Genomic DNA, 144179 nt, shown 5'->3' with positions numbered 1-144179 from the left:
TCTCCCCCATCTCTTTTGCGTGTGCACTGCAATTGCAGTGGCATCAAGAGTAGAAATCACGATTGTGATGTTGACCCTTTCAGCACTGTGTTATCGAACCAAAAAGATTTGTTTAGCACTGTGTTGCCAAACATTCGGGATTTATTTAGCACTGTGTACCGAACCCACACCGCCATCATGACCTCCCCATCCATTGTACGAGAGAAAGAGAGAGAGAGAGAAATGAAAACTTAGGATTTTCAGATGAATATAAAGAAGAAGAGGAATAAGAGAAAAAAGAATGAGAAAGAAGAGGGTAGCGACGGGAGATGTGGGCAACGAAAAAGGGTTGGGGGTGGCAAGGTGAGGCAGAGAAAGGCTCTATAGTAGCGGATGAGGGTGACAAAGAAAGGCTAGGTAGGTATAGCTAGCGGCAAGGAGTTGGGTGGCTATGGCTGGCAGCAAAGGATTGGCCAACGACTAGTGGAGGTAGTAGTCGAAGTTGAGAGGGGCTAGGGTTAGGGTTAGGGTTTAGGAAATTAGGGTTAGAAGATTAGGAATGAGAGTAAAAATGAAATTTTATATTGGGACAAAATTGGAACTAAAAAAACAAAAAATGAAGGAGGTGGAGATTCTAAGAAGAAAGATAGGGGTAAATGGCAACCCTCTAAAATTATGTGGTCATATTAGTTGGATCCTTGATCATATAATGAATTATACAATACTAATCAAACTTCATAATCCCTATAGACTTCACAACCCCAACAACATTATTGCTTATGAACGACATTTTCAATCAATATTCTCCATATCACCATTTTCATACTACAATTAATCACAAAATTCCCACGTCTCTGAACGAGTGCTAGTAAATATCTCATGTTTGATCTCCCAATTGCCATTGAAGATGAAAAAAAAAAAAAACTAATTATCATCAATTTTGCCCATTGATAGAAAGATGTGGAAGAGAAAAGATGTCGAAAGCTCAGCTAGCCTACAATAGCATTGAGTAAAAGCACCGCTCAAAGAGTAACATATAACGTTAGTTTCAATGCGAATTCTCCATCTAGTAGCCAACATTGTTGTCATTCAAAATGATTAAGAACATAAAAAGGAGAATGGATTGAGTTGTAACTTGAAAGATAGCATTTTAAAGATAAAAACTTGGCATGGCCTAGCCTTTTGTGACTGAAATACAATTTAAAAATAGCTACACATAAAATTTCAAATCCCTAAAGGTAGTACATGATCCAAAAAAAGAAACAAGAAAGAGCCATGACAAGAAACTCTTATTTAAGTCGTGTTTTAAGAAAACTAAACAACTTAACAAAGCTTTAGGATTCAATACAACAACATATGTAAAGCTTTTGAAGTGATCCTGTATCGCTACTATTTGGATGCACACACTCAAATGCAGTAGCTAGGTAAGACAAGCCTTCAACTGGATTCCATTGCTTTATTGTGCCACTTAAAGGAAAATGTCTAGTTTTGAAATAAAAACATTAGTAACTAAAATAGAGCATATAGATTGAAACCATAAAGGATAATCCAACAAAGTAATGCTGCAAAGATAAATTCCAATTACCTGATAACGCCTTTTGTTTGTGCTAATTTCTTTCTTTACTGCATCAATGGGTACTATTCTTGAACCTTTTTCACCTTCTTATATTGTTTTCCTCAAACAATTTTCATCAGCCATTCTGGTCTTTGAGTTACAAACATAAGATATCCCATAACCATTCCAAATACAAATTTGCATCCATAACCCATTGTAGACGTCCCCGAACGCCTCGGGAGGAACGAGCTCCCGTTCTGTTCATTTGGGGTCACTACAGCTCAGGACTCTCAAATTGTCACGGTTCTACGTCTGAACCAAAGAGTCCAAATCCGGCAAATCGTTTTGAGAAAACAGATTTTTAGAAAAGAAGTGCCAAACATGGACTGCTTTGCCAGATACAGAGTCGCCACCTAAATATTTTATTTTGGGGAAATTTAGGAAACCCTGACTCGTTTTCCAAAGGCCACGCACGCGTCCGTCATCACCAAAGTTGCCTCGGCTCGGGAACTTGGGTACGATTGGGGAAGGTCACTTCATGAGCACCCCCGCTCGCCCGATCAAAGATCGGCCTCTACTAACCATGATATCTATTTTTGAAAACTTGGTGTGTCCTTATTCCGGTTATTAGCCTAGGTTACTATGTGATGCACACAGCATATAAGTATGGACTGGATCGCCTGAATTGGAACAAAACATTTGATGAATTATTCCAATTCAGATAACCCAACCTTCACCCACAGGCATTCAGGCAGATATATCACATAAGCAATTAGCCTCATGGTAAGCATGCTATTCATGGCAGTCACTCACATATATGCAAGGATGCTAAAGCATAAAACTTACCGAGTACTCCTAGCCAAAACAGAAACTACATTAGAAATCATGCATGAATCCTAAGTATACAGAAATGACTAATGCAACACATGCAAAAATGGAAACTATAGCAGGCTCGACTATTCTAAACATGGCATATGGAATGCTACAGCTAACATGTATTCAACTTTGAAATTGAAATACAAATGCAGTTAGTATGATGCGCCGAGCCCGGTGCATGCAAAACAGATGAATGATGCAAACATGTTGTCATACTGTATGCTAATTGAAACATGCCCTAATCTAACCATCATAAGCGGATAAATAAAAGGGAGAAAGACGTGGGGTTGGAAGACATACAACACACACACGCACACTTATTACAGTTGTGCCCTCGCGCAGAGGGTCCGAATAAATATACAGTCCCGAATAAAAGAATATTACAGTCCAAATATTACAGTCCGAATAATATACAAATTCCTAATTAATTAATCAAATTAACTAAGAAAGCTGTAAAACTGGCGTGCAAGCTAGGGACTGCCTTGCTTCTGATGAATGGTGCATGTCTGGGCTGCCTTGCGCGGAAATCCACTGGGATGCCCCAATTAGCCTCTGTTTTGTGATTTTTCTTGGAAAGCGCGCCAAACTCCGGAAGTTTGCTGATTCTTCATTTTGCTGCAACAGAGAGCAGGAAAGGGGCATAGCAATGTATTTTCACAGATATATGCATGCCTCAATCCTCGTGCCACCAATCACGCATATCGATGCATGATGGCAGAGGAGTCGAAATGTGCAACTTAATATAGAATGAATGCACGTGTAAACACAACAAACCCTAACTCCATCATGGGTAGTCCGGAGTGTCGGTGACTGGGGAATTGAGACACGTTCCGTCACTCGGAGTACGAAACGCACCTCGTTTCCCATGCCCGGGCTAACTCCTATCCCGAACACGATGCAATATGCATGACATGCATGAAATGCAACTAAGATACAATCCTAACATACACAATGCTATGAAAATGAGATGCCTCGAAATGCGTGCACACGGGCACGCAAACTGAGGAAATGCATGAATGCGATCTAAGATACAACATGGTATGCACTACGCTGTGAAAATGAGATGCCTCGAAATGCGTGCACACGGGCACACAAACCGAGGAAATGACATACGCAATGCAAATGACATGGAAATATGATATGGGCTTACACTAACATGAGGAAGCCTCAGCCACACTCACATAAGAGGCCGATGGATGAAAAATGAAGTGCCTCGAAATGCGTGCACACGGGCACGCAAACTGAGGCAATGGCATATGCAATGCAATGGCATGGAAATGGCATATAGAATGCAATATGGACTTATGCTAACATGAGAGAGCCTCAGCCACACTCACATAAGTGGCCGACAGATGAAAATGAAGTGCCTCGAAATGCGTGCACACGGGCACGCAAACCGAGGCAATGGCATACGCAATGCAATAGCATGGAAATGGCATATAGAATGCAACATGGACTTATACTAACATGAGAGAGCCTCAGCCACACTCACATAAGAGGCTGACAGATGAAAATGAAGTGCCTCGAAATGCGTGCACACGGGCACGCAAACCGAGGCAATGACATACGCAATGCAATAGCATGGAAATGGCATATGCAAACATGCTAATGGGATTTCAGCACTGAAAAGTGGGGGAAAACAGCCCCGAAATGAGGCGAAAACACACTCGATGCATGGAATCTCTCCCGAAATGCAAAATTAGGCACATAGAATGAACTACAGCTATACAAAGCATGCATAATTGGTACATGGAATGAAAAGAAAGAAGCAAGGCAGCCCCAAAATTAGCATTTTACCAGTACAAATCATGGCCAAAAAGCAAACAAAGATAGGGCAACAATGGCATGCAAAAATGGCCCTAAACATGAGATTATGAAGCAACTCACAGCTTCTGTCCTCAAATAGGTTAGGGCCCTTCAACAACATTGAAGAGGGCCCAAAAATATGAACATTTACAGAACTGTAAAAATGCCAAAAACAAACATAGATAAGGCTAAGTTCTTATGCAAGAAAATGGGCCAAAAGGTGGCCAAAGAGGCAAGTGGTATATACACAGCCCAAACTGAAAAATTCCCTTCTACAACATTGAAGAGGGACCAAAAATAAGCATATTTACAGAACTGTAAAAAACCCAAAACAGTATACAAACATGCTAGAAATGCAATGCAAAATGAGGCTCAAAAAAGGCTATAACATGAGGTATGTAAAGCATTCACCAAACGAGCAAAGACCCTTAATAAAACATGTTAAGAATGTCAAAATAATACTATTTATAGGCCTGTAAAAAGACCAAAAACAGAAGTATAATAGGCTTCCAAAGCATGCAAAAATGGGGACCAAAAGAGAGATATAACATAAAGTGTATAAAATATACCTCAAATCATGAAAGGCCCTTGATGAAACATGAAGAATGGGCCAAAATAAGACTATTTTTAGTACTGTAAAATGACCAAAAACCAAAGCACAATAGGCTGCCAAGACATGCAAAAATGGGACCCAAAAGAGAATATAAAGGAAAGTATAGCATGGAGGTCCCAAACAGTGTTGACCCCTTCTTCAATGTTGAAGAGGGGCTCAAAATAAGCCTATTTACAGTTTACATCATGCTCCAAAACAGATCACACACAAGCTAAAAATACTACGCAAGATAACGGTATTTAAGAAGGATATTGAAGCAAGTGCAATATGGGGGGCTCAAACAGTGTTGAGCCCTTAAGAAAAAGTGATAAAGAGCTCAAAAGAAGGCCACTTTCAGTTAGGGCCGGAGCTCAAAACAATAAGCATATATGGTTAAGAATTGTTGCAAAAATAAGCTCAAAAAGGGGGAAATAGCAACTCACCCTTGTAGACCAATCTTTGGTTGCTTCTTGGACCAAGTTGCTGCACCTTTAGCCTCTTAGAAGCCCTATTTTCTGCTGGAAATGGAGTGGTGGTGGTGGTGCTTGGTGGTGATGAAGAAATGAGGTGTAGAACTTGGATATTTTGAGAAAATGAGAGAGATAGAGGGAGATTTGGATGCAAGACTTGAAGATAATTTTTCTAACCCCTCATACCAGTGTTGGAGGCTGGTTATATGGAACAAAAAGAGGGAGTAAAGGTAGGGAAAAGGTGGGGGAAAAGGAGGCAAGTTTTCCCCCACAAAATATCCCCCGGATTGAGATATTTTCTGGGGGAAACAGCTATACAGCTGTAAAGTGCCTTTTGTGAGGATCATGGCCGGCTGGTTTTTGGAGCTCCAGGTGGCCGGCCGGCCACCACCCCTAGCCGGCCGGCTAGGGGTCAAAAAGGTCAAGTTGAAATAGTGGCCGGCCACCACTTTTTAGGGTCCTCCCATGTGTGTACAACACAACCCTATGGTTCCAAAAATGGTAACTATGAAGCAGGAGGGACAACAAGCCACTTCTAGGGGGGTCAAAAGGGTCAGGTGGAATTACTGGCCGGCCACCAACTTTTAGGATCCTCCCAAGTGTGTACATCACAAATATGTGGTTGAAAGTTCAAGAAAGTGGCCCCAAGGTGTTCAACATTGGCCCGGAAGTGAGAAAAACGGGCGTCGGAGGGCGAAAATGGAATATAACTGGTTTCTAAGATAATTGCTGGCCTCCCACCCTCCAGTGACCTTCCCGGTGATGAAACAGAGGTACCTGCCAAAAATGAACAAGAACCGATGCAAAACGAATGCTCGGGGGCCAAAACACGCAGTTCGGGGTCCCGAAAATGGGCTGCCGAGCACCGAAAGTGGCGTTCGGCCACGAAGTGGGTTTCTTGGGTTTCTTGGGCCTCAGTGTCCCTCAAAAGGGACAAAATAAGATGTATGCTAAAATTTAGAGCAAACGGAGATGGTCAGGCGGTCCCGAACCGAGGCACACGGCCAATGGTCCCGAAAAACCGGAAACTGGACTCCGAAATGGGCAAAATGGCCTGCGGCCACTGAGAGATGGTCTACGGGACCTCTCCCTCCCCTCAGGAAAAGAAACAGAGAATACCGAGTCTGGTTCGCAAACCGAGGCAAGGCACAAAAGAAGGTTCGGAAGTCCGGAGGCAGGGCTCACGGCCGTGACTCTGAAACTTCTGAACGAGCACGATATGCAACGTCACCGAGCGCTCAATCGGTGATGTCTGAGTCTCGAGGTCGGTCAAAAATGGGGTGTCTACAGTTGCCCCTCTTTGATAGAACTCGGAAGTCACAAGTGACGGGAGTGAATGTCAAAGCCTAGAGACGACCCATTTTTGACAAGGCCGAAGACTTAGACAAACGTACAAGATAAACAGATATGTGCCCGCAGGCATGCTCGCAGGCAAGGGGGCAAAATGCAAAGCGATGTGCACAGAGTCGGAGGTAACTTAATGATCATGCAAATGCAGCAAGCTGTAATGAAGCAAGTATTCGCAAATAGATGCAACAGTTTTAAGCAAGAATGCAAAGCAACAACTACATTTCATGCAGTTAAGAATGCAGAGAATTGTTCAATTCTCGTCACGTCTCACACGGAGAAGATACGATACCTGCGCGATTCGTCTGGTCGCACCAGCTTCAAATAAACCGTACATACAATATCGTGCCTGCAAAAGTGAGAAATTGAACAAGCATAATATGCTAGAAACATATATTTAATGTGATTCCGAAAGTTTGACACGCGCAGTGCCGGCAGGTAAATGCATCGCGATGCAGGAATGGAACGTGCGTGACAACGCATGCTCAAGCACAGAGGTATGGTAATATCGAGAAATGTGCATCACAATGCAAGTATGCTCATGAGAATGTAAGTTATGTACATGATAGTGCAAAACGAGCATAAATCCGGGTGCCCGTTTGTTACGAAACAACGAGCAAGGAAACGCGTGTTTCGGCGAAGGTGACTCGATCACGGCCTCCGATTCACTTCCTGGAAAGGCTATAACACTTTCAAAAAGGATACATCTTGATTTCGATGAATAATGATGAGACACATGTCAGAATTTGAAGCCAGGGTTCCGGCGGAGCAATTTCACGACCGGAAGTGCACTTTTTTTTGAACTTTTTCAGGTCTCGGGAACTCCAATCTTCCTCAAAATTTGCAGGGAGCTAGATGAGCCTGTGGGGGACATGGCCGGCTAGTTTTATGGAGGGTGGGAGGTGGCCGGCTGTTTTTACAAAAAGAGAATGGCTGGCCGGCTGGTTTTCCAAAAAGAGAATGGCTGGCCGGCCAGAAAAGGGGGCCGGCCGGCCATATGCCCAAATCCGAGGGCAATCCGGTCTTTTCACCTCCTTTTCTTTATGCTCTCTCACCCGAACACTTTGAGCCTATAAATGCAGCCACGAGATCTTCTTCTCTTGCTCCCTACACCATTTTCTCCCCCAGATCTGAGTTCCACACGCGTTTTCCAACGTCCCGCGCAAGTTGTTTTTGCGAAAACCTTCAGTTTCAAGCACTTTGGAGCGATTAAATTTTGGCTTCGGGGCTTCTTTTCTCATTTTCGCCACTTGAGGTGAGTTTGTCTCAATATTTGGAAGTTTTTCTCGGGGGTTGACTTTTGTTGACTTTTTCATTTCCTGAGGGTTGACTTTTGTTGACTTTTTCCAATTTTGGCTCATTTTTGCTCCTTTTGCAGATTTTCTGAAAATGGCGGGTAACTCTCCTCATGGTGGAGGTTTTCCAGGTGCTGGGGATGATTTTGATGCCATGACTTTGCCCCCGAGGGTCCGCCCCTTTATTCCCGGGAGGTATGCTCCGCCAGCACGTGTCCTCCCTCGGGCCGTTTTTCGTCATTTCACTGGTTTTGATGAGCGAGCACCTGGAGATCTACTCCTGCGGGAGCCAGAGCATCACCTCTCTTACAAGGCACGAGAGGTATTTACTTCATTTTCTGTATTTTTCGTGTATTTCGTGTTTTTGCCATGCTTGAACACACAGTTTAGCTTATGACATAGTACTTTGTTTGTTTCCTGAACATGTAGTTTAAACACTTGAATTTCTGAACACTCGGCTCATTAATTGATTGTGAACACACGGCACACATTAGTTAAGAAATGAACACGCGGCTCAAACACTGATTTGTCGAACACACAGCCCGAATTGATGGTGAACACACGGCACACACTGATTGAAAGTTGAACACGCAGCCCAAACTCTGATTTCCTGAACACGCAGCCCAGATTGATAGTGAACACGCAGCCCACACTGATTGAAAGTTGAACACGCAGCCCAAACTTTAATTTCCTGAACACGCAGCCCAGATTGATAGTGAACATGCAGCCCATACTGATTGAAAGTTGAACACGCAGCCCAAACTTTAATTTCTTGAACACGCAGCCCAGATTGATAGTGAACACGCAGCCCATACTGATTGAAAGTTGAACACGTAGCCCAAACTTTAATTTCCTGAACACGCAGCCTAGATTGATAGTGAACACGTAGCCCATACTGATTGAAAGTTGAACACGCAGCCCAAACTTTAATTTCCTGAACACGCAGCCCAGATTGATAGTGAACACGCAGCCCACACTGATCTTGAGAGTAGGACACGCAGCCCAAATTTTAATTTCCTGAACACGCAGCCCAGATTGATAGTGAACACGCAGCCCATACTGACTAAGAGTAGAACACGCAGCCCAAACTCTGATTTAATGAACACGCAGCCCAGATTTATGGTGAACACACAGCCCACATTGATCTTGAGAGTAGGACACGCAGCCCAAACTTTAATTTTCTAAACACGCAGGCCAGATACTTGCACACAGCTTATTCATTTCATTAGCACACAGCTCATTCATTTCATTAGCACACAGCTCATTCATTTCATACTGACACATGTATTCATTCTGAATGCAGGTTGGTTCTCGCAGTGTACGGGGGTATGGCTCCACCGCCGCGAGGGATTGGTACGTTGAGCTCCCGGAGGTTGTCCGGGATTTAGTTGATCTGGCCGGGTTCGGGGCCTTCTGCGTGGGATTATCGCGCTGCTCGGCCAGGAGGACACTGATGGCCGCCCTGGTGGAGAGATGGTGGGACACCATCAACTCTTTCCATTTCTCTGCCACCGGGGACATGACTATGACCCCACTAGATTTTGCTGTGTTGACCGGCTTGGACATAGGAGGTTGGTCCATCCCTTACGATGAGGATATGGGCGAGTGGGAGGCCGCTTGGATTCATCTGCTGGGGGCTCGCCCGCCTGTCGACAGAGCCTCTGGGAGAGTTCGATACACTTGGTTCTCTTCCCACTTCCGGCGGGCGGAGATGGAGCCCGAGACTCCTGAGGAGACAGCACAGTATGCCCGCGGCTTTTTGGATGTTCCTCTTCGAGACCACCTTGTTCGCCGACAGGGGGAACACCATTGGGCTTTATCTATTGAGTGCCTTGGTTGACCTATCACAGGTCAGTCGATACGACTGGGGCGGCGCTAGCCTGGCTACCCTTTACTGCTATATGAGCGCGACCTCCCGCGGGCAGGGAGATTTACTTGGCGGTTACTGGAGAGCCTGGGAGGTACTTTTCTGTCCCCTTGATTTACATTTCTGCTCTTCATTACTTGTACATTGCACACACAGTGCACTTTACAGTCTGTATTTTGCCTTCAGCACTTTGTACTTATATTCTGCACTGCTTTTCTCAATTATGGGTTTACGTATACTTCCCGGCATTAGCCCCAGAGTTGGAGGTGGCAGGCCCCCCCATGACCCCATATTCACTGGTGTTCGAGGGCCCGCACCGGCCGAGACCCCGAGAGACTCTCATTTATCTGCGACAGTATTTTGACACTGTGTGCCCATCGGAGGTACTTCAGAACCCTCAGTTCTTCCCATTTTTATCTCCGATTTGCCCTGCATGTTCCTGATTTCTGATTGGTTTATTCACTTGTTATCCGCAGATTACATGGCAGCCTTGGGCACCCTTGGGCGATGGTCTCTGATTTCAGTATCCCGGAGGATCGGGCACCTCCCAGTACAGGTTCCTGCTCGAAGGACCTGTTGGTAGAGCATGGTTTCTGGGGGAACGCTTTCTGCGTCAGGTATGGGGGTATACTTCTCAGGACCCTCCCGCAGCACCCCCAGTCAGTATACGGATTGCTGATAGGCTCTCTCACCAGGAGGTAGTCGGCGCTATGCTGGGTAGTGATGCTTTGCTGCACCTTGAGGAGGGGGACTACGCCACTTATCGTCTTGCATATTTGATGCCTCCACTGACGGGGGTTCACACCCCGATGACGAGGCCTGCTGGTACGTCATCTTCGAGCCAGGCCTGGGCTCGGGCTGCAGACGCCCCTTCTACTAGTAGGGCTGCTACATCGAGAGGTGGGGGTAGATCGGTTCCTACGATTCCTCCGACTTATCCTCATCCTGGATGGCCGGACATGCCGACTGAGCTGATGGGATGGCGTTTTGGGACTCCTTACCCGATTCCGCTAGAGCCTCCACTTCCTGACCATAGATATGTCAGGGATCCTGATTCACCACCGGTATGATTTATAGCTTTGATTTATCAGTCGGGTACTTGGACATTCATTCCTTTACTGATAGTTTTGCATTTGTATCTGCAGCCTCCGATTGAGTATGTGGACGAGATGCTCGGGGTGATGGCCGCACTTGAGGGCATGGTCCTTCGGAGAGAGACACACCTATCTGTTATGGGTGTGCAGGTACCGTTCATCTTTCCTGTATTTATCACACTTCTGATGACACATTGGTTTTGAACATTCTTCTGCATTGTAGAGCACATCCGACACACACCCCACTCACATACTGTACTCGTATCTGATTTTCATATTTGAACTGATGTATTGAACTTTTCATTTTCAGATGCCTCCTGTATATGCCCCGCCGCGGGCCGGGCCGCCTGGGCCTTCTTGGGGAGCTGGGCCATCTGGGACTTTTTACGGAGCTGGGCCATCTGGGCCTTCTCAGGGAGCTGGGCCATCCAGGCCTTTCCGAGGAGCTAGGCCATCCAGGCCTTTCCGAGGAGCTCGAGGAGGGTCCTCCCGCAGGCGCAGGGCACATGTTGTAGAGGCGGAGCCCGAGGAGGAGGAGGAGGAGGAGGTTACCGACCGCCAGTCAGAGACATCTGCTGAGGAGGGGGGCTTTGGTCTTGGTTCGGGGAACAGAGACGAGGCTGAGGGGGATCCTGAGGACGACAGCTCCGACCCGGATAATGATGATGGTGCAGAGGTTGTCCCGCAGAAGAGGATGAGGAGTGCTTCTCATTCCCGCTCTCGAGGGCATTGATGCTGCTGTTTCCTGCTTTATTTTTCTTTTTGCTAGTAGTTTGTAGCACTTTGCACATTGTTAGGTAGTTTTATTTTTTGTAAAACTTGTACCTTTGTTCGTTGTAAAACATGATGGAATGAAACAGCTTTTGAAAAGGTGTTTGTATTTAGACTTTTAGCATCGTATCGCATCATATTATTTTGCACAACAATGGAATTGAATGGAATGTACATTGTGTAATTACCAAGTCAGGTAGTGAACCGACGCGACAAACTAAACAACTCAACTTACTAAGATATAACAGAACCCTAGCAAGTTTACAACTTAATAAGCAAAATACAACAGTGTTGACAACGTAAGTAAACAAGACTTAAACAAAGATTGCTTAAACAGAGAGCAATGACTCGAAAACATGAAACACGTCCGCTCGACAAACAATTTGATAAGCAAAACGACAACTCGATAATCAAAACAACAACTCGATAAACAAAACTCAACAACACAAAGTGTACTTCGGACGATCTGGGCATCAGAACGCATCCGAAACAGAGGGAAATGAAGGCCTTTGACTCTCCTGTTGCATGGAAATGCTCGAAACTTTCCCCCGAAGGGTAAAACAGGGCCAAGGAGATACACTGGAGCATTGCCGGCCACCTTTTGGAGCCGGCCGGCCAATTTTATGGAGAGGGGGGAGCCGGCCGGCCAGTTTTGAAAAAGAGAATGGCCGACCAGCCAGAAAAGGTGGCCGGCCGGCCACTTACCCCTGCAGCCACCCAAATTTTGACACGTGTCTTCCTGAATAGTGTTTTTCCCTCTATAAAAGCCTCAACTTCGGGAACATTCATTTCATCTTAGTTTTACACAAAGATGGAGGCGTTTCTCGCAGAAAATCTCACATCTTGGATCTCTTCTCTAGATGGCTCGGAAAAGTTGAACTTCCGGGGTTTTGGCTTGAATGCACTATTCACGCTGAGCCGCACTCAGTTGCACCTTCCTTTCCTCCACGCTGCGGCAAGGTTCTGGAACCCAGTGACGCACGTCTTTAGCTTCGGCGGCCAAGAGGTATGTCCCACTTTCGAAGATTTTCAAGTTTTGATGGAGTCTGAATGCTCTGAAGTGATCTTGCCCCAGCTCCGCTTCGGCCACGCCCAGGCTTTAGGGCGGATGTGTGGGCTCACCGCGCATGATGCTCGTTCCCTGATCTGTAGCGGGGAACTGGATATCCTCGGCTTGATCCATCGCTTTTCCGACGCCGGCGACCGCAGCAACCATTATTGGCAAGGTTTCCGGCAACACGCCCTCTGCTTGTGTTTGTTGTCTCACTTTCTGCTTTCCTCGGGCTTCGGCGGAGCTAGCATCCGTCTGATTGAAGTTGCCTAAGGCTTGAAAGAAGGCAAGAGCTGTATCGCCATGACCTTGGCTGAGACGCTGATGGGCTTAGATTCTGTCTATCGCCGGGAGACGACTAGGTTTGCTGGGAGTCCACTGCTACTACAGGTAACGCTTCCCATCCAACCTTACATATATATTTGTTCACATCACTCAGCCCTCAGGCTCAGTTTTTCTCACAAAACCCTTGTCTTACTTTTCTCTCATCGTTCATCTCTCTGTTCTTTATTCTCTCATTTTCCATCCCTCCCCCAGGTATGGTTAATGGACAAGTTGCAGGTTGTGGACTCTTGCCCGGCCTATTCAGCTCGAGACTACTTCTTTCGGCAGCGCCTAGTCAATGCTCTTGACGAAAGGTGGGGGTTTGATTGGATGTGCAATTTGTCCGCAGACCGTATTGCTTGGCGTTGTCCTTGGCTCCACCTCCCGACAATGAGCTATAGTATGTCCCGGCTGATTGGGATCCAGTTGATTGGTCTAACCCACTGTGTATTCTATTTTCCGTTCCGGTTCTTGCGTCAGTTCGGTCATGATCAGACCTGCCTACCGGAGGGGATTGAGTACCCAGCTGCTTTCCCGATCCGGGGTTCACAGCTTGCCCGATATGCCACAGCATGGAGGACTAGAGAGCTCCTGGCTCCTGCTCCCACTTTCAGTTGCACTTTGTCCGACGAGTGCTTGGATTGGCTCAACGAGGAGGCACAGGTTAGGCCTAGCTTGGCATTAGATGCTTCAACTAGCTCTGGGAGGGGGCGCGGAGATACTTGACTCGACTATGCCCCAAATTTATTGCTTTATCAGTACTTTCAAGTTTTCTTTATAAATGTAACAAAAAGCAACCTCGATTGTATGCAAGAGCAGGAGGACTCTGTTTTGAAATCGATGAAATTGAAGGTTGTGGTACTGAAAATTTTCCGCTTTGGTCCAAAAATGGTCTTAGTTGTAAAAAAGATTAATTTGAACAAAGTCAACTTTTATTAAAACTTTTCAAAACCATTTTCGATATGGATTAGAAATGGACATGCCGAAGATCTGTCACTGAGATGCACAACCCCAGATCCCTGCAACTGGAAAGTTGCCCCTAGTCTGAAGAACAATGCGGCACTGCATGGCAACGGAAAGTTGCCCCTAGTCTGAATAGCACTGTACCGGAGATCGCGATAAATGCTGATGGATAAAGGTGACTGAGATGATCAAAATGGACAGAGTTGATCGAAGAAAAGATTATGGCTGAACTTCAATGTGAAGCTGCCTACGTATCCCAAAGATGGGAATCAAGCCTTACGTAGTTCAGGCTAAGGTTCACTCGAGTATTTTCACTCTCCTTTTGCGCTCTAACTTTTGCCAAGGCCGCCCTTTGCGGGTTTTCAACCTTGCGAGCTCAGTTTTTATATTTCCATTTTTTTTGTGCTCTAACTTTTGCCTAGGTCGCCCTTTCGGGTTTTCGGCCTAGCGAGCCTCTCAAGGATAATATTTCTTCAACTTGTCCATGTTGATCGGTTGTGAGAACTCCAAGCCATCTAGATTCATCAGAACCACAGCTCCACCTGACCAGATAGCTTTGATGATGTAAGGACCAGTCCAATTGGGTTTGAACTTGCCCCTTGGGTCGTGGATGGGAGCTCGGTTGTCTTTGAGCACCAAATCTCCTTCTTTCAAATTCCTGGACTTAACCTTCTTGTTGAAAGCCCGGGCAATTCTGCGTTGATAGCCTTGAATGTGGTACAGTGCTTTCAGTCTTCTTTCATCAAAGAGCATGAGTTCCTCAAATCTGCTCTGCTGCCAATCTGCTTCGGCTATTTGGCACTCAGCCAATACTCGTAACGACGGAACCTCAATCTCGATGGGTAGAACAGCCTCCATTCCATAGACTAATGAATACGGAGTCGCTCCAGTAGAAGTTCTGATTGAAGTCCTGTAGCCCCACAGAGCAAATGGCAGCTTGTCTGGCCAATCCCGATAAGTTTCCACCATCTTCTGCAGTATATGTTTGATATTCTTGTTGGCGGCCTCGACCGCTCCGTTGGTTTGCGGCCGGTATGTAGATGACTTATGGAAAGCCACGTTGTATTTTTCCAACAAGTCTATCACTTCTTTCTTGAAGTGGGAACCATTATCTGAAATTATCTCGTTTGGCACCCCGTAGCGACAGATGATGTTGTTTCTGATGAACTTTGCGACATGCGACGCTTTCAACACCGCGTAAGATTGGGCCTCGACCCACTTTGTGAAATAATCTATCGCTACCAGGATAAACTCATGCCCGTTTGACCCCTTTGGGGTAACAGCTCCGATCACATCAATTCCCCAAACTGAAAAAGGCCATGGCGAAGTCATGTTGTACAGCTTTGACGGCGGGATGTTCATGCGGTTTGCATGAATTTGACACTTGTGGCATCGCCGAACAAAACTAATACAATCCTCCTCCATGGTTGACCAGTAGTAGCCCTGTCTGAGGATCTTTCTGGCCAGCATTACTCGATTCATGTGTGCACCGCACTCCCCTCCATGGATGGCCTCCATCAGGCGCTTCGACTCTTCAGCTTCTACACAGAGCTTATGCATTCCCAGATGACCCCTTTTGTACAGCTTACCCCCGCAGATGCTGAACTGAGCAGCCATTCTTCTGATGGCTCTCTTATCCTTGGCATTTGCCCCTAGTGGATACGTCTCCTTTTCCAAGAAGTTCCAGATGTCGTAATACCAGGGGTTGTCGTCTTGAGCCTCATCTATGGCAGAAATCGACTCGTATGCTGGCGCAAACTTCTGATCAATAATGACTGGACGCATCCGGACTCCGGACGGGATGTCTATCATGGAAGATAGAGTTGCTAGTGAATCTGCGAACCTGTTGTTCTCTCTTACGAGGTGGGTGAAATGTAGCTTCTCAAACCGAGGAATTAATAAATCCAAGGTTTGGTGGTAAATTATCATCCTTTCCTCCTTGACTTTCCAGTCTTCTTTTGCTTGAGATACAACAAGGTTTGAGTCCCCAATGACGTCCAACCGTCTTGCCCCTAGTTCTAGGGCTGCTTCCAGGCCAGCAATACATGCCTCATACTCTGCTTCATTGTTCGGGACTTTGAACCGGAGCTTGAATGCTAAAGGGATACGGGAATCGTCAGGCGCTATCAGCAACACCCCTATCCCATACCCATACTAGTTTGACGCTCCGTCAAAGTACATCGTCCAAGTTTCATCTTCGACGTGCAGAATGGCTTCATCTGGGAATAGGTACTCAACCACTTCATCCCCCTCAACCGGGTGGTCGGCAAGGAACTCTGCTACCGCTCTTCCTTTTACTGACTTGCGCGTTACATACTTCAAATCAAATTCGGAGAGCAACAGCAGCCAACGAGCTAGCTTACCCGTAAGTGCTGGTTTCTCAAAAAGATATTTGATGGGATCCAAACGTGAAACCAACATTACAGAGTGAGCTAACAGGTAGTGCCACAGCTTCCTGGTAGCCCATACCAAGGCCAAACAAGCCTTCTCCAGCGGTGTATAGCGGGTCTCGTAATCCAGCATCTTTTTGCTCAGGTAGTAGATAGCTCTTTCCACTTTCTTCTGACTCCTGTGTGAGCATGCAGCCCATGGTAGTCTCAGTTACCGAAAGGTACAATATCAACGGTCTCCCCGGCTCTGGTGGTGACAACACGGGCGGGTTTCTTTAGATATTCTTTGATCTGTTCAAAAGCTACTTGACATTGGCCGGCCCATTGGAATTTCTTTCCTTTCTTCAGGAGACCAAAAAGTGGTTCACAAGTCAAGGTTAATTTTGAGATAAACCGTCTTATGAATTGCACTTTACCCAGAAAGCCTCGCACCTCCTTTTCAGTCCTTGGTGGTGGCATTTCTGAGATGGCCTTGATTTTGGAAGGGTCGACCTCGATGCCCCTTTGAGTAATCAGAAACCCAAGCATTTTTCCCGCTGTAACACCAAACGTGCACTTCTGGGGATTCAACCGCAGCCGAAACTCTCTGATCCTTTGAAAGAATTTTTGTAAGGCGGTGTAGTGGCCCTCTCTTTCTTTGGACTTGACAATCATGTCGTCCACATACACCTCGACCTCTTTATGGATCATATCATGCAATATTGTAGTTGATGCCCGTTGATAAGTAGCTCCAGCATTCTTCAACCCAAATGGCATCACTCTATAACAATATGTACCCCACGGGGTAGTGAATGCAGTCTTCTCCCGGTCTTCGGGGGCCATTACTATCTGATTATAGCCTGAGAAGCCATCCACAAACGAAAGCAAGGCGTGTCCTGCCGTGAAATCCACCAATTCATCAATGTGCGGCAAGGGAAAGTCGTCCTTCGGACTGGCCCTGTTCAAATCTCTGAAGTCTACACAGACCCGAATTCTGCCGTCCTTCTTCGGCACCGGAACAATGTTGGCCAACCAAGTCGGGTATTCTGATACCAGCAGGAAGCCTGCGTCGATTTGCTTGGTGACCTCTTCCTTGATCTTGAGGGCCCAGTCCGAGCGGATCCTTCTGAGTTTTTGTTTGACAGGTCGGGCCTCGGGGTCAAGAGGGATCCGGTGCTGTACAATCTCAGGATCGATTCCAAGCATGTCTTCGTAGGACCACGCGAAAACATCTTTGAAATCTTTTAATAAAGCGACTAAGCGCTCGCGTTCCTCAGAAGACAACGTGGACCCGATCTGGACCAGCCGCGGGTCCTTCTCAGTACCAACATTCACAGTAGTGATTTCATCCATTAAGGGTTTAACAAATTTTTCCTGCTCTTGATCAATTAATCGTTGCAAAACCGAAGGAATTTCTTCCCCGTCGTTTTCATCAAAATTTTGAAAATCCTGATTTAAGCAATAAATCAAAGGCACAAAAAAATACTCAGAAACCACATCCACGTCGTTCTCATTAAATACTTCCAAGCCGTCAGATTCCTCTGTTACAACAAACTCAAAAGAAAATGAAAATGACGACCTAGACAGGACTGTGGCATCTGGGTTATCACCCCCAGGAATACCGGACTCAGACTCAGTCGAGCTGGAACCTAATTCCGACGCACAAGATTCGGTAGAATCAGATTCCGGCTCACTACCTGACCCGGTGCTGCTAGATAAAAAGCCTTCTTCATATTGCCAGATGAGAGAAGGTGCGATGGATGCGTCCAAAATAGCTGATGGTAGGCCCGCAGCCGCTTCATTCCCAATCATGCATACCGAGGAGTTATCCCCCAAGCACTCCTGGTCGATCAAAGGATCTGAAAGTAGACACGCCAGTGCTACCCCCATTTCATTTTCAGCGTCCTCAGACTGTACTTCCTTACTCTGCTTAACCTCAGTCGGTGGGTCTGTCTGCGCTTCGGCAACGTCATCCCCAGGTAATTGCAAGTCGAAGAAGATTTCAAAACCAGGCACGCGCTTCCTCTCCGCGTTCAGCCATGGTTCAGGGAAGCCGCAGAATGGAAAATCTTCCCCCTCCCGGACGAAGCGTCCGTTTAGGGTACCCCAGATGGGCCTATGCATTAACTCAAATGGCTTCCCAGCCTTCTTCGCTCTGGCTCTTCCGGCCTTCTCTTTCCCCTTTCTCACCCAGTCCTCTTTGGTGGGCAGATAACCCAATCCAAAGGTGTGAGGGTTGTGTGGCACTTCGGCCAACACTGAGACGCCCTTCCGGCCGCTCCTTCCCAATCCCATCCCGGGGATATGTTGTAGCTTGTTCATGAGGTAGACAGATTGAGCACTGACGTACATACCCTCATTCACAGCCATGACATTCTGTACCACTCGAGCCTCAGCAAAAGTGAACCCCGATAAAAACATATCCTCCGTGCCGTGCTCGATCTCCAAGACAGGTGTGGACACTTCCGGCGGCGGATGGATTGATGAATTCCCAAAAACGATCGCTACCCCTTTCCCGTGAGGGTACTTTAGTATCTGATGTAGAGTGGAAGAGACTGCCTTGACCTGGTGCAACCACGGTCGCCCCAAAAGTAGGTTAAAGGTTGCGGGAACGTCCAAGATATGAAATTCAATGCTATGTTGTCCTGGACCAACCTTGGTTTGAATTTTGACAGTCCCCATCACTTCTCTGCTGGTATTGTCGTATGCTCTGATTACTTGAGTAGTTGGGACGAAGTCCACGGGCTTCAACCCGATTGCATATGCCGTTCTGGTCGGGCAGACATTAATCGCAGACCCGGTATCAACAAGTACCACCGGTATCCACTTATCTCTACATTCCACAGAAATATAGAGAGGTTTGTTATGATTTGTGCCCTCAGGCGGTAGTTCCTTGTCCGAAAAGGTTAATGCCGGGGAACCTCCTCCTGGAAAGACCAGCCCAACCAGCTGTTCAGGCGTGGTATCTATGGAGAGTTTGGACTTGTCCATAGCAGACAGGACAGCTTCCCTATGTACTCGCGATGCCATTAGCAGTCCCCAGATGGAGATGTCTGCTTGTATCTTCTTTAACTGTTTCAGCACAGCTTCCTCTTCAATCTGCTTCTCCTTCTGCTTCTCCGCTTCTCTATACTTCTCGGATGCCTCGGGTTGGTCTAGGTGTGGGGGTTTAAAGTACCGCCCACTTCTCGTCATATGGTCAACCTCATCGAGGTACCAAGTGTCATCCGGTTGATTATTTCCCCAGTCTTCATCCGTGTGGGCAAGACATAAGTCATCGTCTTCCCACCACATTCCGTCGGCAGCCAACAGACACTTGTCTGGCTCCGGCCCACTCGCACTTGCAGTGCTCTCCGTCCACATGCTCGCAGCATTCTCTATCTTCGTGCACACAGCACTTTCCGTCCCCTAAGGGCCCTTAGCTTTCCTAATTCTCTCGGCATCCTCAAACTTTTCTCGTTCCAGCTGCGTCAGTACAGTTGGTTGTTCAACAATTCCTGTATTCATAATGCCCAAATCTCGAGCGGAATTCTTAGCACCGGCGCTCTCCGGTGATACAACTTGACTTCCGGCCATTCCGGCCACAGCTGATACTCCTGCCCCTGCCGGGCTCTATTCTGGTTGGGATTCCCCCACTTCATCTGGTTGATCCTCGAGCCATCCGGTGTCCTCCGCCGTTTCCTCATAGTCGAACCAGTTGATTGCCGAGTCCCCCGGTTCCTGGTCATCGAAAAATTGCAGGTTGGCAAAGTCCTCCTCTATAGCTGTCAGATCATCTGCCCCTTGCCTGAATCCATCTCCCTGGATTACACACAGTTCTCCCATCTCTGGCAATTCTATGCCCAACCCAATCTGGCTTGTTGATAGGATATACTCGCTCGGATTATAGGCTCCCCCAGCAAAACTCAGTTCAGCCCCAGATTCAACAATCTCATTCTCTCCCGAAATCTGCCCTGCCCCATCTTCGACGGTCACCACCATCGGCTCTGGTTGGGTTTTGGAGATGTCCACCATGCACAAGAAGTCAGTGCAATCGGGGAGGAACACCTCCGGCTTGGGTAGGTGGGATGGGGTGATATAGATACTAGGATCGTAAGATGCGACCCCAGTTTGGATAAAATTGATTCTGTTAGGAGGGGGAGCTTGGTTATGTGGTGGGAGAGGGTTGGTTGTGACATTGGGTTTATCGGGAGGCGCGATCACCTGTTTGTCGATAAGATCTTGGATCTCATGACGCAATCTGAAACAACGGTCGGTGTCGTGACCGTGTTGTTGGTGATACGCGCAGTACTTTGCTGGGTCATGAGAGGGAAGGAGTGGATTCGGTAGTGGCTTCGGCTCCAGGGGTTTCAAATGCTTTTTCCTGATCAATACCCCTAGAGCTTTGGACAGGGGCATGTATAATGGGGTGAAGGTTCTTTGGCCTCGAGGTTGGAATCTGGTGGTTTGTGTGTTGCTTCCGGACGCGCCGGAGAAAGGTGTGGCAGCCATGGGCCTTGGAGGGGGAGGGGGAGTTGTGGTGACCATATTGACTTCCGAGGCTCTTGTATTTGCAGCGCCACTCGGGCCCGCATTGTTGTTATGGTTGAAAGTCCTCCTCGGTTGCTCCCTATCGTGGTCAAACAGACCTTGTTTCATTGCATCTTCGATTTGCACCCCCATCTCGTGTAAATCTGCGAAAGTAGGAAAGGGGACTACAATCATTCTCTGCATCAACTTTGGGTGGAGATTGCGCACAATCATCCGGATTTGATCTTTGTCAGTGGGCCTTAAAGTCATCATTGACGCCTTTGCCCTCCATCGGATTACAAAGTCCGAGAAAGTTTCCTTGGGCTCTTGCCTTGTCGTTTCGAGATCACGGGTTGTGATCTCGATCTGAGTGTTGTACGAATATTGCGCGACAAAGGCCTCAGCCATTTCATCCCAATTCTTTTTCACTTCTTCTTGTAACTTTGCATACCAGTGGGCAGCCACACCCGACAGGGTTCGGCCGAATAGTGAAAGCTTCTGTGGTCGTGTTAGGCCCATTGGCCACAAGATGTCTGCGAACAGTCGGAGATGGACCATGGGGTCGCCGGACCCGTCAAAGCGGTCGATTTGTGGCATTTTGAACCTATCGGGGAGTGTCACGACCTCCTCGGTATATCCGTCTTTGATATCCGGCATAGCCTTGACCCCTTGGGATTTCTTGAAGAGCTTCTCAAGTTTGCTCAATTTCAGAGCTGTATGATCAACCTCGAACTCGAAGGGAGAGTCCGGGTGATTGGGTGCATGGACCTTGGACAGTTGTGGTGGAAGCGGGGGCGGAGCTGGCCCTGTTGGAAGATTCGTGTCCTCTTGTAAGTTTTGGAGATTTGGCACAGCGTTCTGGGTATTTGGCGGAGCGTTCTGAACAGTAGGTGTTTGCTCAGGTAATGGAGCCCCTGGCGGAGGAGGGACTTGTTGTGAAGCAGATGCCGCATTCTGCTGTTGCAGTCTGGTGATTAGTTCGGCCTGTTGGGCCATGATCGCGGCCTGCTGTTTGGAGAACTCCGCTTGACGGGCGGCATCATCATGCATCTGTCTCATGCTTTCCTGCATCTGGCGCATTAGGGCCTTCATCCCTGATGTATTTTGCTGATCCATCTGTCTAACTGGTATGTCTATTTCTGTAGCAGTAATTGAGACCTCAGTCATACAATCCTCTGATGAAGTAACCCACTGCTCTGACAATCGCTGTTCTGACACACTGCGCTTTTTCGGCTTTCTTCTGGTAACGGGGGGTAGAGAATGGAACACTGGCTGTCGGTCGATTAGATCCTCAGATCGATTGAGTCGACGACCTCGTGTCCAAAGTGCTTGGGGAATGCCTGCTGGGTTGGAAGCAATTGTGCTAGAACTGACCTAGCAAAAGATAAATAAAGCGAAAATGAAATAAATAAACAGATAAACGGACAGCATAACAGCTTAAAATAAAATGCATGACATACAGCCTGGCATAACAACACACAGTCGATAAGCTGAATACACACTGTCCTCAAACACTGGTTATTATCCCTGAATCACTGTCCCCAAATTTGAATCTGATACCCGCAGATAACTGATTCTAAAATACTGACTGATGCCCGCAGGCCTGATACTCACAATACTGAACTGATGCCGGCAGGCCTGATGCCCAAACTCGTACACTGATACATGCATTCCTGTAGAGACGCACTCTAAAGCACATAACAGAGAAGTGAGAGCCAAAACACCCCTATGTTGGGGTAGGGTTTCCCTGCCCTATTTTGTCAGGAGCTAGGGTTTCACTACGCACGCAGCGGTTTCAAACAACCTATAAGCGGGTAAGCAACCTGTCCTAGTTTGGAATGGTCACTATGGATCCGAATATGCACTAGGTCGAATGGTCAAAGAGGGTGCCCCGGTAAAACCGGGGTTTGTGTTCCCATACTGGCAGAGCCCACAACCGGTCAGCCTTATGGTCATGCCTTGACAAGACAAGCCTCCGGCAAACCGTTCAGGAATAGCAGATGGCAAACACGGTGTCCTAGGCGCACCAATGCAAATGCAATGCAAAGAAACACACAAGTGTAGTCAAAAACAGATATCATGAGTTCGAGTCAAGTTCTCTAAATCCCCAACAGAGTCGCCAGAAACTGTAGACGTCCCCGAATGCCCCGGGAGGAACGAGCTCCCGTTCTGTTCATTTGGGGTCACTACAGCTCAGGACTCTCAAATTGTCACGGTTCTATGTCTGAACCAAAGAGTCCAAATCCGGCAAATCGTTTTGAGAAAACAGATTTTTAGAAAAGAAGTGCCAAACATGGACTGCTTTGCTAGATACAGAGTCGCCACCTAAATATTTTATTTTTGGGAAATTTAGGAAACCCTGACTCGTTTTCCAAAGGCCACGCGTCCGTCATCACAAAAGTTGCCTCGGCTCGGGAACTTGGGTACGATTGGGGAAGGTCACTTCGTGAGCACCCCCGCTCGCCCGATCAAAGATCGGCCTCTACTAACCATGATATCTATTTTTGAAAACTTGGTGTTTCCTTATTCCGGTTATTAGCCTAGGTTACTATGTGATGCACACAACATATAAGTATAGACTGGATCGCCTGAATTGGAACAAAACATTTGATGAATTATTCTAATTCAGATAACCCAACCTTCACCCACAGGCATTCAGGTAGATATATCACAAAAGCAATTAGCCTCATGGTAAGCATGCTATTCATGGCAGTCACGCACATATATGCAAGGATGCTAAAGCATAAAACTTACCGAGTACTCCTAGCCAAAACAGAAACTACATTAGAAATCATGCATGAATCCTAAGTATACAGAAATGACTAATGCAACACATGCAAAAATGCAAACTATAGCAGGCTCGGCTATTCTAAACATGGCATATGGAATGCTACAGCTAACATGTATTCAACTTTGAAATTGAAATACAAATGCAGTTAGTATGATGCGCCGAGCCCGGTGCATGCAAAACAGATGAATGATGCAAACATGCTGTCATACTGTATGCTAATTGAAACATGTCCTAATCTAACCATCATAAGCAGATAAATAAAAGGGAGAAAGACGTGAGGTTGGAAGACATACAACACACACACGCACACTTATTACAGTTGTGCCCTCGCGCAGAGGGTCCGAATAAATATACAGTCCCGAATAAAAGAATATTACAGTCCAAATATTACAGTCCGAATAATATACAAATTCCTAATTAATTAATCAAATTAACTAAGAAAGCTGTAAAACTGGCGTGCAAGCTAGGGACTGCCTTGCTTCTGATGAATGATGCATGTCTGGGCTGCCTTGCGCGGAAATCCACTGGGATGCCCCAATTAGCCTCTGTTTTGTGATTTTTCTTAGAAAGCGTGCCAAACTCCGGAAGTTTGCTGATTCTTCATTTTGCTGCAACAGAGAGCAGGAAAGGGGCATAGCAATGTATTTTCACAGATATATGCATGTCTCGATCCTCGTGCCACCAATCAAGCATATCGATGCATGATGGCAGAGGAGTCGAAATGTGCAACTTAATATAGAATGAATGCACGTGTAAACACAACAAACCCTAACTCCATCATGGGTAGTCCGGAGTGTCGGTGACTGGGGAATTGAGACACGTTCCGTCACTCGGAGTACAAAACGTACCTCGTTTCCCGTGCCCGGGCTAACTCCTATCCCGAACACGATGCAATATGCATGACATGCATGAAATGCAACTAAGATACAATCCTAACATACACAATGCTATGAAAATGAGATGCCTCGAAATGCGTGCACACGGGCACGCAAACTGAGAAAATGCATGAATGCGATCTAAGATACAACCTGGTATGCACTACGCTGTGAAAATGAGATGCCTCGAAATGCGTGCACACGGGCACGCAAACCGAGGAAATGACATACGCAATGCAAATGAGATGGAAATATGATATGGGCTTACACTAACATGAGGGAGCCTCAGCCACACTCACATAAGACGCCGATGGATGAAAAATGAAGTGCCTTGAAATGCGTGCACACGGACACGCAAATCGAGGCAATGGCATGGAAATGGCATATAGAATGCAACATGGACTTATACTAACATGAGAGAGCCTCAGCCACGCTCACATAAGAGGCCGACAGATGAAAATGAAGTGCCTCGAAATGCGTGCACACGGGCACGCAAACCGAGGCAATGGCATACGCAATGCAATAGCATGGAAATGGCATATAGAATGCAACATGGACTTATACTAACATGAGAGAGCCTCAGCCACACTCACATAAGAGGCCGACAGATGAAAATGAAGTGCCTCGAAATGCGTGCACACGGGCACGCAAACCGAGACAATGGCATACGCAATGCAATAGCATGGAAATGGCATATGCAAACATGCTAATGGGATTTTAGAACTGAAAAGTTGGGGAAAAACAGCCCCGAAATGAGGCGAAAACACACCCGATGCATGGAATCTCTCCCGAAATGCAAAATTAGGCACATAGAATGAACTACAGCTATACAAAGCATGCATAATTGGTACATGGAATGAAAATACAGAAGAAAGGCAGCCCCAAAATTAGCATTTTACCAGTACAAATCATGGCCAAAAAGCAAACAAAGATAGGGCAACAATGGCATGCAAAAATGGCCCTGAACATGAGATTATGAAGCAACTCACAGCTTCTGTCCTCAAATAGGTTAGGGCCCTTCAACAACATTGAAGAGGGCCCAAAAATATGCACATTTACAGAACTATAAAAATGCCAAAAACAAACATAGATAAGGCTAAGTTCTTATGCAAGAAAATGGGCCAAAAGGTGGCCAAAGAGGCAAGTGGTATATGCACAGCCCAAACTGAAAAATTCCCTTCTACAACATTGAAGAGGGACCAAAAATAAGCATATTTACAGAACTGTAAAAAACCCAAAACAGTATACAAACATGCTAGAAATGCAATGCAAAATGAGGCTCAAAAGAGGCTATAACATGAGGTATGTAAAGCATTCACCAAACGAGCAAAGACCCTTAATAAAATATGTTAAGAAGGTCAAAATAAGACTATTTCTAGGCCTGTAAAAAAACCAAAAACAGAAGTATAATAGGCTGCCAAAGCATGCAAAAATGGGGACCAAAAGAGAGATATAACATGAAGTGTATAAAATATACCTCAAATCATGAAAGGCCCTTGATGAAACATGAATAATGGGCCAAAAATAAGAATATTTTTAGTACTGTAAAATGACCAAAAACCAAAGCACAATAGGCTGCCAAGACATGCAAAAATGGGACCCAAAAGAGAATATAAAGGCAAGTATAGCATGGAGGTCCCAAACAGTGTTGAGCCCTTCTTCAATGTTGAATAGGGGCTCAAAATAAGCCTATTTACAGTTTACATCATGCTCCAAAACAGATCACACACAAGCTAAAAATACTACGCAAGATAACGGTATTTAAGAAGGATATTGAAGCAAGTGCAATATGGGGGGCTCAAACAGTGTTGAGCCCTTAAGAAAAAGTGAAAAAGAGCTCAAAATAAGGCCACTTTCAGTTAGGTCCGGAGCTCAAAACAATAAGCATATATGGTTAAGAAATTTTGCAAAAATAAGCTCAAAAAGAGGGAAATAGCAACTCACCCTTGTAGACCAATCTTTGGTTGCTTCTTGGACCAAGTTGCAGAACCTTTAGCCTCTGAGAAGCCCACTTTTCTGCTGGAAATGGAGTGGTGGTGGTGGTGCTTGGTGGTGATGAAGAAATGAGGTGTAGAACTTGGATATTTTGAGAAAATGAGAGAGATAGAGGGAGATTTGGATGCAAGACTTGAAGACAATTTTTCTAACCCCTCATACCAGTGTTGGAGGCTGGTTATATGGAACAAAAAGAGGGAGTAAAGTTAGGGAAAAGGTGGGGGAGAAGGAGGCAAGTTTTCCCCCACAAAATATCCCCCGGATTGAGATATTTTTTGGGGGAAACAGCTATACAGCTGTAAAGTGCCTTTTGTGAGGATCATGGCCGGCTGGTTTTTAGAGCTCCAGGTGGCCGGCCGGCCACCACCCCTAGCCGGCCGGCTAGGGGTCAAAAAGGTCAAGTTGAAATAGTGGCCGGCCACCACTTTTTAGGGTCCTCCCATGTGTGTACAACACAACCCTATGGTTCAAAAATTGGTAACTATGAAGCAGGAGGGACAACAAGCCACTTCTAGGGGGGGTCAAAAGGGTCAGGTGGAATTACTGGCCGGCCACCAACTTTTAGGATCCTCCCAAGTGTGTACATCACAAATATGTGGTTGAAAGTTCAAGAAAGTGGCCCCAAGGTGTTCAACATTGGCTCGGAGTGAGAAAAACGGGCGTCGGAGGGCGAAAATGGAATATAACTGGTTGCTAAGATAATTGCTGGCCTCCCACCCTCCAGTGACCTTCCCGGTGGTGAAACAGAGGTACCTGCCAAAAATGAACAAGAACCGATGCAAAACGAATGCTCGGGGGCCAAAACACGCAGTTCGGGGTCCCGAAAATGGGCTGCCGAGCACCGAAAGTGGCGTTCGGCCACGAAGTGAGTTTCTCGGACCTCAGTGTCCCTCAAAAGGGACAAAATAAGATGTATGCTAAAATTTAGAGTAAACGGAGATGGTTAGGCGGTCCCGAACCGAGGCACACGGCCAACGGTCCCGAAAAATCAGAAACCGGACTCCGAAATGGGCAAAATGGCCTGCGGCCACAAAATGTAGCCCACGGCCACTGAGAGATGGTCTACGGGACCTCTCCCTCCCCTCAGGAAAAGAAACAGAGAATACCGAGTCTGGTTCGCAAACCGAGGCAAGGCACAAAAGAAGATTCGGAAGTCCGGAGGCAGGGCTCACGGCCGTGACTCTAAAACTTCTGAACGAGCACGATATGCAACGTCACCGAGCGCTCAATCGGTGATATCTGAGTCTTGAGATCGGTCAAAAATGGGGTGTCTACACCCATCACTATAACTTTCCAGTTAAATCCGTCCTGCCAATCTGCCCTTCCAGTTAAACATTATTTTATCGTAGGGAAACATTATTAATTGTAAAATTTAGTTACAATTTATAAAAATCGTGACAAAAAAAAAAGTAACTAATTGTCAATGTTTAGTGACATATGCAAAAAATCGTTACAAAAAATTATTTTTATCGATAATTTTACTAAAACTTATTTTCAATTGGATTTGATGGAAATTAAGTCAAACTATTAGCACTTATTGATAGTTTACCCTTTCATAAATATGTGTAAAAAATAGAGAGAAAAGAGAATCTTGATGTTGCCAAACGAGATATCAATCTTTTTGTATAGTTTGTTGGCTTTTAAATTTTTATAATGACTTTTTGATTTTTTAAGCTAAAATTTGATATTGCTAAACGAGGAGTCAATCTTTTCATTAAAAAAATCTTTTTAAACTTCTTTTATTCTAAATTTCTTTTTTCCACCAATCTTGATGAAAAAATCATCTCCAGTGTTTTATCATTTTAAGTTTTCATTGAATTCAAATTTGACAAAGGTTTTTGATGAATTTTTAATTTAATGGATTTTTTTTCCTTAATTTGATAAACATTTGATTAAATAATTAGAGATAATGTTTGAGTATTTTTTTATCGAATTTTAATTTGATGAAAAAAAAAATTTAAGAATTTGACATGCTTAAATGGAAAAATGATATTCTCATCCCTTTTATACTTACTGTATTAATTTTATCCCTTTAGCTATGTTAAAAGAGAAAATGGTCTAATTATGCCTAAATTGTGATATTTGTTTTATTCTCTCTAAATTTTAGAGAAAATCAATATGTAACTTTTACTTTATTTTTTATTACCTTTGGCAGCTGATCAAAAAGCTTAATTTTGAGCTTAGTAAAAAATAAAAACTTATATTGAAACATCAATTAATCAATTTTTTTTGGCTTTAGAATGTGAAAATAAGTACTATCGCTCTCGTCACATGAGTAGATTTTTTTTTTTTTTTTTTTTTTAAGACATTAGATTTTGTACTATCCCTCTCTTCACATAATTTTTTTTCCCATGGTCAATTTTTTATTGCATAAATAATCAAAAACTTACTATTTAAGCCTAAACCAAACAAGGCCTTAATGCTCATAGCAGCCATTCAATCAATAGTTCATTGTATTTGGGAGAATTAGCAGAGAAACATCAACAATATACAAAGACAATTAACTTCTTAGAACACAATAACAATTTTAGTACACCAAACTACCATTTTAAGCTATAAACAACTAGAAAAAAAAAAAAAAAAAAAAAACTGACACATTAAAATTGCATGGTCATATTAGTTGGATTTGTGATGACATAATGAAGTGTATAGTACTAATTAATCAGACTTCACAATCCTAACAACATTCTTGCCTATGAGCGACTTTTTAATTAATACTCTCCATATCACCATTTTCATACTACAATTAATCACAAAATTCCTACATCTTTGAACAAGTGCTGGTAAATATCTCCAATTTGATCCCCCAATCGCTATTGAAGATTTAAAAAGAAAAAAAAAACTAATTATCATCAAGTCTGTTGATTGATAGAAAGGTACAGAAGAGAAAAGTTGTCGGAAGCTCGACTAGACTACAATAGCAACAAGTAAAAGCACTGCTCAAAGAGTAACATATAAACATTTTTTACAATGCGAATTTTCTATCTACTAGCCAACATTTCTATTACTCAAAATGATTGAGAATGTAACAAGGGGAACGGTTGGAGTTGTAATTTGCAAGATTGTATTTTGAAGTTAAAAACTTGGCAAGGCCTTGTTTTCTGCGACTAAAATCCAATTTAAAAGCAACTACACACAAAAGTGAAAATCTCCAAAGGTTGCTACATGATGCAAAACAAGAAACATGAAAGAGTCATGACATGCAACTCTTATTTACCTCAGTGCTTTAAGAAAACTAAACAACTTAACAAAGCTTTAGAATTTAATACAGCAACAAAAGTAAAGCTTTTGAAGTGATCCTATATAGTTGCTATTTGGATGCACATACACTCAAATGCAACAACTAGGTGAGACACCCCTTCAACTGGATTCCATTGCTTTATTGTGCAACTTAAAGGAAAATATCTAGTTTTGAAAAAGAAAAAAAAAAGAATTAGTAACTCAAACATAGCTTATAGATAGAAACCATAAAAGATAATCCAACAAAGTAATGTTGCAAAGATAAATTCCACTTACCTCCTAACACCATTTGTTTTCACTGGTTTCTTCTTTCACTGCATCAATGGGTACCCTTCTTAGACCTTTTTACCTTCTTATATTGTTTCCTTCAACAATTTTCATAAGCCATTCTAGTCTTCGAGTTACAAACATAAGATATCCCATAACCATTCCAAATACAAATCTGCATCCCTACCCTATCACTACAACTTTCCAGTTAAATCCTCGCACCCAATCTGAATTTTCATCATTTTGGAGTATTGATGGAGGTGGTAGTGGCTGTAGTTCCTTACATTTCTTTGATAAGGGGAATTCACATAAGGCCAAGTTTCCATTGTATGAATGTAGACACCCCATTTTTGACCGTCCTCAAGACTTGGATGTTCTCGCAGGTACATCCAGTGATGACTCTGATTGCTCGTCGAGCGCTCGAACTTCGCGGCGGAACGCCCCAGGTTTGATCTTTCCAAACCCTGCATCAATTCTATTTCATTTTTGGACCATGTTTTGGTCCCTATGGTATGTTGCTTTTGGAGCACTACCGGCCATGGTAGGGCACTGCTGGCCATGGGCTTTGCCCTGCCGGCCATCGATGTGCCCTGCCGGCCACCAATGAGGCCCTGCCGGCCACCACTGATGGCCGGCCGGCCACCAATGCATCAGTAGATATTTTTGTAGATATTTTGACAGTTGTTCGCACAGATGAGCTCATCTGCACCCACGTGGATGGGTGGATCTCTTCAAAGGGCCATTGTATCTTCTATATATAGAGCCTATCTTCTTGCATGCAAAGGGTTACAAAAATTGGCTAAGCAAGATTTCTCTCTCTCTCTAGAATCCTCTCTCTCCATATTTTAGGCTTGAAAGTGTGCTTTCTCTACACATTTGCACTAGCACCCTTAGCTAAGCACCTTCCCTTTAGAGTTGAGGTTCATGGAGGCCTTGTTTGAGCTCCTTGGAGTGGTTTTGGCTCAGAAGTCTGGTTGTTTTCTTGCTGATTTGCTGTTTTGCTTCAAGGGTAAGAATTTCACTCTTTTAAGCCTTGTTTTACTTTATAGCTTGGCCATCTTTGTATGCTACTTTGAAGCTGGTTTTAGCCTCTAAAAAGTTCTATTTTTAAGGTCTTAAAATGGTGGTGTGAGCCTTGTGTGGTTAGGGGATGGTTTCCACCCTTTGCTCTTTGGCTTGTAAAGCCTTTTGAGCCTTCTTTCAAAGCTTTTGAAACAACCCTTGCTTGACCTTTTAACCACTGAAACTCAGAGGAATTTCAGTGGTAGAAAGTTGGTTTTGAGGTCCCAAATAGGAGGGGGTGATCCCCTCTCCTTGTATCTTGCTTGCATGTGTTGATGGCCTAATCTTTGAGCATGCTTTTCTACCCTTTTGTAGCTTAGTTCAAACATGATTTTGGCTTTGTTTTGACATGATTTAACTCTATTTTTGGGTGTTTGGGTCACCTCTTGCTTGCTTTAGGTACTTGTAGTGCAATCATGCTTGGTAACCTAACATGCTTTATGCTTTAGCCTATCATCCTAGCTTGTGTTAGCTCTACCTCAACATGTTTTTGCCACTAATTTAGCATGCTTTAACATTGTTTTGAGGGGTCTTGGTCATATGAGACTTGTTATGCATGGTTGTAGTGCAAAAGCCTTTGCTAGCTTTGAGTTTTAAGGCCTCTAACATGCTTTGCTTGTGATGATTACATGTTTTGGCATCATTTAGCATGTGATTTCAGTGCATATAGTGTAGTCACACTCTCACATATTTCACTCTTTCATAGCTTTGGAGAGTTGTACTTTATGCCTTGTTTATGAGCCAATACATGAGCATGCATTTCTTGTCTTTCATGCTATCATCTCAGCATGTTTTAGCCTCTGTTTTGACATGTTTGAAGTCTGTCCAGAGTTGGTTTGGGCATTTGAGTTTGTTTTTGCATGGTTCTAGTGTAAAGCTTTTCACTAGTTTTGATGCTTAAGTCTCCTAACATGTTGTACATGAGTTGTTTGCATGTTAGAGTCTTGTGTTTCATGCCATTTCAGCACTGAAATTCTGCCACCTCCCTCATTTCTTCATTTTTCTATTTGTTTTGAGGATTGGTTGGTCTTGAGGTTGTGTTTAAGCTTGGGATTGAGGCTTATGCTTAAATGGCTTTAACTCTTTTTTGAGGGTTCCTCCTAGTCAAAGGCATGGTCTCTTTCATGTCTTAAACCATTCTTTTGATTGACCTCTCTCTCATTAGAGGACTTTCACATTTGGAGAAAACAATTAAGGAATGGTTTGGTAACTTAAAATGTGTAAACAAGAATGGAATCAAGTAAAACATACCAAGATAAGCATTGTTATTTGCATTGCATTGTGTTCAATCGGACGTTATATTGAACATAAGGTAGATTGGTCCATTTCATACTCAAAGTGATGAAAATGAGCCAATCTTCCTTTCTCTCCATTGCCTTTGATCATCTATGATAAGGTAGTGGTCCTAGTGTCTTGTATTTGTGGCATTTATTGAGTTTGTACAAGTTGGATCTTTGGCCATCATGCATTGAGATGCTTGATTGATGGTTTTGGATCCAATGGGGCCTCTCCTTTGATGTTTTATGATGATAAGAAGTGGCACAGTATAGATATACCCTTGGGAGACCCTCCATTTTCTTCTGGTTTGAGATCTGTTGCAGAGTGGTAGTGCAGCATATCAGTGGCTGGCAGTACTTCATCTTGGCCAACACTGCTTCATCATTGGCTGGCAGTGTACATCTTTGGCCTGCAGATGGTTGGCAGCAGTTCCTCATGGCCGGCAAGCCACTAGTGCATTTCCCAGCATGGAATTGGTAAGGTGGAGTAGAAGTTCTTGGAGACACCCTGCAAACAGAACCTCTTAAGAGCAAACCGGAAGGTGTTTCGGGGCAGCAACCGTGCGCATGTATCTTCTAATTCTCAAGGCAGAGCTGAGGCACCCTAGTTTACATTTCCATGCTTAGTTGTTTTTTTTTTTTTGTAATTTAATTAATTAGATTTGTTAATTAATTGAAGTGTTGTAATAATTAGTCTAATTAGTTTAATTAGATTAGTTCGATGAGCTTAGCTTAGCTTAGTGTAGCTTACCTTATTCAGACCCTCCTTCACGAGGGCACAATGTTGTAATAAGTGTGTGTGTGTGTGTGTGTGTGTGTGTGTGCATGTCTTCCAACCCCACGTCTTTCTCCTTTTTATTTAACCGCTTTCAATGGTTAGCTTAGGGCATGTTTCGATTAGCATACATTATGCTTGCATATTTGCATCATTCATTAGTCTTGCATGCACCGGGCTCGGCACATCATACAAACTGCATTGTATTTCAATACTTATTTGAATACATGTATCAATTGTTATATTCATATGCCATCTTAGATAGCCGAGCCTATTTAGTTGCATTATTGCATGTATTGCATTAGGCATCTCGCATAGTTAGGAGCATGCATATTTCTAACTAGCTTTTGTTTTTGGCTTGGAGTATATTGTAAGTGTTACGCTTTAGCATACTTGCATGCATGTGAGTGTTTCCATGATAGCATGCTTGCTATGAGGCTATTTGCTTACTTGCTTAACTGCATGAATGCTTGTGGATGAAGGCTTGGTTGCTTGAATTGGAACAATTCGATAATTGTGAGTTGTAAGCCCACTTTGTGAAGTGGCAAATCATGTTTTAAGCCCACTTGAGGGTGGCAAATCCGCACTTTAACCCACTTGCAAGTGGCGTTTTCAAACCATTTTAAAAAACAAACATGAGTCGATTTGTTCCAAGTCTTGCGACTTAGTCTATACTTGTATGTGTGCGCCACATAGTAAAGTTAGCTAATAACCAGATAAGAACACATAAGGTTTATAAAACAACATATCATGGTTAGGAAAGGCCGATCTTTGATCGGGCGAGCGGGGGTGTTCATTTCATGAGCTTCCCCTCTCGTACCCAAGTTCCCGAGCCGAGGCAACTTTGGTGGTGATGGACACGTGGCCTTTGGCACGAGTCAGGGTTTCCTAAATTTCCCAAAATAAAATATTTAGGTGGCGACTTTGTAATCTGGCGAAGCAGTCCAATTTTGGCATTATTTGATTTAAAATCTGATATTCCAAAATGATTTGCCAGATTGGATTCTTTGGTGTTTATCAGTCTCACATTGCACTTTGTGAGATTAGATTCAGAACTGAGATAGGAGTCCGAACTGTAGGAGACCAATCCGCGCCTCTCCAAAAGGGGGGCGCGCGAAGAAAGTTGGGTCTATAGTTTCGGGCGACTCTGCTGGGGATTTAGAGAACTTGACTCGAGCTCATGATATGTTGTTTTATTTACACTTATGTGTTTCTTTACATTTGCATTTGCATTGGTGCGCCTAAGTCACAATGTTTGCCATCTGCTATTCTTGAACGGTTTGCTGGAGGCTTGCAGGAAAAAGCATGCCATAAGGCTGACTGGTTGCGGGCTCTGCCACGATGGGAACACAAACCTTGGACCTGGATCACCGCTGTACCATTTGATCCTCTTTTCACTTCTCGGTGTTAGGTGCGGGAGGTATATTAGGTTGTCTTGCTGAGGCACCCATTTTGACCATTTGACCTAGTTGCATATCAGAAGCCTTAGAGACTGTTCCAAACTAGGACATGTTACTCACCCGAATGCAGGATTCTTTGAAACCGCATGCGTGCGTAGTGAACCCCTAGTTCCTGACGAAACTAGGACAGGGACACCCTACCCCACCATAGGGGTCTTTTGGTTCTCACTTGCTTGATATCTGCTTTTAGAGTGTGTCTCTACAGGGGAATGTACGTATCAGTTGCAAAGTCTGGGTATCAGTTTGGGGGTATCAGTTTTGAGGCAGAAATTTAGGGGCAGAAATCAGTGGTTTAGTACAGTTTGTCCAGCTTACGATTTCAACTGTGTGTGTCTCTATCTAAGCCGAGATGCTGTGCGTTGTTCTGATTGTTGTTTCCTCTTTTCTTTATTTTTCTTTTTGCAAGGTAGTAGTTCACCATTGCTTCCGACGAGACAGTTTCCCCCCAAGTACTCTGGACCAGAGTAAGGAGGCTTTATCGATCTGGAGATCTTGTGAGAGGACAACCAGTGTTTGCTTCGCTCCCCCCGATTACCAGACGGAGAAGAGTTCGGCATAGTTCACCGGTTCGTCAGTTACTTGTGCTCAGTGGGGACCAGTTTTCCGCTTCTACCTTTGAAACAGAGCATACACCGGATCAGACAGATCAATACCCCTTAGTTAGTATGGCAGTAAGTATGGAGAAAATGATGCGTCAACTTCAACAGATTATCGAGGGCATGCAGCAGGATGCTACTCGCCAAGCGGAAGTTACCACTCGTCAAACAGAGGTTGTAGCCCAGCAGGCTGAAGTAATTGCCAGGCTTCAACAGCAACAGCATCAACAACCACAAACAATAGTTTCTGCTTCGCACCTAACCCCACCTAGGGTTCCAATACTGGGGATACAGCTACAGCTAATGTCCAGGATAATACGGACATTCAGGCAGGGCCAGTCCCATAGCAGACGCAAACTGCCAAAGCAACAGCCTACCCAATAGATACATCATTCAAGTTTGAGGTCGATCTTACAGCCTTGAAAGTTAGTAAGCTTGAGAAACTGTTCAAGCAAGCTCAATATGGCAACTCAATCCCAGATATAGAGGATGGCTACACAGATTCGGCGGTGACATTGCCGGATAGATTTAAAATGCCTCACATAGACCGCTTCGACGGTTCAGGCGATCCCATGGTTCATTTGTGGCTCTTTTCTGACATCCTGCGGCCGATGGGCCTGACTAGACTGTAAAAGCTATCACTCTTTGGTCGGACCTTGTCGGGTATTGCAGCCATCTGGTATGCCAAACTGGAGGATTCCGTGAAGAGAAGTTGGGAAGAGATGGCTGAGGCCTTCGTAGCCTAATATTCTTATAATACTTAAATCGAGGTCACAACTCGTGATCTCGAGGCAACTAGACAAGAGCCGAAGGAGGGCTTCTCTGACTTTGTTACTCGGTGGAGGGCTAAGGCCTCCATGATGACAACCAGGCCAGTTGAGAAAGACCAAATAAGGATGGTCGTGCGGAATTTGCAGCCGAAGCTGATGCAGAGGGTGATTGTCTTACCCCTCCCTACCTTTGCTGATCTTCACGAGATTGGGGTACAGATCGAGGATGCTATGAAACAAGGTTTGATTGACCATGAAAAGGAGCAGCCCAAGAGGGTATTTACACATAGTTCGAATGCAGCTACAAGTAGCAATGTAGCTGCGAGAACCTCTGATGTTGGCATGGTCACCATTGCACCAAAAACAGCCACACCCTTTACCAGCACATCTGTAGCCACTCCACAAACTACAAAGTACCCACCTAGAGGCCAGAGGACCTTCACCCCACTTTATATGTCTCTATCAGCGGCCTTGAGGGTCCTGATCAGAAAAGGGCATCTGAAGCCCCTGGAACCACGCCCATTGCCAAATCCCCTCCCTTCTACACACAACCTGGCCAAGTATTGTGCCTTCCATCAGCAGCATGGGCATGATACTGATCAGTGCTTCAGATTACGTCATGAGATTCAGGATCTCATCGACAATAAAGTTATAATGCCTCATGACAAGCCAAATGTCACCATAAACCCTCTCCCACCACATAACCAACCCCCTCCTCCACCTAGGCAAGTAAACCTGATCCATATAATGGCCGTCTCATATGACCCCAGCATATACATTACTCCCTTCCACCTGCCTAAGCCAGCGATGTTCATCCCACAAAGCACAAACTTGTGCATGATGAGCACATCAATATCCAAACCTAAACCCGTGGTGGTCGCTATGACAGAAGAGGACATGCCTAAAGGCTCTGCGAGCTTAACTGAGGAAGCATACAACCCTTGTCGCTTTATTACGCCAATTGATCAGGCCAAGCCGAGCGTAGAATTCCCGATGGGGATTGAGGTAAATGTAGTTCGGGAGGACGGGCCGAGCCAAGGGTTGGATGGTTTGGTTGAGCTTAAGGAGGATGTCAGTAATCTGCGGTTCTTTGACGAACAGGATCTGGGAGATGTGCGCATCAATTGGTTTGACCTGAACGGAGCAATAGATAACACAGGGTGGCTTAGTGATGAGTCGGATATTGATGAGGGGTCTCAACAGAATCAGGGATAGTCAGAAACAGGACCATCTGCAACGGCCAGAACGCTCGATGACAAGAGAGAGCTGTCGGAGAGCACCGGTACTGAGAATTTTCCTCGGGAATTGAACAGCATTTGTACAACTGAGGCAGAATAGGAGGCCGCGCTGAAACGGTTCGACCAAGAGAGAATTGAGGTTGATTGAAGGGTTAGAAAAGCCAAGGGTCCTGCGGGGACAGAATGTGTTGTGAACACGGGAACAAGTGCAACGAAACTGGATAGTTATTTGTTGGTTGCCGGAGGAATGTGGTGGAAAGACGATGATTTGTGTCTGGCCCATACTGATGAGGACTGTGGGCAGAATCAGCTGGATAATACGTGGTATACCGAGGAAGTTGACCACATGACTCGGAGTGGGCAGTGCTTTAAGTCCCCATATCTAGACTAGCCAGAGGCATCAAGAAATAACAAGGAAGTAGAGAAACAGAAAGAGAAATAGTTAAAAGAGAAAGTTGTATTGAAGCAACTGAAAAAGATTTAGGCAGATATCTCTATCTGGGGATTGCTCATGGCGTCACAGGTGCATAGACAGGCCGTCCTATCAGCAATGGATAAGGTTAAGCTTTCTATCGATACAACCCTTGAGCAATTAGTGGGACTGGTTTTCCCAGGTTGCGCTTCACCAACTTTGACTTTCACAGACAAAGAACTACAGCCTGAGGGCTCTGAGCACAACAAGTCGTTATACATCTTTGTGGAGTGTAAGAAGAAGTGGATACCAGTTGTCTTGGTTGATATGGGATCTGCAATCAATGTGTGCCCGTCGCGTACGACCTATGCCATCGGGTTAAAGCCCGCAGATTTTGCACCAACAGCCTAGGTGATTCAGGCTTATGACATTACAAGTCGGGAAGTGATGGGGATGGTGCGGATCAGAACTCAAGTTGGCCCGGCATGACAGGATATTGAATTCCACGTCCTGGATGTCCCGGCCACATTTAATTTACTCCTTGGACAGCCATGGCTGCACCAAGTAAGGGCTGTCTTTTCCACTCTACACCAGATGCTGAAGTACCCCCATGGGAAGGGGGTAACTATTGTTTTTTGGACCTCTTCCATATACCCGCCGCCGGAGGTCACTACGCCAGTCTTGGAAGTTGTACATGGCGAGGAGGATGTCTTTCTGTCTGGGTTCACCCTGACCGAGGCTCGGGTAGTGCAAGCTATTCTAGCTGTTGAAGAGGGACTGTATGTCAGTGCGCATCCGTCTACCTCATTAATAAGCTTCAACATGTACTCGGGATGGGATTGGGAAGAAGTGGCCGGAAGGGCGTCGCTGAATTGGCCGAAGTGCCACACAACCTTTATACCTTTGGTCTAGGCTACACGCCTACCAAGGAGGATTGGGCAAGGAGAGAAAGGAGACGGCGGGAAGAGCCGAGGCTAAACAAGCTGGGAAACACTATGAGTTGGTGCATAGACCTATTCAAGGAACCCTGAACGGATGCTTTGTCCGGAAGGGGGAGGAATTCCCATTTTGTGGCTTTCCGAAGCCATAGTTGAATTCTGAGAAGCGGCGCTTGCCCGGCTTTGAGATCTTTTTGACTTACAGTTGCAAAGGGATGAAATTACAGAAGAGCAAACTGACCTACCAGCTGTGGCTGAGCAGTGTAAAAATGATGAGTTTGATGGCACAGAACTTGAAATGGGAGCAGCATTGGCTTGTCTCCTCTCGGATCCTTAGATCACACCAGAGAGCTTGGGGGATGACTTCTCTATTTCCATGATTGGGGATCAAACGGCTGTGGGCCTTTCTTCTAGCATTCTGGACGCATCCATCACACCTTCCCTCGTTTGGCAGTACGAGGAAGGTTTTTTATCTAGCAGTTCTGGGTCAGGTAGCGAACCAGAATCTAATTCCACAGAGTCTATGAAGTCGGAATCAAATTCTAGTTCTTCTGAGTCAGAGTCCGGTATTCCTGGGAGTGATAACCCGGATGCCGTTGTCTTGTCCAGGTCGTCTTTTTCTTTTTCCTTTGAGTCAGTTGTAACCGAGGAATCAGACAAATTGGAAGTTGTTAATGAGAATGGTACAACTGCTGCTTTTGAGTACTTTCTGTGCCGCTTGTTTATTGCATTAATCAGGACTTTCAAAACTTTGATGAAAATGACGAGGAAGAAATTCCTCCAGTTTTGAAACATTTAATTGATCAAGAAAAGGAGAGGTTTGTAAAACCTTTGGTTGATGAAATCACTTCAATTAATGTTGGTACTGAGAAGGATCCGTGTTTGGTCCAGATCGGGTCCACGTTGTCTTCAGAGGAATGCGAGCGCTTAGTCGCTTTATTAAAAGATTTCAAAGATGTTTTCATGTGGTCCTACGAAGACATGCCTGGAATCGATCCTGAGATTGTACAGTACCGGATCCCTCTTGACCCTAAGGCCCGACCCGCCAATAGAAGCTTCGGAGAATACGCCCGGATTGGGCTTTGAAAATCAAAGTAGAGGTCACCAAGCAGATTGATGCGGGGTTCCTGTTAGTATCTGAGTATCCTACTTGGTTGGCCAACATTGTTCCGATGCCGAAGAAAGATGGCAGAATTTGAGTGTGTGTGGATTTCAGGGATCTGAACAAACCCAGTCCGAAGGACGATTTTCTATTACCACACATTGACGAGTTGGTGGACTTCACTATTGGGCATGCGCTACTTTTCTTTATGGATGGGTTTTCCGGGTACAACCAGATCTTGATGGCACCCAAGGATAGGGAGAAGACTGTAATCTACTGTTACAGGGTGATGCCGTTCGGCTTGAAGAATGCTGGGGCTACTTATCAACGGGCTGCAACAACGATCTTGCATGATATGATCCACAAAGAGGTTAAGGTGCATGTGGATGACATGATTGTCAAGTCCAAGGAAAGAGAGGGCCACTACACCGCCTTGAAGAAATTTTTCCAATGGATCAGAGAGTATCGGTTGCGACTGAATCCTCAGAAATGTAGTTTTGGTGTTACAGTAGGGAAAATGCTGGGGTTCTTAATTACACAAAGGGGCATTGAGGTTGATCCTTCTAAGATTAAGGCCATCTTAGAAATGCCACCACCAAGGACTGAAAAGGAGGTGCGAGGCTTTCTTGGTAAAGTGAAATTCATAGGATGGTTTATTGCAAAATTAACCTTGACTTGTGAACCACTATTTGGTCTCCTGAAGAAAGGAAAAAAGTTCCAATGGGATGACCGATGTCAAGTTGCTTTCGAACAGATCAAGCAGTATCTACAGAACCCACCCGTGTTGTCACCGCCAGAGTCAGGGAAACCGTTGATTTTGTATCTGTCAGTAACCGACACGACAATGGGCTGCATGCTTGTGCAGGAATCTGAGGATAAAGTGGAGACGACTATCTACTACCTGAGTAAGAAGATGCTAGAATATGAGACCCGTTACACTCCGCTTGAGAAGGCACGTTTGGCCTTGGTATGGGCTACCAGGAAGTTGAGGCACTACCTGTTAGCTCACTCTGTAATTCTGGTTTCGAGATTAGCTTCCATTAAATATCTCTTCGAAAAACCAGCACTTACGGGTAGGCTAGCCCGTTGGTTACTTCTTCTCTCCGAATTTGATTTGAAGTATATGACTAGCAAGTCTGTGAAAGGGAGAGTGGTAGTGGAGTTCCTAACCGATCAACCAGTGGAAGGAGATGAAGCAGTAGAGTATCTGTTCCCAGATGAGGCCATTCTGTAGGTTGAAAAAGAGATTTGGACTATGTACTTTGACAAAGCGTCTAACCAGTACAAGTATAGGATAGGGGTGTTGCTGATAGCACCCGACAATTCCCACATACCCTTAGCTTTCAAACTTCGGTTCAAGGTATCAAACAACAAAGAAGAGTACAAGACATGTATTGCTGGCTTGGAAGCCGCCCTAGAACTAGGAACAAAACGGTTAGATGTCATTGGGGACTCGAACTTGGTTGTGTCTCAAGCGAAAGGAGACTGGAAGGTTAAGGAAGAAAGGATGAAAATCTATCACCAAACTCTGGACATTCTAATTCCCAGGTTTGAGAAGTTAACCTTCACTCATCTGTTAAGAGAGAGCAACAGGTTTGCTGACACTTTATCAACTCTATCTTCCATGATAGACATCCCTTTGGGAGTCCGGATGCGTCCAATCATTATTAAACAAAGGTATGTGCAGGCAATGAACTGATTACCGCCATAGATGAAGCACAAGATCCGAACCCTTAGTACTTTGATGTCTAGAACTTCTTGGAAAATGAGGCTTATCCGCTAGGGGCAAATGCCAAAGATAAGAGGGCGATACGATGAATGGCTGCTCAGTTTATGATCTGTGAGGGTAAATTATACAAAAAGAGCCATCTAGGAATGCATAAACTGTGTGTCGATGCTGAAGAGCCGAAGCGCCTGATGGAGGCCATCTATGGAGGAGAGTGCGGATCACACATGAGTGGGGTAATGCTAGCTCGGAAGATTCTCAGACAGGGTTACTACTGGTCAACCATGGAGGAGGATTGTATCGGTTTTGTTCGGCGATGCCACAAGTGTCAGATCCATGCAAATCACATGAACATCCTGCCATCGAAGTTGTACAACATGACTTCACCGTGGCCGTTTTCAGTCTGGAGAATTGATGTTATTGGGGCAGTTACTCCGAAGGGGTCGAACAGGCATAAGGACATCCTGGTGGCGATAAACTACTTTACAAAGTGGGTAGAGGCGCAACCCTACGCAATGCTGAAAGCATCACACGTAGCCAAGTTCATCAGGAACAACATTATCTGCTGCTATGGGGTTCCGAATGAGATTATCTCAGACAATGGTTCCCACTTCAAGAAGGAAGTGATCGACTTATTAGAAAAATACAACGTGGCTTTTCATAAGTCATCCACATATAGGCCGCAAACCAACGGAGCAGTTGAGGCCGCCAACACGAACATCAAGCACATTCTACAGAAGATGGTGGAAACCTACAGGGACTGACCAGATAAACTATCGTTTGCTCTTTGGGGTTACAGAACATCGATTCGGACTTCTACTGGGGAAACTCTATGCTCTCTAGTTTATGGGATGGAGGCTGTTCTGCCAATCGAAGTCGAGGTTTCATTGCTACGGGTGATGGCTGAGTGCCAAATAGTGAAAGCAGATTGGCAGCAGAGTAGGTTTGAGGAACTCATGTTGTTTGATGAGAGGAGGCTAAAAGCACTATACCACATTCAAGGTTATCAATGCAGGATTACCAGGGCTTTTAACAACAAAGTTAAGTCCAGGAATTTGAAAGAAGGGGATTTGGTGCTCAAAGACAACTGAGCTCCTATCCATGACCCTTCAGACCCAATTAGACTGGTCCTTACATCATCAAGTCTATTTGGTCGGGTGGAGCAGTCATTCTTATGGATTTAGATGGCCTTGAGTTCTCCCAACCAGTCAACATGGACAAGTTGAAGAAATACTACCCTTGAGTGGCTCGCTAGGCCGAAAACCCGAAAGGGCGACCTAGGCAAAAGTTAGAGCACAAAAAATTAGAAATAAGAAAAACTGAGCTCGCAAGGTTGAAAACCCAGAAAGGGCGGCTTTGGAAAAGGTTAGAGCGCAAAAGGAGAGTGTTAATACCCGAGTGAACCCGCATCGAACCACGTAAGGCTTGATTCCTATCTTTGGGATACGTAGACAACTTCATTATGAAGTCCAGCCATAAAAGCTTCCAAATCAACTGTGTCCATGTGATTGTTTTGGTCATCTTTGTCTTTTCTGCATCCAAGAGTTCGGTTGTGAGCTACAGTACAATGCTATTCAGACAAGGGGCAACTTTCCAGTTATCCGATTTGGGGTTGTACATCTCAGTGATAGATCTTGGGTGTGTCCAGTTGTGATCCATATCGAAAATGGTTTTGAAAAGTTTTAATAAAAGTTGATTTTGTTCAAATTAATCTTTTTACAACTTAGACCATTTTTGGACCAAACGGAAAATTTTCAGTACCCACAACCTTCAATTTCATTGATTTCAACACAGAGTTCTCCGACTCTCGATACAAATTGAAGTTGCTTTTTATTACATTCAAAAGAAAACTTGAAAATACAGATTAAAGCAATAAACTTGGGGCATAGTCAAGTGTTCATGCGCTACTTCCCAGAGCTTGTGGAAGCCTCAGAAGCCAAAGTAGGCCCAGTTTGTGCCTCATCTTCAAGCCAAGCTATGCACTCGCCAGAAAGGGCACAAATGAAATTGGGTGCGGGGGCCAGAAGTTCTCTTGTTCTCCATGCAGTAGGGTGTCGAGCTAGCTGTGAGCCTCGGACTTGAAATGAAGCAGGGTACTCTATCCCCTTTTTTGGGCAGGTCTGGTTGTGTAGACGATCCATTTTTGACCGTTCTCAAGACTTGCACGTCATCGTTTGAACACTCGATGATCATCCATGTTCGTGTTCGTCTTGAGTTCTCGGAGGTTTCGGTCGCGCGCCTTGCCTCAAGACCTCTCGACTTGTTGGTTTTTTGCTTGGTTGTACACCAAACACTTGTGTTTTTGCTTCTGAGGGCAGGGAATGGCTTGTTGGTCATCCCTACACCTCACCGGCCTTGGATTGAGGCCATCGGCTCTGTTTTCTTGCTACCAGCCAAATATTTTGGTCGGTCGACAATGTTTTTGGTCGGCCGGCCATTTTTGTTGGTCAATCGGCCATATTTTTCAGCCGACCCCTTTCCATCTGCTTTTGGTAGATATTGTATGCCAGCAGTCACAGCTGGCATCCACAATACACCCCCTCCATACACGTGTATGGAGGGATTTCCTCCCTTATGTTAGCTTCTCCAAGAAGCTTAGGAATTGGATTCCTATAAGAGAAGGCCCTCTCCTCCCTTTCCAGAGGTTGAACAATCTGATATAGATGATATATATCACTCTCTCTCTATATCTCACTCTCTCTCTTGATTTGTGTGTGTAAAAGTGTTCCAAAAGGGCTTTTGTTCTTAGTTTTGCACTATGACACCTAGTGTTACACCATACTTCGGTTACTGAGGTGTTGAGGGGCTGATTTCAGGGTTTTTGAGTTAATTTTGATCAAAAGGAGGTGCTAGGTTTGGTGTTCTTGAAGTGTTCTTCAAGGGTGAGAACTACCTCTTTTATTCCCCATTTTGCCTTAAGCTTTTAACCTATCTTGCATGCTGTTTTGAGCTTAGTGTATAACTGATAAAAGTTCTGTATTTTCATGCTTAAGATGTTTGTTTAAGGTTTGTTTTGGGTTGGGGGCTGTTTGCACCCTCTTAGGCCTTGTTTGGCCTCTTTTTGTGCCTTTCTCTTAGGGCTTTGGAACCCCTTATTTTGACCTTCTCACCACTGAAATCCAGAGAATTTTCAGTGGTGGAGAAGTGGTTTTGAAGTCATGTATAGGGGAGGGACACCACTCTCCCTTTGTGTCTCATTTGCTTGTGTTTAAGGCTTATAAAGGTAACACACTTGCCTAGCTTTATTTGGCTTCATTTCAGTGGGTATTTGGTCTTAGTTTAGCATGTTATACCTCTGTTTCATGTTGGTTCGATGGCCTATTGCATGCATCATGCACTTGCTTTGTAATCCCCTCTATTGTCATAATATGTATCATGCATGCATGTTTTAGCTTGACTTCATGAAGGTTTTAGCTATGTTGTGACATGCTTAAGTTCTGTTTTTGGTCTTTTGGGTCATGCTTGCCATGCTTTGTGTAGCCACTTTGCATTTTAGCTTGTTAGCCTTGGGTATGTGAGTCATGAGCACGCTTTATTTAGGCTATTTCAGTGATTTGGAACCCCTTATCATGCTATTTCAGTCCATGTTCCATGCTTGTATGCTTGCATTTACCATCCTTTCAATACTTTGAAGAGTTGTTGTTCTATGCTTTGAAAAGGGGTCATTGTGCATGCCTCTTTGTTCAAGTCTTTGGGCTGCCATATCAATGGGTTTTGGGACTCATTTTGGAATATTATAGCTCTGTTTTTCATTGCCTAACCCAAGCCATGTTTGGTTGAGGTAGTTGTAGTGGAATACTCTTTTTGTAGTCTTGAATGCCCTTGTTTTGGTGCCTATTTCTTAGCATGTTTTGGTCATGTTCCATACATGTCCTAGCCTTATTTTGGTCTTCCCTAGGACTGATTTAAGTCATTTTGGTTCTTTGAGGCTTGGTTGCTATGACCATAGCTTGACCCCCTTTTGTTAGCCTCAAGTTTTGGCCTTCATTGCATGCCTTAGTAACATGGCTTAGTTGATTTGGCATCATCCTTTACACACTTTTAGAGCTAGCATGCTTGTCATTTGTCAACATTAGTCTCTTTTTAAATGTGTTTAAAACTTCCCCTTTCCATGCTTAAGTGATAGGCTAGTTAGCATGCATGTTTGCTTTGCATTTTGGTGCCTTCATCCATCACTTTTGGCCACTGTTTTTGGGTATGGTTGAGGTCTCCCATTTTGGTTTAAACCCACCTTTGCATATAGTCGCATATTTGGCGTGTTGCATCTTATTACATTACTTGCGTGATTCGTATTCCATCATGTTTATATACTTAGTGTATTACATGATGATTAGCTAGTTGCATTACATAACCTTGTTATATACTTCGCATGTTCATGTTACATTAGCTTTAGCTTGCTTGCTTTAGGTAGCATTGGGTTACATTAAGTTAACATGCTCATATTGCATTGCATTAGTTACATGCCTTGCATTGTATATGGCATACATACATTGCATTATGTTTGGTTTGGGGTGTCAAACTAAACATGAGGCATGAGGGACATTCGTACTTGAAGTGACGAAACGTACCTCAATCCTCAGTCGCCGTCACTCTTGATCCAACATGATGGAGTATGTGGCATCCATTTGTTTTATGCATCCATTTTACATTGATATGCACACTTGGCTCTTTTGGCCATCATGCGTCGAAATGCGTGATTGGTGGCCCGATGGTCGAGAGCCATACTCCCTTGAGTTCATAGCATGACAGGGAGGGTGGTCGTGCACACATGGTCTTGTAAATTCCTTGCCATGCACTGTCTGTCCTCTGCTGCAGCAAAACCAGTGTTCTGTAGGAAGAAATGGCCGGTCGGCAACTTTCAGTGCTGGTCGACTATCAATACCCAGCCGGTGGTCCCATTTTTGGTCGATGACCATATTTCCATGGCCGGTGGTGTTTTCTCTCGACCGGTGGCGTCCCAAAGTGTTTAGGGAATGGTTCAGAAACAACCTTAGGATTTTCACAATTATCAGAGGTGCAGAACAGTGCATACAGAGGCAACAGATGCATGGCAACGGGTTTTCGAGCAAGGCAAATCGAGCATGCATCATCCAATCATTTCGAGGCGGAGCTGCGGCAGCCTTTTGAATTTCATACTTAGTTTATTTTGTAATTAATTCGTTAATTAATTAAGGGTCTATAATAATTAATTAGCTAGAGTAGTTAATTATTTATTTGGTTTGTATTATTCTTTCGGATCCTCCGTCGAGAGGGCGATGTTGTAATAAGTGTGCGTGCGTGTGTGAATGTCTTCCAACCCCACGTCTTTCTTCCTTTTATTTACTAGCTTTTGATGGTTAGTTTAGGGCATGTTTCAATTAGCATACTTATGCTCGCATGTTTGCATCATTCATCTGTATCGCTTGCACCGGGCTCGGCGTATCATGCTAACTGCATAAGTATTTCAATTCCAACTTGAATACGTGTATCGAGTTGTCGCATTCCACATGCCATTCTTAGCTTGACCGAGCCTATTCTAGTTGCATTTTGCATGCGTTGCATTAGCCATCTCAGCATAGTTAGGATTCATGCATGTTTTCTAATTAGCTTCTTTCTTTGGCACGGAGTACTCGGTAAGTGTTTATGCTTTAGCATCCTTGCATGCGTGTGAGTGACTGCCATGATAGAATGCTTACCACGAGGCGAATTGCTTATGTGATATAACTGCATGAACGGTTGTGGGTAAAGGTCGGGTTGCTTGAGTTGGAATAATTCGTCGAAACCCGTGTTTTAGCCTACTCGCGAGTAGCAAGCTTCAATCCATTTTCAAAAACAAACGGATATGCGATGCTTTGTTCCAACTTAGGCAATCTAGTCTATACCTGTTTTGTTGTGTGCATCACATAGTAATTCTAGGGTAAATAACCAGAATAAGAGCACATGTGTTTTCAAAAAATCGATATCATGGTTAGTAGAGGCCGATCTTTGATCGGGCGAGCGGGGGTGCTCACGAAGTGACCTTCCCCAATCATACCCAAGTTCCCAAGCCGAGGCAACTTTGGTGATGACGGACACGTAGCCTTAGGCACGAGTCAGGGTTTCCTAAATTCTCCCCAAAAAATAAAATATTTAGGTGGCGACTCTGTATCTGGCAAAGCAGTCCATGTTTGGCACTTCTTTCTAAAAATCTGTTTTTCAAAACAATTTACCAGATTTGGACTCTTTGATGATTCATCGGTCTTGCATTGCACTCTACGAGAATAGATACAGGACCATGACATTGAGTCCTGAACTGTAGTGAGCCCAAATGAACAAAACGGGATTCCCTCCCGGGATGTTCGGGGACGTCTACAGTTTCTGGCGACTCTGCTGGGGAGTTAGAGAACTTGACTCGAACTCATGATATCTTGTTTTGATTACACTTATGTGTTTCTTTGCATTACATTTGCATTGGTGCGTCTAGGACACCATGTTTGCCATCTGCTATTCTTGAATGGTTTGCCGGAGGCTCGCTTTGAAAAGTGTGCCATAAGGCTGACCGGTTACGGGCTCTGCCACGATGGGAACACAAACCCCGATTTTTACCGGGGCACCTTTTTTTTGACCATTCGACCTAGTGCATATCGAAATCCGTAGTGACTATGCCAAACTAGGACAGGTTGCTCACCCGATTATAGGTTGTTTGAAACTGCTGCATGCATAGTGAAACCCTTGCTCCTGACAAAATAGGACAGGGAAACCCTACCCTAACATAGGGGTGTTTTGGCTCTCATTTGCCTGCTATGTGCTGTCAGAGTGTGTCTCTGCAGGGCTGTGTGTATCAGTTTGCGAGTCTAAGCATCAGGCATGAGGGCATCAGTATGTGGGGAATCAATTTGACCTGAGGGTATCAGTTTACAGGCAGAATTTGGGACATAATCCAGTAGAGAGCACAGTTATTTAGCTTTGCTCATATCTATTTTGGTGAAATCAGGCTGAGATGCTGTCTATTTTCTTCTTTTGCAAGGTAGTCTCGGAACCATAGCTTCAGAAGGCTCCAATATCCCCCGGTACATTGAGCTCGTGCTGATAAACTTTGTCAGGTCAGAGATTCAGTTCAAGGGAAATCAGTGTTCCTTTGCCTGAGGCAGGGTAAAAGGGCCAGTCAGACACAGATCACCAATTCAACAGTCCTCAGATCAGCGGTCATTATCCATCTCACCTGTGCGCAGTTGGGTTGAGATATCTGTTTTTACCACAGAGACAGATATACCGAGAGATCAGTTAGATCAGGGCAGTATGGCGGGAATGGAGGAGATAATGCGTCAACTCCAAGAAAGTATGAAAATCATGCAGCAGGGCACTGTTCGTCAAGCCGAATTTGCCAAACAACAGGCCGAGGTCATGGCTCAACAAGCAGAGTTGATCGCCAGGTTACAACAGCAAATCGGAGCATCTGCTTCACACCAAGCCCCTCCCCTACTAGGAGTTCCAGCACCCGAGGAGGCACCAAATGTCCAGGGAGATACGGACATTCCGACAGGGCCGGCTCCGCCCGCAATCCTACCCCAATTATCCAAAACACCCACCAACTTGCCAGATTCTCCCTTTGAGTTCGAGGTGGACCCAACGACATTAAAAGTGAGCAAGCTTGAAAAGCTGTTCAAGAAATCTCAGGGCGTCAAGTCCATCTCAGATATCGAAGATGGGTACACCGACGCAACCGTGACGCTGCCAGACCGATTTAAGATGCCACATATCGACCGCTTTGACGGATCTGGGGATCCCATGGTGCATCTACGGTTGTTTTCAGACATACTAAGGCCAATGGGTCTCACCAGAGTACAGAAGCTTTCTTTATTCGGCCGGATCCTGTCAGGTGTAGCGGCCATCTAGTATGCAAAATTGGAAGACGATGTTAAGAGGAATTGGGATGAGATGGCCGAGGCTTTTGTCGCTTAGTACTCCTATAATACACAAATCGAGATTACAACCTGCGATCTCGAGACGACTAGGCAGGAGCCTAAGGAGAGCTTTTTTGAGTTCGTAACCCGATGGAGGGCCAAGGCCTCAATGATGACCACTAGGCCCACTGACAAAGATTAGATTCGGATGATTGTGCGCAATCTCTAGCCCAAACTCATGCAAAAGATTATTGTTCTCCCCTTCCCCAACTTTTCAGATTTGCATGAGATGGGGGTACAGATCGAGGACGCTATGAAGGAGGGCCTCATTGACCAGGAGAAGGAGCAGCCCCGGAGGGCATTTTCTCGCAGTTCGAATGCAACCACCAGTGGTGATGCAGCTGCAAGATCTTCTGAAGTAGATATGGTCACCACCGCCGCATCAAGAACAGCTACCCCATTCACCGGTGCGTCCGGAAGTAGCTCACAAAAAACCAAATATCCACCTTGAGTTAAGAGGGTTTTTAACCCACTTTATATGCCTTTGTCAAAGGCTCTAGAGGTCTTACTCCGGAAAGGATATCTGAAATCGTTGAAACAATAGCCTCTACCCGATCCTATCCCTCCAAAGCATGACCAGACTAAATACTGTGCCTACCATCAACAAACTGGTCATGACACTGACAGTTGCTTTCGTTTTCGCCATGATGTACAAGATCTGTTTGACAACAAGGTCATCGCCGCACCAGCACAGCAAAGTCTATCGGCACTGGATCGCTAAACGTGGGGGATAATGTGATGTGATCGGGGGGATGAACCACCTGCGGGCGGCACTCAGTTTACTTCAGATGTGGCGTATGGCACGCATTGTTTTGAGCATTCGCGAACGCTGGTTTTTGTACGTTCTGGCTTGGGTATTGAGTCAGTTTTGTTGTTTTGTTTTGAGTCTGTCTCTTTGTTTTGAGTCAGTCTTTTCATACTGAGTCAGTTGGGGTTTGTCTTGTCGTATCGAGTCAGTCCTGTTGTATAGGAGTCGAGTGATTCTGGGGATGTTACCTCGAATGTCACTATTTTGTTTTGTGTTTGTCTTTTTGCTTTCTTTTGAGTCTGTTTCTGCCTTGAAGCCAGTTATGCCAACAGATCTGAATGAAACAGCAGTGATTTCCATGCTTTTGAGTCTATTTTTGTCTTGGAGCCAGTTGTGCCAGAATTTTGAATGACACAAGCAGTGCTTTTCACCTACTTTTCGGTGCCTTGAAATCATTGCATTGACCTAATTTTTTCAAAACTTTTTAAACATTGTGATGAAAACGAAGAGGAAGGAATTCCTCGGGATTTGCAAAAATTTGACCAATTGAGAGAAAGAGAGGCATGCTAAGCCCTTAATGAATGAGATCATGCTTGTTAATGTGAGTACTGAGAAGGATCCTGGCTTGATCTAGATTGGTTTCACATTGTCTTCTGCGCGAGCGATTAGTCGCTTTCTTAAAAGATTTCAAAAAATGTTTTGTGTGGTTCTGCGAAGACCTGTGTGGAATCGCTCTTGAGATTGTGCAGCTTAGGATCGCTCTTAGCTTCGAGACTCGACCCCCCTTTTTTGCTTTCAAACAGTTGAACCTACGTCCAGAATGTTCAACGGTCAATCACAATGTGAGGCTTGTATGGCCAGATCAGAAGCACCTCTTGAACAAGGGGCAAAAGACATCAGATAATGCACTCAAAGAGTCCAAGACAAAGATCGGCAAGATTGCCAAATCCTAGAAGGGAGAAAAGAAGAAAGTGCTACCGGAGAACAACTGAGTTCCTATCCACAACACTAGGGGCAAATTTAGCTCCTTCATTCGATGGACTCCTGCATCGTCAGCGAACAATAGCCATTCTCCTAGATTCAGATGACTTCAGGATCTCAAAACCATTTGACATGGACAAAGCTACACTTTTACCCTTGAGAGGCTCGCTGGGCCGAAAACCCGGAAGGGTGACCCAGGCAAAAGTTAGAGCAAGAAAAAGAAGACAAAAAGAAAAAAAAATGCAAAGAATGAAAAAAGGAAAAAAGAAGAAAAGAAATGAAATGAAAAGAAGAACAAAGCTCGCAAGGTTGAAAACCCAGAAGGGTGACCTTGGCAAAAGTTAGAGCGTAAAAGGAGAGGTTAATACCCAAGTGTCCCTTAACCGGAACTACGTAAGGCTTGATTCCCATGTTTGGGATACGTAGGCAACTTAATCCTGAAGTCCAGCCACAAACACTCCCAAATAGATTGTGTCCATGTAATGGTTTTACTCATCTTTGTTTTCTCTGTATCTGAGAGTTTGGTTGTGATCGTCACTCTAAAGGCTGATTACAATGCGCAGCGGTGCTTTCCAAACAAGGGGCAACTTTCCGTTGCCATACAATGCACCGCAACACCATTCAAACAAGGGGAAACTTTCCGTTGCCATTCAGTATGCTGCGATGCCGTTCAGACAAGGGGCAATTTTTCATTGTTTTGGATCTGAGGTTGTACATCTCAAGAGTAGGTTCCATGCTCGTTGAGCAATGGTCGTTTGCAAAAACAGTTTTGAGAATTTTTACTGGGGTTGACTAATTCTCTCGAAAATTATTTCACTTTTCCAAAAATGGACCATTTCTTGGACCCAAAAAGGAAAATTTTCAATGCTCATAACCTAACTTGCATGATTTCAAATCAGAAAATCGAACAAGTGTGTTAATCTAACCCACATATTGGTCAAAATTGTTTTAGTAGAAAGTAAAAACAAAAATGGTCAAAATAATGAACTAGGGGCACAGTTGAGTCAGGTGTTCTATCTTTTCCCCGTTGTCAACATACTTGCCAGAAATGGCACTTTACTTGTCGGAAAGAGCACCGTATTCGCCAGAAAAGGGCACCACTAAAGCTGACCGCAAAAGGGCAAAAAGCTCTCACATCCTCCAAGTAACGAGATATCAAGCCAAGTGCAAAGCACGAACTGGAATGGGGCAAGATATTCCACTCCCTCATCTGGATAGATCTGATCACGTCCAAACTCCCCAGTAGAGCATCGTCAATCAATGTCAATTGCAGATCTGATACACATCTAGCCACATCACAACCCCTCTGTGGGGAAGTTCACTGTTGTGAGCAAAAGAAAGAGAATCTAGCAGAATGCTAGCAGCAAGAGCCCACCACTTCTTGTTTATCCATCAACCACCCAGGGGAGGGATAAAAATGAGAGATTGAAGAATAGAGAGATGTGCACTGAGAGAACAAGTGAGGAAAAGGGTTTTTTTCAGAAAAAAAAGAGCCTGAGGGCCGAGTGATGTGAGAATCACAAATGAGAAAGGGTGGGAAACAATACCCAAAGAAACAGGCTCCCTGTGCACGTCTGAGTGTCGTGTCTTTTGTTTTATCTCGATTCTTCTTTTGAGTCATTTCGAGTGTTACTCGATGTGTTTAGGTTGTTTACCTTTTGTTTTTCGGTGTTAAGTCGTAGTGCGCTGTGTTTAGTCGTAGGCTCAATACCCCGGTCAAGAACTCATCTCTCAATTTCAAAAATAAAATCATTTTGCGCTCTGAGTGCCGTGCCATTCTCCACATCTGTGCAAAATAAGATTCGTTCTTTCGTAAAACCGTAGGGTTCAATCCAGGTCATGCGGGAACAATAAAACCAAGACCTATCTGAAGCTATATAGGTTCCAGACTGCAAAGCAAAAAAAAGAGGGAAAATGTCGGGTATCTGAGTTTGTTTCAACTTCAGTAAGTTCTGAGACTACATTCCGTGTGTACCTCTTTAGGTCTTGTCAACGCTCCAAAGTATGAGTGTGCCTCTACCTCAAGCTCAAGATTAAGTCTGCTTCAAGCCAGAATGGCGATCAAAAGTGCTCTCCCTGAGTACCATTCCCTGCTAGAGGCATCTTGGTTGTGTTCACAATAAGTTCCTAAAAGATCAACTGCGACGGTGGAAACTAGAGTTCGAATGGCTGTTGCCTAGAATGCAAAGGTTCGGGATTCCCGAGACTAAAGTCTGGTTTAAACACCCAGAGGCGTGTCCTCGGCTTGAAATCTGTATGGAAGCCCCATAGGTTGAGATAGCGTGTATGCACCTCAATTCTGGATACTGAACCAACCCAATCTGTCACCCCGTTGGAGAATAAGGAAAGTTGTGAATATGATTAGGAAGAAAGACAGCATCCAAGGTGTTCTACGTGAAGAACCCTTGTCAGCGTTTCAGAACCTTTGTACTGTAAGTTGAAGGTAAGTGTTCGAAGAGCACGAGGAGAGATCCCCGCCAGAGTAGAGCGGTTCATCGCTACTCACCCCATGAGGTGCTTTCTAAAGCGCCGCTAGGTTGGTTTATTGCATTCCTTAAACGTCATGCATTGCATTGCATTGTACCTATCAAGTTTCTTTCTCATTCATGCATGATATTGTATGTACGGTTCATTCAAAGAAGTTTTGTATAAGATCATTCACTTAGTGTATCCATCACACTTCATTTACTTCATTTACTTTAGTGTATCCATCACACTTCATTTACTTCATTTACTTTACTCTCTTAGTGTATCCATCACAATTCCTTTACTTTAGTGTATCTATCATACTATGTTCACATAGTGCATCTATCACACTTTGTGTTCATTTTTAGTGTATCTATCATACTCTGTTCACATAGTGCATCTATCACACTTTGTGTGTATCTATCATACTTTGTTCACATAGTGCATCTATCACACTTTGTGTTCACCTTTAATGTATCTATCATACTTGTTCACTCAGTGCATCTATCACACTTTGTGTTCACCTTTAGTGTATCTATCATACTTCATTCACTTAGTGTATCTATCACACTTCGTGTTCACCTTTAGTGTATCTATCATACTTGTTCACTTAGTGCATCTATCACACTTGGTGTTCACCTTTAGTGTATCTATCATACTTGTTCACTTAGTGCATCTATCACACTTTGTTTTCACCTTTAGTGTATCTATCATACTTCGTTCACTTAGTGCATCTATCACACTTCGTGTATCTATCAGACTTGTTCACTTAGTGCATCTATCACACTTCGTGTTCACCTTTAGTGTATCTATCATACTTGTTCACTTAGTGCATCTATCACACTTCGTGTTCACCTTTAGTGTATCTATCAGACTTGTTCACTTAGTAAATCTATCACACTTTGTGTTCACCTTCAGTATATCTATTATACTTGTTCACTTAGTGCATCTATCACACTTCGTGTTCACTTTTAGTGTATCTATCATACTTGTTCACTTAGTGCATCTATCACACTTCGTGTTCACCTTTAGTGTATCTATCATACTTGTTCACTTAGTGCATCTATCACTCTGTGTTCACCTTAGTGTATCCATCACACTTCATTTACTTTAGTGTATCTATCATACTCTGTTCACATAGTGTATTTATCACACTTTTTTGTTCATTTTTAGTGTATCTATCATACTCTGTTCACATAGTGCATCTATCACACTTTGTGTGTATCTATCATACCTTGTTCACTTAATGCATCTATCACACTTTGTGTTAACCTTTAGTGTATCTATCATACTTGTTCACTTAGTGCATCTATCACACTCTGTGTTCACCTTAGTTTATCCATCACACTTCATTTACTTTTGTGTATCTATCATACTCTGTTCACATAGTGCATCTATCACACTTTGTGTTCATTTTTTGTGTATCTATCATACCTTGTTCACCTTTAGTGTATCTATCATACTTGTTCACTTAGTGCATCTATCACACTCTGTGTTCACCTTAGTGTATCTATCACGCTTCATTTACTTTAGTGTATCTATCATACTCTGTTCACATATTGCATCTATCACATTTTTTGTTCATTTTTAGTGTATCTGTCGTACTCTGTTCACATAGTGCATCTATCACACTTTGTGTGTATCTATTATAATTTGTTCACGTAGTGCATCTATTACACTTTGTGTTCACCTTTATTGTATCTATCATACTTGTTCACTTAGTGCATCTATCACACTTCGTGTTTACCCTTAGTGTATCCATCACACTTGTTCACTTAGTGCATCTATCACACTTCGTGTTCACCTTTAGTGTATCTATCATATTTGTTCACGTAGTGCTTCTATCACACTTCACGTTCACTTTAGTGTATCTATCACATGCTCGCTTTGTGAATCCATCACACGTTTACTTTAGTGTATCTATCACATGCCCGCTTTGTGTATCCATCAAACGTTTACTTTGTGTATCCATCACACGCTCGCTTTGTGTATCCATCACACATTTACTTTGTGTATCCATCACACGCTCGCTTTGTGTATCCATCACACACTCGCTTTGTGTATCTATCACACATGCGCGCTTTGTGTATCCATCACACGTTCACTTTAGTGTATCTATCACTACACTCGCTTTGTGTATCTATCGTACATGCTTACTCACTCTGTGTATCTATCACACCTCGTTCAGTTTTGTGTATCTATCGCACATGCTCGCTAAGATTGCATAATCTTCTTGCATCCTTTCTGCATGTAATGTAGTTTGGCTTTTATTCGCTTGCTTAAACTGTTGCATGTTATGCTTCGTTACAGCTTTCTTTGCATGATCATAAGTTATGCTCAGGCTTTGTGCATTGTTCTTGCATCTTGCCCCTGCCTTCGGGCACATATCTTGCTATCTTGCATGCTTGTCTAAGTCTTCGGCCTTGTCAAAAATGGGTCGTCTCTGGGCATTGACATTCACTCTCGTCATCGTTATGACTTTTAAGTTTTGTCAAAGAGGGGCAACTGTAGACACCCCATTTTTGACCGTCCTCAAGACTTGGACGTCATCGTTTGAACACTCGATGATCATCCATATTCGGGTTCGTCTTGAGTTCTTGGAGGTTTCGGTCGCGCGCCTTGCCTCAAGACCTCTCAACTTGTTGGTTTTGTACTTGGTTGTACACCAAACACTTGTGTTTTTGCTTCTGAGGGTAGGGAATGGCTTGTTGGCCATCCCCACACCTCACCGGCCTTAGATTGAGGCCACCAGCTCTGTTTTCTTGCTACCGGCCAAATATTTTGGTCAGTCGGCAATGTTTTTGGTCGACCGGCCATTTTTGTTGGTCAATTGGCCATATTTTTCAGCCGACCCCTTTCCATCTGCTTTTGGCAGATATTTTATGCTAGCTGTCACAACTGGCATCCACAATGCACCCCCTCCATACACGTGTATGGAGGGATTTGCTCCCTTATGTTAGCTTCTCCAAGAAGCTTAGGAATTGGATTCCTATAAGAGGAGGCCCTCTCCTCCCTTTCCAGAGGTTGAACAATCTGATATAGATGATATATATCACACTCTCTCTTGATTTGTGTGTGTAAAAGTGTTCCAAAGGGGTTTTTGTTCTTAGTTTTGCACTAAGACACCTAGTGTTACACCATACTTCAGTTACTGAGGTCTTGAGGGGTTGATTTCAGGGTTTTTGAGTTAGTTTTGATCAAAAGGAGGTGTTGGGTTTGGTGCTCTTGAAGTGTTCTTCAAGGGTGAGAACTACCTCTTTTATTCCCCATTTTGCCTTAAGCTTTTAACATATCTTGCATGCTGTTTGAGCTTAGTGTATAACTGATAAAAGTTCTGTATTTTCATGCTTAAGATGTTTGTTTAAGGTTGCTTTTGGGTTGGGGGTTTTTTACACCCTCTTAGGCCTTGTTTGGCCTCTTTTTGTGCCTTTCTCTTAGGGCTTTGGAACCCCATTTCAGTGGTGGAGAAGTTGTTTTGAAGTCATGTATAGGGGAGGGACACCCCTCTCCCTTTGTGTCTCATTTGCTTGTGTTTAAGGCTTATAAAGGTAACATACTTGCTTAGGTTTATTTGGCTTCATTTCAGTGGGTATTTGGTCTTAGTTTAGCATGTTATACCTCTGTTTCATGTTGGTTCGATGGCCTATTGCATGTATCATGCACTTGCTTTGTAATCCCCTCTATTGTCATAATATGTATCATGCATTTAGACCATCATGCATGCATGTTTTAGCTTGAATTCATGAAGCTTTTAGCTATGTTGTGACATGCTTAAGTTCTGTTTTTGGTCTTTTGGGTCATGCTTGCCATGCTTTGTGTAGCCACTTTGCATTTTAGCTTGTTAGCCTTGGGTGTGTGTCATGAGCACGCTTTATTTAGGCTATTTCAGTGATTTGGAACCACTTATCATTCTATTTCAGTCCATGTTCCATGCTTGTATGCTTGCATTTACCATCCTTTCAAGACTTTGAAGAGTTGTTGTTCTATGCTTTGAAAATGGGTCATTGTGCATGCCTCTTTGTTCAAGTCTTTGGGCTACCATATTAGTGGGTTTTGGGACTCATTTTGGCATATTATAGCTCTGTTTTTCATTGCCTAACCCATGCCATGTTTGGTTGAGGTAGTTGTAGTGGAATACTCTCTTTGCAGTCTTGAATGCCCTTGTTTTGGTGCCTATTTCTTAGCATGTTTTGGTCATGTTCCATACATGTCCTAGCCTTATTTTGATCTACCCTAGGACTGATTTAAGTCATTTTGGTTCTTTGAGGCTTGGTTGGTATGACCATAGCTTGACCCCCTTTTGTTAGCCTCAAGTTTTGGCCTTCATTGTATGCCTTACTGACATGGCTTGGTTGATTTGGCATCATCCTTTACACATTTTCACAGCTTAGCATGCATGTCATTTGTCTGCATTAGTCTCTTTTTAAATGTGTTTAAAAGTTCCCCTTTCCATGCTTAAGTGATAGGCTAGTTAGCATGCATGTTTGCTTTGCATTTTGGTGCCTTCATGCATCAAATTTGGTCACTTTTTTTGGGTATGGCTAAGGTCTCCCGTTTCGGTTTAAACCTACCTTTGCATATAGTCGCATATTTGGCGTGTTGCATCTTATTACATTACTTGCATGATTCGCATTCCATCATGTTTATATACTTATGGCATGTTTGATTGGGTGGATTAGAGTATGGGATTAAGATTATTAATCCGTGGGCCCAATTATCCTATGCTTGTTTTAACATTTTGGTTTAGGATTATTAATCCAATGGATAATTAATCCAACAAATTTGTAGGATTATTAGTAATGGGGTAGGGGTGGGATTATTAATCCAATGGATATTAATCCAATTGGATAATGAATACCACACTAATTTAATAAGATTATTAGTACTTCACTATTAGTCTTGTGAATCAAACATGACCTTAGTGTATTACATGATGATTAGCTAGTTGCATTACATAACCTTGTTATATACTTGGTATGTTCATGTTGCATTAGCATTAGCTTGCATGCTTTAGGTAGCATTGGGTTACATTAAGTTAACATGCTCATATTACATTGCATTAGTTACATGCCTTGCATTGTATATGGCATACATACATTGCATTATGTTTGGTTTGGGGTGTCAAACTAAACATGAGGAATAAGGGACGTTCGTACTTGAAGTGACGAAACGTACCTCAATCCTCAGTCGCCGTCACTCTTGATCCAACATGATGGAGTATGTGGCATCCATTTGTTTTGTGCATCCATTTTACATTGATATGCACACTTGGCTCCTTTGGCCATCATGCGTCAAAATGCGTGATTGGTGGCCCAAGGGTCGAGAGCCATACTCCCTTGAGTTCATAGCATGATAGGGAGGGTGGTCGTGCACACATTGTCTTGTAAATTCCTTGCCATGCACTGTCTGTCCTCTGCTGCAGCAAAACCAGTGTTCTGCAGGAAGAAATGGCCGGTCGGCAACTTTCAGTGCCGGCCGACTATCAATACCCAGCCGGTGGTCCCATTTTTGGTCGATGACCATATTTCCATGGCCGGTGGTGTTTTCTCTCGGCTGGTGGCATCCCAAAGTGTTCAAGGAATGGTTCAGAAGCAACATTAGGATTTTCACAATTATCAAAGGTGCAGAACAGTGCAAACAGAGGCAACAGAGGCATGGCAACGGGTTTCTGAGTAAGGCAAATCGAGCATGCATCATCCAATCATTCTAAGGCGGAGCTGCGGCGGCCTTTTGAATTTCATACTTAGTTTATTTTGTAATTAATTCGTTAATTAATTAAGGGTCTGTAATAATTAATTAGCTAGAGTAGTTAATTAAAAATTTGGTTTGTATTATTCTTTCGGACCCTCCGTCGAGAGGGCGATGTTGTAATAAGTGTGCGTACGTGTGTGAATGTCTTCCAACCCCACGTCTTTCTCCCTTTTATTTACTAGCTTTTGATGGTTAGTTTAGGGCATGTCTCAATTAGCATACTTATGCTCGCATGTTTGCATCATTCATCTGTATCGCATGCACCAGGCTCGGCGCATCATACTAACTACATAAGTATTTCAATTCCAACTTGAATACGTGTATCGAGTTGTCGCATTCCATATGCCATTCTTAGCTTGACCGAGCCTATTCTAGTTGCATTTTGCATGCGTTGCATTAGCCATCTCAGCATAGTTAGGATTCATGCATGTTTTCTAATTAGCTTCTTTCTTTGGCTCGGAGTACTCGGTAAGTGTTTATGCTTTAGCATCCTTGCATGCGTGTGAGTGACTGCCATGATAGCATGCTTACCATGAGGCTAATTGCTTATGTGATATAACTGCATGAACGCCTGTGGGTAAAGGTCGGGTTGCTTGAGTTGGAATAATTCGTCGAAACCCGTGTTTTAGCCTACTTGCAAATAGCAAGCTTCAATCCATTCTCAAAAACAAACGGATATGCGATGTTTTGTTCCAACTTAGGCAATCTAGTCTATACTTGTTTTGCTGTGCACATCACATAGTAATTCTAGGGTAAATAATCGGAATAAGAGCACATGTGTTTTCAAAAAATCGATATCATGGTTAGTAGAGGCCGATCTTTGATCAGGCGAGCGGGGGTGCTCACGAAGTGACCTTCCCCAATCGTACCCAAGTTCCCGAGCTGAGGCAACTTTGGTGATGACGGACACGTAGCCTTAGGCACGAGTCAGGGTTTCCTAAATTCCCCCCAAAAAATAAAATATTTAGGCAGCGACTCTACATCTGGCAAAGCAGTCCATGTTTGGCACTTCTTTCTAAAAATCTATTTTTCAAAACGATTTACCGGATTTAGACTCTTTGATGATTCATCGGTCTTGCATTGCACTCTACGAGATTAGATACAGGACCGTGACATTTAGTCCTAAGCTGTAGTGAGCCCAAATGAACAAAACGGGGTTCCCTCCTGGGACGTTCGAGGACGTCTACAGGTTGTGACCGAACTGACGCCGGAACCGGAATTGGAAGTAGAAGATGCAGTGCGTCAAGCCAACCAATTGGATGCCAGGCTGTCGGGACATACTGTAGCACATCTTAAGAAGATCAAACCACGGACAACGCCAAGCGATGTCAACAGCAGACCTGTTGCACATCCAGTGACACCACCACCCCTTGTTCGGGAAATCAACGAGTCGTTGGCGAAAGAAAAAGCCGCGCGCTGAATATGCGGGACAAGAGTCCACTACTTTCAACTTCTCCATGAGCCATACCTGGGGAGGGATGAAAAATAAGAAAGATTATTGAAATTACAGAGAGCTCTCTAATTTACAAAACTGTGTAATAGAATTCTTTAGTTCCTATAAACAAGGGGAAACAGACTTGGATTTAAACTTAGCTTCGAAAAAGATGTTTCACATGTAAAGGTGCCAACACACTTTTGCATATGTAGAAGGTTGTGAATACTTTGAAATAGAGCAAGCCACTTTGTGAAACAATTTTTTTTTTTTTTTGATAAATGCTTTGTGAAACATATTATTGGAATAGTCTCCTGAATAATCTACTATGCAACTATAGAAAGAGAGGGAAATAGAGATTTGTTTTTTTGACAACCTAGTTTTCCTAAATTACTGAAATATTGGAATTTCTATTTTCCTAGTTTGCTTTCCTTAGCATGTTTAATTTGATACTTATTTTATTGACTTGGACCACAAAAAAATGGTATTAAGGCAAAAAAAAACATAAAATTTATAATGAAATAACCCAACCAATACAAAACTATGCTTCCAAATTGGATTGGGTATGATTGGATCTAGATTGAGATTCCACTATCCTACAAGATCCAACTATTACAATCGAAAAGTCCTACTTACATGGGATTTTTTAGAAGACCTATAGCGATTCCGATTTTTAACCCGTCTCTTGTAGTATTCTGGACTCTGGTTGTATGGGTTTGAAAGGTTATTCATGTCTTGTTTCTCTTGTCTCACCTCTATTTTTTGTTATCGGATTGTAATTGTACGTTTGGAAGAGGTTGGTTGCTTTCTTTTCAAAACCTGTGTTGCCCAGATTTTGGTCTCTCTGCTCGAGCGGGCATTCTCAAGCGGGCTTCACAAATTTTGTTCCTCTGCATAAGAGGCCATTCCCACGCTCGAGCGGAATTCTTTAACTCTCAGCATTTTTTTTAAGGTCTGTAGATGCTAGAGAGTGTATTCGACGCTCGACCGTCCAGTTTCACGCTCGAGCGGGAGTCTATGTCTGACACTCGAGCAGGGATTCTCACGCTCGAGCGGGGACCTTCATCTGCAGAGTTTCTGGAAGTGTGTATTTCATGCTCGAGCGACACTTTTCACACTCGAACGGACTTCTGTGTCTAACGCTCGAGTGTCACTTCCCAAGCTCGAGCGGACTTTGTATATAACAGTCCGAGAAGATGAAATCATGAATCTCTCTCTAAAACTTTCCAAAAAGCTTGTTCTTGAGCCTCTCTCTATAGAATCCACCTTCTCTCTAGGATTTCATCTAGATCTGTTGGGATTTCTACCCTAGTGCCTTTGAGAAAAAGGTAGAGCTCATCAAGATCTTCATTTTGAACCAAGTAGAAATGTGTTTCAGCATTCTTGGAACTCCACATTTGCTTGACTCGTCTTCTCTCTTTGATGTAGGAATCTTTCTACACCTTCATATGATATTTAGCTTAGTTATTATCATTTTTGTAACACTGGTGTGATTTGGGGATGTTTAAAACAAATCTAGGGTTTGAAACATAAAATTCAAAGAGGGGTTTTGGGTGTAGGTGAAATTAATGTTTGTGGAGTTTGAAAATGATGTTGCACTATGTCTAACTTGATGATTTTAGCACTTGATTAATAATTTTTTTTTTTTGGAGGGGGGGGGGGAATTTTCCCTAATTGAATTTAAACTATTATTTTGTACAAAAATTGGAATTGGCCTTGGAAATGTGAAATTGATAAGGTGTTGATATAAATGGTGGAATTGGTTATATATTAACTTATTTTTTTGGAAGTCTTAAATAAACTATCTGTTGAGGTTGAATATTTGTTTAGAGAAATCTGTATTGGGCTATCGATGAAGGAAAGCTTTGATTGTTGTAAAAATTGCATGTGGATTAGGTAAATTGAAACTAATCTTTTGATGGTTGTCATTGAATATGACCATGGTTATATACATTGTATATGTATGTTTGTTTGAAAGTAGAAAGGGGAAGTGCTTCATGTTTGATTATCTTTTTAAATACATTGCATATGTATGGATATTTGTTTGGGAGGAAAAAGGGATTAGACTCCACTATAATTAAGTTGGCCGGAGTATCCAAGGTGAAAGTCCCGAAATTATACATGGGTGCCTAGCCCGCGGACGAAATATCCGTAAAATGACAATTGTAGCGCTTGTATAGCCTACGTTTACATGGGTCCCGTTTGACGGCTGCCCGCAGATGAAATATCCGTGAAATGGAAGTTTGAAGTGTTTACGCATGTGTTGTATGGTTTGAAAATGAGTGAGTTTAAATCTCAATTCAGTTGTTGAGAAATAACGAAATTGACTCATGAATGGAGACAAATAAGTGAACGGAATAAGAATTAAAAGTGAATGGATCAAGACTTGAAATTGATATTTTATGAGTATATGTATAATTGTGAAAAGTTTTGACACAAACATTGTTTATGCACTTGTACTTATACCTTTGTTAAGTTTCATATACCATGTTAGATGATTTCTACTGGGCTGTGGCTCCCCCTATTTGGGAATAATATTTTCAGGTATTGGTGATTTATCTCCACCAAGGCAATAGCATTGGAGGGACCTTTGGGAAGCCAGAGCTTCATGTTTTGTTTCTTTTGTAAGCCTAGGGCTAATTTTGTACTGAGTGAAGCTCATTTTGCTGTAACCAAGTCGATGCTTGGAAAGGTGTAAGTCATTCAGGCATCTATTTTGTTGAACTCTTTTGTATCATCAACTTTTATTGTAATGAAAGGAATATTTACTCCGATTTATGCTATGATTTGCATATGTCTGTGGATGTATTTATGTTATTGTTTTGGGGGTGTGACAACTTGGTATCAGAGCTTACCGGGTTTGAATACTTTAGGTACGGGAGAAGTGGTTAGTACCACAATGGGTTTGTCTCGCTTGTTAGAGACTTAAGTATAGACAGTATGTGCTTATATAACAACATGCTTCTGTGATTATTTGGGTATGGGATTGAATTTCTTGGATATTGATTGGGTCTACGGGTTTCTAGGAGTCCTGCTAGAAAAGCACTTGATCACTACTATTTCTAATTGGAACTCTAGCAACACCGCGGGACAGTCATTATCTGGAAATGAAATTCGTATGTGTTTACGTGCTTATGTGCTTATGTGGAGTGAATTACTTTTGTCCAATGTATTGGGACGTGAGTGAGTTAGCTTCGGCACATTTGCAAATGTGCTAACCTCTTTTGTTACCTTTATTAGGATGTCAGGACGTGGTCATGGAGGTAGGTGTGGTAGGCCTAAGAGGCACAAGGTGCGCATACCGGATGAAATTCCGGCTCAGGAAAAAGGGGTGGTCAAGCCAACGTGGTCGAGCCAGTGGGTCAGCAGTCCATAGGCACCTTAGCCCGCAAAATGGCCCGAGCATTGAGAGAATCAATGGACATTCTCAGAGCGGAGAATCAAGTCCAGGCCCAGGTAGCTGAGTCAGGGTCTTCTTTTCTGAAGAAGGAGTTTTTCCGGTCGAATCCGGATGAGTTTTTAGGTGACCCAAAGAAACCACTGAAGGCTGATGAGTGGCTGGAACAGATGGTGATGACCTTTGAGATGCTGGGCATCAAAGACGGGGGTTTGAGAGTGACCTTGGCGTCCTTCCAGTTGAAGGGAGACGCGGGCCAATAGTAGAAGTATGCGCGGGGACGTATTGGGGGGACTTGGGAGGCTTTCATTGACGCCTTTCAAGACAAGTACTTGCCTCCCACTGTTAGGAAGAAGTTCAGGGATCAATTTTCTCGCCTCAAGGAGTTGAACACACCTATGGCCGAGTTTAAGGCCACCTTCACTAGCCTCTCTAGGTTTGCACCTGAGTTGGTGGCGACTAAGGAGCGCCGTTGTCTAGAATTCAAGAAGAGGTTGAGAACTGGACTCATGTTTCGAGTGGTCGGGTCCATGATTAGGGATTATATACACCTTGTGGAGGCAGTGGCCCATCTTGAGACTATTATGTAGGCTAAGGAGGAGAGGATAAAGAGCTCCAGAAGGAGTCAAGGCAAACAGGGGGACGGTAAGAGGTAGAGGAGTTCTAACCCTCAGTAGTCCCAAGGGGTTCGGTCGAGGTCTACCTTTCCAGTGCCTAGCTCGGGTCCTGGGAGAGGTGGTCAGGGAGATGTGACTTGCTTCAAGTGTGGCTAGTTGGGTCACAAGTCTCCGACTTGCCCACAGAGAGGTGGAGGACAGCGAGCAGCATCGTCTTCGGCTCGTTCTCAAGGCCAAAGTCAGGGTAGAGGACAGCCGCCCACTTCTTATCAGTGTGGTTAGGCGGGGCACCTGAAGAGGTCTTGCCCACAGTTGGGTGGCACACCTGGTGCATCTGGTTCAAGACAGACATAGAGTCACCAGCCTACACAGTAAGCACAGGCCTCGAGAGCCAATTAGGGAGCTTCTTTGGCTCAGTCAATGCAGCAGCCCTACGCTTCGAGGGATGAGCAAGTAGATTAGAGGCCAACAGGGCGTGTATGCTGTTACCGCGCTAGATCTTGTACTTGTTCCTCTAGTAGTGAGAGGTACTTTCTTGTTTTGTAATTCAGTTGCTAGTGTATTGATTGATATGGGTGCATCCCATTCTTTTATCTCATTTGCATTTACATCAGTTTTGGGGTTGGAGTTGGCACAGTTAGCATCTCCTATTTGTGTAGTGTCACCTATTGGTGGCGAGGTCATTATGAAACAGGGGTGTCAAGGTTGTGATATAGAAGTTGCCGGTCGTCAACTTCCTTTTGCATGTCTTGCTTGATATGACAAGTTTTGATGTTATCTTGGGTATGGACTGGTTATCGTCATACCGGCCTGTTATAGATTGTTATCGTCAGAGGGTTACTGTATGTGCCTTGAGTGGCGACTGCTTTTATTTCTTGGGGGACCGGGTGGATAGAATTTTATCACCGGTGTATGATCCACGTGGGCGGACTGAACTTAGTTGTCTCCTTGCTAGCCTTCTGAGTAGTGAGTATGATGAAGTCCAGGTTAAGTTGCTGAGGGTGGTCTGTGAGTATCCAGATGTCTTTCCTGAAGACCTTACTACCACCTCACCCAGAGACCGAGTTCTCTATTGATTTAGTGCTTGGCACGACACCAATTTCCATGGCTCCATATCGGTTTGCACCTGCTGAGTTGGGTGAGTTGAAGGTTCAACTCCAAAAATTGTTAGATAAGGGTTTCATCCACCCTAGTACTTCACCTTGGGGAGCACTAGGCCTCTTTGCTAAAAAGAAAGGTGGAGCCTTGCGACTTTATATCGATTATCGAAAGTTGACCGGGTTACTATTAAGAATAATTACCTAATGCCTCGTATAGATGACCTATTCGACCAGTTGAAAGGGTCTTGCAATTTCTCTAAGATAGACCTAAGGTCGGGTTACCATCAGTTAAGGGTAAAGGAGGAAGATATCCCGAAGATGGCATTCTGTATGTGGTATGGCCATTACGAGTTTCTTGTGATGCCTTTTGGACTAACTAATGCTCCAGCGGTGTTTATGGATTTGATGAACCAGAGCTTCCGTGAGTTCTTGGATCGTTTCGTGGTCGTCTTTGTGGACAACATTTTGATTTACTCACCTTCTGAGGAGGAACACGAGGAATACTCACGGGTAGTGCTTGAATTGCTTAGATTCCATAAGTTGTATGCCAAATTTGGGAAGTGTGAATTCTTGCTGAAAGAAGTTAAATTCCTAGGTCATGTGGTATCCGGGGAAGGGGTGACTGTAGATTCATCCAAGATAGAGGTAGTGCAGGATTGGGCACAACCTATCACCTTTGAGATTCGCAGTTTTCTGAGATTAGCCGGGTATTACCGTCGGTTTGTGAGGGATTTCTCCAGACTAGGTTCACCTTTAACTAGGCTAACGAGGAAGGGAGTCAAGTTTGTGTGGGATGAGACTTGTGAGAAATCGTTCCAAGAGCTTAAGGTTAAACTTACCACAGCTCCAGTGTTGATTATCTCGAAGAAGGGTTTGGGCTATTCGGTTTATTGTGACGCTTCACAGGAAGGTCTGGATTGTGTATTGATGCAAGAGGAAAAAGTAGTGGCCTATGGCTCACGTCAACTGAAAACACATGAGAGGAACTATCCCACTCATGATCTAGAGTTAGCAGCAGTCATATTTGCCTTAAAGATTTGGAGGCATTATCTGTATGGTAAGAAATTTGAAGTGTTTTCTAATCACAAGAATCTGATGTACTTATTTACTAAAAGATTGAAATTTGAGGCAGAGGAGATGGATGGAGATGGATGGAGTTCATAGAGGACTATGACTTCGAGTTGCAATGTAGTGGCCAATGCTTTGAGTAGGAAGTCTATTAGCAGTGTAGCTTGTATCACCATCCGAGAATGGGAAATGTTGGGTGCTCTTGGAGAGTTTAACCTATATCTTGGTGAATCCGTTAAATCTACAGCCTTGTTTACGGTAGTTGCCCAACCTACACTTGTGAACTGAGTGTTAAAAGCACAGAGGGGTGATCTTGAGGTAGAAACCCTTAGGGAGAAGATCTCCAATGGGAAGGTAGAACGGGGCTTGAGTGTGTATCCAGACTCGAGTATTAGATACCGAAACCATTTGCTTGTGCCAGAGTCTTGCCAAGAAGAAGTACTCCGAGAGTTTCACTATTCTCGCCTTGCAGTGCATCCGGGAGGCACAAAGATGTATCACGATCTGAGTCTCCAGTTTTGGTGGAGAGGAATGAAAAAAGATGTAGCCGTGTTTCTATCGAAATGCCTTACTTGTCAGTAAGTGAAGGCCGAGCATTAGAGGCCAGCGGGTTTGTTACAACCCTTACCTATAGCTAAGTGGAAGTGGGAGCATGTTACGATGGACTTCGTTGTGGGTCTTTCGAGGACTCAACGAGGTAGTGATGTTATTTGGGTGGTAGTTGACCGGTTAACCAAGTCTGCGCACTTCATACCTATGCGCGTAAGTGATTCAATAGACCATCTCACCTTGTATATCAAGGACATAGTGAGGTTGCACGAAGTCCCTATGACGATCGTTTCAGATAGAGATCCGCGTTTCATAGCCTGATTGTGGCAAAGTTTACAGAGTGCCTTGGGCACTAAGTTGACCTTTAGTACTGCGTATCATCCTCAGACTGGCGGACAGTCAGCGCGTACTATTCAAATCCTTGAGGATATGCTGCAAGGTTATGTGCTTAATTTTAAGGGATCGTGGGAGAGGCACTTACCCTTGGTGGAGTTTGCCTACAATAACAGTTTTCAATCGAGTATTGGCATGGCACCATCTGAGGCGTTGTATGGCCGACCGTGTAGATCTTCGGTATGTTGGGCCGAGGTGGGTGATGCACCTTTGTTGGGCCCAGAGTTGGTACAGGAAACGACGGAGAAGGTATCACTTATTCGTAAAAGTTGGTTACAGCCTAGAGTCGCCAAAAGAGCTATGCAAACCGTAGGAGGAGACCTTTGCCTTTGGAGGTGGGGGATCATGTGTTCTTGAAGATATCACCTAGACGGGGTTTGATGAGATTTGGGAAGCGTGAGAAGTTATCCCCTTGGTTTATTGGCCTTATTGAGATCCTTGAGCGGATTGGAGAGGTTGCTTATCGTTTAGCATTACTGCCACAACTTTCCGGGGTGCATGATGTGTTTCATATTATTTTGTTTTGGAAATATGAACTGGATCCATCACACATGCTAGATTGGACAAACCTAGAGGTAGATGAGGATGCCTGGTATAAGGAGAGACCGGTGAGGCTCTTGGATAGGCGGGACCAAGTTTTGCGAGGCAAGACAATTCCCTTGGTCAAGGTACTGTGGAAACATCACGGGGTCGAGGAAGCGACTTGGGAGCGTGAGTTTGAAGTCCGAGAGAAATACCCGGACTTGTTTGTTGATGTTTAATTTCGTATTGAGATTTTAATCATGACGATGAGAATTATATACATTGTATATGTTAAGAAATTTTGAGAACATTGCATATGTTATGGGCATTTTGGAAACATGGATTCTATATAAGCATTGTATATGTTTTGAGAATGTGGAATATCTTATGTGTTGTGTCACTTTTGGAAGCATTGTATATGCCACGTGAAATTTTGAAAATTTGAATTTTGATTTAAACATTGCAAATATTTGGGAAATTGTAAAATGTATCTTCAATGTGGACCTTGTGTATCGAGTTCATGGGTATGGATGACTGGAGAATGGGTCATAGTGATAGACTTGTGAGAATAACATTGTTGTGAATGGTTTAATTATGTTGTGAGCTTGATTTGTAATTTCAAGGATGAAATTCTTTAAAAGGGGGAGGTTATAGAGATTCCGATTTTTAACCCGTCTCTTGTGGAATTCTGGACTCGGGTTGTATGGGTTTGAAAGATTATTCATGTCTTGTTTCCCTTGTCTCCCCTTTATTTTTAGTTATCGGATTGTAATTGTGCATTTGGAACAGGTTCGTTGCTTTCTTTTCAAAACTTATGTTGCCTAGATTTTGGCTTCTCCGCTCGAGCGGACTTCACAAATTTTGCTCCTCCGCTCAAGCGGCCATTCCTATGCTCGAGCGGAATTCTTCAACTCTCAACATTTTTTTTTAGGTCTGCAGATGCTGGAGAGTGCATTCGACACTCGAGTAAGAGTCTGTGTCTGACGCTCAAGTGGGGATTCTTATGCTCGAGCAGGGACCTTCATCTGCAAAACTTCTGGAAGTGTGTATTTTTCGCTCGAGCGACACTTTTCACGCTCGAGCGGACTTCTGTGTCTGACGCTCGAGTGTCACTTTCCACGCTCGAGCGGACTGCGTATATAATAGTCAGAGAAGATGACATTTTGAAACACTTTTTCTTTTCTCTCTCTAAAACTTTCCAAAAAGCTTGTTCTTGAGCCTCTCTCTCTAGAATCCACCTTCTCTCTAGGATTTTATCTAGATCCATTGGGATTTCCACCATAGTGCGTTTGAGAAAAAGGTAGAGCTCGTCAAGATCTTCGCTTTGAACCGAATAGAAGTGTGTTTCGGCATTCTTGGAACTCCACACTTGCTTGACTCGTCTTCTCTATTTGAGGTAAGGATCTTTCTACACCTTCATATGATATTTAGCTTAGTTATTGGCATTTGTGTAACAATGGTGTTATTTGGGGATGTTTAAAACAAACCTAGGGTTTGGAACATAAAGTACAAAGAGCGGTTTTGGATGTAGGTGAAATTAATGTTTGTGGAGTTTGAAAATGATGTTATGCTATATCTAATTTGATGATTTTGGCACTTGATTAATATTTGGGAAAAAATGAGGGGGGAGGGGAATTTGCCCTAATTGAATTTAAACTATTATTTTGTACAAAAATTGGAATTGGCATTGGGTAGGTGAAATTGATAAGGTGTTGATATAAATGGTGGAATTGGTTATGTATAAACTTATTCTTTTGGAAGTCTTGAATAAACTATCTGTTGAGGTTGAATATCTATTTAGAGATATCAGTATTGGACTATCGGTGGATGATAGCTTTGATTATTGTAGAAATTGCATGTGGATTAGGTAAATTGAACCTAATCTTTTGATGGTTGTCATTGAATATGACCGTGGTTATATATATTGTATATGTATGTTTGTTTGGAAGTAGAAAGAGGATGTGATTCATGCATGATTATCTTTTTAAATACATTGCATATGTATGGATATTTGTTTGGGAGGAGAAAGGGGTTAGACTCCATTATAATTAAGTTGGCCGGAGTGTCCTAGGTGAAAGTCCAGAAATTATACATGGGTGCCTAGCCCGCGGACGAAATATCCGTAAAATGACAATTGTAGCGCTTGTATAGCCTACATTTACATGGGTCCCGTTTGACGGCTGCTTGCGGACAAAATATCCATGAAATAGAAGTTTGAAGTGTTTATGCATATGTGTTGTATGGTTTGAAAATGAGTGAGTTGAAGTCTCAGTTCAGTTATTGAGAAATAACGAAATTGACTCATGAATGGAGACAGATAAGTGAACGGAATAAGAATTAAAAGTGAATGGATCAAGACTTGAAATTGATATTTTATGAGTATATGTATAACAGTGAAAGGTTTTGACACAAACATTGTTTATGTACTTTTACTTATACCTTTGCTAAGTTTCATATACCGTGTTAGATGATTTCTACTAGACTGTGGCTTAGCCTACTTGGGAATAACATTTTCAGGTGTTGGTGATTTACCTCCACCAAGGCAATAGCATTAGAAGGACCTTTGGGAAGCCAGAGCTTCATGTTTTGTTTCTCTTGTATAGCCTAGGGCTAATTTTGTACTGAGCGAAACTCATTTTGTTGTAACCAAGTCGAGGCTGCGAAAGGTGTAAGCCATTAAGGCAACTATTTTTTTGAACTCTTTTGTATCATCAACTTTTATTGTAATGAAATGAATATTTACTCCGATTTATGCTATCATTTACATATGTCTGTGGAAGTATTTACGTTATTGTTTTGAGGGCGTAACAAGACTGATTTGGCCCAAATGGATCGTAAGATCTGGATTAGGATTCTAATAGCCGTGGTACTGGGGTTCCAATATGAAAACTCATAACCTAGGCACAACTGTCACTTAAAACCTAGATGTTTAAGACTATGGATTTATATTATCTAATTGTCACAATTGTTTTTCTCTAGGTTTCTATCATTATAGATATTATAGCTTTATTTACAAGAACGATGTATTGAAGCATTGCAAAATTAACTTTTCATATGAGCGAGATAATTTGTAAGGGAAGGCATCAAAAGGGAATGTTGCCCAGTCACAAAAAGATTAACCATATTAACCCAAAGCTTTCAAAACAAAAGGCCAAAACATGAGCATTGAGTAACAAAATTCAATGCTTCAATTTAAGAAAACTTGTGGAAGTTGCTCCCATTAGCTTTTGATTGATTTTCGAGGTTTTGGCCGTAAAAAGAAGGCACAAGTGTTGTGGGACTGCTTCTTTTGTGCAATTTTTTGGATTATTTGGTTGGAGTGAAATGCTAGAATTTATTAGGACAAGACAAAGGATGTTAATGTCTTATGGAAGTCTATTGTCTTTCGGGGGCTCTATTTACTCTCCTACCATCTTCGATTTAAACCATTGTTTGATATGTAAAACATGAGGCACTATTTACTCTCTTTTTTTCCTTTTTGGAGGACTTCTTGTCCTCCGGCTCTCTAGTAATCACTTTCTGTTTTAACATTATCCAATTTTTGTTGCAAATGAAAAATATAATAATAAAATGTAAAATCAACCTGAATAATAAATTTTGTTTCCCCTAAGTGTGGCTTTTATATTTATAGGAAAAAAACTAATTCCAAAAAACAAACATGATATGTTCAACCATATGTGAAGATCCAACACAATAGAGAAACTAGTACTCACCCTTGTTGAAGTCGGGACAACCTTTAGGCCTCTGTTCCAAATACACATCACAATGGCTCAATTTATTGGTCTTGCACTGCCTAGTAGAAAAAAATAAAAATATACCTCATAAGTAAGACTTATCATTCAAACATGGCTACTAATGTGAATACAAAATAATCTCTCAAAAAAAAAATCAGTAAGAACATTACTTTCCACTGAACACTACGAATCCTTTAAAAAAAAAAAAAAAAAACTGGCAATACGTTAATATATCATTTGTTTAACTATTTTAAATGCTTCTATAAAGTGGAAAAAGTGTATCTCTTTATAGAGCCCCACAAGACGCTCGCATTCTTTACGCTTCGTTAACAGTTCATAATCATAGTTTTCACCAAAAAGCTTGAAGAGGCTTATAACTATAGTCTTGAACCAATCTTTTGCAGGTGCAAGGAAAATGAAAGAAACTGTCAATTGAGCTAGTGTCTTTACTTCCCTGAACAGTGAACACTAACTTCTGAAAAACTTACGTCTGCTAGATTATTGGTCAAACAACTATTCAAAGCCAATTTATTGATTATTTGTTAATTTTATTAATTTTTCTGATTGCTTTAGATAGTTATTATGAAGTAAAAGTAAAATTTAACCAAACCAAACCTCCAAGTTGTCCAATTTTCGTGCAGAGTGGTCCTATACCCCATTTAATTACAATAATAATCAAACTAAAAAGTTTAACTCCTGCTTCCATCAAGGGTATTTTTTCATTCAAATTTTGCCATAAGGCGTTGTTTTTACAAGTAACATAGATGAATGTGCAGTTGAAGAAATAATACCAATTAGTCAAGGACTCAAAATAAGATATAGAATAGAAGAGTTCAATAAAATAAATTGATATGAAAATATAGTAGATATACTAACCATAATCCCCCCTGGAACTTGAAGAAGTCCCAAAAGATGTTCCTGCCAATTGACACAAACCAAATCAAACAATTATAAAAATAAATGAAAATTAGCAACCATATAAATGAGTTCCCAACATATAAATAATGCTTGCATTTGAGCCCACGTGATGCGGGTGCTATTATTTTTTGAAATCGAGAAGAGATTTGATGGTTGAAACTGTAAAGAGTTTCTATTATGAACATGGGTATTGGCTTGCAATTACATAATTGTCCTTTTCTGTGGTAAAGAAACACAAACAAAAAAACTATCTCACGCATGGGTGTTTTGGGGAAAAATTCGTTGTGACACTTCACCAAGTGTGTTCACATATAATAATAGTATAGATATTCATCCTTCAATCTCATTGCCGATAATACATAATGAAGTTCAGGTGAGTTTTATACTATTAGGGTTAGGGGCACCAGTGATATAGATGAAAGATGTGGAGCTCATATGGCTTTGATAAATGATAGAGCAGTATATGCACAAGTAGGAAAGGGCAAGGGCTGCTGGCAAAGGAATGTTTGTCTGAGATATATATATATATAAACAAACACAGATTTTATGACAAGAATGTTAAGACTTTTACCATTACTCTTCGGATTAGGCACTCGTAAAGTCTGCAAAAACTATTCTGCAAAAGTGACTCCAAGAAACAGCATAATTTAAATTCAAATAAATAACAGATGAAATTAGAGAGAGAAAGAGAAAGAGATAATAAAAAACTATTATTAGCCTTCAAACTGCCCCAAAGTGAAATAATAAGCAGCAAAATCCTTGACTAAGCCTCACTGAGGTTCACTGTAGACATTATACATATAACAAATAAGAGATGACGAGGTGAAGCTTGGCCATAAGTTGAATTGTAGACTACAATATTGAAAAAGAGAAGAATAGGCAAGGCAATCCTTCCATGAATGCTAACACATTAAAAAAAGATCTGAAGAAGTGTTAATGGAGGACATGAATTTGATTCAGGATGACCAATCCAAAATAGATAACCAACCCCATTGCCATTCCAATCCAAGGCTGATTTTTTTTTTTTTAATTGGCACCAAGGTGTCCAAATCAAAGCCCAACTAATCCCCAAGGGTGCTGTGATGACCGGTTTCATTTTTTGTGTCACTTCACTTTTGTTTTCATTGGGTTTGCGATGTCCGGAAGCCTTTGTCAAATAATTTCTCGTTCTTGTTTATTCGGTGTTGATTCTTCACTGGTTCCAGAGAGTACTAGGTCGAGTCTGAAGTGCATAGAATAGAGCTGAGAGTTTTTTGGGCAGTTGGGCCAAGGGCCGCACGTGCAGGGGATGAGGCCACACGTGCAGGGTAGGGCGAGTTGTGGGAGGTTGCACACTGCCTAAAAGGCAGGTGCGGAATGAAGTACGGGAAGGACCACCACACGTGCGGGGGTGAGGGCTGCACGTGCGGGGAAGGCGCTCCGTACGTACGGGATTCTGGCAGTCCGCTCTGTTTTTTTTTATGTCTTTCGGCCGAATTTGTATCACATTTGGGGCCTCTCTATCTCACTCTAAACCTCATTTTTACTTCTCCTCCTCTCTAAAAACCCTCATCTAGCACTCAAGATCTTTGATTTCTTGTGATCCTTTGAGCCTAGAGTCATCATTCCTCTCTAATTTTGAAGATCAAAGCTAGGGCTCCTCTTGGTGTAGTGGAAATTAAAGAATCTTTCATCTTGACTCTAGGGTTTCATCCCTTTCATCATCAAACCTTGAGGTAGGGATTTTCTTGAGTTATATGTACATGTTTTGCTATATTGTTGTTGATTTAAAGGTTTTCTTGAAGTTATTATATGGTTTTGATGTTGTGGCCAAGATGTAGAGATTTTCACATGTGGGTTTTAAAAAAAATCTCAAACCTTTCTAAAGATGGCATTTTGAGAGTGAAATCCTCTTAAGTAAGAAGATGGGGTGTTACTTCGAGTCCTCTTTCAAGTATTTAGTGTGTGTGTGTTTTGTAGAGAAGAAAACCTAGAAATTTGGGGATTTTCTTGAATAAAAGAATATGAGGGTTTATGTTTGCCATTTTGTATAAATATACACAAATTCATAATTGTGTGCCTTGGCAAGTATGGAAAGTGGAGAGTTTTCCTTGTTTAATTATAAATGTTTGTATAACTACATAGTGATGTTGGGCTCCTCTACTCATGAAAATTTTGGAGATTGAGAGTGTTGTTTAAAATTTTGCAATATCATTAGAAATGGTGAAAGTAATGGAAGTGTATGGATTGTGGACATGTTATTGTAATGGTGATGATTGGTAACAAACTTTGGGCTATTTGTGGAATAGCATTGCAAGGAGAAAAGGAAGTTGATCATTATTGTGTATTGTGAATATTATGTCAAAAAACAACCAATTACGGCATTGCACATTCATTCAATTAATTATTACAAGATTTTTATTTAGCTTTGGCATGTTGTATAAACATTTTTGGCATCTATTATTGCAAGTGTTGAGTTGAGATTTGAAATCATTTTGCTTGAGAAAGGAATAATGTGAAATACTATTATTGAAATGTTTATGGGGTAAATACGTTGGTAACACCGGTTAGGAGGTGTAGATGAATTTGTTAAGTTGGCCCGAGTATCCGGAATGAAAGACTGAAAACACGCGCGAAGGAGGTACCACTTTCCTTCCGGTTAGCAACCGGTAAAGTGGGGTTATTGGTAGTGCTTGTTGAACCTACTTGCAGACACCAACCTAGCGATTACCGGAGTCGTATTTACCGCCCCTATTGATTAAAATTGGAGATTTCAAAATTATTGATATTTTAAATTATTGTGATTTTAAACTATTGTTGAAACTTGATGATTTTGAAGAAGAGCATGTGCATGAAATTTCCTTTAAACTGGCAGTGCATGGCACCGCATTTAATATTGGAAAGTCCAGCATAACTGTATAAACTTTGTAAGGATTCTCTACTAGACTTTATGGTCACCCCTATGGGCTTTTGGTGCAGGTAAAGATGTGGTGATCCCACCGAGTTGAGGGCGTGAATATATTGTGTGAAGAGTGGATAGCTCTATTTTGTTGTGATTTAATTGCCAGCCAAGGGCTATTTTTGTATGGGTCCGGGAGGCCACTTTTGTGTAACCGAACTTAAGCCTTGGAAGTTGTAGCCCATGAAACTTGACGCTCTACATGCTATAGATTCATGTATTCATTTATCCTTGAATGTATAATTCGCATGTGGAACTGTTGTGTAAACTTGTTAACTAACGATGTAAAGATGGGAGAATTGTTGTTATTATTTAGTGGATGTTGGTTGGCGTAGTAAAATTATATTGGTTATTTTCAGGGCGTTACAGGTGCACAGGCCCTCAACAAGGAGTTTTCCGCAAATGTACCATGGTTAATTCAAGGATTTCTACCAATCGGATGACCCCAGGGAATTGTTAGCACCTAAGAGGTTTCGATCCCTAAACCATGAAGGGAGCACACCCCCCAAGACCCAAGGCCTTGCCACTAGGCCAACCCCTTGGGGTTCAATCCAAGGGCTGAATTTGACACAACATTCATGTCTTCTAATAAATTAGAGAACCCGGTGTCATCCTCGTAAGCATAAAGACAATATGTCAGCCCAGTTACTATTAGATAACAATGCTAAAAGTATTAGAAAAGGGGAATAATGAAAAACAATAGTAGGTCAGGGAGTAACAAAATTATATGAATAAAAAAAATTATCAACACAGAATTATCCCTAATGCTAATCCTCAATAAGTGTGCTGCAATTGTTTCCCTGATATCGGTTCTAGACTCCAAGTCTACTTTTACACCTTCTTCAGCCGAGTGATTAATTTTGTTGTGTACCAGCAAAATGAGGCTATGTAAATAATTATCATATTATTCAATAGCTTTTTGCAAAAAGTTTTCTTAAAAATAACAATAAATTTAAATTACATAAAATGTTTGGTGATGTTTGTCTATGCTATGCTCAGCACCCATGTGGTATTGAAATTACAGAGAGCTCTCTAATTTTCAAAACTGTGTAATAGAATTCTTTGGTTCCTATAGACAAGGGGTAAACAGTCTTGGATTTCAACTCAACTTCGAAAAAGATGTTTCACATGTAGAGGTGCCAACACACTTTTTGCATATGTAGAAAGTTGTCAATACTTTGAGACAGAGTAAGCCACTTTGTGAAACATATTATTGGTAAGGTCTCTTGAATAATCTACTGTGCAACTATTGAAAGAGAGAAACAGAGATTTGTTTTTTCAACTAGCCAGTTTTCCTAAATTACTTTAATATTTGAATTTAAATTTTCCTAGTTTGTTTTCTTTAGCATATTTTAATTTGATATGACTTATTTTATTGATTTGGACCACAAAAATTGGTATTTAGACAACAAACATAAAATTTATAATGAAATAGCCTAACCAATACAAAACAATGCTTCCAAATTGGATAGGGTACGATTGTATCGAGATTGAGATTCCACTATCCTACAAGATCCAACTATTAGGATCAAAAGGTCCTACTTACATGGGATTTTTTACAAGACCGATTTGGCCCAAATGGATCGTAAGATCTGGTTAGGATTCTAATAGCCATGGTAAGGGGGTTCCCAAATGAAACCTCATAACCGAGATGCTTAGGACTATGGTTTTATATTATCCAATTATCACAATTGTTTTTCTCTAGGTTTCTATCATTATAGATATTATAGCTTTTATTTACGGGGAATGATGTATTGAAGCATTGTATAATTGCCTTTTCTTATGAGTGAGATAATTTGTAATGGAAGGCATCAAAAGGTGATGTTGCCCAGTCACAAAAATATTAAACCATGTTAACCTAAAGCTTTCAAAACAAGAGGCCAAAACATGAGCGTCAAGTAATAAAATTGATACTTCAATTTAAGAAAGTCTTGTGGAAGTTGCTCCCATTAGCTTCTGATGGATTTTCGAGGTTTTGGCAGTAAAAAAATGGCAATCAGTGTTATGGGACTGCTTCTTTTGTGCAATTTTTTGGGTTATTTGGCTGGAGAGAATTGCTAGAATTTATCAGGACAAGACAAAGGATGTTAATGTCTTATTGGAGTCTAACGTCTTTTTGGGCCTCGGTTTAGTCTCTTACCATCTTCGATTTAAATCAGTGTGTGATATATGAGGCACTGTTTACATTTTTTTCCCTTTTTGGAGCACTCCTTCTCCTCCGTTTCACTAGTAATCCTTTTCTTTTTTTTAAATTATCCACATTTTGTTGCAAATCAAAAATATAATAATAAAATGTAAAATCAACCTGAATAATAAATTTTACTACCCCCAACTGTGGCTTTTATATTTATAGGAAAAAACTAATTCCAAAAAACAAACAAGATATGTTCAAGCATATTTGAGGATCCAACACAATAGATAAACTAGTACTCACCCTTGTTGAAGTCAGAACAACCTTCAGGCCTCTTGTAGACGCGCCCCCGGGCTTTACTACTACAGTTCAGACTCAAATGTCACGTTTCTGAATCTAATCCCGCAAAGTGCAATGCGAGACCGATAAATCACCAAAGAGTCCAAATCTGGAAAATTGTTTTGGAAAATTGATTTTTAAGAAAGAATTGCCAAACATGGACTGCGTTGCCAGATATAGAGTTGCCACCTAAATATTTTATTTTGGAAAAATTTAGGAAACCCTGACTCGTGCCTAAGGCCACGTGTCCGTCATCACCAAAGTTGTCTCGGCTCGGGAACTTGGGAACGATTGGGGAACGATTGGGGAAGGTCATCCAATGAGCACCCCCGCTCGCCCGATCAAAGATCGGCCATTACTCAACATGATATCTTGTTTTTGAAAACATATGCGTTCTTATTCCGGTTATTAGCTAGAATTTACTATGTGATGCGCACAACACACAAGTATAGACTAGATCGCCTAAATTGGAACAAAACATTTCATGTTGGTTTATTTGAAAAAGGTTTGAAGGTGCTACTCGCAAGTAGGATAAGACGTGGATTTTTCACCCTCAAGTGGGCTTAGAAAACATGATTTTGCCACAATCAAGTGGGCTTAAAACTCGCATTCAATGAATTATTCCAATTCAGGTAATCTAACCTTCACCCACAGGCATTCAGGCAGTTATATCACATAAGCAGTTAGCCTCATGGCAAACATGCTATCATGGTAATCACTCACACTCATGCAAGATGCTAAAGAATAAACACTTACAGTGTACTCCGAGCCAAAAACAACAACTAGTTAGAAATCATGCATGATCCTAGTTCATGTTAAGATGCCTAATGCAACACATGCAAAAATGCAACTAAAAATAGGCTCGGCTATTCGAAGATGGCATATGAATGCAACACTTGATAACATGTTGTTAAACACGTATTCAAGTAAATGTATTAAAATACAATGCAGTTTGTATGATGCACCGAGCCCGGTGCATGCAATACAAATGAATGATGCAAACATGCGAGCATAAGGATGCTAATTGAAACATGACCTAAAACTAACCATTGAAAGCAGGTAAGTAAAAGGGAGAAAGACGTGGGGTTGGAAGACATTCACTCACTCACGCACACTTATTACAAAATTGGCCCTCTCGACGGATGGTCCGAATAAATATACAAACCGAATAAATAATCAACTACCCCAGCTAATTGAATATTACAAAACCCTTAACTAATTTAACAAATTAATTAAGTTATGAAACTAAAGAGGCCGTCGCAGCTCCGCCTCAGAATGATTGAATGATGCATGCTCGATCGCCTCGCTCGGAAACTAGTTGCCATGCCACATGTTGCCTCTGTTTGCACTGTTCTGCACCTCTGAAAACTGCAAAAGTCCCAAAGATGCTTCCGAACCACTCCCTAAACACTGTGAGATATCACCGGCCAATATATAGGAACACCGGCCATGTGGAATTGGTGACCGACCATTTGTGAGGATCTCGGCCAACAATGTTTAGTCGATCGGCACTGAAGATGACTGGTCAGCCATATCTTCCTGCAGAATGATGTTCTGCTGCAGCAGAGGGCAAACAGAGCATGGCAATGCATTTTCAAGGCAATGTGTGCGCAAACACCCTCCCTATCATGTCATGAACTCGAAGGAGTGTAGTGCTCAACCCTCGGGCCATCAATCACCCATGTCGATGCATGATGGCCAAAGGAGCCAAGTGTGCGATTTAATATGGAATGAATGCACAAAAACATATGAATGCCTAGAACTCTATCATGTTTGATCAAGATCGTCGATGACCGAGGATTGAGGCACGTTCCGTCACTTCAAGTGCGAACGTTCCTCGTTCCTCGTGTTTGGTTTGACACCCCAAACCAAACACAATGCAATGCAAATATGCCAAGTACAATGCAACATGGGGACATTATACAATGCAACAAGACTAATGGCATGCAACAAGACTAATGGCATGCAAACAAACCCAATGCAATATGAGTATGCAAGCAAACCTGCAAACAAGCCAAACATGCAACAAGTATGCATTAATGTCATGCAATGCAAGTAATTATGCAATAGACATGCAACCTAAACATGCAAACATGTAATGTGCCAAGCATGCACAATGTAATGCAATCTAAGCATACGAGCATATAATGCAAACCACATACCCAATGGACTTATATCGGAGATGGACAGACCCCAGCCATGCCACAATCAGTGGCCAAAAGTGATAAAATGATGGTGCCAAAGTACAAAACAAACATGCATGCCAATTGGTCCCTAGGCTAGGTGACAAGGGGACAACTCTTAAGCGCACTTAAAGAGTAACAAATATGGATATATGACAACACCATAAACTCCGAAATGATGTTAGGAATGATGCCAAACCGCACATATAATACAAACAAAGCATGCAAGAAGGCTCAAAGCTGAAAGCTAGCCAAGCGACTTGCACAATGGCCACATCAACCAAACCCCACAAGGCCAAAGTGACCCAAAACAGTCCCAAGGAAGGCCAAAACAAGGCTAGAACATGTGTGGAATGAGGCCAAAACATGCTAGAAAGGTGAGCACAAAACATGAGACATGCAAGGTTAACAAAGGGGTGTTATACTACACCTATCAAAACCAAACATGGCATGATTTCACCAACTAAAACTAGAGTTATGGCATATCAAAATAAGCCCCAAAACGCACTTAAATGGCATCCCAAGGACCTAAGCATGGAGACAAACATAATGGTCCAATCATGAGGCATAAGACATCAACTCTTCAAAGCTTTGAAAGGATGACAAGTGCAAGTATACGAACATAAAACATGGACTGAAATAACATATGGGATGATGCCAAATCATTGAAATGAGCCAAGTAATGCACTCATGTGACTTAGACCCTCAAAGCTAACAAGCTAGGGTGCCTTATGGCTATACAAAGCATGGCATATATGATCAAAACAACACCAAATAGAGTTTTAGCATGCTAAAATATGACTAAAAGTTCCTTTGAGTTGAGCCAAAATATGCAAGCATGATGGTCTAAATGCGTGATACATGTTAAGGCAAATGAAAGGATTACAAGGCAAATGCATGGTGCATGCAAGAAGCCATTAAACCAACTTTGGACAGAGGTGTAACATGGCAAAATAAGGCCTAATACATGCTGAAATGAAGTCAAAACATGCTAAGCAATCATGCTACCATTATGAGCCAATAACACAAGCATACGAGACACAAGGAGAGAGTGGGGTCCCTCTCCTATACAAGACTCTAAAACTACCTTTCCACCATTGAAAATCCTTTGGATTTTAGTGGTATAAAGGTCAGGCGAAGGCAAGAACAAAGGCCAAAAGAGGTGGCTCAAAACAAGGCCAAACAAGGCCTAAGAGGGGGTAGATAACCCCCAACCAAAAGGTGACCTTAAACAATCATCTTAAGCACACAAAAACAGAAATTTTTTCAGTTTATAGTTAAGCTTAAAACAATATGCAAATAGGTCTAAAAGCTTAAGCCAAAATGGGGAAACAAAAGGTTAGTTGCTCACCCTTGAAGAACACCTTCAAGAACACAACTCCAGCCACTCCCTTGGATCAAAACCCACCCAAGAACTCTGAAACCAACTTCCTAGTGCCTCAGCAATCAAAGGATGGTATTCTACTAGGTGCTATAGTGCAAAAGTATGAACAAAATACACCTCTAAGGCACCAACACACACACAAATATAGAGAGAGATATAGAGAGAGAGGGATATATGAACTCTATATCTATTTTGCTGAACCTCTAGAAAGGGAGGGGAGGCTCCCCTCTTATAGGAAATCAAATTCAAAGATTCTTAGAGAAGCTAAGCTTTGGTTCAAATCCCTCCATACACGTGTATAGAGGGGAGAGTCTGTGCTCACCAGCTGGCACAGCTGGTATGCACAATGCCTGAAAAAGGCAAAGAAAAGGCCTTGGCCAGAAAATGTCGCTGATCGACCAAAATAAGTGCCGACCGACCAACAAAAGTGCCGACCGGCCAACATTTATGGCCGATGGCATCATGCCATAGCCGATGGGGTGTGGGGATGGCCAACAAGGCACCCTCTTCCCTCAAAAGCAAAACCACAAGTCCTTGGTCCACAACCAAGCACAAAATAGACAAGTTCAGAGATCCTAGGGCAAGGCGCGCATCCGAGACCTTTGGGAACTCAAAACAAACACGAACATGGATGATCATCGAGTCTTCAAACGATGACGTCCAAGTCTTGAGGATGGTCAAAAATGGGGTGTCTACACCTCCGTTCCAAATGATAATCACAATCGCTCAATTTATTGGTCTCACACTGCAGATTAGAAAAAAGAAAAATATACCTCGCATGTAAGACTTACCATTCAAACATGCCTACTAAGGTGGTTACAAAATAATCTCTCACAAAAAAAAATCAGTAAGAACATTACTTTCCACTGAACACTACGAATCCTTCAAAAAACTGGCAATACGTTAATATATCATTTGTTTAACTATTTTAAATGCTTCTATAAAATGGAAAAAGTGTACCTCTTTGTAGAGCCCCACAAGACGCTCGCATTCTTTACGTTTCGTTAACAGTTCATAATCATATTTTTCACTAAAAAGCTTGAAGAAGCTTATAACTACAGTCTCGAACCAATCTTTTGTAGGAACATGGAAAATGAAAGAAAGTGTCAATTGAGCTAGTGTCTTTACTTCCCTCAACAGTGAACACTAACTTATGAAAAACTTACGTCTGCTAGATTATTGGTCAAATAACTATTCAACGCCAATTTATTGATTATTTGTTAATTTTATTAATTTTTCTAATTGCTTTAGATAGTTATTATGAAGTAATAGTAAAATTTAACCAAACCTCCAAGTTGTCCAATTTCCGTGTAGAGTGGTCCTATACCCCATTTAATTACAATAATAATCAAACTAAAAACTTTAACTACTGCTTCCATCAAAAGTATTTTTTCATTCAAATTTTGCCATAAGGAGTTGTTTTTACAAATAGCATAGATGAATGTGCAATGGAAGAAATAATACCAATTAGTCAAGGACTCAAAATAAGATATAGAATAGAAGAGTTCAATAAAATAATTTGATATGAAAATATAGTAGATATACTTATCATAATCCCCCCCCCAGAACTTGAAGAAGTCCCAAAAGATGTTCCTGCCAATTGACACAAGCCAAATCAAACAATTATAGAAATAAATGAAAATCAACAACCATATAAATTAGTCCCCAATATATATAATGCTTGCATTTGGGCCCACGTGATGCGGGTGCTATTATTTTTTGAAATCAAGAGGAGATTTGATGGTTGACACTGTAAAGAGTTTCTATTTTGAACATGGGTATTGGCTTGCCATTACATATTTGTCCATTTCTGTGGTAAAGAAACACAAATCAGTCTCATTGCCAATAATACATAATGAAGTTAAAGAGAGTTTTATACTATTAGGGTTAGGGGAATTGGTGGTTTAAATGACAGATGTGGAGCTCATATGGCTCTGATAAGTGATGGAGCAGTATATGCACAGGTAGGAAAGGGCCAGGGCTTCTGACAAAGGAATGTTTCGCTGATATATATATATAAACAAACACAGATTTTATGACAAGAATGTCAGACTTTTACCCTTTGGATTAGACACCCGTAAAGTCTGCAAAAACTCTTCTGCAAAAGTGACACCAAGAAACAACATAATTTAAATTCAAATAAATAAAAGAAGATACCAGAGAAAGAGAGAGAGAGAATAAAAAGCAATTATTAGCCTTCAAACTGCCCCAAAGTGAAATAATAAGCAGCAAAATTCTTGACTAAGCATCATTGAGGTTAACTATAGACATTATACATATAACAAATAAGAGGTGATGAGGTGAAGTTTCCATTCCATCCCCAAAAATGTTTCAGTGTACACATCCGAAGCTTGGCCATAAGCCCAATTGTAGACTCCAATACTGAAAAAGAAAAGAATAGGAAAGACAATCCTTTCTTGAATGCCAAAATATTAAAAAAAAATATGAAGAACAGTGAACGGAGGAGATGAAGTGGGTTCAAGATGACCAATCCAAAATGGATTACCCAACCCCATTGCCATTCCTATCCAAGGTTGAATTTTTATTTATTTATTTATTTATTGGTACCGGGGTGTCTGGATCAAAGCCCAACCAATCTCCAGGGGTCCATAAGCCCTCGGTAAGGAGTTTCCTGCACCACGGTTAATTCAAGGGTTCTCTCCCAGTTCGATGGCCCTAAGGAATTGTTAGCACCTAAGAGGTTTCAATCCCTAAACCTTAAAGGAAACACACCCCCAAGACTCAAGGCCTTTTCACCAGGCCATCCCCTTAGGGTTCAATACAAAGCTAAATTTGACACAACATTCATGTCTTCTAATAAATTACAGAACACCGTGTCATCCTCTTAAGCATAAGGACAATATGTCAGGCCAAGTACTATTGGATAGCAATGCTAAAAGTATTAGAAAAGGGAAATAATGAAAAACAATAATAGGTCAAGGAGTAACAAAATTCTATGAATATAGTCAATTAAAAAAAAATATCAACATAGAATTGGATCATAGTTTACTCTGCAGACTTTCTCTGCCAGTCTGTATGGTGCCTTCTGCAAATCTACATTATCCCTAATGCTAATCCCCAATAAGTGTGCTGAAATTGTTTACCTGATATCTGTTCAACCCTCCAAGTCTACTTTTACGCCCTTCTTTAATTTTGTTGAGTGTACCAGCAAAATAAGGCTATGTAAATAATTATCATATTGTTCAATAGCTTTTTGCAAAAAGTTTTCTTAAAATAAAAATAAACTTAAATTACATAAACTGTTTGCTGATGTTTGTCTATACTATGCTCAACACCCATGTGGTATTGAAATTACACAGAGCTCTCTAATTTTCAAAACTATGCAATAGAATTCTTTGGTTCCTATATATAGGGGGTAAACAATCTTGGATTTATACTTAGCTTCGAAAAAGATGTTTCACATGTAAAGGTGCCAACACACTTTTTGCATATGTAGAAAGTTGTGAATACTTTGAAACAGAGTAAGCCACTTTGTGAAACATATTATTGGTAAGGTCTCCTGAATAATCTACCATGCAACTATAGAAAGAGAGCGAAATAGAGATTTGATTTTTCAACTAGCTAGTTTTCCTAAATTACTTCAATATTTGAATTTCTATTTTCCTAGTTTGTTTTCCTTAGCATATGTAATTTGATATGCTTATTTTATTGATTTGGACCACAAAAAATTGGTATTTAGGCAACAAACATAAAATTTACCATAAAATAGCCCAACTAATACAAAAAAATGCTTCCAAATTGGATCAGGTACGATCGGATCTAGATTGAGATTCTACTATCCTATAAAATCCAACTATTAGGATGGAAAGGTCTTACTTACATGGGATTTTTTACAAGACCGATTTGGCCCAAATGTATCGTAAGATCTGGTTAGGATTCTAATAGCCATGGCAAGCGGGTTCCCAAATGAAACCGCATAACCTAGGCACAACTGTTACTTTAGATGATTAGGACTATCATTTTATATTATCTAATTGTCGCAATTGTTTTTCTGCAGGTTTCTATCATTATAGCTATTATAGCTTTTATTTACAGGAACGATGTATTGAAGCATTGGATAATTAGCTTTTCTTGTGAGTGAGATAATTTGTAATGGAAGGTATCAAAAGGGAATGTTTCCTAGTCACAAAAAGATTAAACAATGTTAACCTAAAGCTTTCAAAATAAAAGGCCAAAACAAGAGCGTCGAGTAATAAATACTTCAATTTAAGAAAGCCTTGTGAAAGTTGCTCCCATTAGCTTTTGATTGATTTTCAAGGTTTTGGCTGTAAAAAAAAGGTAACAAGCGTTGTGGGACTGCTTCGTTTGAGCAATGTTTTGGGTTATTTGGTTGGAGTGAAATGCTAGAATTTATTAGGACAACACAAAGGATGTTAACGTCTTTTGGAAGTCCATCGTCTTTTTGGGCCTCGATTTAGTCTCTTACTGTTAGCACGTTGACATTCGGGGAGCTAGCAACCTGGCATTTGGTGGCACCTTGCACCTACGTTAGGGTTGGACCAAAGCATGAGGGAGGCATCCCAATGTTGACAAGGTTGGCAAAAACATGTGTCGTTTGGCAATGGCACTCAACCCTTAGCCAAAGTGTGGGCAGCACGACACGTGCAAAGCATTAATATGACCTGAATGTTGACCGTAGCACACTTGGGGCTTGGATACAATCAAATGGCTTAGTTTGGGTTGGACCTATGTAGCACAGACACGGACACGGACACACCAACGCGAACATGCCAACACGTTAATTTTCAAAAAATGAGGGACACGACATGCTAAGGATGCATATATTTATATAATATACCTCATATATATAAATATTTTTTTAAAAATTATGAAGCAACAATATAATTTAACATTAACTAAAAATTTAAACATTATAAAATCACTTTTACTCACATGGCATGGCACACAATTGTCAACATAAAAAATATAAATATACATATTTTGACCATTTAATTGGTTGGTGGATGCTTAGCTGTTTTGACCATTTGACTGGTAAGTGAAAAGATTGGTTGGTAGATGACATTTTGACTGGTAGCATTAACCCTTTTCTTGGAGTAAATAAACATTGGTTATGTAGGAATAAAAGAACGGAGTCTAGATCCACTCTCTCTCTCTCCCTCTCTCTCTCTCTCTCTCTTCTCTATGTTGCAACAAGATGTTCCTGCTTTCATCGTAGTAGAAGCTTTGTTTTCGTCTTTCTATCATCCCAGTGTCGCAAATGGATCTCGTCTCAAGCAGTTCTCCGAACTGAGGCTATGGAGCTTCGATTCAGGGACTACTCTTTCTCCTCTCTCTCCTTTCCCTCTCTGGAAAAAGCTTCAGGCATATCTCAAGCGTGTCAATGAAGTGTCTAAACGTGTCTGAGATGAAAAACAAAAACAAAAAAAAAAAGAGGCCATGTCAGACGGCGTGTCGGACACGTGTCTACTGCGTGTTAGACACATGTCGATGTCCGACACGTGTCGGGCTTTGATACGAAGCCTTAAGAGGCGTACCCATGCTTCATAGGGCTGGACCAAGGCCAGCACATGTGCAATTCGAAGACAAGGTAGCATGATTATTGGGACGGTTATTAACAGTTATGCAAGGCCAAAGAATTCTAATATCAGTAGTTATTGGCAGTTGCATGACTATGGCACGCTGGAAAGTGACAAGGAAGACTGAAAATTAGTAGCAATTAGTGGTAGTTAATTTTGTAGGCCTTGTTTCAAATCTGTCCTAACCCTTTGGCAGTTCGGGGTGTCAACTACCATGCCATGTGGCATGTTCCCCTTATACCTTGTTGCCTATTTGAATTTTGAATTTAACTGATAGTAGCCTATTTATGGGCATGCCATGGTTACTTGAAAATGGTCAAGTAATAGAGTGTCATTGGCTATCCTTCATATTATTGTTGGTACAATAAAAAAGTTGGGTTTGCCCGTAAACATGGCTATGTTTGTGCATTCTATATTACTTGTCTAAAACCTCATACTTTGTGTGTGTGTATGTTGGATTGATTGGCTGACTAAGTGTGCTGAAACTTACTTCCATCACAAGAAAAATTTGATTCGGAAAATTAACCCTGTGACAATTTGTATCAGAGCATGGCTTGCTCAAAAATGGATGCTCTTCAAGATCGAGTTGCTCGGTTAGAGAGTTTGGTGGGGGAGCCCACTGAGGAAAGTCGCTCTCTAGTAAATCGGTTGGATGTTGTGTCTGATCGGTTCATTGCCCTTCAGACAGAGACAGCAAATCAATTTAAAGTGGTCAAGGAAGACATGATTGCCATAACGAATGCGTTCAATGCCAAGATAAAGAACATGGAAGATGAATTGTCTATCTTGAAGAAGGCAGTGCGTGGGCATTCTATTCATAGCAAAGCCCCTTTGAAAGTAAAAGTTCCTGACCCTAAGACATTTACAGTGCTCGCAATGCCAAGGAGCTTGAGAATTTCTTATGGGATATGGAGCAGTATTTCAAGGCTACTCATGTTCTTGATGTGGAGAAAGTCATGATCACAAGCCTGTGTCTCTCTGGGGATGCAAAGCTTTGGTGACGAACAAGGATGGAGAAAGAAGCCCATCCTGTGACTGAGACGTAGGAGTTATTGAAGAAACAATTAAAAGAACAATTCCTTCCTTGCAACTGATCTTGGGAAGAGATGCGTTAAAAGTGGCTGAAACACACTAGTTTTTTGCGAGATTATGTAAAGGAGTTCATTTCATTGATGCTTGACATCAAGAACATGTCGGAGGGGGACAAACTCTTTAACTTTATGTCCAGCCTACAAAGTTGGGCACAATTGGAATTGCGTCGACAGGGGATCAAGGATTTAGCCACTGCTATAGCTGCTGCAGATAGGTTTCTTGATTGTAAATTGAGCAAGGATCCTATGCCAGAGACCAACAAGTATAAGAAGACATTGAAAGAGAAATATAGGGAAAAGAAGTCTGGTTTCAAGAAAGGGAATGATCATTCTAAGTACAAACAAAAGGAAGAGTTTTATTTACATTCACAGAATGATGGTAGAAAGTCGAACAAAGGATGTTTCATATGTGATGGACCCCATAGGGCAAAAGATTGTCCTAAGTGAGAGAAGCTGAATGCTATGGTGGCGGAGGACTACGAAGGGGAAACGGATTCTGAAGGCCCAACTCGTGTAAATCCTGTACACTTACTCAATGCAATTCATGCAGATAAAGCCCCTTTGACTGGTCTGATGTACTGACATAGAGTGGTGGGGAAGTCCTGGGTAGGGTAGACACAAGAGCCACTCAGAACTTCGTCTCTAAAAAGATGGTGCAATTTCTCAGTTTACAAGTTTCCGAAAGTCCAAGCCAGATCAAGTCCGTGAACTCTACTGCACAACCTATGCCTGGAATGGCTTCCAAAGTGCAGATCAAAGTAGGGGAATAGGTTGGACAATTAAACTTGATGGTGGTGCTGTTGGATGATTTCGATGCCATCCTTGGAAATGATTTCTTTGTAACTGCCAAAGTGGCATAGATGCCTTATCTTGGTAGGTTACTTATCTTGGATGAAGACAAGCCTTGTTTTGTTCTTGGTCAGGGGAGGCCAGACAAAGGCAAGGGTATGATGAGGAAATTCAAGTGCGCAATGGCCTAAAGAAAGGCGCTGAAACTTACTTTACGGCCTTAGTGGAAATCAAGCCTGATGTGATCATGGAAGTGCTTGCTGAAGTTGCTGTAATGTTAAAGGAATTTGCGGATGTGATGCCTCTGAAATTGCCTAAGTCTCTACCTCCTCAACGTGCCACAGATCAAAAAATCAAGTTGGTTCCTAGTGCAAAACCTTCAATAAAGGCACCTTACAGAATGTCTCCAATGGAGTTAGCAAAGTTGCATAGGCAATTGACGGAATTGCTGGATATTGGACAGGTTCAGCCATCCAAAGCCCCTTCCGGTGCCCCTATGCTCATCGAGAAGAAGCAAAATGGGTCCATGTGGATCTGTTTAGACTATCATGCCTTAAACAAAGTGACAATCAAGAACAAATATCCAATTCCTTTGGTGGCCGATCTCTTTGACCGTTTGTACAAAGCCACTTACTTTACCAAATTGGATCTACGCTCCGAGTATTGGCAAGTAAGAGTGGCTTAAGGGGATGAGTCCAAGACCAGATGTGTTACTAGATATGGGTCATATGAATTTTTGGTATGCATTTCGGACTCACAAATGCACCTACTACATTTTGTAACTTAATAAATGATGTCTTTTTTTATTATATTGATCGTTTTGTTGTTTATCTTGATGATATTATAACTTATAGTGAGTCCTTGGAGGATCACTTGTCTAACCTTCATATTGTGTTTTCTAGATTGAAGGAAAACCAATTATACATAAAGAAAGAGAAATGTGAATTTGCCCAATGAGAGATCAAATTCTTGGGGTATATTAGTTGCAAAGGCCATGTGAAGATGGACACCAAGAAAGTGTAAGCCATTGTTAATTGGCCAGCACCTAGCAAAGTTCCTGAGTTGTTTTCCTTTTTGGGTCTTGCCAACTATTACAGAAAGTTCATTGAGGGGTATTCCAAAAAGGCACCCTCACCGATTTTCTCAAGAAGGATCAGAAATGAAACTGGAGCGAGAAGTGTCAAGAAGCCTTTAACAAATTGAAGGTTGCGGTGTCAATTGAACCGGTTTTGCGGCTACCAGATTTTGAACTTCCTTTTGAAGTGCATATTGACGCATCAGACAAAGCTATTGGCGGCGTTTTGATGTAGAATAGGCACCCAGTTGCCTTCGAAAGTTGTAAGTTGAATGTTATGAAGAAAAATTATTTTGCCCATGAGAAAGAAATGACGGTAGTGGTACATTGTCTTCTCACCTGGAGAGTTTATTTGATGGGAACCAAATTCCAAGTCCTAATTCCACGTCCTAACAGATAATGTAGCGAATACTTTTTTCAAGAGGCAGAAAAAGTTGTCACCTACACAGGCTCGATAGCAAGATATTTTGGAGTATGACTTCAAGGGGAAGCATAAGCCTAGTCGGCAAAACCAGGTTGCGGATGCTTTAAGTAGGAAGGTAGTTCAAGAATATATGGTTGCCCTTACTACAGTTGAGTCAGATCTGTTGGACAGAGTTTGAGAAAATCCTGTTGGGGATGCCGCTTATAAGAAGGCAGTACAGCAAGTGAAAGATGGGATTGTCCGCAAATATTGATTAGAAGGTAACCTTCTCCATGCCAAAGGAGATAGGTTATTTGTCCCTAGCAATGGAGGACTTAGACAGGAGTTACTTTGAGAAACACATGATCTGCAAAGGGCTGGACACCTAGGGATGAAGCGGATATTGGCTCTTCTATCTCGTTTGTACTATTGGCCGAAGATGGGGGATGACATTGAGATGTATGTCCAGACATGCTTGATCTACCAACTAGACAAAACAGAGAGCAAGAAAGAAGCTGGTTTGCTACATCCTCTTCCTATCTCAACGAGGCCATGGGTTTCAGTTTTCATGGATTTCATATCGAAATTGCCTAGGGTGGACGGTATGCGTTCTATATTTGTTGTTGTTCATCGTTTCTCAAAATATATTGTCTTTATTACTACACCACACGCATGTCCGGCTAACAAGGCTGCAAAGTTATTTTTCAAACATCTGGTAAAGCACTATCGGCTACCAGAGGACATTGAGAGTGATCGGGGTACTCGCTTTGCCGGACGGTTTCGGATAGTGTTGTTTGGGTTGATGGGGTCAGAATTGAAATTTTCCATAACAAACCACCCGTAGACGAATGGGCAAACTAAATGCATGATGAATGCTGTGATTGAGGAATATTTGAGACACTATGTCATAGCAAGTTAGAGAAATTGGATGGCCCTGCTTGATAGTGCACAATTTTGGCACAACATGCACCGGTCCTTTGCAACCGGCCTTAGTCCATTTGAGTTGTCTATTAGAAATCAGCCCCTCACTCCTCATGAGTTGGCTAAATAGAAAACAGTGGGGCGTTGTCCCGCAGCTTATCGTTTTGCACGTGCCGAGCAAGATTGCTAAAAGAGGCACAAGATAGTTTGTCTAAAGCCTTCCGTCGCATGAAGAAATATGCTAACAAGGGAAGAAGACCACTTAAGTTTCAAGTAGGAGATAAGGTAGTGCTGAAACTTACTCCCCAAATTTGGAAGAAGATCAGTAGCAAGACTGTTCATCCTGGTCTCATTCCTAAGTATGATGGTCCTTTTGAATTGATGAAAAGGGTTAGTGCAGTGGCTTATAGACTTATACTACCTAATAAGCTAAAATTTCACCCAACATTGCATGTGAGCTTCCTAAAGCCTTATCATGAAGACATGGAGAATGCTAAGAGGAAGCAAAGAAAGAGAGCCCCACCGGTGGTCCGAAAATAGTTTGACAACGAGGGTGAAGGATTCTTGATCACAAGACGGAGGGCATGAGCAAAAAGAACAGGTGAACCTATTACTTGGTGAAATGGAAAGGTCTGCCAGATTTTAATGCAAGTTGGGAGAAGGATTTCACGTTGTGGCAATCTGAGAAGCAAGTAGTTGAGTACTTAAAGACCCTACCAATGAGGACGTTGGCTTCTTCTGGTGGGGGTAGTTTGTTAACACCTTGATATTTGGGAGCTGGTGGCCTGGCATTTGGTGGCATCTTGCACCTATGTTAGGTTTGGACCAAGGCATGAGGAAAGCATGCAAATGTCGACAAGGTTGGCAAAGACTTGTGTCGTTTGGCGGTGGCACTCAACCCTTGGCCAAAGTGTGGGCAGCATGGCACATGCAAGGCATTAATATGACCTAAATGTTGGTTGCAACACACTTAGGGGTTGGACATAATCAAATGGCTTGGTTTGGGTAGAACCAAGGCCAACACATGTGCAATTCGAATTTGTCTAAGACATAGACAAGGTAGCAAGATTATTGGGGCGGTTATGAGAAGTTATGCAAGGCCAAAGAATTCTGACAACGGCAGTTATTGGCAATTGCATGACTATGTCATGTTGGGAAGGGACAAGGAAGGCTAAAAGATAAGAGCAGTTAGTGGCAATTCATTCTCTAGGCTTTGTTTCAGATCTGTCCTAACCCTTTGACAGTTAGGGGTGTCAACTGCCATGCCATGTGGCAGGTTCCCCTTGTATCTTGTTGCCTGTTTGAATTTCAAATTTAACTGATTGTAGCCTATTTATGGGAACATATCCTTTGTATTATTGTTGGTACAATAAAAAGGTCGGGTTTACCATAAACGTGGCTGTGTTTGTGCATTCTATATTGTCTGAAACCTCATCTCGTGTGTGTGAGTGTGGATTGATTGGCTGACTAAGTGTGCTGAAACTTGGTGCCATCGCAGGAAAAATTTCAGTCTGAAAATTGACCCTGTGACACTTACCATCTTTGATTTAAAGCAGTGTGTGATATGTAAGGCATTGTTTACTTTTCTTCTCATTTTGGGGGTACTTCTTGTCCTTCATCTCTACAGTAATTTTTTTTTTTTTTGGATAAATCCTTCGGCTCTCTAGTAATCCTTTTTTTTTTTTAAATTATCCACTTTTTGTTGCAAATCAAAAATATAATAATAAAATGTAACATCAACCTGAATAATAAATTTTATTTCCCCCAAGTGTTGCTTTATATTTACAAGAAAAAACTAATTCCAAAAAACAAATATGATATTTTCAAGCATATTTGAGGATCCAACACAACATAGAAACTACTACTCACCCTTGTTGAAGTCAGGACAGCCTTCAGACCTCAGTCCCAAATAAAAATCACAATTGCTCAGTCTATCAATCTTGCACTGCCAGGTAGAAAAAAGAAAAATATACCTCATAAGTAAGACTTATCATTCAAACATGCCTAATAATATGGTTACAAAATAATAAAAAATATATAAAAAAAAATCAGTAAGAACACTACTTTCCACTGAATAATACGAATCCTCCAAAAAACTGGCAATACGTTAATATATCATTTGTTTAACTTATTTAAATACTTCAATAAAATGGAAAAAGTGTACCTCTTTGTAGAGCCTCACAAGGCGCTTGCATTCATCATGCTTCGCTAACAATTCAAAATCATATTTTACTCCAAAAAGCTTCAAGCCGCTTAAAAGTGCAGTCCTTAACGTCGAATCTTTTGTAGTTACAAGGAAAATGAAAGAAAGTATCAATTGAACTAGTGGCTTTACTTTCCTGAACAGTTAACACTAACTTATGAAAAACTTACGTCTGCTAGATTATTGGTCAAACAATTATTCAAAGCCAATTTATTGATTATTTGTTAATTTTATTAAGAATAATACTATATGCACCAATTAGTGTATATAACAAATGATGTGGCATAATTTTAGAAGCTTTGGGTATTTGTAATTTGTATAATAAATAGGGTCACTAATACTGTCATAACACTAGTTGGTACACTAGTTAATATACTAATTGGTGCATGTAGCACCGTCGTTTTATTAATTTTCTGATTGCTTTGAATAGTTATTTTGTAGTAATAGTAAAATTTAACCAAACCTCCAAGTTTTCCAATTTCCATGCAGAGCGGTCCTATACCCCATTTAATTACAATAATAATCAAACTAAAAGTTAAACTTCTCCTGCTTCCATCAAGGGTATTTTTTCATTCAAATTTTGCCAAAACGAGATGTTTTTACAAATAACATATATGAATGTGAAGTGGAAGAAATAATACCAATCAGTCAAGGACTCAAAAACGATATAGAATAAAAAAGTTCAATAAAATAAATTGATATGAAAATATAGTAGATATACTTACCAGTATCACCCCTGGAACTCGAAGAAGTCCCAAAAGGCGTTCCTGCTGATTGACACAAACCAAATCAAACAATTATAGAAATAAATGAAAATCAACAACCATATAAATTAGTTCCCAACATATATAATGCTAGCATTTGAGCCCACGTGATCCGTGTGCTATTATTTTTGAAATCAATAAGAGATTTGATGGTTAAAATAGCAAAGAGTTTCTTTTTTGAACATGGGTATTGGCTTGCTATTATATATTTGTCCCTTTTTGTGGTAAAGGAACACAAACAAAAAACCATCTCATGCACGGGTGTCTTGGGGAAAAATTTGTTGGGACACTACACTAAGTCAAGTGGTCATATATAATAATAGTATAGATGTTCATCTTTCAGTCTCATTGCAGATAATACAGAATGAAGTTCAGATGAGTTTTATACTCTTAGGGTTAGGGGCACCAGTGGTGTAGTTGAAAGATGTGGAGCTCATATGCCTCTGATAAGTTATGAAGCAATATATGCACAAGTAAGAGGCCTCTGGCAAAGGAATGTTTGGCTGACAAGACAAGTGGGGGAGCGCAGAAAATGTTGACAGAGGAGGACAGTCTTGTCATTCAATATCTAATAAAAGATTGGAGGGGACTATAGAAGGTTTGGCTCACCATGTCCCTTTAGCACTGGCAGAGACACAACAGGGGTGGATCAACAATGGAAACTTATGGCAAGATTCAAAATCTACAACGTGAGTGGATTAGACAACTAGGAAGAACTTCTTGCCTAACAGTTGGAAACCTCTACTCCCAACTCAAAGAATAAAAACATATCCAACCTGCAACATACATGTTGGACTAAAGGCGCATTGGACAATGGTTGATCAATCAACCACAATCCCTAATAAATGCATCTAACTCTCATGCCTGTTATAACCCTTAATTCGTAAGCCTGTCAAAGAAAAAACTAACAACATTAATATCAACCCCCACACACCAATTGGGAGAACAAAATCCAAAAAGCCAACAACCTCATCCCAAAACTCAACTTTTCCTTAAGACAATTACGACCAATGTCTTGAAATTGGGACTGTTGATCAAACCAAAAAAGGACCCAACTCATGGATCCCTAGTTCAATAGTCGGGTCAACTAGAATTAAACCAGAATTTATCTGTGATGTTATAATTACTTCATAAATAAATTTAAACTTATACCTAAAAAAAAAAATTGATAAATAGTAAAATTTTATTAAAAAATATCAAGATAATGCAAAGAATACAAAAAGACCAAGAGAGGAAAACAAAACTCGCCTAACCAATTACATCATCCAAAAAATCTAAGAAAGTAAACAAATTCGAATCAACTCTACACTCCAACCAACTATACAAAGTAAATAAGAACCGATTCTCCAACCACAACACCGAATGATCAATTTCTTAAAAAGTTCTGTTCCTTTTCAGCCAAACCGACCACATCAAACAAAAAGGCACCAACAACCACACCCGTCGCTGACGCCGCCCAACCCGACCCCCCCTCCCCTCCAACTCCACAACATCTCCACAACCCCCTTTGGCTGCACCCATATAATCCCAAAAAGAGAACAAGCCAACCCCAAAGTTGTGAAGTACCAAAACAACAAAGAAGTAAATGATCAACCGACTCCACATCAACGCAACATATACAACAGTGGTTCACTAGTACATGCCCTCGACAAACCAAATTATCAATTGTAAGATTTCAACATAAGGCAACCGTCCATAAAAAGAAAACCACCTTAGAAGGAAATCTAGGCACCTAAATCCTCCTCCAAGGAAATGCACCTCCGACCTCCCCCACCAAGCTCCAATAAAAGGATTAAACAGAAAACTAACCTTTACCACCCACCACATTCCAAACCAACAATTCTTTCCCCCTACCCGCTAGGCCCAACCCATATAGAAAATCGAACAACTCCCCCAACTGACCCACTTCCCAATCCTGAACTTCACGCCGAAGCTGAATATCCCAAACCATCACCTTCCCACCCCCTAAATAAGAAGTAACCGTGGCCTCCCGATCCCTTGCAATGCCAAAAATCAAAGGGAATCACACCTCTAACACCATCTCCCCACACCATCTGTCCTTCCAAGATCTAACCTTCTTCCCGATCCCCACCCAAAAATTCACCCTCTCCCAAAACTCCCCCTCTCCAACTAAATCCCTTTCCACAAACCCCTCCCATGAGATCCCATCATATCCCTCGACCACCAATTCCCCTCAACCTCCCCAAACTTAGAAATCACCACCCTATGCCATAAATGATCCCGCTTGCTAGTAAACCGCCACAACCACTTCCCTAACAAAGCCCTGTTAAACTACACCAAACTCCATACCCCCAAACCACCCACCTCCTTGGGGCGGCAAACTCGTTCCCAATCAACCAAGTGATATCTAAAATCCTCTCCTCTACCCTCTACAAAAAATCCCGCTGAGGTTTCTCTAGACTCGCAGCCATAGAGACGGGAATAACATGCAATAACATAAAATAGGTCGGAATACTGCTCAACACACTCTTAATCAACATCAACCTTCCCCCTCTTGATAGATATTGCCGCTTCCATCCTGCCAAATGACATTGTAACTGCTCCATCACTATATCCTACACCCTTTTCGCCTTGAAACTAGCACCCAACAGCGGTCCCAAGTAAGTCACTGTTAATTTTGTCACCTTGCGACATAAAACCGCCGTTTAACACTGGCAACCTCCAAAGCTCCGCCACCAAGATCAGCTCTGACTAGCTCAAATTAATCCGTAAACCCGAAACTGCATCAAAACAAATCAAAACACATCGTAAGAAGCCCAATTGCTCCACATCCGCATGGTAGAAAGCCAAAGCATCATCCGCATACAGTAAGTGAGACACCCCAATTGTTGTCCCAGTTGGCGAACCCACACTAAAACCCTCCAACAAACCTTCATGTACAACCCGAGACAATAATCTACTAAAAGCCTCCATAACTAGGATAAACAACAGGGGAGATAATGGATCTCCCTACAGAAGACCCCGATAAGTCGGAAAGAAACCTACCGGCAAACCATTCACCAAAACAGACATCCACATCGTGGATACACAGAACTTCATCCACTGACACTACTTTGCACCAAAACCCATCTGACCCATCATATATAGAAGAAATTCCCAATTTACATTATCATAAGCCTTCTCAATATCCAACTTACAGATCAAACCAGGCCGTCCTTCCTTGATTCGAGAGTCAACACACTCATTAGCCACCAAAACCGCATCTAGAATCTACCGCCGCCCCCCTACAAAAACATTCTAGGATTCAAACACCACGTCTCGAAACCAACACTTTTGCTAGCAACTTATACACACTCCCAAGTAAACTAATAGGCCTGAAGTTCCTCACATCCTTAGCCCCCCGTTTCTTCAAAATTAAAGTCAGGAAGGTCGCATTAAAGCTTCTCTTAATCTGTCCAGTCGTGAAAAGGCCTCAAACATTGCCACCACATCCTCCTTGACCACACTCCAACAGCGCTGGAAAAAAGCCAAAGTGAGACTATCTGGACCCAGAGCCTTGTCAGTACTCATCACCTTCAGAGCCCTAAACACTTCCTCCTTTGTGAAGGCCTGCTCCAACCCCTTCCTATCCCCTGCAAAGATAACATTAAAAAAGGAACCCCATCCAACCCTGGCCTCCATGACCCATCTTGAACCTTAAAAGCCGCTACTAAACCCACAATGTCTCCTCTAATCTCTTCATCAGTAGTCAAATCTCTTCCATCCACCCGCATTCACATAATCTGGTTGACCCTTCTGTAGCCATTTGACATCCTGTGAAAAAAAACTTGGTATTTCGATCCCCATCTTTCAACTATAAACATTGAGATTTCTGTCTAAAACATATCTCTTCCATACGAGCCAGACGAACATAGCCTTGCCTTGCCACCTTCCTTCTAGCCACGTCCGTATCTAGAAGCCCGCCAAAAACCTGCTGCTCATCCAAGGACTAAAGGATGGCCATCACTTTCACTTTCTGAACCTCCACCCGACCAAAAACCTCCTTATTCCATTTTTTCAAATCCCCTTTGAGTAATTTTAATTTCAGAGCCAATATGCAGCTAGGAGTTCAACTAACCATATACTTCATCCACGAACCGTGTCTAAAAAGCCCTCCGATTGCAGCCACATATTCTCGAATCAAAAAGGCATCGGCCCACTACGAAACCCTCCACTGTCAAGCATAATAAGCCAATGATGTGACACTGAACGAGGTAATCGACTTTGAACTACCTTCGAAAAATGCTCCTCCCAGCCACTAGTAACCAAAAATCTATCAATCCAGTACATCTGCTGCTCATTAGACCAAGTGAAACTCCTCCCATGAAAAAGCAAATCAACTAGATTCATCTCATCAATGAACGCACCGAACGTCTGCATGGACCCCTTCTCCCTAATACTCCCCATCTTCTCTACCAGCCATCTAATCATGTTAAAATCGCCCCACACACCACCCACACACCACGGCTCTGACCAGCAATCCGCAACATCCTCCAATTCGCCCAAAAAAAACCCCTCTCTGAATTTTGGACTTGCCCATACACCCCAAAGAACACCCACCTGAAATTGTCTTCCACACACCGAAATAGACAGGACACCAAAAAACCTCCTAACTCATCACCCTCCTTGAACACCACTCTCTTATCCCAACAAAGAATAACCACTCCGGCCATGCCCATTGTTGGTAAGTATGTCCATTCCATAAACCAACCACCACCAAACCTCTCTCACCACATCTCCACCCAGCACCTCCATTTTCGTTTCCTGCAAGCACACCACATCGACTCCCGCACTTCGAAGCACTAATCTGACTGGTAGGCGCTTGTCCCTATCATTCGAGCCACGCACATTCCACGATAACACTTTTAACTTCATTTCAATAACACAGGACCTCCTCGCTCTCTACTTGGGCCCCGCCTAACCGTCTCCCCTCCATGATCATAATTAACAGAACATATTTATTTAAATTATTTTTATATTTTAAGAAACATATATATTTGAAGGGCGAGCCTGGCACAGCGGTAAAGCTGCCCCATTGTGACCTTAAGGTCATGGGTTTGAGTTGCAAAAACACCACCTCTGCTTACAGGGCTAAGGCTACGTACATCAACACTTCTCCAGACCCCGCATATGCGGGAGCTTTGTGCACTAGGTACGCCCCTAAAAAACATATATATTTATTTTTGATTTGTTTAAAAATAAAAGCAAGTGTTGAGAAGAAAATAAAGTGATTATCTCCATTTGAACAAATTTTTACAAAAATAACACGTCCGGTCATCTTCGGTTTCTTGAACCCGTTACCCGTTTGAACGGTTGGTCAGTTCAACTAAAATAAGCCAACCTTTTGTTCAAAACAGGTTTGGTGGTTCATCTAAACCGAAACTTAGTCCGGTCCAATTTTAAAACATTGATTAGGACTGCAAGCCCTTAAAAAAACTCAATTATCTAAATTCCTAAATCTAATGGACAAAGAAAGTGCTCCCAAAACAATCTCACAATAAAAAGCAATTCTTTCATCCTATATAACCAAAATACACCCAAAGGCGCTACACTAGGGCAAACCTACCCACTTTCATTTATCAATTCTATCACGTAAACAATAAACATTAGACTAAAACTTTTTAGACACTTGCTAACATCTTATTATCAAAGTTCCATAATTTGACATAAATATCTTATACCCAAAAAGATGCATTATTGTTAAGCATAATCCAATCAAAGTTTCACTTAAAATTTAAAGAAGAAAAAAAAAACGCATAATTGTGTTAGAAGATGGCTTAGTAGGACGAAAAAATGTTGTAGTTACTATATATGCTTGCTATAATCTGTCCAATTATTCACTAATATGGAATATTAGCATGAAGTAATTATCATTTAATTTGTGTAAATTATGAATAGATATAAATATGTAATATAATATATTCCAAAATAATATAAGACCAAGATCTAAACCACTAGTAGTTGTATAACGGCTAGAACAAAGCAGAAATTGTGAGCAATCTAAATTTGATACCCAAAAAGGAAAATATAGGAATAAACCCATATACAGAGGTAAAGAGAACCTGCAATAACACATAATGCCTATCAAAATAAAGAAAAATGTTTGAGACCCCCAAAAAGCTCCCACAATTTGATCCACAATGTTGTGATATGATAGGTGTTAAACTTTTAATTTGTTACACACCCAATGATATAGGGCCTAACTCCATTGCCACATTAATGTGGATGACTTTATAAGTCTAAAAGTGTGGGTCTCTAGCATTTCTTACAAACAAAACAAAAGCACTAGTACACCAAACCAAACCAAACGTAACAATAGAAGCACAAGAACTTAAAATTACTAACCTCCTCTACGACCTCCTCCGCGACTAGGACAAGGGGGCATGGTTTCAAATTCCTGTGAATTGAGTAGTTCAATTAATTTCTAATATATATTAGAGAGAGAAAAGTAAATTTGCGGTTGAATTTGATACCGCTGGCAACTTTCTAATTTTTTTGGCCAACAAAATTAAGGATAAAATATTTGACACGACATGATCACATGACTCGAACCGTACACGAAGTTAGCAAGTTAAGGCTGACCATTTCCTAACATGAACACATCTATGACACAACCCAATAACGCAAATATTATACAAGTGGGGTTAGTACCATATCTACATAACACGAAGTTGACAAGAATAACCGTACAATGAAAAATTAGTTACACATTTTAATATTATTTCTACTAAAAATGATCATTACATTTTTTAATCTCTTATGTAAAAGAATAAATAAATAAACCCACCTTCATTTCTTTGATCCGAGAGCCTAACCATACTAACCCAAACCTAAGTGAAAAGCAAGAGCTTCTACCATATGAAGTAAGTACACATAATGCCAAGACCCTAAAGTAAGATGTCACTCACTCAACTAGAAAGGTAGCAAGTGTCCACCTCAATCATAATCCAATAAACCTATTACTAGCGGTGTTCTATCACTTGTTTACATGTTCAATGTTATATAAAAAAATCGCATTGATAAATTGACACTAATATGTATGCTACAAAAGGCATGTGGGCTCTTATGCATCTTGGTTTTTCATCAATATCATTTGGACCTTGGCCATTGAGGTTGTGATTTTATAGGAACATGATTCAAAATGTATTGATGAGAAAAAATGAAAAAATGAGACCTTAACACCATTATCACTTTTTCAGTTTACAAAGACCATGAGTAATCATCTTACATAAATCTACAGTCAAGAAAATTAATTTTGAATAACAAATACACTGAACCACAATACAAATTCATAATAGAATAGAATTGAAATGCAGTTTGTTTCAAATTTCGATTCAAACCCTTTTTTCCTAAACCACCTAGAGAAGCATTTTATATGAAACCGTATGGCGCAATTGAATTAACATGTATTCTTCAAACCATAGTTGTCAATCCGTACCGCACCGGCCGGTACATACCATATAGAAAAAAACAGAATACAAATAAACCAATACCATTTCAGTTAATTTCTCAGGGAGTACTGGCCAAGTCTGTAGATACCAGACAATACTCGCCAAATTGAACGGCACGCAAGCAAAAGTGAATTTCTAAATTTTTTGTTTTATTATATATAATACCTATATATATTAATATCAAATATGTGATATGATACACGTTGTTACTCTAAAAAAACAATAAAATACAACTTTAGATGGTCAAATTATATGCTTAAATTATTTACTAATAGACAATATTTTTAATATATACATAATATTATTTTGATAAATCCAAAAACATACTGATACCAGTACCAGTACCAATCGAGAAAACGATATTTGTCCGGTACGAGATTAACAACTTTACTTCAAACAACCATCAAACCAACGATTAGCAGCAAAGCTTCATAACCCATTACATTAATTATCAATGCATCAGCGAAAACAACATCCAATCAACATGAATCAAAAGTAGGAGATAGAAGCAATTAGAATTAAACTACAGAAAGAGCGAGCCCCAAATCGAAGATGGAAATTCAAACGAGATATAGGGACTGTTTGTTACAGCTTTGGGGTGATTATAGCTTATGTTAAGCTGAAAAATTTCTACTTATAACTTATTAGGTAAGAATATATTAAATAAGCTGAAAATAAATAAATAAATAAATAAAACTGATTATTTGGAAGTTGAGAGCAGGATTTCCAACGTTTTTCTTTTCAAAAAATAAAAAGCTAGGGAAGCTGAAGCTGTTGGCTTTAATTTTAACCAAACAGTCTTTTGTAGCTTTTAAAAAGCCAGAATCAGTAATCTGCTCAAAATAAGTTGGAGCAAGCTTCTGTTTTTTTATTATCAATTTTAGCTTAAAAATGCTACACCAAACAAACAGGGCCATACCCAACTGCTGAAAGAAAATCAGACAAATCTAATAGATCTACCACAAAAACCAGGAAAATCAACAATAAACATGATCAGTGCGTCCAGATTTGAGGGAAATCAACGGTATCTCCTCACTCTGTGTTCTGTATGAAGAGAGAGAGAGAGAGGTGATCAACCTTTACCGTCCAAAGATCAAGAGAAATTGGCGACGCCTAAATGGTTTGCGGTTGCCCTAGTTGTTCTTGTTTTCTCCAGTTTGTGGGCTTCGATGGCTCCGGGGTCGATTCGACAAAATAGTCGTTTCAGAGGTGCTATATAAGTGTAATTTTTTATTTTTTTTATTAAAAAATTATAGAAAAAAAGATATATGTTTTGGATAATTTTTTAATTTTTTATAAAAAGATGTATAATAAAATATTGTAGTAAAATCAAAATGACTATTTTGACTTTTTAACTTTTTGGATAGTTGAATTTAAATGGTAAAATAATAATTTTGTCCTATGGGCATCCCTCACAAGCTACCCTTGAATAGTGTAGATTTTTTATGTTTTTTAGTAATTTTTTGACTTTTTTACTTTTTTTAGTTTATCCCAAACGAGGCAAAGACGAAGTTGTTTGAGATGAAGAGAGAGAGAGAGAGGTTTGAGGTAGAGTCTGCGTTAGAGAGCAATGTTTTGAAAACTAAACTGGTGAGCGAATCGGAAAATGGATTGGGTGGACGGGTTATCGGTTCAACCGTCAGGTCAAAATGGTCTAATTGTAACATCATAATTAATATTATATACTTAACAAATATAATTATAAATTATAATTAAATAAACATATATATAAATACTCAAATAAAAATAAAAATCGTTGCATAGTATTTATTAATAATATTTAATAAATTCATAATTGATAAGAAAAAGTCACTTATTTTAAAGAAATTAAATTTTTTTAACATTCCCTCCAAACAAATTGATTGAATGCTAGATTTAATTTTGGAGGGAAATGAAATTTTCAACTCTCCCTCTAATCAATATGATTCAAATAATTTGATTGAATCCCACATAGAATTTTTTAGGTTCTCTTTGAAAAATCTTTTCCTATAAATAGAATAGACTTTCATAATCTCCTCAAGTTTCAATAAGACTTCTTCTCATGAGAGGAGACACTTGAAGTAAGATTTTTTAGTCAAAATTTTGAAATATTTATATATATATATATATAAGAAAGAAAGAAAGTCCCGATTCCACCGATGCGACCGGCCGGTCCAGTTCAGGTTTTAAATCATTATTTGAGAGGAGAAAGAGAGAACGGTTTCAGAGGCTTTGGGTCTGATAGAGAAAGATAAACAGGATAGACAAAAGGCCACGTTTCGGAGTAGATTGGATGGGACTGTCAAGATGGTTAGTGAAGATATTATTAATGTGAGAATTGTTAGTAAGAAAACTAAATAAAAATGTATTTGTTTTCATGATAATATGGGAGATGATTAGTAATGGGATTATTAAATTATTTTTCAATTAAAAAAAATAAGTGCACTTGGTAATAATTTTAAAAAAAAAATTATATAAAATAGACTTAATCCTCTCACTATGTTCTTAATCCCACCCAAAACCCAACCAGGCTAATACCCTGAGGGAGATTACCAAACATGCTCTAGGTGGAACCCACAGCCATGTGTAGACACCCCATTTTTGACCGTCCTCAAGACTTGGACGTCACCGTTTGAACACTCGGTGATTATCCATGTTTGTGTTCGTTTGGAGTTCCCGGAGGTCTCGGCTACGCGCCCTGCCTCAGGATCTCCGAACTCGACCGTTTTGTGTCTGGTTTTGCACCAAACACTTGTGTTTTTCCTTGGAGGGGCAGGGAATGCCTTGTGAGGCATCCCCACACACCACCGGCAGTGGCTAGAGGCCACCGGCTGGTTTTTGTTGCCATCGGCAATGTATGTGGCCGGTTGGCACTCTTTGTTGCCGGTCGGCAGTCATTTTTGTCAAAATGACGTTTTTGGCCAGCCGACTATTGTTCATCTGCTTTTGCAGATATTTTAGGACAGCTGTATGGCGTTTTGTTCCCCTCTATACACGTGTATGGAGGGATGGCTCCCTTGTTAGCTTACCTTGTAAGCTTTACAAGATTGGCTCCTCTTTAAGAGGAGCCCTCCTCTCTTGGCCTTGGGGTGAGAGAATTTTGGAGAGAAAAACACAGAGAGAAGCTCTGGTTTTAGGGTTAGGGTTCATACATATCTCCTATCTCTCTTTGTGTTCTAGGTGTTTTAGTCCATACTATTGCACACAAACACCTAGTGTTTCACCTTCCTTTGGCTGCTGAGGTTCTAAGGGGCTGGTTTTGGTGTTTTGGAGCTGGATTCAAGCCAAGGAGGGCTGTTGGAGCATCATTTGTGAAGGTGATCTACAAGGTTGAGAAACTTCCATTTTATTCCCCATTTTTTCATTGCTTTTCTACCTATCTTAGAGCTATTTTTGTGCTTAGTGTATAATATAAAAAATTTCTATTTTTTAGCCCTTTTGATTGTTTATTAAGAGTGTTTTGTGGTTTGGGTTTGTTTGACCCCTCCTAAGCCTTGTAAGGCTCCTTTTTGTGCTATTTTGTGCAAGTTTCGAGACTTTGGTATTTGGGCCTCTTCACCACTGAAATCTTGAGGGATTTCAGTGGCGGAGATGGTGCCTTGAAGTCTCCAAAAGGGGAGGGCCACCCCCTCTCCTTGTTGTCCTTGAAAGGGACCCTTTTTGGCCTCTTGAGGGAGCATCATGTTAGAGTGTGTATTGATCATGTCTTGACTGTTTTCCATGCTTATTATGCTATGATATAACCTTGTTGTGTGTTGGTTTTGGTACACCATGCATACTTAGCATACCTACCATGTAATGCCTTGTTATTGCCTTAATATGCCTTAGGTTGTTAGCCTTTGCTCTAGCATGTTTTAGGTTTAGCCTTGTGAAGGTTTTGTGCTCATTTTGCCATGTTTTAGGTCTGTCCATAGTCGTTTGGGTTGATCTTGGCATGCGTAGTATAGCTCCTTTGTATTTGAGCTTGTATGCTTCAAGTATGTGAATGTGTAGTATGTGTTGTTTGCATCATTTCGGTGGTTTGGAACCACCCTACATGTTATTTTAGTCCCTTTGACATGCTCATATGTTTTCCTTGGATGCCTCTTTGAAGCTTTGGAAGCTTGCCTTGCATGCTCCATGTTTTAGCATTTATGCATGCCTTTAAATTCAAACCATCTAGACACTATCTAGTTGGTCTTTTGGGCTTAGTTTCATGTGTTAAAACTCTGTTTTTGGTTGCTTAAGTCCTGCCATGTGTGGTTGTACTAAGTGTAGTCCATTGCCTCTTTGGTGAGCCTTGAATGCTTGGACCATTGTTGCATGCTTAGCTTGACTTGTTGCTTGGTTTGGCACCATGTTTTAACATGATTTTCAGAGCTTATGTTGCATGCTAATTGTCCATGATATCCCTTTTCAAGTGTGCCTTAGAGTTGCTTATTTAATGCCTACGTGTTGGTCCAACTTACTTGCATGTGTGTATGTATGGTTGATCCCAATTCCTTGGTTTTTGGCCACTGTTTTAGGCCTATTTAGAGTTGCCTAAATCATGTATAAGTCCACATTTTCATCAGTTTGCATTGCCTCATGTTTGCTTGTATGTTCGCATAAGTGTCTTGCCATGCCATGTTGCATCCTTAGCTTGCATGCCTAGGTTACATTGCATCTTGCATGCATGCCTTGTTCCTTGACTTGGTGATAGGAATTGGGCCTTGGTTTGTTTGTTTGGTTTGCATTTCATTTGACATGAAAGTTGCACACTTGATTCTTTGGGCTATCATGCATGGAAATGCATGATTGGCGGTCCGAGAATCGAGACACATGCCCTCTTGAGTCACAAACATGATAGGGGACATGATTGGTGTATACATTGCTTGAATTGTATTGCCATGCAAGTTCTGTCCTCTGCTGCTGTGAGTTGCAGGTTCTGCAGGCATTCTTTGCCGACCGGCAGTATACATTGCCGACCGGCAGTAAATCACCAGCCGATGGATTCATTTTGTGCCGGTGACCACAATTCAGTGCCGGTGGTAATTCTACTCAACCGGTGGTGATTCCCAGTATCCAGAGAGGCATCCTTGAGACTTTAGCAGTCTTCAGAGAGGTAGAGCAGGGAAAACAGAGGCAGACTATGCATGGCCGTGCACTTCCGAGCAGGACCCGAGCATACGCTGCATCTAGCTCTCCTCCCGAGGCGGTTTACTGCTTTTCCTAGTTTAAATTAGTTTGTTGACTGATTAGGCAATTTGTAATATTTAATTAGCTTACGTAGTTAATTAATTTGTATTATTTATTTGGTCCCTCCGGGCGAGGGCAAATCTGTAATAAGTGTGTGTGAGTGGTGTGTATGTCTTCCAATCCCCACTTCTTTCTTCCCTTTTATTTACCTGCTTTGATGGTTAGTATTAGGGCACGTTTAAATTAGCATACCTCATGCAATGCATGCGTGCATTCATTCATTTGTTTTACATGCACCGGGCTCGGCGCATCATTCTAACTGCATCTGTATTTCAATTTCCAAATTGAATACGTGTTAGTTGTAGCATTTCACATGTCATCATAGATTAGCCGAGCCTATCCTAATCACATTTTGCTTGTGTTGCATTAGTCATTTTAACATGAACTAGGACATGCATGTTTGCTAACTAGTTTATTGTTTTGGCACGGAGTACGATGTAAGTATTTTCGCTTTAGCATATTGCATGCGTGTGAATGTTGCCATGATAGTATGCTTACCATGTAGCTAAGTGCTTATATGAGATAAACTGTTTGAATGCCTGTGGGTGAAGGTTGGATTGCTTGAGTTGGAATAACTCGTTGAAATCCGTGTTTTAGCCTACTCGCAAGTAGCAAAACCCAAAACGTTTTCCGAAGCAAACGGATATGCAATACTTTTTCCCAAATTAGGCAATCTAGTCTATACTTGTTTGCTGCGCGCATAACATAGTAATCCTAGACTAATAAATGGAATAAAAACACATAACGTTTTCAAAAACGGATATCACGGTTAGTAGAGGCCGATCGTCGGATCGGGCGAGAGGGGGTGCTCATAGCTGACCTTCCCCAATCGTACCCTAACTCCCGAGCCGAGGCAACTCTGGTGATGACGGACATGTGGCCTTCGGCACCGAGTCAGGGTTTCCTAAATTCTCCCATAAAAAATATTTAGGTGGCGACTCTGTATCTGGCAAAGTAGTCCATGTTTGGCACTTCTTTTTCTAAAAATCTGTTTTTCAAAACGATTTGCCGGATTTGGACTCTTTGGTTCAAGATTAAGAACCGTGATGATTTGAGAGTCCGAGCTGTAGTAACCCCAAAAATGAACAAGACGGGACTCACCCTCCCGGGGGCGTTCGGGGACGTCTACAGTTTCTGGTGACTCTGCTGGGGATTTTAGAGAGCTTGACTCGAACTCGTGCTATCCTATTTTGATCTCATTTATGTGTCTCTTTGCATTGCATGTGCATTGGTGCGCCTAGGACACCGTGTTTGCCATCTGCCATTCCTGAACGGTTTGCCGGAGGCTTGTCTTGTCAAGGCATGACCATAAGGCTGACCAATTATGGGCTCTGACAGTATGGGAACACAAACCCCGGTTTTTACCGGGGCACCCTTTTGACCATTCGACCTAGTGCATATTCGGAATCCATAGTGACCATTCCAAGCTAGGACAGGTTGCTTACCCGATTATAGGTTGTTTGAAACTGCTGCGTGCATAGTGGAACCCTAGCTCCTGACAAAATAGGACAGGGAAACCCTACCCCAACATAGGGGTGTTTTGGCTCTCTTTACTTGCTATGTGCTTTTAGAATGTATCTCTACAGGGAAAGTACATATCAGTTTGCAAGTTTGAATATCAGGCCCGAGGGCACCAGTATCAGTGTTGTTGGGGAATCAGTTTTACTCAAGGGTATCAGTTTACGGGCAGATATTTGGGAAACAGTGATCAGTATTGAATACAATTGTTCTGCTATCCGTTCCAGTGAAATTAAGCTGAGATGCTATCTGTTTTCTCTTTTGCAGGGTAGTCCTGGAACTATAGCTTCAAAAGGCTCCAATATCCCCCGAGGTTCATTGGACTTGTACTGATAGACTTTGTCAGGTAATAGACTCAGTTCAAGGGTAATCAGGGCCAGAGAAGGCTAGTCAGGCACAGACCACCAGTACAACAACTACCAGATCAGTGATCTTTGAGCAGTCGGGCTGAGATTTCTGAGCCTATTGCCGACACAGATATACCGGTTGCTCAGTTAGATTAGAACAGTATGTCGAGTCTGGAAGAGATGGTGCGCCAACTCCAGGATAGTATCAAAAGCCATGCAGCAAGACACTGTCCGTCAAGCAGAATTCGCCAAGCAACAGGCTGTGGTCATAGCCCAATAGGCAGAGACAATTACCAGATTGGAGCAGCAAACTGGAGTATCTACTTTGCACCAGGCTCCTCCCCCACCAAGAGTTCCCATACTCGGGGAGGCAACCCACGTCCAGGATGATACGAACATTCCAGTCGGGCCAGCTCCGCCCCCGGTTCTACCCCAGCTACCCAAGACACCCATCAACCTACCGGACTCCCCTTTTGAGTTAGAGATGTATCCAACGGCGCTAAAGATGAGCAAGCTTGAAAGGTTGTTCAAAAAGGCTCAAGGCATAAAATCCGTCCCGGACATCGAGGATGGGTATACCGATGCAGCTATGACGCTGCCAGACAGATTCAAGATGCCATATATTAACCGTTTCGATGGGTCCGAGGATCCCATGGTGCACTTGCGGCTGTTTCAGACATTCTAAGGCCGATGGGCCTCACCAGATTACAGAAGCTATCATTGTTTTGCCGGACCCTGTCTGGGATAGCCGCAATCTGGTATGCGTAATTGGAGAACTCTGTGAAACAAAATTGGGAAGAGATGGTTGAGGCCTTCAGTGATCAATACTCCTACAACACACAGATTGAGGTCACAACTCGTGATCTTGAAGTCACCCGCCAAGAGCCAAAGGAGGGTTTTTCAGAGTTTGTGGCAAGGTGGAGAGCAAAGGCCTCGATGATGGCTACAAGGTCTTCCGACAAAGACCAGATAAGGATGGTTATGCGCAACCTCCTACCCAAACTAATGCAGAAAATGATCGTGCTCCCCTTCCCTACCTTTTCAGATTTGCATGAGATGGGAGTACAGATCGAGGACGCTATGAAGCAGGGCCTTATTGACCAAGAAAAGGAACAGCCCAAGAGGGCGTTTACCCGCAGTTCGAATACGACCACCAGCGGTGACGCAGCTACAAGATCTTCTGAAGTGGGCATGGTCGCCACCACCACACCAAGAACAGCCACCCCTTTTGTTGGTACATCCAATCCAAACCCCCGAACTTCAGACTATTTACCCCGAGGCAAGAGGGTTTTCACCCCACTCTTTATGCCTTTGTCTAAAGCCCTGGGAGTCCTACTTAGGAAAGGACATCTGAAACCGTTGGAACAACGGCCTCTACCCGATCCTCTCCCTCCAAAGCATGACCTGACTAAGTACTGTGCTTTTCATCAACAAACCGGTCATGACACCGACAGTTGCGTCCGTCTCCGCCACGAGATACAAAATTTGATTGACAACAAGGTCATCCCCACACCAGGTCCTGCAAAGTCTATCGGCACTTGATCAGTGAACTTGTGGGGGATAATGTGATGCGATCGAGGAATGAACCACCCGCGGGCGGCGTTCAGTTTATTCCAAGATGTGGTGTTTGGCACGCATTGTTTTGAGCATTTGCAAATGTTAGTTTTGTGCTTTCCGACTTGGGTATTGGGTCAGTCTTGTCGTTTTGTATTGAGTCAGTCTTTTCATACTGAGTCAGTCGGGTCTGTCTTGTTGTGTCGAGTTAGTCCTGTTTTGTTAGAGTCGGGTGATTTCGGGGGTGTTACCTCGGACATCACTTGCTTGTTTTGTGTTTGTCTTTTTTTGCTTTCTTTTGAGTCTATTTCTACCATGGAGCCAGTTACGCCAACAGATCTGAATGGAACAGCAGTGATTTTCACACTCTTGTGTTTGCTTCTGCCGTGTGCCAGTTGTGCCAGAAATTCTAAGTAAGATGGCAGTATTTGACTAGAAGCTGTGTCTTTTCTGTGCCTTGAATTCATTGCATTGACCTAAGTTTTTCAAAACTTTTTTCGAAACATTATGATAAAAACGAAGAGGAAGGAATTCCTCAGGTTTTGCAAAACTTGATCAATTGAGAGAAAGAGAGGCATGCTAAGCCCTTAATGATTGAGATCATGCTTGTTAATGTGAGTACTGAGAAGGACCCTGGCTTGATCCAGATTGGTTCTACACTGTCTTCGGTGCGAGCGATTTGTCGCTTTCTTAAAAAATTTCAAAAAATATTTTGCGCGGTCTTGCGAAGACTTGTGTGGGATCGCTCTTGAGATTGTGTAGCTTAAGATCGCTCTCAGCCTCGAGATTTGACCCCTCACTTTCAAGCCTTGAACCTGAGTTCAGAACGTTCAACGGTCAACCACAAACGTGAGGCCTGTGTGGCCATTTTGAAGCAGCCCTCGAACAAGAGGCACCAAAGTCAGGTCAAGAAGATCAGATCAAAGGAAGCTTGTAAAGCTAGATCAGAAGCCCCCCCTCAAACTAGGGGAAAAAATGCCAGATTGTGCTCGGAGAGCCGAAGATGGATCATTTCACAAATCAATGAAGATCGGCAAGAATGCCAAATCCCAGAGGGAGGAAAGAAGAAAGTATTGCTGAAGAAAAACTGAGTTCCGATCCACAACACTAGGGGCAAATTCAGCCTCCATGGGATGGACTCCTGCATTGTCAGCGAACAACAGTCACTCTCCTGGATTCAGACGGATTCGAGATCTCAGAACCATTTGACATGGACAAAGCTACACTTTTACCCTTGAGAGGCTCGCTGGGCCGAAAACCCGGAAGGGCGACCCAGGAAAAAGTTAGAGCAAGCAAAAAAAAAAGAAAAAGAAAAAGAAAAATACAAAAAAATGCAAAAGAAATGAAATGAAAAGAAAAGAACACAAAAATTGTAAAGAAGAAGAACAAAGCTCGCAAGGTCGAAAACCCGTAACGGGCGCCTTGGCAAAAGTTAGAAGCCTAAAAAAGAGAGGTTAATACCCGAGTGTACCTTAACCCCAAACTACGTGAGGCTTGATTCCCATCTTTGGGATACGTAGGCAACTTTATTCTAAAGTCCAGCCATAAAATACTTCAAATTCAACTGTGTCCGTGTGATGGTTCTAGTCATCTTTGTCTTTTCTGTATCCGAGCGTTCGGTTGTGATCGTCACTCTGAGGATTGATTACAGTGTGCTGCGTGCCATTCAAACAAGGGGCAACTTTCCGTTGCCATTCAATGCGCTGCAGTGCCGTTCAAACAAGGGGCAACTTTCCGTTGCCATGCAGCTCTTTTCAGACAAGGGGCAATTTTCCATTGCTATGGGTCCAAGGTTGTGCATCTCAAGAGTAAGTTTCGCGCTTGTTAAGCATCGGCCATTTGCAAAAATAGTTTTTGAGAATTTTTACTGAGGTTAACTAATTTTCTCGAAAATTGTTTCATCTTTTCCAAAAACTGGACCATTTCTTGGACCCAAAAAAGGAAAATTTTCAGTGCTCATAGCCTGACTTGCATGATTTCAAATCAAAAATCGAACAAGTGTGTTAATCTAACTCTCATGTTGGTCAAAATTGTTTTAGTAGAAAACCAAAACAAAAAAATGGTCAAAATAATGAACTAAGGGCACAGTTGAGTCAGGCTTCCTGTCTTTTCCCTATTGTCAATGCATTTGCCAAGAAAGGGTACTCTACTTGCCAGAAAGGGCATAACTGAAGTCAACAACAAAGGGCTGAAAGCTCTTTTATCCTCCAAGCAACGAGGTATCAAGCCAAGTGCGAAGCACGAACTGGAATGGGGCGAGATATTCCACTCCCTCATCTGGACAGATCTGATCATGTCCGAACTTCCCAGCAGAGTATCATCAACTAAAGTCAGCTACAGATTTGCTACATACCCAGTTGTAGCGCAACCCCTCTGTGGGAGGAATTCACTGTTGTGAACAAGAATCAAAAGCTGGTAGAATACCAGGGGCAAGGACCCACGACTTCCTGTTTATCCATCAACCACCCGGGGGAGGGATCGAAAAAAAAAAAAACGAGAGATTGAAGAATAGAGAGATGTGCGATGAGAGAAAAAGTGAGAAAAGGGCTTTTTCAGAAAAATAGAGCTTGAGGGCCGAGTGATGTGAGGATCACAAATGAGAAAGGGTGGGAAACAATACCCGGTGAAACAGGCTCCCTGTGCACATTTGTGTGTCGTGTCTTTAGTTTTGTTTGTCTCGATTCTTGCTTTGAGTCGTTCCGAGCATGTCTCGATGTGTTTAGGTTGTTTACCTTTTGTTTTCTGTTGTTGAGTCGTAGTGCGTTGTGTTCAGTCGTAGGCTCAATACCCGGTCGAGAACTCATCTCTCAATCTCAAAAGTAAAATCGCTTTGTGCTTAGAGTGCTGTGTCATTCTTCACGTTTGTACAAAACAAGATTCGTTCTTTCATAAAACTGTAGGGTTCAACCCAAGTCATGCAAGAATAGTAAAATAAGGACCTATTTGAAGCTATAGGTTCCAGACTGCAAAGCAAAAGAAAAGAGGGAAAATCGAAGCATCTGAGTGTGTTTCACCTTCAGCAAATTCCGTGATTGTACTCCGGGTGTACCTCTTCAGGCCTTGTCAGTGCTCCGAAGAATGAGTGTGCCTCTACTCCAAGCTTAAGCCTGCTTCAAGTCAGAATGGTAATTAAAGCAGCAGCAGATGTTATCTCTCGCCAATATAAACAGGGTATCCCCTTTTCAGGCGGAGTGTGTTACAAACCCCTTCGAGAGGTAAATCGGAGGTCGCATTTGGATTTGGCCTCGTTAAGGCTTGTATTTCCTCATTCGGCATTTTGTTTCAAACGTGCTTTTGAAGTTACACATTCGTCGCATTGTTATGCACACCATTTCTCGCATTGTTACGCACTCCATTCGTTGCATTGTTATGAACATCTATCTAGCATTGTCATGCTCATTACTTGCATTGTTATGCACCTTTTCACTTGCAATTATCATTCTTTCTCCTCGCGCGTGCGACGGGTTAGACCTTCTCTGGTTAAGAACATTTGGAATACGTTTCAATGCTCACACCATTCTGAAACACCGGGATACGTCCCTACGTTTCTCTCTTTCTAAAACATCGGGATACGTCCCTATGTTTCTCTCTCTTTCCGAAACACCGGGATACGTCCCTATGTTTCTCTCTCTTTTCGAAACATCGGGATACGTCCCTATGTTTCTCTCTCTTTTCGAAACACCAGGATACATCCCTACGTTTCTCTCTCTTTCCGAAACACCGGGATACGTCCTTATGTTTCTCTCTCTTTTCGAAACACTGGGATACGTCCCTATGTTTCTTCTCTCTTTTCGAAACACCGGGATACGTCCCAACGTTTCTTTTCTCTTCTTTCTGAAACACCAGGATACGTCCCTATGTTTCTCCTACCTTTCCGAAACTCTGGGATGCGTCCCTATGTTTCTTCTTCCATTCCGAAACAACGGGATATGTCCCTATGTTCCTCCTCCTCTCCGAAACACCAGGATACGTCCCTATGTTTCTTCTCCTTTGTCGAAACACCGGGATACGTCTCTATGTTTCTCCTCCTTGTTCGTAACATTGGGATACGTCCCTGATCCTTGGGATACGTCCATAATCATTGGGATACGTCCCTAACCTTTGGGATACGTCCCTAATCCTTGGGATACGTCCCTAACCCTTGGGATACGTCCCTAACCTTTGGGATACATCCCTTCATTTCTCCCTCTTCGGTTAAAAGTGTTCGGAATACGTTCCAATGCTCACACCATTTCGAAACTCCGGGATACGTCCCTATGTTTCTCTTTTTCCGAAACACCGGGATACGTCCCTATGTTTCTCTCTCCTTCCGAAACTCTGGGATACGTCCCTATGTTTCTCTTTTTCCGAAACACCGGGATACGTCCCTATGTTTCTCTCTCCTTCCGAAACTCCGGGATGCATCCCTATGTTTCTATCTCTTTTTTCGAAACACGGGGATACGTCCCTATGTTTCTCTTTTTCCGAAACACTGGGATACGTCCCTATGTTTCTCTCTCCTTCCGAAATACTGGGATACGTCCCTATGTTTCTTCTCCCTTCTTTCCGAAACACCGGGATACGTCCCTATGTTTCTTCTCTTTTTCTGAAACACCAGGATACATCCCTATGTTTCTCCTTCTTTTTCCGAAACACCGGGATACGTCCCTATGTTTCTCATTCGTTTCGAAACACAGGGATATGTCCCTATGTTTCTCCCCATTTGGTTGAGAGCATCTGGAATATGTTCCAATGCTTATACCTTTCCGAAACACCGGGATATGTCCCTATGTTTCTTTGCATGATCTTTAGGTTATGCTTCGCTTTGTGCATTGTCTTGCATTTTGCCCCTACCCTCGGGCGCATACCTTTATTTGTAGCTTGTATGCTTTGTCTAAGTCTTCGGCCTTGTCAAAAATGGGTCGTCTCTGGGTTTTGACGTTCACTCCCGTCATTTTTATGACTTTCGAGTTCTGTCAAAGAGGGGCAACTGTAGACACCCCATTTTTGACCGTCCTCAAGACTTGGACGTCACCGTTTGAACACTCGGTGATTATCCATGTTTGTGTTCGTTTGGAGTTACCGGAGGTCACGGCTACGCGCCCTGCCTCAGGATCTCCAAACTCGACCGTTTTGCGTCTGGTTTTGCACCAAACACTTGTGTTTTTCCTTGGAGGGGCAGGGAATGCCTTGTGAGGCATCCCCACACACCACCGGCAATGGCTAGAGGCCACCGGCTGGTTTTTGTTGCCATCGGCAATGTATGTGGCCGGTCGGCACTCTTTGTTGTCGGTCGGCAGTCATTTTTGTCAAAATGACATTTTTGGCCAGCCGACTACTGTTCATCTGCTTTTGCAGATATTTTAGGACAGCTGTATGGCATTTTGTTCCCCTCCATACACGTGTATGGAGGGATGGCTCCCTTGTTAGCTTACCTTGTAAGCTTTACAAGATTGGCTCCTCTTTAAGAGGAGCCCTCCTCTCTTGGCCTTGGGGTGAGAGAATTTTGGAGAGAAAAACACAGAGAGAAGCTCTGGTTTTAGGGTTAGGGTTCATACATATCTCCTATCTCTCTTTGTGTTCTAGGTGTTTTAGTCCATACTATTGCACACAAACACCTAGTGTTTCACCTTCCTTTGGCTACTGAGGTTCTAAGGGGCTGGTTTTGGTGTTTTGGAGCTGGATTCAAGCCAAGGAGGGCGGTTGGAGCATCATTTGTGAAGGTGATCTACAAGGGTGAGAAACTTCCCTTTTATTCTCCATTTTTGCATTGCTTTTCTACCTATCATAGAGTTGTTTTTGTGCTTAGTGTATAACATAAAAAAGTTCTGTTTTTTAGCCCTTTTGATTGTTTATTAAGAGTGTTTTGTGGTTTGGGTTTGTTTGACCCCTCCTAAGCCTTGTAAGGCTCCTTTTTGTGCTATTTTGTGCAAGTTTCAAGACTTTGATGTTTGGGCCTCTTCACCACTGAAATCTTGAGGGATTTCAGTGGCAGAGATGGTGCCTTGGAGTCTCCAAAGGGGAGGGCCACCCCCTCTCCTTGTTGTCCTTGAAAGGGACCCTTTTTGGCCTCTTGAGGGAGCATCATGTTAGAGTGTGTATTGATCATGTCTTGGCTGTTTTCCATGCTTATTATGCCTTGATATAACCTTGTTGTGTGTTGGGTTTTGGTACACCATGCATACTTAGCATACCTACCATGTATTGCCTTGTTATTTCCTTAATATGCCTTAGGTTGTTAGCCTTTGCTCTAGCATGTTTTAGGTTTAGCCTTGTGAAGGTTTTGTGCTCATTTTTCCATGTTTTAGGTCTGTCCATAGTCGTTTGGGTTGATCTTGGCATGCGTAGTATAGCTCCTTTGTATTTGAGCTTGTATGCTTCAAGTATGTGAATGTGTAGTATGTGTTGCTTGCATCATTTCGGTGGTTTGGAACCACCCTACATGTTATTTCAGTCCCTTTGACATGCTCATATGTTTGCCTTGGATGCCTCTTTGAAGCTTTGGAAGCTTGCCTTGCATGCTCCATGTTTTAGCATTTATGCATGCCTTTAAATTCAAACCATCTAGACGCTATCTAGTTGGTCTTTTGGGCTTAGTTTCATGTGTTAAAACTCTGTTTTTGGTTGCTTAAGTCCTGCCATGTGTGGTTGTACTAAGTGTAGTCCATTGCCTCTTTGGTGAGCCTTGAATGCTTGGACCATTGTTGCATGCTTAGCTTGACTTGTTGCTTGGTTTGGCACCATGTTTTAACATGATTTTCAGAGCTTATGTTGCATGCTAATTGTCCATGATATCCCTTTTCAAGTGTGCCTTAGAGTTGCTTATTTAATGCCTACGTGTTGGTCCAACTTACTTGCATGTGTGTATGTATGTTTGATCCAAATTCCTTGGTTTTTGGCCACTGTTTTAGGCCTATTTAGAGTTGCCTAAATCATGTATAAGTCCACCTTTTCATCAGTTTGCATTGCCTCATGTTTGCTTGTATGTTCGCATAAGTGTCTTGCCATGCCATGTTGCATCCTTAGCTTGCATGCCTAGGTTGCATTGCATCTTGCATGCATGCCTTGTTCCTTGACTTGGTGATAGGAATTGGGCCTTGGTTCGTTTGTTTGGTTTGCATTTCATTTGACATGAAAGTTGCACACTTGATTCTTTGTGCCATCATGCATGGAAATGCGTGATTGACGGTCCGAGAATCGAGACACATGCCCTCTTGAGTCACAAACATGATAGGGGACATGATTGGTGCATACATTGCTTGAATTGTATTGCCATGCAAGTTCTGTCCTCTGCTGCTGTGAGTTGCAGGTTCTGCAGGCATTCTTTGCCGATCGGCAGTATACATTGCCGACCGGCAGTAAATCACCAGCCGATGGATTCATTTTGTGCCGGTGACCACAATTCACTGCCAGTGGTAATTCTACTCAGCCGGTGGTGATTCCCAGTATCCAGAGAGGCATCCTTGAGACTTTGGCAGTCTTCAGAGAGGTAGAGCAGGGAAAACAGAGGCAGACTATGCATGGCCGTGCACTTCCGAGCAGAACCCGAGCATGCGTTGCATCTGGCTCTCCTCCCGAGGCAGTTTACTGCTTTTCCTAGTTTAAATTAGTTTGTTGACTGATTAGGCAATTTGTAATATTTAATTGGCTTACGTAGTTAATTAATTTGTATTATTTATTTGGTCCCTCCGGGCGAGGGCAAATCTGTAATAAGTGTGTGTGAGTGGTGTGTATGTCTTCCAATCCCCACTTCTTTCTTCCCTTTTATTTACCTGCTTTGATGGTTAGTATTAGGGTACGTTTAAATTAGCATACCTCATGCAATGCATGCGTGCATTCATTCATTTGTCTTACATGCACCGGGCTCGGCGCATCATTCTAACTGCATCTTTATTTCAATTTCCAAATTGAATACGTGTTAGTTGTAGCATTTCACATGTCATCGTAGATTAGCCGAGCCTATCCTAATCACATTTTGCTTGTATTGCATTAGTCATTTTAACATGAACTAGGACATGCATGTTTGCTAACTAGTTTATTGTTTTGGCACAGAGTACGATGTAAGTATTTTCGCTTTAGCATATTTCATGCGTGTGAATGTTGCCATGATAGTATGCTTACCATGTGGCTAAGTGCTTATATGAGATAAACTGTTTGAATGCCTGTAGGTGAAGGTTGGATTGCTTGAGTTGGAATAACTCGTTGAAATCCGTGTTTTAGCCTACTCGCAAGTAGCAAAACCCAAAACGTTTTCCGAAACAAACGGATATGCAATGCTTTTTCCCAAATTAGGCAATCTAGTCTATACTTGTTTGCTGCACGCATAACACAGTAATGCTAGACTAATAAATGGAATAAAAACACATAACGTTTTCAAAAACGGATATCACGGTTAGTAGAGGCAGATCGTCGGATCGGGCGAGAGGGGGTGCTCATAGCTGACCTTCCCCAATCGTACCCTAACTCCCAAGCCGAGGCAACTCTGGTGATGACGGACATGTGGCCTTCGGCACCGAGTCAGGGTTTCCTAAATTCCCCCATAAAAAATATTTAGGTGCCGACTCTGTATCTGGCAAAATAGTCCATGTTTGGCACTTCTTTTTCTAAAAATCTGTTTCTCAAAACGATTTGCTGGATTTGGACTCTTTGGTTCAAGATTAAGAACCGTGACGATTTGAGAGTCCGAGCTGTAGTAACCCCAAAAATGAACAAGACGGGACTCACCCTCCCGGGGCGTTCGGGGACGTCTACACCATGGTAGTCCAATCCACCCACTCAAGCTGCAAAACAGACATAGCCAAAAGGTTTATGCGCGCGAGTCCAAAATGGAGAGAGAGGGTGCCAACATATTCACGCCATTTGGGGGTTACAAATTCGAGCTCTGAATCATTTTTCTTTTCAAAATAGGATATATTTCTTTCTTTTTTTATCAGAAAAAATAAGCTACGTTTGGATAAGAGTTTTCTGACCTAGCCCTGTTTGGCTAGACACTATTTAATTAAAATACTTGATAAAAATAAAAGAGTAAATTACAAATACACTCTATGAGATTTGCTTAAAGTACAAATTATTCCCTATGAATTTCATTACTAAAATAATGAAATTCATAATTGCTTTCCAATACAATAATAAAATTACTTAAATTATTAATTGAAACATATTTCTAATATCGTTAAAAACTATTAATTGATTTTATGATTTATTAATAAAAAAGGCGATTTGTTATGAAATTAGAAACTTCAAGGGGTGGAATGTGATTTCCAGAACCACATGGAGTGATTTATATTTTAATCAAACCTTAGGGGGTGTATTTGTAATTTACCCAAAATAAAATAGGATAAAATAATAATAAGATAAAATTTGAAAAAAAAAATATTTTCACTCACCCTTCCATCTCTGTGTGCATCATATCTCAGTTCACATACTTGATAAATTTGAAAAAATATATTTTACTAAGTACTTAACTCGTTATACCAGAAACACCTTCTTATTCATCTTTCAATACTAACCATAATCTCTAACCCTAACTAACCACTGTCACCACCTCCACCATAGTCGTCGCCATAGCTTGTTGTCGTCGTCTCCTCCTTTTTCTCTAATGAATCTCCTTCTTTCTCTACGTGCTTCACCACCACCGGCCTCACTCCCAAACCCTTTCTTATCCTCTTATTCCCTCTACCACCTCTCCATCACCTCCCCACTATCGCCGCCGCAACCTTTCATCACATCTCCTCCTCCTCATTCTTCTCCTTCTTCTTATTTTCTTCTTTAACCCACCGGAATAGCCACCAATAATGAGACAACTATCTCAAGGATCAGGACCTTTTCATCGAACGCAATTGCAACGGCCAGAAAAAGATAAAAGTTTCGAATCGGAGCTTGAAATTAGTGATTGGTGATGGTGCTTTCTGGTTTGTGCGATCGGACTCCTACAAACTCTACAATGAAGAAGAATAAGAAGATAGAGAGAGAATGTATCGGGGTTAGGCCAATGATGGTGTCGGTGATGGAATGCACGATTATGATGACGGAGATTGCAATTGTAGGAACTGTAAGAATAGGGCATCATGAGGTGATAGAGATAACTGATAATGGTTTTGGTAGTCAAGAGAAGAGGCTGGTGGTGATGCGGTGACTGGTTAGGATTATTATTTTTTTGTGGTTTGAAAATTAAAGTTTTGGATGTAGAAAGTAAAGAGTATTTTGATTTTTTTATTTTAGGATAAAAATGCAATTAAAAAAAATTCATGAAGTGTGTGGAGTGAGAGAAATTTTTGTGTGGAAATATAATTTTTTCAAAAATTTACATACAATCCATAATCATTTTACCTTTTCCTAAACCACATAAAGAAGCATTTTATATGAAACAGAATTGGGCAATTGAATTATATGTATTCTTCAAAGTACCATAAACCAACAATTAGCAGCAAAGGTTCATAACCCATTATTTTATGAGTAAATTGGTAATAAATCCAATCTAAAGAAGGTATAAGGTATTAGGTCCGGTGGATATTTTTTATTGGCGAGAGATCCCTCATTTTTGAAATAGTTTGGTGAAAAGTCATTTTGTTTGTTTTGAAAGACATTTTATTTCTAATTTTATCCTTTCATTTATCAATTGACTTTTTTTTATTTGTTGATTTTTTTTTGACTACCTGTTCAAATTTATATCTATCTATTCAAATTATTTTCAATTTGTTCAAATTTTTTGTCTATCTATTCAAATTTTGTTATGTCTGTTCAATTTTTTTGTCTATCTGTTCAAACTTTTTGTCTATCTGTTCAAATTTTGTTATATCTGTTCAATTTTTTTGTCTATATGTTCAAAAATTTCCCCTTATTTGTTCAAAAAAAAAAGATTGGGAGCTCTAAATTAACAGCTCTAATAGCTCTAATTGGTGTGTGGGTTCCATGTGATGTGATGTTTCGGCCTTGTTTTTTTTTTTTTTTTTTCCACATCATTAGTGCTCTTTTAGAGCTCCCAAATTAGAGGGATGTATCATTTTTGTTGTTCAAATATCTATCTAAATTTTATTATCTATTTAATTTTTTTCTTATCTGTTGAAATACCAAGCAAACCAAATCCTATCTATTGAAATAGACAGCAAACCCAACTCATATTTGTTGCAATACCAAACCAAAACAAACCTATCAATTTAATTTTTGTTCGCCTGTTCAAATCTTTCTCTTTATCTCTCTCTCTTTCTTTCCCTCCCTATCTATTGCAATTTGTTTCATGATAATGTTATTGAAAAAATGTATGGTTTATTGGAAAAACGTATGGTTCAATCTTATAATAAAATAAATTCTAAATTTTTAATATTATTAATTTAATTTTTAAATATATTTTTCAAGGAATTTGTAAAATAAGATTATTTGTTTAGTTTTGAATTTCAAAAAAAAATTATATTCTATGAATTTAGGAAAAATATTGGAGAATAACTCTCTCTACATTCCTCTTCCGCTTCTTCGATTGATACCATCAAAAGTTAATCAACATGAATCTTATCATTTCAAAAGTTTCCTATCTCCAATCTGAAAATATTAGGGTTTTTATTCGATAATTTTGCTATTTTTTTATTTATTGCATTTTCACTAAATTTTGTTTAAATTTTTCTGGGTATATCTCTAATGTGCATTGATGTGAATTATGATAAAAGTGATTTTTTTTTTTTTTATCAATCGGTGTGAATTAATTTTAATGTTTATCTTACTGAGGAAGTAATCTGTGTTTTTTAATTTTCTTGTTCGTCATATGTGCAAGATAAGATAATCGAGTTTTGTGCACCTTGTTTTTCATGATGAATTTTATAATTTTCCATATGTATGTATCTTGATGTCTTTGTATTTGAAGAACAAACAATAATTTGGCAAGTTTTGCTCAACTCTTCTGAAGCTGAAAGTTGATAAGCTGGAGCTAAAATCACACATTTCCTAGTTTCAAGATAATCAACTTTTCATTCAACTTATTTAAGTTATATTTGCTTCATAAGGTATAACTGAACTACACCAACCAAACTCTCTGGCGCAAATTTACACACAAAAAAAGAAAAAGAAGAGAAGAAGCTATAAGCTAGCTGCTTCAAACAGGGTGAATATAGCTTTTGCTGCATCTCCTTTGGGCCATGTGTAGAAGCTTTACTGAAAATTAGAATACTCTATTTTTGTTATATATATATAGATATATTATTTTTTTGATAAATTATACTTTTGTTATATTTGTGCAATTTTCTATACAAATTGCAATCTCCAATGGAATGATTATTGGTTTGTGTATTTGATAAGTATACAATTAACTAGTGTTTGGTTCATTAGAATGGAATGATTATTCCATCAAAATATTTATTTTCATGTTTGGTTAGATTAAAAAAAATAATAAAAAATACATTACAAATTGAATCATCATTCACCATTGTAATGGAATCGTCATTCCATAGTGGAGTCTCAGGAATGATCATTCTATTCTATTCCAAATGATTCCGGTGAACCAAATAAAGCATTAGATTACATTATTTTATAAAGATCAAATACCACACTATCGGCAGTGAAAATGGGGTATATTGGTTTTCAAAATTCTCAATTATTAGTGCTTGGTGACTGTTGTTTTGATATATATATTTCCAAAAGGTTTCTCTATTGTGCACGTTGTGGCTTTGAATAGTTTCTCATGCACACTTTAGGAATGAGGGATTCAATTTTTTACTATTTTTATAGGGTTGGCTCTTAATTTGTGTATTTGATATTGCAAAGTTTGTTAGAAATGGCTGAAACAAAATCATCCATGAGGAAACCAGTGTTCACTAAGGTTGATCAGCTGCGCCCTGGCACCAGTGGACACAATCTCATTGTGAAGGTTGTTAGTTCGAATATGGTATTACAGAAGAACCGCCCAGATGGTCCCCAAGTACGCCAAATGCGGATTGCTGAGTGCTTGGTTAGAGATGAAACTGGGACAATTGTGTTTACTGTAAGGAATGACCAGGGTAATGTTCCTTCTGGTGATTTGATTATTGTTCTTGGTGGGCTGGTTTAATAAATCTATTGCATGCAAATCTTTTTATTCTAGTTTTTTGTTTTTGTTTCTTATTGCTCTCTCTCAATGATTTGCAAAATCATGGTTCAGGAACCATGAGCAGTAAGGTGATCTTTTGATATCAGTTTTCTGTACTCACTAATATGTCGTTCCCTAGAAAGCACGGATACGGATACGGATACGGGATACGGGTATGATACGATACGGATACGGCGATACGACAAAATTCGAAAAAGTAAGATACGGATACGGATACGGCGGGGATACGTTCATAAAAAATATTTTTTTCACAATTTTTAGTAATGCAGCATACACAAAAATAAAACTTCAACAATTTTTAGTAATGCAACATACATAAAATAAAACTTCAACAATTTTTAGTAATGTAGCATACATAAAAGTAAAACTTAAAGCAAAAGACAACTTGATAAAAAAAAAAAATTCATCAATTGGTGTACCACTTGTTGAACCTAAACTTCCCCTACCCGAACTCATTTCCTAAAATTTATGGTAAACAAATAAAACAAAACATTAATGTAACATCACCCATAACAACCATAATGCATCACCCATAACAAAAAATTCATCAATTCAATTAAATTTCAACAATTTCAACAATATAGCATCACCCATAACATAACAACCATAATGCAATTCAATCCCATAATTTGAATAATTTAAATTAAGGGGGAAAAAATTTACAAAGTTCATTTATTTATCAATAAGTTTATTTATTTATTTATTAATAATTTTTTTTTACCTTATTTGATTTATTAATAAGTTTATAAAGTTTATAATTTTATAAGTTGACAAAGTTTTTTTTTAATAAGTTTATTTATTTATTTATTAATAAGTTTTTTTTTTTTACCTTATTTGATTTATTAATAAGTTTATAAAGTTTATAATTTTATAAGTTTACAAAGTTTATTTTTAATAAGTTTATTTATTTATTTGTTTTATTAGGATTCAAGTAATAGTACATACAAAAAAAAATTAATAATTTTATTTACAGCAATGCTACAGACCCCCAGTGGGGGTGACCCCCAGTGACCCCCAGTGCCACGTGTCGGCCTGGAGTTGGCTGAAAACTCAAAAAAAAAAAAAAAAAAAAAAAAAAAACAGTTTTTTTTGGACCAATGAGAGGTGACCCCCAGTACCCCCACTGGGGGTCCAAAGCTTTATTCTTTTATTTATTTATTTACTTAATCAGGATTCAAGTAATAGTAATAAGTTTATTTATTTATTTATTTTATTTATTTTATTTTATTTATAGAGTACACATACAAAAAATAATAATAATAAAAATAAATATGCAAACAGAGACGAGACGACATAGATAAGGGAGAGGGAGAGAGAGATCGACCAAGAGGGGGGAGATGCGATCGAAATCTGTCCATCTCCAACCAGACACAGACAGATCGAGCGAGAGGGAGAGGGAGAGAGAGAGAGTTCGTGAGATCGAGTGAGAGGCAGAGAGGGGGCGAAAGGGAGAGAGAGAGGGACGAACCTGATCGACGACCGTGAAGCTCCTGTTCGCGAACCTAATCGACGACCGTCGAGCTGCTGTTCGAGATCGAGTGAGAGGCAGATCGTAGAACTCCTCCTCCTCCTCCTTCGCAGCTGCTGTTCGAGTTTGACCTAGGTCAAGGTAAGTTTGATTACTATTTTTTTTTTTTTGTGTGTGTTTTATTTTATCCTATTTTCATATTTTATACTTTGACCCTATTTTAAGTTTTTTAAATTATTTTTTTGCCCCGCCGTATCCATACCGTATCCTGACCATATCTCGACCGTATCCTCGCGTATCCTAGACGTATCCGAAATTCAAACATTAAAAAAAAATGGATACTTCATTTCCCGTATCTGGTACGCATCCCGCTGTATCGGGCGCGTATCTGTATCCGATACGGGCACGGGGCCATTTCGGAGTATCCGTGCTTCATAGATCGTTCCTTTTTTCTTTCCTGGCTGTTGTTTTAGCAATTATGCTTTGGAGTCCACTTTTCTTTACTGATAGATGACAAGAGTTCTCTTTCTCCTTATTCTTATCATTTCTTACCAAATCACTTGATCCGAACGAGCTGTTAGGGATATTAAGTGAGATTTTGGAATTTTTTCTGAAATTCCAGAGTGTTTCTCTTCTTTATGATTTGTGTTAGTTTTATGGTGCAATTTTTGCTTTTACACACGTCCCCTTATCAATCAGACATAAAATACATCTCAAATATTTTTTTGGAAACATATATTATTAGAGACAAAAGATATCTCAAATTAACTTCAACATGGAACACGGTACAAGTTAGGATTGGTTAAATGTCTCTTTCTTCTGCTATTGTGGTCTGTTTAGTGACCTGCTTTAGTGCTGCTGCTAATGTTAATTTGGTGTTTACTTGTTTTTGGATCCTCTGCACTAACTTGATCTTCGCTTTAAATTTTGAATGTATGCTATCATGCATGTTTATCATTGATATTTGTTGCACATATTACTTTCCTTCTACATATTTATGAGTTGGTGATTGGCTTGGTGATATTATGTTCTATTTCTTGAATCTTATATATTTTATATTGAGTTTTACTTCAAAACTTGTTTTGTTCTGTGGACAACAGAATCTAGATTTGCTGCCATGTTTTAGATGGAATATTATTAGCCAAAATAGTTAAACTGCAAAACAGGATGTGTTTTGTGTCTTTAATTTTTTTGAGGTCAAGTTTTTGCTTAGTTTGGTTGAGTGTATTTTTGTCTTGCCTTTTTATGCAGTGGACATGATGAAACCTGATGCTACTATAATTCTACGCAATGCAAAGATCGACATGTTTAAAGGTTCAATGAGGCTTGCGGTGGACAAGTGGGGTCGTGTGGAAGTAACTGAACCGGCAAGCTTCATCGTTAAAGAGGATAATAACCTGTCATTGGTTGAATATGAACTAGTCAATGTGGTGGAAGAGTGACTCGTGCAAATGTAATGTCTGCTACTACTCGAGGGCCAAAACAAGTGAATCAGGCTAAGATGTGGATTTTGTGGTTTATGAGATTGGCAAAGTAATATTTAAGTTGTTTACCAGGTAATCCTGTTTCCAACACGCGTGGAAAAGTTCTTTGTTTAGGAAGAAAAATCATCAAAGTAATGTCTACAAGAAAGTCAGATTGTCCCTTGGTGGCTGTCAAGGCACAGCTGGTGAAGCAAATTAGAATCCTAGCCCTACTGGTAATCACAATCGGATGAGATAAAAGGAACTTGCTTTGGTTGTTTATTTATGTTTTAAGACATGGATTGCTCATATTGTGCAAACACAGTTCCTAAAGTGTTATGGTTTTATGTTGAGTTTTCTCTTAATTAAAGGGTGTGTCTTTGTTTTGTGATTATGTGTTTATTTTGTTGGATGTTTGGCAACCGCTTTTAGTATGTATATGTACTTGATTCGATTCATGATCAGTGGAATTTCACTTCGTTTGAGGACTGTGGTTCTCAATATAGTTGTTTATTTACACTTTTTTATGGCATTAAAGAACATAATTTATCCTAACCTAACGAGGCAAGCTCATGCATGATAAGTTGAATTTCACTTCGATTCATTTGCTTTCTCACGTTATTCTTGCAGATTTTGAAGGGGATTATTATTAGCATTTATTTTTAATTTTTGATATTAAAGAATATTTTATAGAAAAACAAAGTACAAATAGAACTTCTCATTTTGAATCTTATCCAATATTTTTGTTAATGATTTAACTCTGGACAATGAATGCCGAATGTTGTAACGACAGAAGATACTTTTTCAAGTGCTGGTAAGGCTATCCAATATTAATAAATTGATTTTGTATGTATTTTATTTTTCTTAAAGGGTGCATAAAAGGATGAGGGGAATTTTGGGTAATTAACAAATGAGAAAATTAATTTTTTTTTTATTAAAATTATTATTATTATTATGAAATGCGAAGTGAGACACATGCCCCTAATACTCTCTTACATCTCCTATAATTTGTAATTAATAATTACCCTTATTATTTTATTTGAAATATTTACTAACATAGATCCTATGGACTTAAATTAACTCATAAATTCTGAATTAAATTATTTTTAATTTTTAATTTTTTTTATACATATTTGTCCATTGTTTTGATAATGAGAAATTTTAATTTTTTTAATATATATATATATATATATGTTTTACAGTAGCTGAAAACATAAGAAAATTTTATATAAAAATGATTCGTCTACCGAATTTGTCTGAATTGTCTAAATTACATAGGTCGGATGTCTAGTCAGATGATTGTTCAGACAATTAACGTCATATTTGTCAATTACAATTGTCACCATTGCTTATCGATGTGTCAACCAACATCTGCTCGATGACCGACATCCTGCCAGATGATTCGGTCGGACGATTGACATATATAAACTCAAACAATTCGGATGAACTCAAATTTATCATCTTCTAAGGTAACAGTAAGATGCGGATAAACCTCAAAATAAACTAGCCCTTGAGACAAACTAGTCTCAACCATTCCCATAAGGGAATCCTGCCAATCTAAACATCTCCCGTATCTCAAACTGAGAGTTAAACAGGTATTCTTTACCATAAGAGTCATGGGCTTTAAAGCTATTTGGACAAGCCCAATATGAATATAAACATTTTTTTTTTTTTTTTTTTAATATGGAAGCAAATCTACGACTTTAAAAAGATTATGGGCAAGTTTGGGATCTTTCAAAAAAGATAAAAAGATAAAAAGTTACTTAAAAAGTTAAAAAGTTAACACTATTCATCAAAAGTCAACAATTACGGCTGCACAACTCCCAATTTAAATTTTTCCCTATAAATCAATTTTTACAATTTTTTATTACACATTTTTTCATAAAAAGTCAAAAAGTTAACCCAAATATCTATATTTTCAACCTCAATTTTTTGGTCCAAAAAGACAAAAAGTACACTTATTTAGGACACCCCAAACAACCCCATAACTTTCATCATCATGTTCTAAACAGATGTTAGATTCTACGATTTTGATGATTGTTTTTTATTTAAAATCAAAAGTTCATATTTTATAAATATGTTTTGGAGCCAGCTTGGGGATGGTCCATTTATCTAGTTTTTCCTGAATTTCTTCCGACTCTAGAGTGTGTTTGTTTGGGGGATTATTTCATGGGATTGGACTATTAGTCCATTCGGACTAATAATCTATTGTTTGTTTCAATTTTTTTGCTCTGGATTAATAGTCATTCCGGACTATTAGTCCCTCATATGAGGGATTAGGGTGTGTTTGATTGGACGGACTGGAAAATGGGGGATTAGAATCCATCGGACTTGAGTCCTGGGACTGTGAATCCCCCGGACTATTTGGTCGGATTGGATATGTATCCTGTGTTTGTTTTTTCATGGGATTAGATGTCTGGATAGGACTATTTTCAGTGAATCCAACGTTTGGTTGGACGGACTGGATAGGATAAATGAACAAAAGACTATTTTACCCTTTTTCAATTGTTTACTATGTAATAGCAATATTAAACATATGTTTAATATTTTAATTATTTTTAGTAAACATAAAACATACTAATGGTTAAATTTTGTTTAAAGATATTTAAACATACTAATATTGTCCAAAACATTTGACTGGCATAGATTATTTTTATTTAAACAAATAAAAATTTATTGTTGAAATTAAACATACTAATGGTTAAATGTTTAAATTTTTATTTAAACAATTAACATTGAAATTATTTTGATGTACAGATTATGTTGAATTATGTTTTAAATTATGTTTTATTTAAATAAAAATTTGAAATTAACATTGAAATAAAACATAATTTAAATAAATGAAATTATTTAACATTGAAATAAAACATATGTACAGGATACATATCCAAATTATGTTTTATTTGGTCGGATTGTTTGAAATAAAACATAATTTCAATGTTGAATAATTTCATTTATTTAAACATAATTTTAAATAATTGTTTTATTTAAACAATTAAATGTTTAATTTCAACAATAAATAATTTCATTTATTTAAATTATGTTGAATTATGTTTTGATGTACAGATTATGTTTTAAATTATGTTTTATTTGGTCGGATTGGATATTTCATTCATTTATTTAAATGTTTATAGATAAATTATGTTTTGTTTATGTTTTATTTAATTTCATTGGATATGTTTTATTTAAATTAATTTCAACAATAAAACATAATTTAAATAAATGAAATTATTTATTGTTGAAATTAAACATTTAATTGTTTAAATAAAACATCTATTAAAACATCTATTAAATTTAAACAATGAAATTAAATAAAACATAAACAAAATTTTAAAATAAAACATCAATAAAATATCTATAAAAAATTATTTTAAAAAATTAAATAAATAAAACATTAATAAAAAGTTAAATAAAATTATTTTATTTTTAAATTGAGACATTTAAATTTTATTGAATTTTATTAAATATAATATATAATTAAATAGTAGAGGGTCAAAATGGTCATTTTCGCATATAATCCAAACAGTGATTAGTCCCCCACTTTCTGTCCCACCCCCCCCCAGGACAGGATAGTCCCCCATATGGGGGACATGGAGTCCGGCCGGACATGGAGTCCGCCGGACTAAAAAAAAATCAAACGACGGATAAGGAGCACTATTTGGATTACAATCCAAATAGTGGATAGTCCCCCCTCTTAATCCCCCAATCAAACACACCCTTGTATCTTAGGGGGAGGTGTGAGATTATTTCAAAGGGATTGAGATCCCATGGGATTAATGTGTAAAATGCTCTCATGCTATTACTTAATAAACAAATGAAAAATGATAAAATAGTCTTTTGAACATTTATAAATTATTTTCTTAGTGTTGTTAATTTAAAATTATATATTAAATAAAAAATATAAATTATAAATTATAAATTTAATTTAATTAAAAATAATAAAATAAAAATTATGGTCTTATAATTTTTTTAGTGTTGTTAAAAAATTAAATTTATATATTAAATAAAATTATTTTTTTAGTGTTGTTAATTTAAAATTACATATTAAATAAAAAATATAAATTAAAAATTATGGCCTTATAAATTAATTTTTTTTAGTATTGTTAAAAAATTAAATTTATATATTAAATAAAATTATTTTTTTAGTGTTGTTAATTTAAAATTATATATTAAATAGAAATTATAAATTATAAATTTAATTTAATTGAAAATAATAAATTAAAAATTATGGCCTTATAAATTAAAATTTTTTAGTGTTGTTAAATTATGAATTATAAATTATAGATTGCAAATTTAAAATTATATATTAAATAAAAATTATAAATTACAAGAGTAAAATAGTCTTTTGAACATTTATCCTTATCCAGTCCATCCAATCAAACTTTGAATTCACTAAAAATAGTCCAATCTGAACATTTAATCTCATGATTAAGCAAATATAGGATACAAATCCAGTCCAATCAAATAGTCTGGGGACAATGTATCCCAGGATTAATAGTCCGATAGATTACAATCCCCCCTTATCCAGTCCGTCAAAACAAACACACCCATATAGTTCAACATTACTGGCTAATCCAAATGGTCCTACTATAGGTACGAGTTATAATTCTCCTTCACTTGGGGCAAATTCTGTAATCTCGTTACTCATTATTTTCTCTATGATCATATATGTTTAATTTGTTACTATTATACCATTCATACAAATAGTAGTAAACATGGTTTTGATACCAATTAGGCGTGCTAACTATAACTTTGCAAGCACTTCTGTCAATGACTTATAGGAGATATATGCCTAATAGGAATTTAATCCAAAAATTGCAAAACCCCAAGGCCATGTTTGTTTGGGTGGACATGAGCTTGGGATTGGACTAATAGTCTAATAAAATTATTAATCCGATGTTTGGTTAAACAATTGAAGTACGGATTAATTATTTTAAACTTGACTATTAGTTAAGATAGGATACATAATCCAACAGATTCCTAGTCCTAGGACTATTAGTCATGGGAATACTAATCCAGTCCGCCCAAACAAACATGGCACAAATGTAACTTAGGTGACATTTCACTTACAAATTTATAATTCATGTCCCTAATTAGTACAATCCAGGAATATTATTGTTCATATAAACATTATAATAATCACAAATTAATACATACATATAATCTCATGAAAAAATGATTACTGTAGAGGAGGGGATTGTTGGCTAAGAGCCAACTCTTCTTACAGAGATTATTCTGTTTGAGTTATTAATTGATTTAATTCAGTAATCCATTCTTGCACAGTAAGAACATGTTGTAAAGGTAATAAAGTAGCTAATCTTTCTTTATGCCAATCTAATATTTCATGTAATTCAGATAAAATATTTGTAGGCATAAAACATTATAAATACTTACAATGCAGTTGTAGACTCAAAATGTAATAGTTCACTACAACAAAAACATATTTTAGTGGCACTATATTAGTGGCATATTTTTAGAAAATATCACAAAAAATGATATTTAGTGACACGTTTTTGAAAAATGCCACAAAACGACAAACATAAAAGGCTCTAGTGACATTTTAATTAACAAGTGTCACAAAACTACAACAAAAACATACTTTAGTGGCACTACACTAATGGCATATTTTTAGAAAATGTCACAAAAATAATATTTAGTGGCACGTTTTTTAAAAATGCCACAAAACGATAAACATAAAGGCTCTAGTGGCATTTCAATGAACAAGTGTCGCAAAACTATAACAAAAACACACTTTAGTGACACTATACTAGTGGCATGTTTTTAGAAAATGCCACAAAAATAATATTTGGTGAAACATTTAGATAAATGTCACAAAGCCACAAACATATAAAGCTCTAGTGGCATTTCAATAAAGAAATGTCACATCAATTTTATGACATTTTATAAAATAATGACACAAAAAATTATGTTCGTGACATTTACCAACAGATGTCACTAAACTTTAGTAGCAATGGCATTTTTTAAAAAATGTCAAGATACTAGGTAGGTGCAAATTACTTTTTATGGCACTTAGGTGAAAAGTTTTATAAACAAATATTTTATACCATTTTGAGAAATGCCACTAAGTCAAAAACTTTCCAAGCTTATAATGGCATTTTTGAAAAAACAAAAAATGCCAATATATTTTTAAAATTTTTACAATGCAGTAAATTATTAAAAATAAATAAATTAAACTCAATATACACTATAGGAAAAATCATATTCGGCGACTAAATTTCCTGACCAAAAAAAGTTTGGTCACTGATTATATGGGTTTTACCGACTAAAAAAATTTTAGTAGCCAAAAGTAAAGCTTTTTGGTAACTAAAAAAATTTTAGTAGCCAAAAGTCTAAAATTGGCGACTAAAAAATAAGTTTAGTTGCCAAAAGTGGTTATTTTTAGCGCCGGAGAACTAAAATCCTAAGGCGAGAATTAAATTTTTTGGCGACCAAAATTTTGGTAGCTGAAAGTGCATCTTCGGTGACCAAATCCGATTTTGTTCGGCAAAAGTTAAGTTTTTTAGCAACTAAAAAATAATTAGCAGCCAAAAGTATAGAATTGGCGACCAAAAAATATTTTTAATCGCCAAAAGTGGTCTTTTTTTATTTTACTAGTAAATAGTTTATTTTACATAAATTATGTTTAATAAAATAATTATGTTTATACATATACTTTTATATTAATATAGATGTATGTACTATATAAATAATATATGTTGCATATATAATCATATGGTGCTATAGAGGTGTAGTGGGAAGAGTGTGGTGTATAAGGTTTATGGTGCGGGAGGTTGGCGGTTCGAGTCTATGCAAGAGCGGATCAAATTGTTCTACAACGAATTATCGTCACGAATGGCACTTGATAGAGTCACGAATAGTGCCTACCATGACATTAAAGTGTCACTGAAAGGTTTTAGTCTTGATGGTGTAATGACACTTATAAGTGTCACTAACTCTTTTTTTAATGGCGCTTGATAGTGCCACAAATAATATCTACCATGACATTAAAATGTCATTGAAAGTTTTTAGCCATGATGGTGTAGTGACACTTGCAAGTATCTACCGTGGCACTCGTATCTACCGTGGCACCGATAGAAGTGGCACTTGTTCAAAATGCCACAAGACCAAAAAATGTCATTAAAAGAATAGTTTTATGACACTTTCAAATGTCACTAAACTAAGAAAATGTTGTAGTGGTTGCACCACGCATAACTTAGATATCATAAAACTTGGGAATTTTTACAAGAGAGGAGGAATGAAGAGAAAAAATACAAAAGAAAACTTGTGTCTCAACAAGGATGAGACTTGCCCTTAAACAGCCATGCTTGGCTTATCTTGAAAATAATTGAAGACAGGTGGCGTGTCCTTGATTGGCTGGAGTCGGATATCCTTATCTTCAATTCTTATCTTCTGCTGAGTGGAGCTAGCATAACTTTAATAATATAGATACCTTTTGGAAAATACGGATAGACAGTTGGCCTGTTCTTTTGCTGATGGCTATGGCTAGTGAATATAATAGTTATTGATTAGACATCTTTAGCTTTTGCTTTTCTTTTGCGAGCTAGGTCGCGATCCACTTTTTTGACAATTATGTCAGTAAAGGAATCCCAAAAATCACTAAGGGTTCCAATATCATCATCAGGCTCTTGAGATTCTCCTGCAAGAACTAAGTACACATTGTTGTGCTCATCATCATCCTTATCCTGACTTGTGACTGAGATCATAGAGACATCATCTCAAGTTTTGGTTTCCATGGATTGTAAAAATTGGTGTTTCATAAATTCCATGCATTTACTCATTAAATCCTTATTAGAAATTTCTGGAAATTGTTTCCTGAGCTCAGATTGAATTCAAATGAAGGGATTTCCACCAGTATTTTCAGAAATTTGTAGTTTTGGAATTGAATCCTATCAAGCTTTTTTGTATTAAGTTTAATTTGTTCAATTATTCCGGGTTGAAAAGTATCAAGAGTCTTCTATCACTTAAAAAAGAAATTCTTTTTAATCAGGGAAGTTTATTTTGAAAATCACATGCAAGATCTCACCTCCAAATCCAAGGGAGACCAAAGTGGATCATAAAAACGATAAAGGATTTGGACATAGAAATGTGCTGATTACCGGGCGTGGCCTGAAAAGTAGTGACAAAAGAATTAAAAGGGATACAGAGTGGTTTGGGTAAAATTAAGAGAGTATGCCCAAACGTATCCCACCAGACGAAAAACCAATTGGGAAGACCAGTTTGATAAGTTTGGGAACAAACTTTAATGAGCCATGAATGAGTACAGGTAGGATTCATATAGTAGAAAGCTTTGGTAAATGCTTCGAAATAATTCCAATAATTATATTTTTGTTCATGAAGGGAAAAAGTTTGGGACTAATTAGGATTCAAACCCAATTTTTCAGGTTTCATAATGTGTTTAATGACTTCCTTGCTATATTTAATAGCGCTCTTCGAGTTTTTCTCCTTAGAATAATTATGAGTAACATCTACGAAAGCAGTATCTTTGAGCATTGTTTCATATATGTAGTGATACTGATAAAAATGTGGCATAAAATTCTGATTATGGAGATATCGATCCTTTATTTCCCAATCCGTATTTTCTAGATATAAAATTGTTTCTTTGTGGGGACTATTCTAATATAGTTCGAACTCATCTGTTAATAAAGCATTTTTAATAGATTTTGTGGAAGATGAGCCTTCCTATACGGTGTGTGAAGATGAAGTATTCTTATTATTCGAAATAATAATCCATGGGAATTCGGTGAGATCCGGATAAATATTATCATGGGCATAAGGAGTTGATCCTCTGCCCCGGCCACAGTTGTGGCCTCTAGCTAGGCGGCTCATTGGAGGATCCCTGCAAATATTCACGGGTTAGAAAATCAGGAAGGCAATTATGTTCCCCTTTAATATATTCAATATCAAAGTCAAACGCAGATAATTGACTCTGCCAATTAGCAAAAATTTGTTTATGAGAAACATTTTCAACATCTTTCTTAAAAATTTATTTTGATGCACTGCAGCCAACACGAATGATAAAGTGTTGATTGAGTAAATCATCTTGAAATTTGATAACACATTTAACAATAGAAAAGCATTCTTTTTTAATTCTTGGGTAATTTCAAGATTCATTTTTCCATGCGCCAGATTTAAATCTAATTAATTCTTCTTTTGAAGTATGCGAATTATACTGTTTAAGAATTCCTCCATAATCCTTGTTAGAGGCATCTATTTCAGCAATCTTTTTCCAATTAGGGTTAGGAATAGCTAACAAGGTAATTGTTTAACTCTTAATTTAATCTTCTGAACAACTTTAGTATGCTCAAATGACCATGGTTCGGGATTTTTTTTTAACCTTGCATAAATAATGACAGCATCAATAGCTAAATTCTAACAATAGTCTACAATCTAATTTAAACAACCAAGGAAACGTTGTAATTGAATTTTATCATTGATTTCATTTGAAAATTTATCTACAAACTCAATATTGCATTCAATAGGAATGATTGTGCCATTATAAATATTGTGGCCAAGAAATCTAACTTTTGTTTGAAAAAGTTTCATTTTTGGTGCTGAAACAACAAGTCCATCTTTAATAATAACATTCTTAAAAATATTGAGATGTTTAATATGCTAGTCAATGGATGAAGAATATTAAAGAATATCATCTATATAACATATAGTAAATTCAGAATAAGGTATAAAAAATATCATTCATAATATTCTGAAATTCTGATGGAGCGTTTTTTAAACCGAATGGCATAACGTTCCATTCATAATGTCCAAAAGGTATAGTGAAAGTAGTTTTGTACCGATCTTGTTCAACAATTTGTATTTCCTAGTATCTTGATTTGAGATCAAATTGGAAAAAAGGACAGCATTCTGCAGGCTATCTAATAGATATATATTTTTTTTTTTAATTGGGAATATGATATCTAATCCATTTAAGAGCATCATTTAGAGGTTTATAGTTAATAACAAGTCTAGGAACTCCTCGTTCCTTTTCAGCATTTTTACTAACATAGAAAGCAGTACAACTCCATGGAGAATAACTTTTTAGGATTAATTTCTTTTGGAGAAGAGTAGAAATTTTGATTTTACATAATTCCATATATTCCTTTTTCATTTGAGTTGGTCTAGCTTTAGTTGGAATATATTTTTCATTAAAATCGAGTTCATAGGGAGGAGTGACAATGTGTTTCTTTCTATCCCAAAAAGCATTAGGAATGGCACTACAAATTTCTGATTGAAATTCGGATGCAGCTATTTTGATTTTATTCTATAAAGAAGATTTTTGGAGTTTTTGTTCTATACTAAGGAAAGATATTTCTTTTTGCAGAAAATTCAGTAGTTTTTCTTTAAAGACAACTAAATCTTTTATTTGATCTAGTTCTTTAGTATATGGTTCAGTTATAAATTCAAAAACAATGTGTTGATTATGGACAGTTGTATGGATGCCTTCAAAATCAATTTTTTCAATAGGCCTAGGCCTAAGTAAACACAAAAATGGTGTTCTTAGAATCAAAGTTTGAGACATAACCTGATAAGAACAATGAGGTTAAAAGACAAATACCTTGATTACAGATAAGAACTTCGGATAATTTATACTTGATTATCATTCTGGTTCCATTAGCACTTGTTAGTGACTGAATGGTTTTTTCAAAATATTCGGAAGGTATTAGACCTTCTTGGTGCAGTTCATGTCAACCCCACTGTCTATTAGGGCTATTGCATCTTTCATAATAAATCTGTTATCAATAACAAGGGTAATTTTTATATACCATTTATGATATGTTATTTGATTTAATAACATAAGGTACTGATTTTCAAAAGTAGAATATTTAGGTACTTCAATTTTTGCTTTATTTTTGTGTTGATCATATATACTAGATAAATTCACAATATTGCAGTTATTTAACAGTTTTACGAGAGTAACACAATTGCACAGGTTGCTAGGATCATGTATTTGATGAGTTATAATATACATTTCGCAAGAATGTGACTTGATTTGGATTACAATTTTGCCATCCAAAATTGATACATTTTGAAGTTAAGCTTTCAGAGAACTTCTCAGAAACCCAAGTTGGTTTGTGTCTTTTTCACTTAAAACAGCAGTTTGCTTATAATTTCCTACTTGAACTAACTTTAAAATTTTTAGGGTAAATTATGGACAAGTAGGTGGTAGATGTCTTGTTTTGAACACCTCTGTATCCCAGACTATTTTGAATCTGTGACATATTGTTGTGATTTTCGAAGCAATGAGCTTGTGATTGGCTACTCTTTTGAGGTTGTGAGTTTCTTTAGAATGAATGGACACAATGCAATGATGGATGAGAGCTTTGATAACTTGATAATAAAAATATTCCTTGAAATTGATATCATGAAAGCATTTGGTTGTATAGCATCAACTGAAGAATTTGTATTATATTGTGGCAAGTGATCTTTGGAAATACTCTTCTTTCTCATAATATGGCATTCAACACTTCTAGTTATTGACTATTTTATGGAATCCAATACTGCGATTCTTTGGCATAAGAGATCAAATCTTCTCATTTTCTTTCATGTGCTTCAACTTATTTGATCTTCTTGAAGACCCTTTAGGTCTGTTTTAAAATAAACTTATGGATTTAAGAAACATGATCACATTTACCTTGTGTCTTTTCTCTTTTCTCTTTTTTATTTTGCCTTTAACCGACTACTGAATTCATCTTTCATTTAGTCATCTCTTTATATTTCCAATCTGATTACAACATGTGTTCAATTACTCACATCATCTAATTTTAGGTCTGTCATATACTCAGGTCCTACAATTCATTTTGTTGATGAACATTACGACACATGGCGTATCCTTGTTCAAAGAGTTGTACCTGTACTCGCTAATGATACTGCACATAAGCTGGTTGCAAGGGTTCTTGAGAAGGTCTTAAGTTGTTATTGCTCTTGTTTCCGTTTTAGTTTTCCTATATGATATCGATGGGCACCCAGGAGGGCCTAACCCACAAGGGTTGGGCCTAACCCACAAGGGCCCAACCCACGGATCAAGGCCCAGTCCACATGCTTGCGATCAAAGCCAAATAACATCAATATTAGGCCAGGACCAATAACATCCAAACACTTTCCAAACAAGGGCCTAGACACATAAACAGATAAAGATCTTGCAAAGTTATTGCACCACACATCAGCCGTTAATGAGGCTCTTACAGCATTAAGTGCGACAACCTCCTAATGTCGAAATATACAGACTCACTATGAACAATGCAAGCTAGAACATAGACTTTCGGCCAAAATGACATGCTGGAATAGACAAGGAAATGATGAGCAAAGGGTATAAGGAAGTTTCCGAGTGTAGACAACCCAATTTTGACCGGCCCTAAGACTTAGGCGCTTTCTTTTAATTACCCGATGATGACAATTAAAATGTGTTTCTCACAGAATCCTCAATAAGAAAGATGGAATTTGAGCTTTAATCCTAACCTTCACCATTTTGGCCAAATTATTTTAAACTACTAAATATTTCATTAGTTTAGTATTCTGTCATTTTGCATAATTTTATGTGTTTGTTCATATTTTTGGCGTTTTTATATAAATTGGTATAAATTATATATTTTAGATATTTTATATATTATATTATATTATATATATTATAAAATATATAATAATAAAAAAATTGTTTTGATGTCGCAGCCAACATTCAAATCAAACTTTGCATAACTTTGCATATATATATATATATATATATATATATTATAAACCATTAAATAGGTTGATACCATTAATTATAATATATATTATATATCATTAGATTTGTATTATTATAAAAAATATATATAATTGTTTTGATGTCGACAGCCGACATCCAAATCAAACTTTGCATAACTTTGCATATATATATATATATATATATATATTATATAAGATTTATATTATTATATTATTATAATTTCCTTATATAAAGACACAGGAGCAAGAGGCCCAGCAGGGAGGAAAAAAAAGAAAAAGTCTGTGAGAATCAAAAGGAGAGGAGGGAGGCTAATCAAAAAGAGAAAAAAGAAAAAAGGGGGAAGGGTCTAAGAATTAGATTAGAGAATCAGAGAGGGAAAAAAGAAGTGGTGCGAGAGAGTTTGAGAAGAGAGAGAGGGAAAATAAAATATTTTCTTTGATATTTTTATTTCCATTTCATCAATATACCATTCAAAAATCAAGTTGTAATTCCAAATTTAAAACTGAGAATTGAGAACACATTCCACAGACTTAAGAGTAATTAAAAGAAAGTTTGTGACTCAGAAAATTCATCATTTCCCCAAAAGGTGAGTTTTCACAAATTTTCATTAATTTAAAAATGTGATATAATTTGTTAAATACTTCATTTACTTCTTTTCATAACTTTTTTTTTTATCGCTTTAATGGGATGGCTGCACTACTCACATATCTGCTGTAATTTAAATATTGTATATAAACTGTTGTAATTTATTATTTTAAATAATTTACCCCACTAGATGAATAATAACCTCCGGCGTTGAATAGTAACTTCCAGCGGTGAATAGTACCTCCTGCGGTGAATAGTAACCTCGATGATGAATAGTACCTCCGACGGTGAATAGTAACCTCCGGCGATGAATAGTACCTCCGGCTATTTAACTTTGCTCGCTTTCTATAGCTTAATTTCAGCACTATTATATGCTATTTACGGGGATGTTCAATTTATTTCAAAGATTTATGTTTTAAATATCAATTTTGTTTGTACTAACCAATTAATCAATTTCGCATAATCATTTATGCAACCTCCCTCCCTTCTTTGCTTATTTCGATTAAAAAGTTGTGAAAAATTAAGATTGTGGTTCAAGTATAAGAAAGGAACTCTTCCATGCTTAATGGTTTAATCTCTTCGGAGGTTCATTACCAAAAGTATAAAACGCTCTATGCTTAATGGTTTAATCTCTTTGGAGATTCACTACCAAAGGCATAAAACGTTTTATGCTTAGGAGGTTCATTACCAAAGGTATAAAACGTTCTATGCTTAATGGTTTAATCTCTTTGGAGATTCACTACCAAAGGCATAAAACATTTTATGCTTAAGAGGTTCATTACCAAAAGTGTACAACGTTCTATGCTTACTGATTTAATCTCTTAGGAGATTTACTACCAAAAGCATAAAATGTTCTATACTTAACGGTTTAAATTCTTTGGAGGTTCACTACCCCAAATGTATACATGTTCTTATACTAAAGCACAATCTTTTATTTTTCATTTCTCTTTATTCATTAGTGTGTTTATTTTTAAGGGACAGATTGACCCTTGGAAATCACCAAGGGAAGTGTCATTATCACTTATTATCAAGTTTGGATTTCAAGTCATTATCACTCAAGTTTGGGTTTTTCTAAGTCATTATCACTCTTTTGAGTTTGACTAGTCCTTGTTGCACATCTTGAGTTTGACTTGGAATCTCTTATCGCTTGTAAATAAATTTGACTCTTCCTTTGTAATTTCTCCCGAAGAAAATTTTCTCAAGTTAAGTTGATGCTTGTTTCTCTTTCTTGCATTTTGGACTTAGTGGACGTAAATATCACTTTTGCACAAACAGGAGAAAAGATAAAGAAATGGACAGGTAATAAAAAAAGGCTAATAAAATTGGTTAAAATGGGATTACAACCGACATAAAGAACCAATATGATTAATTGAATTCGGTCAGACGTTATACCGAATTTATTGAGTTAGGGCTTATTGTAATAAATTAGACAGCCCCTTTCATTTATTATTCATTCGGTTTTGTAATAATTATTTATTCGGACAATTGGACATTCGGACCCTCCTTCGCGAGGACAAATATGTAATAAGTTATATATCATCCAACCCCCATTCTTTCTCCCTTTTATTTCACTACTTATGATGGTTAGATTAAGGACATCATATTTTCAAATTAGCATTTCCATGGCTTGCATCCATTCGTTTCGCATGCATAAATGTTCGGCTCATCATGTTATTCAAATGTCAAGTTCAAACTCTTTACTTGAATACATGCTCTATCACATGCCTTGAATTGACTCGCAAGCCATGCTAGTAGCCGAGCTTATTACTTGCACGTTGTATGTGTTGCATTAGTCATATCGCATTAATTAGGATCATGTATTTTTTCTAACTATTTACTTTCTTTTGACTCGCCTTCGGACATAAGGTAAGTTTTTACGCTTCAGCATATTGCATAAGTGTGATTGCTGTCATATCAAACATACTACCATGAGGCTAAATGCTTACTTGATATACCTGTTTGAATGTCTGTGGATGAAGGCTAATCACTCGAATTGGGATACTTTGATTCATGTATATATAAGATCACCATTTTCAGTGATACATATTCAACACATTTTTTTTTTCAAAACAAACATGGAATCAAACGTTCCAAATTTTTGTGAAATTAGTCTATACTTGTATGTTACATATAGAACAAGAGCATATACTGTACATAAAAACCACATCATGATTAGTAGAGGCCGATCTTTGATCGGGTGAGTGGGGTGTTCAATTATTGACCTTCCCCTCTCATACCTAAGTTCTCGAACCAAGACACTTTGGTAATGACGGACTAATGGCCTTTGGCACGAGTCATGGGTTTCCTAAATTTTTCAAAATAAATATTTAGGTGGCGACTCTGATATTTGGCAAAGTAGTCCATTTTTTGGCATTTGATTCAAACATCGATTTTCCAAAAGAAATTGTCAGATTTGGACTCATTTTGTGTTTTCACTGTTTCACATTGCACTTGTGAAATCAGAATCAGAACCAACACACAAGTGGAGTCCGAACTGTAAGGGCTATTCATTCTTCCGAAAGGGAGCGCGAAAAGCCGAGCTACAATTTCTGGCGACTCTACTAGGGAACTAGAGAACTTGACTCAAACTTCATGATGTGAAATTTTATCTACATAAATATGTTCTTTACGTTGCATTTGCATTGGTGCACCTAAGTCCCTGTGTTTGCCATCTGTTATTCCTGGACAGTTTGCCGGAGGCTTGCCTACAAAAGCTTGCCAAAAAGGCTGACTGGTCATGGGCTATGTCAAGTTGGGAACACAACCCTTGGATCTGAATTACCGCTATACCGCTTGATCCTCCTTTCACTTTTCAGTGTTAGGTGTGAGAGGTATATTAGGTAATCTTGCTAAGGTACCCTTTGGGACTATTTGACCTAATGCATATAGTACGCTCTAGTGACCATTCAAATTAGGCCAGGATGCTACCCGTACAGGATGTTATGAAACCACTTGCTTGAAATAGTGCAACCTAGATCATGTCAAAATCTAGGACAGGGTAACCCTACCCCCTCATAGGGGTGTTTTGGTTCTTTTTATGTGGTATGTGCTTTTATAGTGAAATATACGGGGTGGTTCATAGCAGTGGTACAAATGAGCAATCAGTCTGAGAACAAAGTTTAGTGGGGATCACAGTTCAGCTGCGTGTTGTGATTAATTGAGAATTGGGGCCGAAGTGCTGTCCGTTTTTTTTTTAAATGCTTTCTTTCTTTCTTTTTGCTAGGTAGTTTTTCATCATAGCTTCAGAAAGACTCGATATCCCCAAGTTGTTTGGACTCGGTCTCGTAGGCTTTGTAAAACGCAAGATCTTGTTGACAGTTAGCCAGTGTTAGTTTCTCTCCCATCGGTCACTCGACGAAGAAAGAATAAACAGGCATCAGCACCAGTACAAAGCACTCCACAAACACCTATTCGTATCCGCAATTCACCAATATCTCACCCACCTATAAGAATGGCACAGAACATAGAAGAAATTGTTTCCATGATGGCAACTTTGAGAACCATGAATCAAAGGTTGGCCACACAGGATGAAGTCATCGCTGATCTGCGACACCCATCTGGGGCATCTGCATCTACTGTACATCTGGTCCCTGCTGCCCAGGCAAATCCTGATCTCCCTCCACCACAAGAAACTCCTTAGGTCCCAGATCCTCAGGAGATATTTTCAACAGCTTCAGCTTACAGACCTCTGGTACAACCTCCTACGGGAACCATTCCCTTCGATATGAATGAAGTTGATCCAGCCATGATCAAAATTGCTAGGCTTGAGAAAGCTTTGAAGAAATCCTAGGGTTTCAATTCAATTCCCGACATTGAGGACGGGTACACTGAGGCTTCAGTCAGGTTGCCAGAAAAATTCAAAATGCCTCACATCGATAGATTTGATGGGAGCGAGGATCCAATTGTGCATGTCCACCTGTTTTCAGATGTGTTGAGGCCCATGGGTTTATCTAGGGCACAAAAACTCTCATTATTTAGGAGGACCCTGTCAGATGTAGCGACCATCCGATATGCCAAACTAGAGGACTCAACGAAGCGAAATTGGGAAAAACTGTC

General features: G+C 40.3%; 2 long non-coding RNA genes across 2 annotated transcripts; both read right to left on the bottom strand.

Annotated features, from left to right (window-relative positions):
* Positions 1 to 83010: 83010 nt before the first annotated feature.
* On the bottom strand, positions 83011 to 93768 carry LOC145798907 (uncharacterized). Its single transcript, XR_014340777.1, has 3 exons — positions 93672 to 93768; positions 84025 to 84063; positions 83011 to 83038 (listed from the first exon to the last, which is right to left on the bottom strand). It is a non-coding gene; the product is annotated as an uncharacterized LOC145798907 (long non-coding RNA).
* Positions 93769 to 93965: 197 nt separating this feature from the next.
* On the bottom strand, positions 93966 to 132244 carry LOC145798906 (uncharacterized). The gene is made up of 4 exons (XR_014340776.1): positions 132212 to 132244; positions 101115 to 101166; positions 94731 to 94772; positions 93966 to 94082 (listed from the first exon to the last, which is right to left on the bottom strand). It is a non-coding gene; the product is annotated as an uncharacterized LOC145798906 (long non-coding RNA).
* Between the last annotated feature and the right edge of the window lie 11935 nt (positions 132245 to 144179).

This window comes from Camellia sinensis, chromosome 9, assembly GCF_055761805.1.
Source record: "Camellia sinensis isolate YWXY chromosome 9, ASM5576180v1, whole genome shotgun sequence".
In the NCBI taxonomy this organism is placed as follows: domain Eukaryota; kingdom Viridiplantae; phylum Streptophyta; class Magnoliopsida; order Ericales; family Theaceae; genus Camellia; species Camellia sinensis.
The sequence above is the reverse complement of the archived record's forward strand: the minus strand, read 5'-3'. Positions and strand labels throughout refer to the sequence as shown.